The sequence below is a fragment of the Triplophysa dalaica genome, chromosome 3 (assembly GCF_015846415.1).
Source record: "Triplophysa dalaica isolate WHDGS20190420 chromosome 3, ASM1584641v1, whole genome shotgun sequence".
NCBI classification, from domain to species: Eukaryota; Metazoa; Chordata; class Actinopteri; order Cypriniformes; family Nemacheilidae; genus Triplophysa; species Triplophysa dalaica.
In genome coordinates, this window is record NC_079544.1 from 14,749,075 (window position 1) to 14,866,953 (window position 117,879).

At 37.2% G+C, this 117,879-nt stretch overlaps 8 protein-coding genes and 5 non-coding genes across 19 annotated transcripts; 5 read left to right on the forward strand and 8 right to left on the reverse strand.

Moving 5' to 3' along the window:
* Positions 1-4,713: 4,713 nt before the first annotated feature.
* LOC130417807 (F-box-like/WD repeat-containing protein TBL1XR1) lies at positions 4,714-18,812 on the forward strand. Of its 2 annotated transcripts, none has more exons than XM_056743612.1 (16): positions 4,714-4,987; positions 7,192-7,257; positions 9,440-9,540; positions 11,339-11,484; positions 11,619-11,826; positions 12,165-12,297; positions 12,504-12,645; positions 13,046-13,109; positions 13,189-13,286; positions 13,663-13,723; positions 13,890-14,011; positions 14,974-15,048; positions 15,186-15,313; positions 15,731-15,896; positions 16,170-16,271; positions 16,510-18,812. In XM_056743612.1, exons 3-16 carry the CDS (start codon positions 9,483-9,485, stop codon positions 16,534-16,536), a joined length of 1,530 nt encoding a protein of 509 aa, XP_056599590.1. In that variant the 5' UTR covers positions 4,714-4,987; positions 7,192-7,257; positions 9,440-9,482; the 3' UTR covers positions 16,537-18,812. The 2 variants fall into 2 exon arrangements, with proteins under 2 accessions (XP_056599590.1, XP_056599591.1); XM_056743613.1 differs by lacking the exon at positions 4,714-4,987 and adding an exon at positions 5,018-6,753.
* Positions 18,813-41,227: 22,415 nt separating this feature from the next.
* On the forward strand, positions 41,228-46,281 carry LOC130416158 (lactosylceramide 1,3-N-acetyl-beta-D-glucosaminyltransferase B-like). 2 transcript variants are annotated; one of them, XM_056742242.1, is made up of 3 exons: positions 41,286-41,361; positions 43,797-43,884; positions 43,996-46,281. In XM_056742242.1, the coding sequence occupies exon 3, from the start codon at positions 44,220-44,222 to the stop codon at positions 45,354-45,356; it is 1,137 nt and encodes a 378-aa protein (XP_056598220.1). In that variant the 5' UTR covers positions 41,286-41,361; positions 43,797-43,884; positions 43,996-44,219; the 3' UTR covers positions 45,357-46,281. The 2 variants fall into 2 exon arrangements, with proteins under 2 accessions (XP_056598221.1, XP_056598220.1); XM_056742243.1 differs by lacking the exon at positions 43,797-43,884 and having other exon boundaries at positions 41,228-41,361.
* A 449-nt stretch (positions 46,282-46,730) lies between these two features.
* Positions 46,731-55,461, reverse strand: LOC130416142 (eukaryotic initiation factor 4A-II). The gene is made up of 11 exons (XM_056742241.1): positions 55,396-55,461; positions 54,563-54,620; positions 53,494-53,626; positions 50,660-50,799; positions 50,046-50,214; positions 49,744-49,853; positions 48,509-48,652; positions 48,062-48,199; positions 47,680-47,769; positions 47,525-47,604; positions 46,731-47,440 (listed from the first exon to the last, which is right to left on the reverse strand). Exons 1-11 carry the CDS (start codon positions 55,422-55,424, stop codon positions 47,296-47,298), a joined length of 1,236 nt encoding a protein of 411 aa, XP_056598219.1. The 5' UTR covers positions 55,425-55,461; the 3' UTR covers positions 46,731-47,295.
* On the reverse strand, positions 47,844-47,914 carry LOC130418577 (small nucleolar RNA SNORD2). Its single transcript, XR_008906386.1, has one exon. It is a non-coding gene; the product is annotated as a small nucleolar RNA SNORD2 (small nucleolar RNA).
* On the reverse strand, positions 48,275-48,460 carry LOC130418566 (small nucleolar RNA SNORA81). The gene has a single exon (XR_008906375.1). It is a non-coding gene; the product is annotated as a small nucleolar RNA SNORA81 (small nucleolar RNA).
* Positions 49,921-49,987, reverse strand: LOC130418574 (small nucleolar RNA SNORD2). Its single transcript, XR_008906383.1, has one exon. It is a non-coding gene; the product is annotated as a small nucleolar RNA SNORD2 (small nucleolar RNA).
* LOC130418573 (small nucleolar RNA SNORD2) lies at positions 50,317-50,384 on the reverse strand. Its single transcript, XR_008906382.1, has one exon. It is a non-coding gene; the product is annotated as a small nucleolar RNA SNORD2 (small nucleolar RNA).
* Positions 54,171-54,356, reverse strand: LOC130418568 (small nucleolar RNA SNORA81). The gene has a single exon (XR_008906377.1). It is a non-coding gene; the product is annotated as a small nucleolar RNA SNORA81 (small nucleolar RNA).
* Positions 55,462-55,736: 275 nt separating the features above from the next.
* On the forward strand, positions 55,737-62,331 carry LOC130416185 (DCN1-like protein 1). Of its 2 annotated transcripts, none has more exons than XM_056742245.1 (8): positions 55,737-55,871; positions 56,362-56,475; positions 57,053-57,266; positions 57,356-57,524; positions 60,807-60,937; positions 61,029-61,111; positions 61,203-61,299; positions 61,610-62,331. In XM_056742245.1, exons 2-8 carry the CDS (start codon positions 56,398-56,400, stop codon positions 61,684-61,686), a joined length of 849 nt encoding a protein of 282 aa, XP_056598223.1. In that variant the 5' UTR covers positions 55,737-55,871; positions 56,362-56,397; the 3' UTR covers positions 61,687-62,331. The 2 variants fall into 2 exon arrangements, with proteins under 2 accessions (XP_056598223.1, XP_056598224.1); XM_056742246.1 differs by having other exon boundaries at positions 55,739-55,832.
* Positions 62,332-62,481: 150 nt separating this feature from the next.
* LOC130416131 (coiled-coil domain-containing protein 39-like) lies at positions 62,482-76,187 on the forward strand. The gene is made up of 23 exons (XM_056742236.1): positions 62,482-62,930; positions 63,016-63,135; positions 63,231-63,377; positions 63,536-63,694; positions 63,994-64,086; positions 64,169-64,297; positions 64,495-64,686; positions 65,030-65,133; positions 65,677-65,809; positions 66,191-66,385; positions 66,483-66,647; positions 66,912-67,049; positions 67,243-67,451; positions 67,814-67,937; positions 68,346-68,505; positions 68,945-69,051; positions 69,952-70,092; positions 70,977-71,156; positions 71,305-71,393; positions 71,530-72,401; positions 74,779-75,057; positions 75,320-75,411; positions 75,550-76,187. Exons 1-20 carry the CDS (start codon positions 62,841-62,843, stop codon positions 71,693-71,695), a joined length of 2,841 nt encoding a protein of 946 aa, XP_056598214.1. The 5' UTR covers positions 62,482-62,840; the 3' UTR covers positions 71,696-72,401; positions 74,779-75,057; positions 75,320-75,411; positions 75,550-76,187.
* Positions 76,188-78,627: 2,440 nt separating this feature from the next.
* On the reverse strand, positions 78,628-89,465 carry LOC130417282 (Y+L amino acid transporter 2-like). The gene is made up of 10 exons (XM_056742721.1): positions 89,270-89,465; positions 88,424-88,950; positions 85,274-85,399; positions 84,740-84,884; positions 84,191-84,314; positions 84,002-84,105; positions 83,446-83,542; positions 82,415-82,564; positions 82,126-82,309; positions 78,628-81,329 (listed from the first exon to the last, which is right to left on the reverse strand). Exons 2-10 carry the CDS (start codon positions 88,947-88,949, stop codon positions 81,235-81,237), a joined length of 1,551 nt encoding a protein of 516 aa, XP_056598699.1. The 5' UTR covers position 88,950; positions 89,270-89,465; the 3' UTR covers positions 78,628-81,234.
* A 1,928-nt stretch (positions 89,466-91,393) lies between these two features.
* ripk2 (receptor-interacting serine-threonine kinase 2) lies at positions 91,394-104,712 on the reverse strand. 2 transcript variants are annotated; one of them, XM_056742719.1, is made up of 11 exons: positions 104,581-104,712; positions 101,768-101,921; positions 101,432-101,587; positions 100,326-100,483; positions 98,676-98,725; positions 97,672-97,833; positions 95,311-95,396; positions 95,088-95,156; positions 94,855-94,954; positions 94,557-94,760; positions 91,394-94,405 (listed from the first exon to the last, which is right to left on the reverse strand). In XM_056742719.1, the coding sequence occupies exons 2-11, from the start codon at positions 101,801-101,803 to the stop codon at positions 94,023-94,025; spliced, it is 1,404 nt and encodes a 467-aa protein (XP_056598697.1). In that variant the 5' UTR covers positions 101,804-101,921; positions 104,581-104,712; the 3' UTR covers positions 91,394-94,022. The 2 variants fall into 2 exon arrangements, with proteins under 2 accessions (XP_056598697.1, XP_056598696.1); XM_056742718.1 differs by lacking the exon at positions 104,581-104,712 and adding an exon at positions 102,241-103,251.
* Positions 102,791-109,595, forward strand: LOC130417283 (sorting nexin-16-like). 3 transcript variants are annotated; one of them, XM_056742722.1, is made up of 8 exons: positions 102,791-102,899; positions 107,327-107,577; positions 107,829-107,915; positions 108,007-108,152; positions 108,552-108,618; positions 108,774-108,898; positions 109,117-109,233; positions 109,405-109,595. In XM_056742722.1, exons 2-8 carry the CDS (start codon positions 107,425-107,427, stop codon positions 109,526-109,528), a joined length of 819 nt encoding a protein of 272 aa, XP_056598700.1. In that variant the 5' UTR covers positions 102,791-102,899; positions 107,327-107,424; the 3' UTR covers positions 109,529-109,595. The 3 variants fall into 3 exon arrangements, with proteins under 3 accessions (XP_056598700.1, XP_056598701.1, XP_056598702.1); XM_056742723.1 differs by having other exon boundaries at positions 102,794-102,847; XM_056742724.1 differs by having other exon boundaries at positions 102,794-102,847; positions 107,341-107,577.
* Positions 109,596-117,879: the final 8,284 nt, after the last annotated feature.

The window sequence follows — 117,879 nt, forward strand, 5'->3', positions numbered from 1 at the left end:
CACAAAACATGTATACTGTTATATATAAATCTATATAAGAAAATCAAATGGAATATAAACAAAATATATTTAATAAATAATAAATGTCCATAGTTTGGAATGAAGTGCTTCTATTTTTTATATAGAAAAAGCACCAATTCATATTATTCAATACAGTACATTGTAATATATTATTAACAATGTGTCTTAAAATATAGATTAAATAATTGAATATAAATATAAATTGAATTATTGGCATTTGATATACAGAAAAATAGTTATTGTGGAGTTGTGCCTTTCGAGAAATCTTTGACAACAAGGTACATATGAAACATTCCCCCTTGACTAATCTGCTTTTTATTCTCTTAGCAGCCAGTATTCTTTTCAAAAGGAAGACAAGCATTTAAGCACAAGCAAGCATTCTCTACCTAATCGATATCTTTAATCCAAACTTTCCATTTATATCCCTTGCAAGGCCAAGGTCTCTACATACCTGTATTGACAAAGTCAAGGTATTGTATCAAGAAAGCATGTTGGGTCAATAACCAGCAGCCTTCTCCCGCACCTCCTGAGACTTGGAAGGGTTTTTAAAATACCCAATAATGCTGCTGGCAGATTTGTGCCTTCGTGGATCACATGCCAGCATGTAAAACTGCAAAGGGCAGCAACTTCCTGGCAAATGATGTGCGGAATGAGTCCCTCCTAGCCGCCTGACACCCTGACCTTGCCCCCGTCCTGTAAAGAGGCGAGGATGAACAGAAATAACCAGGGTACCCTTTCTTTCAAACTTCTGTCGTTGAGCCCGCATTCGTGATGGCTGTTCCAATATAATGCGTCAAACATGTAGAACATTGATGATAAACATGAAAGTGAGGGATAAAAGGTGAAGATGACAGCAATAACAGCAAGCATTTCAGTAAAGGATCGTCGTGTCGAATTTTGCTCCGTTTTTGTCTCAGAGAGACTTTGCTGACTAAAATTTCCCACATATCTGAGAGATGACAGATATATTATTCTGTTACAAGGGCAAACCAGAAGCCAGTCTGTTATCTTGCTGCCGTTTGTCCATCTGAATGCACACAGAGACGATAATTGGAATGTTTGAAAGTCTCCTTAAATTCTGACACAATCTTTGAAATCCATTTAACACTGTTCACACATCGCAGATAGAACAGACTTAAATCGATTCTCTTTTTTCCAAAAAGAGACAATTTATCAAATGATACGATCTTCAGCTTCATCTCCATACTGTGCTCAGGGCTGACTTGTTCTTGTAAAGGGGGAAAGTGCTACATCCACATTATTTCCACTAGATTACACGATTATTATTCTAATCTTTAATTTGACAATCAGAGGTTTGAGCAGGTTTATAATGGTGAACATTTACACCTGTTGCTGCCAATTGTTTCAGCTTCCTCACATGTCCGCTCAACCCTCTTAGAAATCTAACTGCCCTTTTCCAAGAATGTTTGATATGGTATTTTCTGCCTTGTTATTATAGCAGCAGCGGCCAATTGTTCAGAAGGTCTAAAAGGTCTTTAAAAAGACCTGTCTCGTCCTAAAATTGCCACAGTGAACCATATCCAAACATTACATGCCTGCTACTTGAATTTAAGGGATAGTTCAAAATAAAGTGTCTGAAATCATTTATTCACCCTTATGACTATACGTACAGTATATAACTCTTCTGTGACAGACAAAATAAGATATCTGAGAAATGTCTGGTTTGTGTGGTTTCGTGTCCATACAATTGAAATCAATGCGGGCCAATTTAGTTTGGTTACCAACATTCTTCAAAATATCTTCTTTTGTGTTACATGTAACATAAATGTTTGAAATGTCTGAAATGCATGAGGGTGGGTAAATAATGACAGATATTTTACTTTGGGTGAACTTCTAGCTTAAAAGGTTTAGTGCCAGTTTGTGCAACCGGGTGTCTCAGTTGAAGTGCTTCTGTGATTTTGGCTCTTTTCAGCACAATCTGAAGTACAATTTATATTTTAAATGGAGATATTGCTCTTTTCTGTAAGGTTCTTCATATCTATAATCATAATGATCGGAAATTAAGAGAAAAATCAAAAAGCAAGTTAAAGGAACAGTTTACCATGTATTAAGAATAGTGTAATTTGCTTCAAAACTAAAATTGCAGGGTTGAGGAAAGCATGACAGATAAAAATATAATTTCTGAAATCAAATTGCATGTAACCTGCTCAAATAAATCTGAGCGCTGGTTAATGCCATTTGTTCTTTTTGTTGTTGTCATACCGCTAATGGCCTCCTAGTGGCAGCAACTACAGATTTACATTTTGTATCTGGAGACATTCTGGGTATGTAATTTAGATGTATGGCTACAGTATTTTTCTGGTATGCTGAGAGTTATAAATGTACTGCTGTGTCTGTTTGTCATCTCGTTCTGTTCATTACTCATTTATCATATTTAAGGTTAATGGTGCGTACATGTTTAAGTTTCACTACACCGTAATCTAGTGAACACACACATCTCTGGAAACCATCCATCTGGTATTGGGATGCCAGACTTCTCTGCTATGACTGATGACCTTTTCATAGTCAAAGCCCAAGTCACATTTAGATGAGTCGAGCGGTTTCACAGCTTGGTGGTGCATTGAATCCGGGGTTTATGGACTGGAGAAGAATGGGACTGACAAATGCTTGGACTTTAACACAACAGATGATCAAGCTTAATATCTGAATGATAGGATTTCAGTGTTGTTTCTTTTTTTGTCTTTATCATAATTCTGTTGTGAATTAAATTCATTTTAAAATGATATGCGTTTCAAAAACATTTAACAAAAAGATGAATTCTGCTGTCTCTTGGTAGGCCAAAACAATTCCGACAGAAATGTGAAGGTCGTAATAATTATGAATAATAGTGCAAGACAAATTCCACACAAGGCTGTGTAATTAAACAGGCAATATGCATTTTGATTTGAGGCCAATGACTGAAACTCTGCTATCTGTCTGTAATTCAAATAACTAATCCAAAACCCCAGGAAGTGATGTGTAATATTTTGCTCTAGGATTTCATAACATGCTTAATTTGGTGTTGTACAAATAATTGTGACTGGCTCGCAGTGTTTACGTTTTTACTCTCTCTTTCCCTGCTGTATGTTCCAGCATTAATTTGATTGCCTCTTTTAGAGCCAAAGCTGTTGCCAAGGATACAGAAAGCGCATTTATTGGTCTGGATCCAATCTGAGAGAAAAGGCAATTGTTGGTACTGAAGCATGGAAAAAGTCTGACATTACTGCAAATGGTGTATATTTGTATTTTCAAATACATTTCTGTTTTAAGAGGCAATCACCAGGGAAATTAAACCATCAAACATTAAGCCACTCCGACACAAAAAGATACCTTTTTTCAAGCATTTGTGTTAATTAAAAATGGATGCATTGATTAAAAAGTATCAGCGGGCAAATAAAAGAGTATTCTTGAGTACTTCTGATAAGCTGTAGCTTAACTGACCTTTACATTATGTTTCCCCTGTTACGGAGACATAAGATAAGATTGGTGCACATGATCGAATGTTCATTCAGAAATAAATCTCACTGCACATACACTATTATCTCTTCATAAAATCTACTAATCCACTCAAGGCTTGACATTCACTTTGACATTTATTATTTAAGATGCATCTCTTTCTTTCCAATGTCACAATAATGCCAAAGATGTTCAATATATATTATGAAACTGATCCAATCTAGTGAATAAGTTTCTAAAGTTTATTTTTTCCAATTGCCACCAACAGGCTCTTCCTCAATACTTAAACTAATTTGTATGTTAACAACAATTTATCCGTTCATTCCATTTCTTATTTCCTTAAAGTTTTCTTTTTTGTTATAGATATTTTACTTGCCAGTAATAATTCACTTTAATAGTTACAACTAATCAGTAAAGAGTGTCCAAAAATGTGGCAATGCCCTCTGAATCGGTAACAGACTGCAAATGATACCACACATCACAACCACAGATACAAAATGATATATATGAGTTATTATTTTATCTGTCAGGCAATAATTCATTTGACAGCATGTGTGCATGATGGGTTAAATTGAAAAAAGAACAGGGTTTCAGCAAGGATGAAGATGTTACAGGATTGTGTCATCATCTCCTTGAGAAAAGTTTTCAGTCATCACATTGAACATCGTAAAGAAAGCTTCATGAATCATGGTATTATTAATTAATGAGTTAAAATGTGTAATTAAAACAAAGATAGGTCACTCCAAAAACAATCTTCACACATTTCATTGAGCTGATGTTAACGAAAATTGCGTCTCGTTTTCAACACTTACGGTAAATTGAGAAAAAACCCAGCGTTTCACAGACCAATGATGTCAGTCTGTTATTGAATGACTGAGCAGAGGATATTGTGGGTGTGGCGGAATTGGAAGCAGTGACCAGCCAGGCAAAAATCTCTCTGGTAAGTAATGGGGGTTAGATATTGAACAAAGCTTTTTTATTTAAGTAATCGCCGTTTTGTATACCGCCCAATATGAGAAAATGTAAATATCATACAGAGATGTGATGTATATCTTGCATTTCGTAGCGATACATCTATAATTAGAACAAATCATCACCAAGTAATCACTTTCTCGAATTCAGTTTCGCGAAATATAATTTAGTTTATAAACACGTTTCACATCTAATATTGTTGTGAGTCACTCGCTCCAAACGAGGGGATCGAAATTAATCCATGATGTCTCTGATGCCTCATTTTCGCTTGGAAAGTCTCCAGCCTACTGCTAGTCTGAGGCCGTCGGCTTCCTCTGAAGCACTTGGCTGTCCATAAACTGCTAAATGTCTCTTCAATTTTTCCACATATTGTCAAGATAACTGGAAAATATACATTATTGTGGATAATTGTGGATTGGAAAAACCGAGCAACACCCTTCTGTCGGATTTACATCGACGCTTTGGCACGTCTGTTCAGTACATTAGCTCCAGAAGCTAGCGGTTGATCAGTGGAGGCAACGGTGCTCCGGCGGCCCGAGTAAGACGAGCCTCTTATTCGCCCCCCTGTCGCATATTGCGACACCGTTATGATTGTGCTGGCCCTTATAGTGTCCCTTTGAGCTTTTGTATTTACGTTGTGCGTTTACATCCATTTTAAGCGGCTCTATTTGCAAATTAAAGCTGAGCTGCGTGTGACCGCGCGGTGGCGGTGGGGGATGGGCGCTCGGCTTCCTCGAGTTGTGCACGCGCGGTGGACAACAACTAGCTTTTCTTTAACGGACTAGTTAGCTGTCGTTGCTATGGAAGCGCTAAACGTACAATTGCTTTTTTTTGTCGTCGAGTCGGAGCGTTTCGCCAACATTTGTGCACGATGTGTAAGAACCGTGTGCGAATAGCCAAATTAAATGTAATTGAGCTTCCGGCGAAGAGTTAGCACTTGTTGCTATGAATAAATGATCATATTGCAATTTTTAAAAGCAACAATTTAGTTACATGTGGTATTGTATCTCTGCCCACATGTATGGGTGTCCTTTGCAAAGACGGGCGTCTTGTGAGCTTGTTTTATTTTTAATAAGAACCTGTAATAGTTATCACAGAGTTAAACATAGTTTGTTATCCCGTCTCTATGGTGTCATAAATAGGCCTCAAGAGCAACACGCCCCAATATCTTTGCAGTTTATATTTGTAGTTATAAAAATACATTGGATACGTGATGAGAACAATTTTTTTTACCCAAAATAGCTCAGTGTGAAAATAAGTAAAAGTAGGTTCGCCGTTTGGTGGCGCTAGATTGCCTGTAACTAGGGAGCCTAGCTAGGGGGAATTAGCAAGCTTTGGCTGGGTATGAAATAGCTTTTTAAAGTCTCATGAAAGGAACATTTCATTAAGAAAAGGAAATGATGACTGAACGATCATTTTAGATAAACCTTCAAGTGACAGCCATTTTGTAGTTTGGTCAAAATCCACAATTTACATTATCAAGTGCTTTCGTACAATCCCATGGTCCACTGGAATAATGAGTTTATGACCAATTTACACTTTACTACAATTCCTCTTTAGGTGCACATGGTGTCCAAATACTTGTTTTATTTTAGTGAATATGTAGGTAATTATCAAAGGTAAATTTGGGCAGAGTCTGTGTCTTTGAGTTCCTATTATGAAGCTCGTCTCCTATTACAAAAAACATGGCTTCTACTGACAAGGTTTAAGATTGTTTTAATAAAAACTTTGTTCATTTCTTAAACTCCTGGTTTTTAAACAATGACCATGGGCTGACACTGTCAAATTTTATGTGCACAATGCCATTTTGTTGGGGTCTTTCTTCTGAGCAAAGCCTAATTCATCAAAATGATTAGCAACAAAACAGTATGATCATATGTAATATAGTTTCCTAGATTTGATTTTGAAGAAGAGTGCAAACATTGGTAATCATTGCTCATATGTGGCGATATAGCATAAATATATACAACTGTATTTGTAAGGTCTTTTGTCCCAGTGTTGTGAACCCTGATTATTGCTGCTTGCAGCTATATTTATACAAATTAGTATGTTATTCTGCGATCACTTGTAATACATTGTAATTGATTTAGATACGTTTAGTGGAATTTAGTTTGCGATCATTAAATGGTATACATTGTGGGTAGGCCACCTTGCTCTTTAGACCTCAGCCTTTAAATTCCTGTTCCCATCATTCTAGCAGTTTCCCAGAGTTGGCCTGATTTCAAAACTGTCAGTTCAGCAGTTTCTTGGATGCTGTGAGATCAATTCTATCAAATGAAGTGTTGCTGTAAAGTTGAATGGCAGGTTGGGATCACTATCATTAATTCAGTTGTTTTATGGTGGCCACACCTTTGTCAGTTCGAAGTCTTGTCTGCTTCCCTTAATATCACTGAGAATAAGACGTGCAGTATATTTTTTAATGTCGTGTGACAGTCGTGGAGACGTTTTTGAATCATGGTGGTTTTACAGAATAATTTGGAGATTTGGAGACGTTTTCTCCAATTTAAGTTACATGAATGTGTCTGAGAAGATTTTAAAACTCATTGGTCAAAATTTTAGATAAATCCTGATATGTTTAAATGTGCCGCAGATTATTCTCCAAAGGTCAGTTTTTCTTCAAAATGTAAAGTTTAAATCAAACCGTTTTTGATGACAAAACACACATTTGCTATTTTAAGGGATTGTTAATATATTTTGGGATGTATCTCTTTCACTAAAACTTAACATGTTTTTTGCTGACAGGCTGATTTAACTGTGTTCTACATGGATGGCAAGAGTGTGAGCATCTAGTCAACACTTGGTCTCATGGTAAGTCACTGACTTTACTGCTTTTGTCTTGTCTTGACTTTTGTCACTTTCTGTTTACTGACATTAAGCAAAATGGTTACTACGTTTACATAGACACGTTTTTTCCTAACGTGGTGTTAACAAAACACTAAATTTGATAGAATTTACAATACTGCACAAAGATAGAGTTTCTGTATGTACCAAGAAGCCTAACATTGCATCTTTTAGACTTGAGCTATTATTATCTATTTTGGGTCCTAATTAGTAGACAAGGACATAAAGTTATGTGCTGTACTGCATATGTTTATCAAACAGTAAAATTGCACTGTCCCGTACCCAAAAAATAGAAGTCCAAGACTGGAACTAGTTGGACAACAGCATCCTGGGTAGGGTTGCACCAGGCATTCGTAAGTTCCTTCTTAAACGAAAAACATGAAGTCCACATTAGAGGCTCAGTAACTACTAGCTAGTTTGTAACTAACTCTGTATATTATTCGTTTGCACCATTTGCTCTTTAGGCAGAACGTAGCTAGTAGTTCGTAAGCTCTCCATAAAGTAATGCGTAGTAGCATAATATGACGTTTACCTTCAGTTATCCAATAGCAGCCTTTAAATTTGTGAGAAAAAGTTGCTTTGAAGTGTTGTGTATTTCAAAATATTATTGATGTAAACTTATTGTACGGTAAAAAAGTTTTTGTTAAATATAATACTACCTTTAAATTATACAATATTAAAAACACGTAATACGGGTGATTTCATTTTACTGCCAACCGTTAATGGAATATAAAAAGATAATTTTATTTTGACATGGGCAATACAGACAGATGGATGCATGCAATTTTATTCCTAGTTACTCCTGACGGGAGGCTTCCTTAAATGATGAGTTTAACCATAACGTTACGCTTCAACTAAAGGCGTAAATACACTACAAGACTTTTGCTCAGATTTTGCCCAGATTTTCAGTCTGGCCTTGTTGCAGAAAGTCTGTGCCAGTCTGCAGATCTGATCAGTTAGTGTGTTTGAATCTTTCAAAAAGTCTGCAAATGTATGATGTCAAATTAAAAAAAATCTGTTCAGATTTAAAAGTCTTGTTGTGTATTCCAGCCATAAATTGGATGGTGCAATTAAAAAATATTTTGTTGTGCGTAAATTGTGCCCATTTAAGTCAGAACTTGCTTGATAATTAACTTACAGCTGGTGCAACCTGCCCCAGGACCACTTCATGATTGGAGACAATGTTTAGAAGGCCATGACAGTTTACTGTGTGCATCAGATGTAATTTCGTCATTTTACCTATCAGAGGATTAGAAAAGGTTCATTCCACCCCTACATTCTTCCCCTTACACCAGTTTACGTGTATTTTGTATTTTATCAAATTGTTTTAGTCTGGTAAACTTCATGTAGAAATTGTCAACATTTTGGCTTAAATTTCATCAAATCCAACATCACTACAATGTTTGGCTTGCTCATTTGGTTTCCTTTCAATCGAGTTTGGTTTAGATTTCTTCCAGTTCAAATTTGTTTTATTCTTTAAAAAAATCATGTTCTTATTCCTTATGCCCATTCTTGATCTAATTCAAGATTATTAGAAATATTGTTTTTAGCTCCTGCTTTATAATCATTTAATTAAGTGTAAGCCAATGTTTATTTGATTGTAAATAAGGCAGCCGTTGCTCTTTCAGTACTGTTGACACATCGTAAACAACAGGAAGTCTTGTCATAGAATGGGTTACTATTTTACGTGTAGGCTTATTAGGCTGTGAAGTATTCTTAAAGGTCAAGTAATCAGCCATGCAAGTCCATCTTGAGTATTTCGTCTTGTTTTCACACATTTAATTCTTCCCATCAAAATGCCAGTCGCTACTGTGTGCCTTTTTGTAGAGAATTGTAATTATTTCCAGCGGTGAGCAAATGGGTGGAAAATTACCGCAGGGCTTTTAGGGGCTTCCATGAGAAGGTTCAGCTGGAGAGGTCAGGTTCAGCTCCATAATTGGTCAAAAAGTTTTCTGTAAATACCAAGAGCAGTTTTTTTGTACGTCTGTCTCCATTGTAACACGATTGGCACTTATTTAAACCATTTCATGCTTCTTTATCAGAATGCTTCTGGCCTGTTATTATTTAGGATCAAGGTTACAAATCGTTCAGGGATTTTCTGGATGCTGGCAGTGAAGAACACAAACACAAATGTGCATTTGTTTCCCAGGCTCCACTCTAGCCCTGACCTCTTGGTGTAACCAGGATCCAAAATGAGCATAAGCAGTGATGAGGTCAATTTCCTGGTGTACAGATACCTGCAGGAGTCAGGTGTGTATTATTTAGCAATCTTTCTTTTTTTTCTTTTTTTTTACATGATGGGTAAGCTCTCTACACATACTGTTCAAAAAGTAGATTCAAGCACTAGTGGATTTTGACAATCTAATTAACACGACGTGATGACATCAAAAATATGATAGTGTTAACTAGGGATGGGAATTGATAAGAATTTAACGATTCCGATTCCATTATCGATATTGCTTATCGATCCGATTCCTTATCGATTCTTTTATCGATTTTCATTGGGTGAGCGGATAAGTACAAATTTGTTTGTTTGTATTAACTCGCTTTAATATCTGATAAGAACACAAGCACATACTCAGAGTATACACAAATTATGTGTAGCAACCTCAGAACAAACCTAAAAGTAGGCTTCAAAGTATAGTCCAGGGACCTATAGAATTTTTCACATTCATCATTGGTCCAGACAAAAAAATAAAACAAAACTGCCATTTAAGTGCCCTAAAAACTAAAAAAACAGACTAAACAGTCAAGGAAGAGTTTGTGCCTTTGGGAATATTCTACCTGAAACAAAATTCAACTCAACTGACATACAAAATTAAAAGAAGTCTTCTGTAAAGACCACAACTATCAACTTAGGCAAATTAACAATTTTTGTGCAGAAAAAAAATAGTTTGCCCTCTCAGGAAGGATACGAGATGAAATGGCGCTCACATTAACTAAATAGAGAAGTTACCTTCGGCATTAATAGCAGATGACGTCTTGTTAGCTCCGCTGCTGCTCGACTCACTTGTTGTTGCTCTGTCGCTAAGTAATAGTGTATCAAACACGCGACAGTCCTGCAAATGAATTGCGTGCTGTGTGGCCAAATGTTTCTGCCTGTTTCTCCCTTTGTCGAAATTAAACTTTTACAGTTGTTGCAAATGACCGCATTGGCGTCTTTTCTAGTGAAATATAACCACGCTTTAGATCGCTTCTACATGTTTGCTGCATAACCAAAACAACGCAGCGCGTGTGTGACGTAATGATGATGACACATTTGCAATGAGCGGAACCGATAAGCGGAATCGTTAAGCAGATACGCTAACTGTTCCAAGGAATCGATTCACTGGGCACCGGTTCTAAAGAAGAACCGGTTCTCGGTTCCCATCCCTAGTGTTAACACTTCATATCTGTTTTCTTCAACTCTCTGATCTTTCACATTATACTGTATTTTACGACAGAATGCCAACTGCAGTCACTTTAACTGCTGCTAAAATCCTGATTTTTAAACGCCAAAATCACAATACAGTACATCTACATTTAGGAGCGGCTATGTGCCCTGTTTGCCCTTTCTCGACAATGTGTGGCTGTAGTATGAAAGCTTCTTTGATTTTAAGTGACCATTTAAAACACTGCACGGAGCTAACTACACATGCGGTCGAGAGACCGAAGGCTCGCACACACATAGAGCTCATCAAAAGAAAGTGCACGCGAACACGGAAGAGGAGGATGCACATCTGGCCACGCACTACTCGCACAAAACAAGTCAAGATAGTGAGAAGACTCAGAAGCGCTGTGTATCCACTAGTTAATCGATCAAAGATGCAGTCATTATCATGCATAGATAAAAAATTACAAATTTTGACGCCAAATATACTTACGAGGTCATTAATATGCCTGGGCGGACCTCCCAAGTAAATGCAATGTATACTTTGTTTAAATGCTTAGCGTTACATGTATCTTCCCAATAAGGCCATCCCAGAATGTACTGCAAGCGGCAGAGTCAAATATTTAGCTGGTGCATGAGGATAAAGGGTAACAAGAAATGTCTTCCTTTCCTCTCCAGGCTTCTCCCACTCAGCATTTACCTTTGGCATAGAGAGCCACATAAGCCAGTCTAACATCAACGGAGCTCTGGTGCCCCCTGCTGCCCTCATCTCCGTCATCCAGAAGGGCCTGCAGTATGTGGAGGCTGAAGTCAGCATCAATGAGGTCAGCTATTGGATGTCCATAGACAGTCCTGTTTAAATCGGTTCTCTATTACACACCATATTTGAAGTTGGCTGTAATTTTTCTTAAAGGCCATAAAGTCACGTCTTGAACCTGTTGTGTATTGTGATCTACAGGACGGTACCCTGTTTGACGGACGGCCCATCGAGTCTCTGTCCTTGATTGACGCTGTGATGCCAGATGTGGTGCAGACGAGGCAGCAGGTTTATAAAGATAAGATGGCTCAGCAGCAGGCTGCCGCCTCCAGCACCTCAGCGGCTGCAGCTCCTAAAAATGGAGAGAACACGGCTAATGGAGAGGAGAACGGCGCGCACATGCTGTCCAGTGAGCTTACTCTGCATTAAACAGTGTAGAAGTTAATGTGGTATTGTTAAGTTTAGTAGTTTTGCCCGACTGGTTCTTCCTCCACTTGAAAATCTTTCACCTAAAAATTAAATAATTTACCCAGTGCTTACCAAAAGACTGTCTCTTTAAATTTTCATTTTGGGTGAAATGTACCTTCAAGGAGAACCCAGATATATCTTAAGATATATGCTTGTCATGAAATCTTCATTGTGCTTTGTGTGCATACAGTAGCATGTGCATAAATCAAAATATAATTTGAGCTTGTGTGAATCAGTGTTTTCAATATTCAAACCAATCAAATGAAACACATTTTACAGATCACCTTTCAGACATGATGGAGGTGGACAGGGTGGTGGAGATCCCAGCCAGTAAAGCCATGGTGCTTCGAGGCCACGAGTCTGAGGTCTTCATCTGTGCTTGGAACCCTGTCAGTGATCTGCTGGCCTCTGGGTTAGTATTAAGCCAAAGCTTTTCTTCAGTTCTTTTTTTAATGAAGTCTGTGAATTTACTGTAAATTGTTCAGAATTATTCTTTTATTCCTCTAGAGAAGTTTTATAATGTATATAGGATATTGGAAAGTACAGCAAAGTTTTGTCATTAGGTTGCATAGTCTTTGAAAAGATTTATCCATGTGGGTGTTTTGTTGTTGCCATCAGTTCTGGAGACTCAACCGCTCGGATCTGGAACCTGAGCGAGTGCAGCGCGGGAGGATCCACTCAGCTGGTTCTGCGGCACTGTATCCGGGAAGGGGGGCAGGATGTGCCTAGTAACAAAGACGTCACCTCACTGGACTGGAATGTGAGTGCTGGCATCGATGGTTATTTATCATTTCAAGTCAACATGAAATTGTATTCCATAATTTATTTTACATCCATAAAGTGTTCCAAGAAATCAAATGTAGGGCAGTTTGGGATGCTTATTATTTGTCGGAATTAAATTGGATCACGGCTGTTCAAGTCAGACAGTTGAGGAGGGCTGTTTACGGTCAATTTTGGTTGCATGTTTGCTCACAAGGGCATCTTTAGCGTTAAAAGGTAAACATATAGTTGAATTTAATCTAAGATTGGTAACCTGATTCCCTGATAGCGTAAAAATAAGAATGTATTTACTTAAAATCTACAGAAATTGGTTCAAACAGATTGAATAATTTATTTTCTAGGTTTAATATAGACTCCTTTCTCTCTTTTGTTTTTGATAGAGTGAAGGTACACTTCTAGCCACAGGATCCTATGATGGCTTTGCCCGAATATGGACTAAAGATGGTAAGCTGTTTTATTAATATTAATAATATCAGGAAAATAATATGTACAGTTGATTTAATCAGTGCCCTGTATATCACAGGTAATCTCGCCAGTACACTGGGGCAGCACAAGGGTCCTATATTTGCTTTAAAGTGGAACAAGAAAGGAAACTTTATACTCAGTGCTGGTGTTGACAAGGTAGGGTAGAAACATATTCTTCAGCTTACTGGTTTGCTGTTCTATTGAGGAAAGATAATGTGTTAGTTGCGCAAGATGGCGCCGGTGAGCTTTTGCGCCAGACTAGTTTCCAGACTTCTAACACTATCAAGTTATTTTCGCTCAACAAAGTACTCGGCAATGTAAAGTGGATCTGTCATATCGCTGAAAATTACTTTTTTTTTTTAAATCTATAAACACCCATATTTGCCGGCCAACAATCCTCCATCTCCCAGACATTGTTATTCAACCAGAAATAGGTCTGCTGTCCCTGGCGTCCCAAAAGCTCTCTGGCGCCATCTTGTGTACTAGCAAATAGGAGTAAAGTTTGTTTCTAATGGGAATATGAATCTTTCAGACCACAATTATTTGGGATGCACACACAGGAGAAGCCAAACAGCAATTTCCATTCCATTCAGGTAACAAGTCACCACATGCGCAACTAGATCAGGGTTTGCCGAAACAGACTTTGAAGTGCTTGCTTGTCAAGCATTTTGTGAACGTTACGCTTTGTATTGTCTGTATACCATTATCCATAATTGATACTAAGAAAGATTTAAAAAAAAATTCTGTTGACACCTGCAGCTCCAGCTCTGGATGTGGACTGGCAAAGCAACAACACGTTTGCCTCCTGCAGCACAGACATGTGCATTCATGTGTGTAAACTGGGCCAAGACCGACCAGTCAAGACATTCCAGGGCCACACAGTATGGCAGCTTTTTAGTTAAATTACATCATATAAGCATAAGCGAAGATTTGTTGTCAAATGTCTTGCATAGTAGGGATGCCACAATACTCAATATAATATGTGTTATAATAATATAATATAACAAGTGAATTGTGGTTTTCCGGTTTGCGTTTATTTATTTTTTCTGTGCGCTAAATTACACTGTGAACTGGCTCTGCCGTGTTTGTCTGTATGCTGAGATAGATAAACACATCCCCAATATCTAATAGCGAGTGTTGATCGGGCGGTGAAGCGAGACTACCTGCAACACGAGAAGTAATGTGCTGTTGTCGAGTATAATGCTGACAAAACTTCGTCCAAATTTGGCACATCAAGAATGTATTTTTATACTGCATACCAAAGCAGCACGTTCGCGTTGCTCTCAGCACATGCAGCAAGAGTGTCTCTTCTGGCACCATGCCAAAGTCCGTTTAACGAAAGTCATGGCACTCGGCGGCCTTTCGGACAGCTATTGACGTCTTGGCAAGAGTGCCTCCAAGCTGCTATTAGCATTGCATTTCTTCTAACTGCAATGGCAGTGATGCACCTTGTTAATATAATATCTTTGGCCTTTCCCATTGAGCGCACGTTTACTTCGATTACAGCAATTGTAAGTTTTGCATTACATCATTTGAATTGAAGTTGTTTGTTGCTTAAAGATAATAAAATAACTCGAGTAAAATAAAGAGAATTTTAGTAAAATATATTTTTTTAAGTTTTTACGGTTCCTGTCACATAAGCATAAAACAATCAAAAAACCCTTTGATGTGCAGAAGCCATCAGAACCGAACCGAAAACCGTGGGCCATATTAAACCGTGGGTGAGCTGTATTGTTGCATCCCCGATTGCAAGTGACGATGACTGAATTTTTTCGTTTTGTTACACCCCAACCTGTTCAGAGCATAATTATCTCACCTTTGGTTTTAAACTTGTTACCCTCAGAACGAAGTCAATGCAATCAAATGGGATCCAACAGGGAATCTCCTGGCGTCCTGCTCTGATGACATGACGCTAAAGGTGAGCTACAAGCAAACATCAAGCACTTAACTACACACTTAGCTTTGGCTGATTAAGTAAAGAAAGTTCTGATACGTTTAGATTGTCATTTGGAGGTTTTAATTCAAGCATTGTCTTGTTTTGTAATGATTGTTTAGCTTTGGAGCATGAAACAGGACACTTGTGTTCATGACCTACAAGCCCACAGTAAGGAGATCTACACCATCAAATGGAGCCCTACTGGACCTGGAACCAACAACCCCAACGCCAATCTCATGCTGGCTAGGTACATATATATTGTTAAATATATTTTAAGCGATTGTTTGGCCAAAAATGAAAATTCTGTCATCATTTATGATTATTCATGATAAATGTCTTTCTTCTGCTGAACACAAAGGAAGATATTTGGAAGAATTTCAGTAACCAAACAGATCTTATACCCCATTGACATTTATTTTCCCATCTTTAGCAGTAAATGGGAAATGAGATCAGTTTGAGATTTGGAAGAATGTCAAGAGATCATTCTTCCAAATATCTTCCTTTGTGTTCGGCAGTTTGTAACAACTTGAGATTGAGTAAACGATGACAGGATTTCCGTTTTTGGTGAACTATCCTTTTTAACAACAAAACAGTGCTTTCATTTCAGATACAGGCAAGTTGAGTAAAACCTCACTAACAATGCATTACTATCTCGTGCTTAAAGTGCATCGTTCGACTCAACGGTGCGTCTGTGGGACGCAGAGCGTGGTGCCTGCATCCACACGCTGACCAAACACCAGGAGCCCGTCTACAGTGTGGCCTTTAGCCCAGACGGACGACACCTTGCAAGTGGTTCCTTCGACAAGTGTGTCCACATCTGGAACACGCAGGTACAGTAGCCTCTGTAACAAATCGTCACAATGTCATTAAATACTGTTCAAATAACAAATATAAAGGTTATGTATATGTATTGTAAATTAATTGTATGATCTTACTAAAATGACAATTTAATCCAATTCTCGCTTTATTAGATATGTTAAAGATGTGTTATTTTCAAATATTCAAATATTATGTAGTTTCAAGAGGTAAATAAAACAAAGACATCCTTATAATATCAGAGGTTTTTGACAGTTTTTAACATGGGCCTCAATTTTACCCCGCAGAGCGGTGCTTTAGTCAACAGCTACAGAGGGACAGGAGGCATATTTGAAGTATGCTGGAACTCAACTGGGGACAAAGTGGGTGCAAGTGCATCAGATGGCTCGGTGAGTTTAAGCCCAACACTGCAACATTGGCTTAAACAAATTAGAGTTTGAAGCTCTACCGGTTTTTCTGTCAAATGGCAAATTGAGGAAGTGTTTGTGTAATTAAATTCTATCATGTGAGTTAAAAAGATTGCAATGAAATCAACAGAAACTGTTCATTTAAGGATTTTTTTGGCTGATTTGCGAGCAATAGGCTCATGTCACATCTAAACTAAAATTCAACTTTTCCCCATTTCAGGTTTGTGTATTAGACCTAAGGAAATGATGCTGCCATTGGGAAGCCATGGACCGACTACGAATGTGTGCATAGCCAAATTTATCGACTTTCCCTGGCCTATTATCCACTGCTGTCCTCGTGGGAGATCACAGACCACAGCCTGGACCAACAGTCTGTCAACCCCATCATAACACACAGCCTCGCAGAGTGGAACCATGACGCTTACTACATGAAATCAGTGCGATCAAGGACTGTAATATACAGACATGCTTAACCCTACACACACAGCATCCTTAGTTCCCACGATCATCATTCCAGATGCCGGAGGGTTGAGGTCCACGCTGCCGTAGTGTGCATATTGTACACGTTTAGCGCTCCATGGACGGTTTTTATATTTCTTTAGGTGTAATTTGCATGAGCTAAAGAGATGAGCTGTTCAACATGGCTAGTAAATGCTCGTATGACATTGACAATTCAGAGTATTGGCACTGTATGTTTGTTTAGTGGCTCTGAGACTATTGGAACTGTTCTTTAAAAGAAAAATGCTCAAGGATTTTTTTGCCAAATTTTGAGAGATAATTTGATTATCTTTTTTTTTAATACAGAGGAATAACAAAGTACAGAAAGCCTATTAAATTACGTAGATATATTTTCTAAAATGAATTCCCTGTGTTATTTTGTACAACCTATGCAACTTTATGGTAAGACAAAACTGAACGTTCAGTGCATGAATGGGTGAAACGCGTTCATTTGGTTAGTCTACGGGCTCCATTGGTTAAGCCTGGACATTGCTAGGTGATAGGCCCACCCTAAAATCGTAACGGCACATTTACCGTTACAAAAAAGATAGCTAGCTTTGGTTTCTTTTTTTAGGTGGATAAGGGTGGGTATCCCATAATCCTCACACCATCCTCTTGAGATGTGTAGAATGGAAAGTTAAACTTGACTCTTTTAATTTAACATGATCACAAATGTTTCTGCTCCTTAGAGAAAAACCTTGTAGATCACGCTGCAGCTTTCTCTACTCAATTATTCTTTCTTTATAGCTTCATCTGTCATTTTCTGCTTTTCTATTGTGGTCTACGCTCAACATGATCATTCAGTCTGATCTGTACTGCAGTGAATTGGTATACGTGTCACTGTAACAGCCTTGATCTTTATGGCTTCATGTGAGGTGAGAAAATAATGCAGCATTGAGTGACGGAATCATGGGACTGTTTTCATTCAGTAATGGCACAGAAGTGGACAACCCGTTTGAAAGTCCAAAGTCAGGTGACGGTGGTGCTGCTTTTGCTTGTGTATCTCTCTATTTTTGTGTTCTGTTTTGTCTTTTTGAAAAATGACATCATTATTGCTCAGTGAAGGTGAAGGTATGGATGTAAATGCACAGTCTGACATGGATAAACTTTGTTTCCACGGGAATTTTCTTTTAAATGCTACTGTTCTGAAAGGATGGATTTTAAAGTAAACTTTCGGTTAATGTTTTGGCTATATCTCAAGCCTGGTTTCTTCAGGGTGCAATGGCACGTGGATTAAGTGTTCAGTTTAGCTGTCACTTGTCTTTATAAAATACCATTAGACGGTCATAGTGTTTTTCAATACACTCGTATTATCTACACATACATACTCCCATCAAATACAATGAGCACTTAAAACATTTATATCTTTTGGACTGAAATAAATTACTTTGAGTGGTATTAAACATTTACTTCAAACTGAACCAGACTATCTAGAATTTGTAGAGGACAAGGTGACTGGTTTCAACTAATGTAACTTTGTTTTTTGTAAAAAAAAAAAAATAAAGCCCAGAATGCTTACAAATGCCCTCCTCTTCCAATGGATAAACTTAAATGTATTTTTTTGCTTTTTTAACGAGACAAGAATGTTCAAATTAATTTTAATAGAATCAAGGAGCAGCTTGTAGGCTATTTATCATATTGTCTATGACAGTGGAATGGTATTTTATAATGTTTTAACTTGAACAGATGACTTTTTTTACAGTGTGCAAGCCTTTGTTTCTTTTCGTTCGAATGCAGAGCACTCTATGGCCCTTTGAAATTTTGTACTTTAAAATCTTTTGTAATTCTATGTTGTTATGAGCTGTAAGCAACAGCACGATCATGGCCATATCGAAACATCTTGGACCATTTAAGTACTTTCTCAGTGCTCCTCTCACTTAGGTAGCCTTTAACTTGCTACTGGTTTAGTTTGGTTCTTCTCCTGTTTCGCTCATTCTCTAGCAGAAATCATTACTGGGATGTTGATTTGACTATTGTGATTTGAGTTCGAATGAAAAGTTCTGAATAAAATATATTTTGATAATATTGTTGGCTTGCTGCTGGCATGTCTTCATTTTTCTAATGCGGAAACAATGCCCTGTGTGGCAAAGTGCGTCACGCTGACTTTTGGTGAGACATATCAACCCACCTCACAACTAAACACTGAAAAAACATTTAAAGCACATCAGGATGGTGAGTACAATGCTTCTAAAACCGCCAGTACTATTTTGTTTTATACAATGTAATAAATGCTACTTTTTACTTTCCCCCTGTTATATTTTCAAGGGGGAAAGAGCACATAAGCAGTTCTATTAGTCTTTCTAAATGAATTGTGATATGGTTGCCACCTTGTGTGCACACCCTTCATATAGGTCAACTGTATGATTGTAACATTTTTAATGGGAGTAAACCAAGTCCATCTTGATTTATTGCCAATTATAAATGTTTTTTGTCTGTATTAGGACCTTGTAGCAAGATGTGACTTAATCTCGAAGCTGATGAAGCAATGTCATTTTACCAATCTCATCTTTATAGAACCATATTAATGGAACCTGTCACAATTTTTTTTGTGAAATACTGTGTTTAGAGTTTGTAAGAAGTTTAGGGTCGTGGGGTCATGTTTTTAACCATTACTTCATTTTGTTTTATTATTGTTTTTTATATGGCTCTCTTTAAACTACTGCCTAAACTAAAAAAAGTAATTGATGAAATTGTATTTCATAGTTCAGAGATTTGTTTTATGAAAACAGAGCCATGAATTTATTTCGGTTTGTTCCGCAATTTGTAAGTTAATTCATCTGTATTTAATGCAAACAATGTTTTATATTCTTCTTCTCTTTCATGTCTTGTTTTATACCCCTTCATTCCTCTTTTTGTTCTCATTCTTCCTCTTCTTTGCCTTTTTCATCTTCCTCTTGTTATTCTTTTTAATATTTTATGAGCACATATTTATATAAAAGAGCAACACAGCCGCAGCAGGAAAAGAAATCGAGTTGGCGTGGGAGAAAAGTGCAAGTTTATATGTCAATCACTTTTATATTTATTTTGTTGAAACTGAAAATGAGAATTATATTTAACTCTCTCGCTCTCATGTAGGTGCAATCCTTCTGCAATAAAAAGATCTTGGCATCAGCTAAATATGAAATACAATAACATCATTCATTCAGGAAAGTTTAAAGAAATAGAATCCTCTTGCTAGTAGGATGCCTGATTGGGAAATGTTAAATATATTACTTAAACTGGCCTTAAAAGTTAAGATAAAACGTCTAAACGGGCCCTCGCAATTCTCTCCCGACATAAATGTAACTCTCCGCGAATTAATGCAGCTTCCTCAACTACGGGTTCCTGAATAAACGGACATGCCATTTTAAGGTCTGTGTGACTAAACTGAGCGCGATTAGGAGCACGAATCAATAAACTAATGGTGTATGCAATTTCAACACCGCTCGCGGGGAATAAAACCTGCTCCCGAACAGGTTAAGTTCACGGAGTATGTTACTCTGGTTACTCACTCGGAGTTTAAGATACCTCGATTTATGAAATGGGCTTGACTTACCCCACGGTCGCTGGTTTGACATACCTCGCGTTCTGAATCCAAAAACCCTGAGGATTCCGTTTTCTGGGGTTGATTTACTCTGAGTTTGCACTTACCCTGCTCTCTCAAACGGGCCCCAGGATTCTTCCCATACATAGCTGTAATAATATTAGGCATCTAAGCTGCGTAATGAATTTAGCCTTTTAAAAGTAACTGCATTAATACACGATGTGCATGTTTTACGTCAAACGTTTTAAAATATCCCCTCCCAAATGCATTACACAGTTTATGTGCCAGATACTATTTCTAGTCTATTATGCATGGGAAGAATTCCGCTGGCCTTGTTCATGTCTGTATAATATAAATAAGAGTGATCGTGGCATTCGTTGACAGAACGTTGACAGTGCAGAATAAATTAAAACCACCGTTTGTCCTCACACATATGCAATATAAGCATGTTTACTTGTTTTATGATCAAAATCTGATTACAGTGATACAGTTCTTCGATATAAAATGGACTTGCAGTAGGCTATAAATCATTTAAACGTGCTTGGCAATCTGGTTGGGTTTAATCGTTTAAATAAGAAAAGTCGCCTTACTTGCTCTGCATTTAACAATAAATATTTACATTGAAAACTGTTTAATTTGCTTTAAAACTTTGTATAATTCGCACTAGATGGAAATGGCCTGGATACATCACATATAATCTATATCGTCAATAAAAAGCTTATTGAAGAAACTTCGTGTATTTAACACTTCGTAATGCACGCTTGTCATTTTATGCGCGCAGGTGGATCGACCCTGCAGCGCGTATATGGTATGGGGTTATTTTAATGACAAATGTCGCGAGCGCATTATTACAAGGCGAGAGCGCATTCTTGTTATACGAGCGCGCGAATCTCTACGCTCGCACGCCGATTTTCTTTGCTCATGCACAAAACTGGACGCGCGCTTTCAATTATACGCTACTCTCTTATAAATTGTCTCTCCTCTCACTCAGTGAGTGTGTGCGCACTAAAAATGCTTGCCGTGCGTCCACGCATCCATTGGTACTCTTGCTCTCGAGAGTTTCAGCTGTGTTTTCAGGGATTGTAAACTGTCAAAAATAGTTGGACAGCACCGGGGGAGGGCTGTCTCCAAACAGAGGCTGGCGCACTGGATTGTGGACGCCATTTCCTTGGCATACCAATCCCAAAATCGCAAGTGCCCACTCGCAGTGAGAGCCCACTCCACTCGGAGTATGGCCTCCTCGTGGGCACTGGCAGACATATGTAACTCTTCCATCTGTGATTCTTCCTTGACGTGTCAATAAAGACCCTTCTTGTTTAAAAGTTACATCTTTATCTGAGTGGTATCATAACAAATATTACTTCAGTAATGATAATAAAGGAATTATAAGGCTAAAAGAATAATCTAAAGCATTGTTTATATCCTCTATATTGTGTGGGATGATGTATTTACTTATTTTATTTAGATTAGGCAAGCAATGGATAAAAACACAGCATGAATGTATTCTTACAGACTGAGGTCAAACGGAACCGAGAAAAATATTTTAGGCTAACGTTCTGAGAACGTTGCCCTAACGTTAGTTTCTGGTTGCCAGAAAGTTTTTTAAGGTTTGAGTAGTGTTATCATATACTGTGTGTCAAAATGTTGATTGATTTATGACCACTTGTCAAAGATTTGTCAACCAGTCACTCAAACGGAGACTTTCATGCCCTGTCAATCTTGACAACAGTTATGTTTTATGGCTGTTGTAAGGGAGTCGTCTGACCCCAACCCTTACTTCAGTGGGTCTAACTTCCTACACCCACCCCCCTCATCACTCCCTAATCAAAAAGGTGTGTTTTCATCCTGTTTGATTTTACTACAGGCTATATGTGAAAGACGTTTTTAAAATAGAGTGAGATGAAATAGATGTTGTATGTGGGTTTTTCTTCTAAGAGTGTTGTTTTCTTGTTTTATGGCTTGTATCATGCTATTGAGGGAACCTCAAGTCTCAATTTGCAATCTTATCAAAGTGTGACTGTCCCCTACTATCTCAGACAAGTCATTTGACAAGTCAATCAAAGTAAGCTGTGGTTTTTAAGATCTGTTATTCGTGTTTGACAGTTTCTATTTTACTACTTTTGTTGTTGTAGGCCAATCCCTGCAATTCATTGGGATTTAATCCTGCGGGCATGTAACCCTGCAGCTTTCATGTCACAGTTTGAAACCTGACAGTTGTGTTTTTAAATTAGAGAGAGATAGTTGTTTTTCCATCTAAGAGTAAGTTGATTGTGGGTTGAAGGTTTTTATCTGATAAATGATTAAAGTTTTTGGGTCACCATTTCATCATTGTGGCATAAACTATATCTTTTTGATTCAACTACATGCCCTGTTATGTTCTTCCTGGTCATGGAGGAATGGGGGATTGTTGTTTGTTATCACCTCTAAGGGGTGCGTTTCTAACAAATGGTATAGTCTTAAAACAAAGAACCAAAAAAAAGGTTTGGGTTTCCATCCTGACTGATTTTCTTTTTGTCTGTGTGTCTACGATCTGGTGTGACAGAAAATCTTTAATGTTTCTGTTAGTGACTCTATTTGATAATTTTGGCATACAAAAAGTCGAACATGTACTACACGTGGTTTAGGGTTAAACTTTTAAAACCAGGAATAACAAAAACAAAAACTAGTCAATATCTTCATCTTCAATTGTCATAGTTCTACACTGTTTTATTGAATAAATGTTAAGTTTCAGATGATGTCTTAAGATCTACAAGGAGGATGGTGCTATCCCCTATAGTTAAATGTAGCTTCTGTTACTAGAGTTGTTGCTATGATTGTGTTTATGGTAATAGATCAAAGTATTTTAGGAGGACTCAAAAACCCCCGCATCCACCTTTCACAGCTCAACTCATGAGACTGCATCAGACTGAGAATATATTAGTTTCTTTTTCATTTCCATCCTCTTCATCGCCATTATTTCATGTTGTACATCTGATAGTAAAGAAGTCTAAACAGATAGTGTTTCCATTTCACATTGTTTTAAGGGCATATATTTGTAAGTGTTAAATAAATGGTTAAATGTTGTTTTTTAACGGTTCTCTTCAGATCTAAACTTTACACGAACAAAGTATAAGTTGAATCAACTGGGCATGTTTTATATAATTGTCATTCTTTTCTTGTGTTGCATGCTTTTCACTCACATGTCATGAATATAATTCCTTTTCTGACAGAAACCAACAGAACGTATTAAAAATAATAGCAAGAGAAGGCCACTCTGCAAGTTTTATTTAAGTACCACTGTATTTTCCTGTACGTGTAAAAAGCTTTTAATGTTTTTCCAGACAGATCTGACTGTTTGTGTGCTGGATTGTGCATTATATGTGATTGGTAAAGTGTAGTTGCATTAAAGTATATCTATCAGAGTAAAGAAATCTAGATTTATGTAGATGTGTCTTGTGAAACGCTGTAAATGGGGTTTTAAATGTTTAAAAAACATATAGAGCTACCAAGATAGATTTGCCAGGGTTTCCGATTTTAGAAAGTTCTTCCATTTAAAAGATTAGATGTTACCTCTTGTTTTAAGCCTAGTCTTATCTGATTTAGACAAATGTTTTGGTCTTTTCATCTTCTTTTCTTAATTGCTCTAGAAGTATTGGCAAACATGCATATAAGTAGCATTTTAACTGACCTTCACCTTATGTCTTTCAGTGGTGTAGACAAGTGGGAAGTCCATGGGCACTACCCAATCCGAATCTTACGCGTTACTTAAGGTAAAGATGGATGTAGTCATATAGAGACACTATTAACATTGTAACAATATCTCTATAAACCAGTGCGTCAGTAAATGAATCAGTTGATAAATAACTAACTACTTGAAGGATGAATCCAAGTTTTGTGTTGACACGTTGTCCCATTAAATAGATATGCTTTAAGAAATGAGTTTGTGATGTAATCCTTATACTCTACCCTCGAATTGTCATCATGCACGCAACGTGGATCCCTCACTATATATCAACAGTGTTGCTCAAGACTTTTGACCCATTTTACTACACAAGTGTGTATCCTCACCATGTGAAGTCAAGAACATTTTTACATTTCTTAAATTGCATGTTTCTTTCGTGTTTACTTTTTGTGATTTTTAGTTTAATTTTTCAGATAGCCTTTGTTATAAATTGTTATATTATACAATATAACATAACATAATTGTTATACAAAAAGATAATTCTTACGTTTTGACCTGTTCATTGTTGTCAGTTCTTGTTCAATTGTCTTATTTCCTCACTCATTTATCCAAAATGTCTCACTTTATTGCTTGTAAGATCAGCTGTTCTAAGTTTTCTCATTATTTGAGCTGAGCTTTCCTGTAGCTCAGTGGTAAGAGCATTGCGTTAACAATGCAAGGTTATGGGTTCGATCCCAGTGGATTGCAGATACCTAAGTAAAAATGTATAGGATAATGCTAAGTAAGTTGCTTTAGATACAGGCGTTTTCCATAAATGTGTTTAGGGTTGATGTATGTTTGCTTTGATTTAATAAAAAAACAAGTATTTACTTCCTACTCTTAATGTCTCTATTTTATTTCACATCTAGTATTTTAGCTACTGAGTATGTATGTTTTATATTATACATCGGCACCAATATTTGGCACAAACTATGCATTTTTTTTACAGCTAAGCTGTAGCTCAGTTGTATTTTACCAAAGAAAGCATCTTGACTTGGATTAGTTTTTCTTTGAAAGGAGGAAAGAAAAGTTGTTTGAAATGTCAATCAGATAACCTGTTTCAATGGGAAGTACATAGAAAACTTGTTTTGTTACTCGATTTACGGCACACCCAGCATTTGCGTGTGTCAGCACAACACTTTTTACGTTAGAGATGAAAGTCTGATTATTTATTGTTGTATAGTCTGTATGCAGTTCTTATGGCAATTATAATAGCAAATAAAAGAAATATAATTATTTGTCCTGAAGACAGAAACTATTCAAAGGTAACTCTCCCAATGCAATGTGCATTTTCCATGCCGTCGTTCAGACTCAGGATTGATTAACTGTAAATCAATTCCTGAAAAAAATAGATCAAAATTAGATCATAATATTCATTTTCATAACCGAGCAAAAAATTTTAGATTTTTACAGACCACTTTGACCCCACCTATCCAAAATCATAAAATTTTAGCCCAAGCTCATCCATATTAAAAAACTTTAATAATAATGTTTAGTGTACCTCTGAATAGCCACCTACATATTGAACAGTGACACTCATTTGTGAAGTGTCAATGAGTTGCTGACAAGCACTGGTGAGATAAAAGATTTAACGGCTAAATGTTTGTTGTTTTTGTCTTTGGTGGCATTGTAAGTTCTGGTTTTGTGTCTGTTGCTTCATCTGTTGATTAATTTGTATATGTCCCAAGATGTCCCAATCTTAAAAATACACAAAACATTCGTTTTGACGAAATATTTGGAAATGCTAATATCCTTACATACCACATGTGCTACATGTAGCGATTTTAGCTGCACGTTAAAATAAGGATGAGTTTAACTAAACAAATATGATGCTCCACCAGATCTATCGAGATCATATCCATAAAAATTAGTTATTTAAAACGTCAATTTCAAGGAATTAGTTTAGCTCAAAGGAAAATACGTATAATAATTGTCATTACACATAAATATCTTACAATTTTTTGATTAGCAGTATAGTGATAAAAATCCTATATGTATTCGTCCTGCAAATGCATCAATGATTTTATACACTAACGCTATCTCATGACCATTAGTAACATGACTTTACCAAACAGAACTTAGAACAGCATAGATCTAAAAAATTAAAACACAGTTTAAGTGTCCTGTTTGTGAGCATGAGCACAGAAAACCCATCACACATGCCTTTTTTTTTATTAAACTCTTCTCTATTTGGTAAACATAATGACGATTGCATAAACACAAACAAATACATGAAACACAAACGCGCTAGGAAGCGCAGAGAGAGTGAGAGTAAGAGAGAGAGAGGGCATGGCCACGAGGCAGGTAAAACATGTCTGAAAACCAATAAAATCATCTTTAACAAAGAAGCAAGCTCTTAACGCAGCTATTTTATATATAGAATCGGATACTTGCTATCTTGGTGCTGGACCAATATCCGTATGCGCGTGGATGGAAATCTTGAATGGTTTCAGAATGCAGTCCTGTTGAAACGCTGAGTTTATGATCTGAGTCCGAAGTTCCATGGCCTAATTGAACTTCCCAGAGAGGAGCCGTAAGAGGAGCCGTAATCCCTTGGATTGTCCTCCGCGTTCTCTTTCTTTTCCCTTCCAATTCCTAAATTCCCCCGAAGTGGATCGGTGATGGTGCTTTTAAATGCATACCTGCCCTAGCCCCAGGTAGCCTGCGGGCCAATGCCATGAAAGTGATAAGTGGGCCAGAGAAAGTTCCTGTTTCTCATGGTGCCTCATTTGCACAGCTCTGACAGTATGGTCAGTTTGCATTTAATACCTAAACTTAGTTATGTACATAGTGTGATCCATGCTATGTTTTTATAACATAGCACATCATATAGGGAATTCAGAGAGGTGTAGTTACATATGAAACATGCAAGGCATTGAACTGTGAATCATCCCAACGTATGAATACATCAAATGAACCCTAAATCAAAACTTGTATATTTAACAGTTACAGACTATTTTAAATGGGACGAGCGCCAACACACAACCTAGACATTTAGATATATTTGCACAAAAAGGATAGATTAAATCACATACGTTCCCATTTGTCAGAGAAGTTTCTCTGGTTAACCTTAGATGTTAAGTTACAGATGAGACAGAGACTTCTCACCAATGCTTTGAAGCTTAGTAGTCGTAAATATCCTACAGAGAAACCAAAGGGTTATCACCCTCTCGGTGAGAGTTCAAAACCTAAAACCAGACCCCTGGAGCCAGGTTTGCTATGGTCTTTTGATGATGGTATCTAGAAACCAGGACCAAAGGGAGTGAGAGGGTTTATGGCTCTCCTCTCAATGATCCAGTCACTACATACTGTCACAGTTGGTTTATGTTTTGGTTGGTTTTTTCCTTCCGGGGCTGATTTCATTATTAGTTAATTAGTTCCTCACCTGTTTCAGTTTCCCTTGATTACGTTTTCCCTTGTATTTAACCTCAGTTTGTTGTCTGCTATTATTTAATGTTAATGTGTGTTTTGTTTGTGGTTCCTGTTTTCATTTGGATTGTTTATTAAAAGTATCTTTTTGTTGGATTACCCTTTTGAGTATGCTCTCTTCTGCCAGCACACGTGACGCATACACTTACTTTTAATTAGTATGTTTTAGTAGTTAGTAAATTTCAAACATTTGTTTCTCTTTTGGTAGTTTTCTGCAGTTGTAACAAGAGCTCTTGTCTTCAGATTTGACAATTTGTCACTGTTATAGAGTAGGCGGGGCGAGACCGTGGTTCGAGTCCGGTGAGTAATTGTGAATTAGCGCCAGCTGTGCGCACACCGGGCTCGAATCACGTAGGAGATTGGGAGCATATAAAAGGAACGAGCGACCGGACCGTCGAAGAGAGAGGACCGGGCCCGAACATATGTTAAGTTTTTATTTATTTTTTTGTGATTTGTATTTGTGTTTTGTTCGCCGGCGGTCGTCCGTGAGGGGCCGCCGGCTTTTAATATTTCTGTTATTAAATGTTTGCCGGTTCCCGCCTCCTTCCTTCCCTTTTATGGAGATTTATTACAGTCACTATTTTCACAAACATTTCATCTTTTAAATTTTTACTAATTTCACAACGGATGATTAAAAAAATGCATTAAATTCTTGTTTATGTCTCGTTTATGAGGAATTCTTTTTTCATACTCTATAAAATGTTTATCTCTGTTTTGCATTTCCATCTATACTTTTTATCTGCCATCAACGATTCTTTCACGGTTGGGCATTGCAAGGCAACGTTTATTTATATAGCACAATTGATACAAAAAAGTAATTCAAAGTGCGTTAAAAAGAAATGATTTCACAAAGAAAAACGATACTTAACGAATGAGTTCTTTAGTTAAAATCACAAGTGCTTAAGAAAATTGGTTTAATTCCACCTGACAAATGTGTTTCTAGTTAGATGAAGTAAAAATAATTAAATCGGACGAAGATAGAGGGAGATGGAGTGAACTCTAAACAGAGAAAGAGTTAGAGTGGGAATCTGAACCCAACTGTGATTCTCTCCCTACAATAAACTTTGCTCATTTTATTAAAAAAATCACTTTGTCTCCTGCCTGCTGTTCTTCCCCTCTGACAGCCATGTCTGTAGGATAGTCAGATCTATCAGGTTTGGCATATGAAGAATATGGAACACTACTATGGTATCATTTTGATCAATAACAAGATAGTAAAATCTATCAAATCTTTGTCCTTAGAAAAGCATTTATTTTTCATCCTGAGGTTGACAATTGCAATAATTGCCCAATCAATAATGGCCAACCAAAGAATGTTGGATTATATTCAACTCGGTGCACCCCAAGGAGTCTCAAGAGAGAATTCTGCTGTTTTAGGCCAAGGGATTCAGTTATAACCAGTAGCAAATTTTTCAGGACCAATAGATGGATCTGTGTCTAGTCTACATTGACATGTATGTTTTGTATCAATATCCCAAAGAGTTGGCAAGAGACGGCCTCAAGTCCATTTCGATTTATCAATTTTATCTGTGCAACCTATTTTGCCCCCCAAAAAGCTTTTGATCACTTTTTTTGTGTGACTGTCCATCATTGTAACAAAATAACATAATTTTATGCAAATCAGACCATTGGTAGTAGTTTGAAATGCTTACTAAAAAGAATGACAACTAAAAGGAAAAGAAGGCAGATAATTTAATAGGTTTAAAATAGGTTTCATAGATAAAATTGATATATCAAAATGGACTTCAGGCCGTCTCTTGCAAACAACAAATAAATCAGACTGTCATTGCTAATGTAAAAAGTGTTGTATTGACACACGCAAATACTGGGTGTGCCGTAAATCGAGTAACCAAACAAGTTTTCTATGTACTTCCCATTGAAACAGGTTTTCTGATTGACATTTGAAACAACTTTCCTTTCCTCCTTTCAAAGAAAAACTAATCCAAGTCAAGATGCCTTCTTTGGTAAAATACAACTGAGCTACAGCTTAGCTGTAAAAAAATGCATATTTTGTGCCAAATATTGGTGCCGATGTATAATATAAAACATACATACTCAATAGCTAAAATACTAGATGTGAAATAAAATAGAGACATTAAGAGTAGGAAGTAAATACTTGTTTTTTATTAAATCAAAGCAAACATACATCAACCCTAAACACATTTATGGAAAACGCCTGTATCCAAAGCAACTTACTTTGCATTATCCTTGCATTTTTACTTAGGTATCTGCAATCCACTGGGATCGAACCCATAACCTTGCATTGTTAACGCAATGCTCTTACCACTGAGCTACAGGAAAGCTCAGCTCAAATAATGAGAAAACTTAGAACAGCTGATCTTACAAGCAATAAAGTGAGACATTTTGGATAAATGAGTGAGGAAATAAGACAATTGAACAAGAACTGACAACAATGAACAGGTCAAAACGTAAGAATTATCTTTTTGTATAACAATTATGTTATGTTATATTGTATAATATAACAATTTATAACAAAGGCTATCTGAAAAATTAAACTAAAAATCACAAAAAGTAAACACGAAAGAAACATGCAATTTAAGAAATGTAAAAATGTTCTTGACTTCACATGGTGAGGATACACACTTGTGTAGTAAAATGGGTCAAAAGTCTTGAGCAACACTGTTGATATATAGTGAGGGATCCACGTTGCGTGCATGATGACAATTCGAGGGTAGAGTATAAGGATTACATCACAAACTCATTTCTTAAAGCATATCTATTTAATGGGACAACGTGTCAACACAAAACTTGGATTCATCCTTCAAGTAGTTAGTTATTTATCAACTGATTCATTTACTGACGCACTGGTTTATAGAGATATTGTTACAATGTTAATAGTGTCTCTATATGACTACATCCATCTTTACCTTAAGTAACGCGTAAGATTCGGATTGGGTAGTGCCCATGGACTTCCCACTTGTCTACACCACTGAAAGACATAAGGTGAAGGTCAGTTAAAATGCTACTTATATGCATGTTTGCCAATACTTCTAGAGCAATTAAGAAAAGAAGATGAAAAGACCAAAACATTTGTCTAAATCAGATAAGACTAGGCTTAAAACAAGAGGTAACATCTAATCTTTTAAATGGAAGAACTTTCTAAAATCGGAAACCCTGGCAAATCTATCTTGGTAGCTCTATATGTTTTTTAAACATTTAAAACCCCATTTACAGCGTTTCACAAGACACATCTACATAAATCTAGATTTCTTTACTCTGATAGATATACTTTAATGCAACTACACTTTACCAATCACATATAATGCACAATCCAGCACACAAACAGTCAGATCTGTCTGGAAAAACATTAAAAGCTTTTTACACGTACAGGAAAATACAGTGGTACTTAAATAAAACTTGCAGAGTGGCCTTCTCTTGCTATTATTTTTAATACGTTCTGTTGGTTTCTGTCAGAAAAGGAATTATATTCATGACATGTGAGTGAAAAGCATGCAACACAAGAAAAGAATGACAATTATATAAAACATGCCCAGTTGATTCAACTTATACTTTGTTCGTGTAAAGTTTAGATCTGAAGAGAACCGTTAAAAAACAACTTTTAACCATTTGGTTAACACTTACAAATATATGCCCTTACTTGGGCAAATAGAAGCGCCCGGACTCGGGCAAACACAGAGATCGGAGCCCTCTCCCCGGACAGCACAGACCAAATACGCATATTATATAATCTGCTTAACTAATCTGCCACCCATTTAATTATTTGCTAAAGCGAACTCGTGAAACTACTATATTCTCAGTCTGATGCAGTCTCATGAGTTGAGCTGTGAAAGGTGGATGCGGGGGTTTTTGAGTCCTCCTAAAATACTTTGATCTATTACCATAAACACAATCATAGCAACAACTCTAGTAACAGAAGCTACATTTAACTATAGGGGATAGCACCATCCTCCTTGTAGATCTTAAGACATCATCTGAAACTTAACATTTATTCAATAAAACAGTGTAGAACTATGACAATTGAAGATGAAGATATTGACTAGTTTTTGTTTTTGTTATTCCTGGTTTTAAAAGTTTAACCCTAAACCACGTGTAGTACATGTTCGACTTTTTGTATGCCAAAATTATCAAATAGAGTCACTAACAGAAACATTAAAGATTTTCTGTCACACCAGATCGTAGACACACAGACACACAGAAAATCAGTCAGGATGGAAACCCAAACCTTTTTTTTGGTTCTTTGTTTTAAGACTATACCATTTGTTAGAAACGCACCCCTTAGAGGTGATAACAAACAACAATCCCCCATTCCTCCATGACCAGGAAGAACATAACAGGGCATGTAGTTGAATCAAAAAGATATAGTTTATGCCACAATGATGAAATGGTGACCCAAAAACTTTAATCATTTATCAGATAAAAACCTTCAACCCACAATCAACTTACTCTTAGATGGAAAAACAACTATCTCTCTCTAATTTAAAAACACAACTGTCAGGTTTCAAACTGTGACATGAAAGCTGCAGGGTTACATGCCCGCAGGATTAAATCCCAATGAATTGCAGGGATTGGCCTACAACAACAAAAGTAGTAAAATAGAAACTGTCAAACACGAATAACAGATCTTAAAAACCACAGCTTACTTTGATTGACTTGTCAAATGACTTGTCTAAGATAGTAGGGGACAGTCACACTTTGATAAGATTGCAAATTGAGACTTGAGGTTCACTCAATAGCATGATACAAGCCATAAAACAAGGAAACAACACTCTTAGAAGAAAAACCCACATACAACATCTATTTTATCTCACTCTATTTTAAAAACGTCTTTCAGATATAGCCTGTAGTACAATCAAACAGGATGAAAACACACCTTTTTGATTGGGAGTGATGAGGGGGGTGGATGTAGAAAGTTAGACCCTGTCAGGTCTCTGGTCTAGCGTCTGTGTTTTTTTTTTTATTATGTCTTGTTAGGGTTGTCGGGCACCTGGGTTTTGTTATTCCTAGTTTGTCACTTATTCAGTGTCTGCGTTTCGACCACTTCCCTCGTTACCTTGTTTACTCCTTCATCATTAGTTTATACTATTCCCCTGGATTTTCTGATTTTCCCCTCTCTTTGTCCAGCTGTTCCTTGTTTTCTTCCAGCCCACTTTCCCTTATATTCCCTGTGTCTTCTCTTGTCCGATGTCAGTCCGTTTGGTTTAATCACCCGTGGGTTGTCCACTCCAGTCCACTCCAGTCCAGTCCAGTCTTGTGATTAATATCACCTTGTCTTGTCCAGTCTCCAGAGTTGTTAGTCTGCAACCGGAATCTACACTTGTCTCACTCTCTGCTTACTCAAGTATCTACGACTGCCATTATCTCTTCTCAAGGGATCTTGCTGCTACCTCCAGCTGCCTGGGGAGCCCACTGGTTTGCTGCACATGTGATTGCCGTCCTGACATCTGACCTCTTGGTTCTTAACCGGCTGTTAGTTGTGGGGATTGTGGCTACGGACTTCCACTGTCAAGCATACAGGATTACCAGGGTTGTGCTCGTCATCTCCCGCTCGAGGTAGCTACAGCAGTTTGTCTCAAGCCTCTCGCTGGAAGGAATCAAACCAGTTGAACTGTCATCACCAAGTGGATTCTTCCTTGGCTCTCGCTGGAAGGAATTAAACCAGTTGAACCGTCATCAGGGGGATTCTTCCTAGCCCTCGCTGGGCGGAATTATGTGTCTTGATCTGCTTTCAGCAGGTGGAATTATCCTTGGCCCTCACGGGGCGGAATTACCTTTTAGCCTGTCTGCAGCAGGTGAACTTTTTCCTTTGCCCTTTCTGGGCGGACTCGTTTTGTTTTTGTGAGTTAAGTCTCTGACTATTTTTTTCCCTGCTGATATAGGCACCTCTCTGTGCAGTCCCGGCCGAGCCCTCGAGCCTTTGACTTTTGCTGCCTTGACGTTCTGATTATCTGTCTTGTGTCTATGATTCCCTGTACAAGCCCTTTTTGTGCTGGGTCGAATAAAATCAACCTTCACCTGCATCTGACTCTTGAGTCGTTCATAACAAGACCCACCTAAGGAAGGGTTGGGGTCAGATGAGTCGCCAACAACAGCCATAAAACATAACTGTCATCAGGTTGACTGTTTGACAGAAACTTTGACAGGTGGTCATAAATAAATCAACATTTTGAAGTATTTGGAGTAATGCGTTACAAAAGAAATGTATTACAGTAACGTATAACGTTTTGCTTTAACGCAGTAGTGTAAGGCATTACTAATCAATTTTCAGTAATATTTTACTCTGTACATGTTCACTAACGCTTGCGTTACATAAACTTTTTGCCCGCGAGACATTAAAAACTCAAAAATCCCGCAAGTAAGTTCTGTTTCCTGTTCGTGAATAGACGCGTGTGGTGTCATTCATCTCCCTCTGGCTGACATGATTTCAGTCTCTGAGCTAAAAGTCTGAGGCAATTAGCCCCGCCCGGTGCGCTGTAAACCTAGCGCCAGAGGCTATATGGGGAGTCTGCATACCTGGAGCATGCAGCCCCTGGGGTTCCTTATTTCTCCAGTAGGGGGAGCATGCAGTTTTACGCCCCTGCTGTGTAATTCATACAAGTTCAGAGAAATTTATTTTGCGAAAACTTTTGGAAATTACAAGACCGTACAACTGCATGATCATTTAATCTTTTTTTTATTATTTCCAAGTATTATTACAAATGAGATCAATAATATCACAACATAATAGGCCTGATTAGCCAGCCAACAACTACTGTTAAGAAAACAAGACACACGATTAATTGACCACTAACAATCACAAACATGATAAAACCCACATAAGGTGCACATACATTTTAATCCAGATCATTAAGTTAAAATATTCATTGGAAGATATCAAAGAGGTATATTGTATGTACAATAGATAATTGGATCATCTATTTAACAACTCAAATCAAGATCCATATGGGGCTTATGTTTTCAATTTGAGTTTAACATGTTTGTGATTGTTGGTGCTCAATTATTGATTTTTTTTATAAAAAACTTGAGTATGTGTGCAGCTAAACTGAAATGGTTTATATATGATATATAATGCAAGGTAACAGGGTCAGAAGAATATCTTACCAGGAAAGGCCATCTCGCATTGACTACAGAGACAAAATGAGAATAAATTATAAAGAAAATAAATTTGAAAATGAGTAAGAGTAAGAGATATCGAGTTGGCATACACGTGGTTAGCTAAGGTTGATCCAGACACAACATTGACCTGGTCACCAATAAGTATTAATTGTATTGTCTGAGTTTAAATTACACACAGACATATTTATATTATATATATGTGTTAAGATGTTTAAATTAATTCATAACAATATCAATTAATTGTTAAAAAAAATATGCATGTTGGGCCATTTCTTAGTAACAAAAATGATTGTTTACCATACCTTTAACCTCTACCATACCACCATTTCCGTGCGTAGCCTCGAGCACACATGGGTCTTTTTTAAAGGGACACCCAACCCAAAAATGAAAATTCTGTTATGGATTACTCTAGTCGTTCCAAACCTGTTCAAATGTCTTTGTTCAGTTGAACGCAAAAATATTTGGTAGAATGTTAGAAACTGAAAATGATTTTGCACCATTGACTACTATAGCAAAAAAGATTGTAATGGTAGTCAAAGGTGACCCAGAAGTTTCTGCTTTCCTAAATCCCCCAAAACATCTTTTGAGTTAAACAGAACAAAAAATATATACAATTCTGAGACTAGTAATATTACTATAATATTACAACTAATATTGTAAAGTAAGGGATTACTATTAAATAACAGTAACAAGTAATCTGTAATGTATAACAGTTTGGAAGTAACTTCCACAACACTGACAGTATATGATAACACTACTGGTTTGTTTTTGGTTATCTTTACGGAAATAAAACGTTAGTTTCTTGGTTTCTATAACGTTAGGGTAACGAACGTTATGGAAACCAGAAACTAGCGTTCTATTAACGTAAAAAACCTGGAGAACCAAAAAAGAACCTTAGAAAATAACGTTCTGGGAACCGAAAACGTCTCGGTTACTTCTGTAACCTCAGGTCCCTGATGGAGGGACACGTTGTGTCGAGCCGACAGAGTGGCCCAACCCGCAGCTCTGTAAATATCTGCCAGAGAGGCGCCTCTGGCCAGTGCCCAGGAGGTGGCTATACCCCGTGTGGAATGAGCCCTCACTGCCAATGGGCACGGGAGATCTTGTGATCGGTATGCCGCCGTGACGGCATCCATGATCCATTGTGACAGTGTCTGTTTGGAGACAGCCCTCCCCTTCTGCTGTCCTCATAAACAGACAAAAGAGCTGGTCAGAGCTCCTGAAGCTCTGCGTGTGGTCCAAGCAGAGGCGCAGTGCGCGTACTAGACACAACACGGATGAGGTTGGGTCTTCCTCCCCAAGTGTAAGCGGCTGCAAGCTCACCACTTGGTCCCGAAAGGGAGTAGTCGGAACTTTGGGGACGTATCCGGGCCTGGATCTCAGGATAGCGTTAGAGTTGCCGGTCCCGAATTCAAGGCAATCTGGGGACACGGAGAATGCTTATAGGTCCCCTACCCTCTTGAAGGAAGCGAGCGCCACCAAGAGGGCCATCTTACTCGAGAGGTGAGGATGATTAGAACCTCCGAGGGGCACTAAGGGGGGCCCAAAGAGGCCCGCCAAGACCACATAAAGGTCCCAAGAGGGTATGGAGAAGAGACTAGGCAGATCCCGCCTTCTCGCGCCCCTTAGGAACCTGATGATCAGGTTCTTCTGTCCTAGAGACTTTCCATCAACTGCGTCGTGATGAGTGGCGATAGCGGCTACATACACTTTCAGTGTGGAGGGGGAGATGTTATTCTCCAGTCTCTCTTGTAAGAAGGACAGCAAGATCCTGATCGAGCGCCCCTCGAGAGAGACACCAGGACAAGAAGAGGCACCATTTATAGGCATAGCCGCCTAGTAGATGGGACCCTAGCCTCGGTGATGGTCTCCACCACAGAGGGGGTAGTCTACTCAGGATCTCCTCGTCCCGTCCAGGGACCAGACATGGAGGTTCCAGAGGTCTGGCCTGGGATGCTAGAACGTGCCCTTCCCCTGAGAGAGCAGGTTCTTCGTCAGGGGAATGGGCCAGGGGGAGTCGTTGTCAATTGCATTAGCTTTGAGAAACCAAGTCCGGTTGGGCCAATACGGCGCAACTAGTATCACTTGGTGCCTCTCTTCCCTGACCTTGCACAGTGTCTGTGGAATGAGGCTCACTGTGGGGAAGGCGTACTTCTGCCTGTCTCGCGGCCAGCTGTACGCAAGGGCATCCGTGCCGAGGGGGGCCTCGGACTGGGAGTACAAAAGCAGGCAATGGGTGGTGTCATGGGAGGCGAACAGGTCTACTTGGGCCTGCACGAACCGCATCCAAATGAACTGGACAGTGCGGGGGTTGCGTCACCCCTCTCCGCGAGGCGTACGCTTACGAGAGTCAGCCCACTCTCTTTCTTGGGAACGATGAAGTACGGGCTTTAAAACCCACTGAACATTTTGGCTTGAGGGACGAACTCGACGGCCTGTTTCACCAGAAGGGTGGCGAACTCTGCCCGGAGTACGGGGGCGTCCCTGCCTCTGACTGATGTGGAGAGGATGCCCCGAAACTTGAGAGGGTTTCTGGCGAACTGGATCGAGTAACCAAGACGGAACATCCTCTGTAGCCACCGAGAAAGTGTGGGCAGCTCTTGCCAAGCTCCCAGGGACTGAGACAGGGGGACCAAGGGGACGGTCCACCCATGATTGCAACATCTGTATGAACGCTGCTTCAGCGTGCTGGACGCCCAGACACTTGATGCAGGCATTCAGCTTTTCCGCAATTTTGCACAAACGCCTTACAGCAGTCACTCCTCCGTGTCCGCTCTTTGTCTGCGCATGCACTCCTCCCCCTCCTCTCAAACATGACACTGGCTTCACCAGCTGATGATTGGCTGCTCTGCCTTAAGTCCCGCCTTTCTTGGTGTGATAGATTTATTGGTCAGCTCGTGCTGAGGAGGCGGGAATTTATGGTTATTTACATCTCCCTATTCAAGGTACTTTGAATGAGTGTTTATGCTTTCGAGGTTTTTAAATAATCTTGATATGTGTTTGGGAAGATGTTCTGTTTATGTTTTGTTGACATGTCAAAAGTTTTTTGTATTATATTTTGTTTTTTAGACAAATTGCTAATTGGGATATTGTTCAGCAGCTGGCTAAATTCGGTTATGTATGTGGCTTGCAATGTATAAAGTAACTGTGATGAAGAAGGCAGGGAATTGACGAGGAGGAGGGACAAATTTTCATTGTTAAGCATTGTATTTCTCAGTGTATTCCCAGTGGAATTGATTTTGAAATTTTGAGCATTGTTTGTTGATTAGCTGAATACTTTTGTGGATACTTACCTCGTTTGATTGTACCTGTTGAGGAGAAAAAAGTGAGAAATTATGTCATTGTTTGCATACCTGTTGAAGAACTATGAAAGAAAGGTGTATATTATTTTAATGTTTAAAAACAGTAAATTGTTACATTATTTATACCACCAGAGAAAATCCTTTGTGTGTATTTTTTTTATATCTTCCCTTTTCAAGGCCCAAGTAAGCAAAATTTAGCAGTCCTAGTCACAGTCCTGTCAGACCCATTTCACTATCAAGCTTACCACAGAAAAGAAAGAGGCAGGAGAAGATTGACACCTTTTTCAAGAGAAATCCTGTAAGTGAAGTTGAAAGCTGAAAGTTGAAAAATGTTGACATTAAACAACAGTAGGCTGTTGCAATTAGATATTGTTTGCATTTATTTTATATTATTATTTTTCAATATTCACTGAGGTTTGCTAATGCCACAGTTGTAACTGTTTGGCCATTTTCCTTTACCACTGCACCCTTGTTGAGGAGAGGAAGTTGCTGGAGGCATCAGTTTCAGAGAGTGCACAGGAAGGTTCACAGGTGGTATTGTTTCACGGGTGGTGCTTATTTCCATCCCAGGTGCTCGCATGTGTGTTTATATCAAATTCACAATTTCATTTCAAATGTTTTGATTAGGGTGTATGTGAGGATGTGACCAGGATTGAGGAAGAGAGAGATGAAGAGGGACGAAAAGACAGACACAAAGCGGGCAGACAAGAAGCAGACAGACAGGAAGCAGGCAGACAAGAAGCAGGCAGACAAGAAGAAGAAAGACAAGAAGCAGGCAGACAAGAAGCAGACCGACAAGAAGCAGACAGACAAGAAGCAGGCAGACAAGAAGCAGACAGACAAGAAGCAGGCAGACCAGAAGCAGGCATACAAGAAGCAGACCGACAAGAAGCAGACCGACAAGAAGCAGACAGACAAGAAGCAGACAGACAAGAAGCAGGAAGACAAGAAGCAGGCAGACAAGAAGCAGGCAAACAAGAAGCAGACAGACAAGATGAACACAGTGAGGGAGAGGTCAGAAAGGATAAGGATGAAGATGAAATGGTAAAAAGAGGAGCAGCGAACTCCGGCGTGGCTGTTACTCGCCATCAGTTCAGTATGCCCAATCAACCAGATCCACACCTGCAGTACTCTGCGATGATGGTTGGGACACGAGATGTGTCTGGAAAAGTGCAAGAGGCAGTGTGTTTGAGATATGTTGACAAGGATTTAGACCCTCATGAAGAATTTATTGGTTTTTATGAGGTTTCTTTTACAACTGGAGAAAATCTAGCAAAAGTAGTCATGGACATTTTTCAGCGCCTACACTTGCCTATCACTGGGATGTGTGGCCAAGCATACGATGGGGCCGCATATATGGCTGGCAAAAACAATGGAGCACAGGCCATTTTAAGAAAAATACAACCTCTGGCTCCCTATGTTCATTGTACTGCCCACTGTGTTAACCTGATTACACAGAGGTCCTGTACAGCCTCAATATTTATCCGAAATTCTCTGGATTGGGTCAATGACTTGGGAGTGTTGTTTGGGCAGTCAGGGAAACTAATGGACATATTTAAGGGAATTTCAAGGTCTGAGGAGGGTGAGGGTCCATCTCACTCTATAAGACCTCTGTGTCCAACGAGGTGTACGGTCGGCATGAGTGCCATCCGCACTGTGCTAAACCAGTACGAGTGAATAATCAAGACTTTGGCTGAGATGACAGTAAGTGAGTCTGATGCGGCTAGTAAGGCAAAGGGGCTAAATGAGACATTTCAGCAGGGAAATGTTGTCCTTGGACTTGTGTGTGCTTTGGAGATCACAGGGGAGTTGGAGGTTTTGATATGTCCCTCCAGCGCAGAACACAGACCCTAGATGGTATGCTTTCAGCGGTTTCCTGTGTTAAGGAATGTTTCAGCAAAAAGAGAAACACAGAGAGTTTTCAGGCTCTTTACACGAAAAGCAACAAGGATGTGTGAGACACTCCATCTCACTCCTATTGCCAAACCTTGTGTCCGTATCCCACCTCAGCGCTTCACAGGTAGTGCTCCTGCACATGTACATGTGTCCCCTTCTGACTACAACAGGACTGAATTCTACAAATTTCTGGATGTTGGTGACATGCAGTTTAGAGAAAGATTTGAGCAGGAGGGAATGCAAATGTTAAGGCACCTGGAACAAGTTCTCTTAACTGGAAAGATACATGGTGTTGTCCAACAGTACCCAGAAATCAACCCAGACATCCTCAAAGTTCAGCTTGCATTGTTCATAATGAAGTACAGCTTCAAGTCTAGTACTGAAATTGTTGATGTTCTTCAAGGGATGAATCCAGACGTCTGTGGTCTCTTTGACCAAGTCGAAACAGTAGCCTGACTCCTCCTAGTTGTAACAAAAATAATTTCGCCCTGGGATTATTAATGTATTTCTGATTCTTATTTTAACAAGTCTACTCTTGTGTATTTTCACAAAACAGTTTTGACTTACTTTTTGTGTGTTCCGAGTGCGCTTTTATACTTTTCTACTATCACTGATTTAAATGGGAAGCTTTTTATATATTTTATTTTATACCTTTTCCACCCTTCTGTTAATGTATTCATGGTTTTTATTGTTAACAAACAAACCACATCCATCCCCCACACTTTTGAAAAGCTTGTTTGACTCGCTTTTTGAAAAGCGAGTCAAACATTAGGCTGAATTTCATTGAGAAAGATTAGATTAGATTAGATTAGATTAGATTCAACTTGATTGTCATTACACATATACAAGTACAGTGTAACGAAATGTAGTTTAGGTCTAACCAGAAGTGCAATTAGCAAGTGCAGGCTATACAGTGTGAATAAATACAGAATACAATATTAGGAAATATTATTAGAAAGTGCTTTGTATTAAATATTGTCTTTATTTGCTATTATGTATTAATATTTATAAATATTACTTTAAACGTTTTATACAATATTTAATAATTATCTATACTTTTTAAGGCCCATACAATACAAAATATATTACAAATGTTTTGTTTAACCGGGCTACTTTTGCATAAAAAAACGAATGAGACGGCAATGTTGTGTAATATGCTCTGCTATTAGGATGGACCTTGCTCTCGTGTATTTAGAAGTAGCGCCTGCGCATTACGCATGGACTCAATCATAAAGGAAGACAAAATAAAATGCATTTACTAAAGTTCTCATCATTTTCAATTTGACCAACCCAGTTGGAAAGACTTACTTTCATTTAGTCCTTTCCTTTTTTTCTTCAGTGCCTATACACGAATGTCTCAAAATACTAATAAAACAAACGTTAAAACCTTAAAAGCGGTTGTAAACTGTACTACTTACACACAGCATCTGGAGCCCAACCCATAGTTTTTCACTAACGGCGTAATTTTTACGACGGACAGAGAGGGTTTGTGTGTGAGATCGTGAGCATAGTGTAAGGCGCTTTCTCTATTAACAGATGTCTGAAACTAAATGTTTTAGGACATTGACTGTTGCCTACTTAAAAACCTGTTATAGATCGGAACTTGGTCTGAATCGACATTGTTATTAGGTAAGACCTTCAATCATGTTCTTTGGATGCTGAAGTTAGGTTTATACAAGTTTGAAGCTTTTGAGGTTGAAGTTGTCACTTGGTTTGTTATGTTGGTTTCTATGCAAACATTTCATTTAAAGTGTAACCGAGATGCCCAAAGACCTCATTACAGCATTGGCCATGGTTTTTCTTAATTTATCTGTTGACATTTGGGAAGTCTAATTTGTTTTTTTAGACCCTGAGTGTGTTCATTATAGCACAGGGTAGGGCTGTTCTCTTTAATCTCGTTTAAGAGCAGAGGAGCAACTGTGTCCTGTGTTTCGGAAACGGTGGAGTTAATATTTTCGGTGATAAGATCGGCAGAATTTGTGAGTGTTTGATATTCTTTATTATCAGAAATAGATTGCTGTTATACTGTTCATACATTTTGTTACTTTAATCTTGTTACTTCATAGAGTCAAAGTCTAGTAATCTGCATGGGTCATTTTGAAATGTTTTTTTGCTTTATCGTTGTGCAATGACACTTAACCTTGAGCAATCATTTGATCTTATCTGAACAAATATAAAATTAAATGTGTCGTATGACACGGCTAAAACCAATATAATATTATCATTTGTTTTACACTTCATGCCATGTGTATACAGAATTATTTTCAACATACCGTTGTTTGTACCTCCTCTTTGCCCCGCCTCTCTCAAACGCCCAGATTTTTAACAAAGCTCATCGCTCTGAAAGGCGAGGTGTGCTATGATTGACCAGTTAACCAATGCGTAGTGATTGGTCGAATACTGCAAGTCTGTGATGTAAATTTAATGCCTCTTACCGTATTTGGAACATCAGGTTCCAAAGCAATTGTATTGACAGGTACGCCCACATTACTTGCGCATACGTGTGGGCGGTCCTAGTCAACTCATACCACAAACTGACGTAGATTTGTGGGGGTGTGGTTACACGCAGGTCTGGGTGAGCATACGCTTTTAGATAGAATTAATCTTTTGTTCAGACACGTTAATTTTTGCAATTTTATGTGTCTAATTCATGAATGGCCAACTTAAAAACAAACAAAGAAACAGAAACACAAGTGTCCGCACCATATCACCCCTTTAATTGGATCTGTTCTTTGTATGCATAAAAACATGTATCCCAAATTCAGGTATGTATCATTGTTTCATAAGTATTTTGAATATGGTTTATTCGAAAAGTAATCTTTGAGCCTTATCAAGTTTTGTGTCATCCATCAAACTGCTGAAAATCCTTATTATTAGAGAAGATAACGAAACATTAATACTTCCATTTGAATTATGCATTGTATTTCAGAGTTACTTTCATCAGAGGATTTAGATAAATGGATAGATAGGCACTTAATTGATCCCACATGAGAAATTGAGGCGCATTAGCACTGTGTAAGAAAGAGAGAAAAGTACTCATAGACAATCTGCTGGAATCATCAGTAGACACACAATAAAGTAAATAGTGCACTCTATATACTTACAATACATACAATTTACTTTCTTATAAACATATAGTGCACATAGGTCTATAATAATATTTATGACTCTTGAATAAAGAGTAAATTGAAGCATTATAAAGCAGTGCCAAGAGACAAAACTACTGCACCTGTTATTTTGCAAACAGAATTATTATTGCACAGATTGTGTTTTCAGGGATAGTAAAAGACAGTGGATTGTATTGCCCTATACTATTATACAATGGTTGAGCAGGGAATGAAGTACCAGGGAATCATTCAGAAATTAAATACGGCATTTTCTCCTTTTGTGAAGTCGATAAATATTTAAATTAAATCAGGCATGTATTGTTTCTTAGTGCTAAACTACTGAAAGAAGTTAATGATTTTTGTTTATGTTCTTGATGTCTTGGGTTTTGTGAGTGATAGAAGCTCAGTGCTGTGACCCTTTCTCTCCTGATGTCTCCTAACATTTGCATTAACATTGCATAACATTTGCATTCAAGCACTTCAGATGTGAGGGGAGGTTTTTTGGTGTTCTTCAAGACAATCATTGTGACAGCTGTTAAAAGGCCGGTTAATGCATAATCTGCCAGCCGTCTGCCGAGACTGACAACTCTACACATTCAATAATATTGAAGTAGGACAATGCAAAATTGTCAAAATAATTTTTATATTTGAAGAATTATTCAATATTTGTGTTCAGAAGAACCATATATTTTGCAAAGATACATGTCACATGAAGGACTACTAGTAGTATGTGCAAACACCAGTTGACAGTTGGACAGACTGGGTCTATGCAAAACAGGAAAGGGTTTCAAAATGAGATGCATTAGTAATCCCTCGCAAAGCTTGTAAAACCATATGCTTTGCATAAAAGACATCAAGACACTGGTGACACATGAACGACGTCTTTGTGTCGCACGTTACACATTTTGGTTAGAATTGTTTTTAAAGAAGTGCAACATGTTCTCACTTCCTCTGCAGGTACGTTGCTCTTCCTTTACTTGATCTGTTTTCCAGGCCTACGTACATTGAGCTACAAAATGTGTACAGATTTGAATAGTCTTAAAAGGTGTGTCTCTCAATGTTTGCCTGTAGGCTGTCATTGTAAAAAGTTATTATCTGTTGAATCTTTATAACCCTATATAACAATACATTTGTTATGCCCCATCTTTTTCTCTAGGCTTCTCACAATCACACTGGAAGATCCTCAATGGTCCTTGGTGATGATGAGTCTCAACATTCATGAACGCTGGATCTGAACAATCTTCAGAATACCATCAGTTCATCACTGGAACTCAAACTTGACAGGTTTTCGAGAATGCCTTGAATCCAAACATCACATCAGCCAGGAATCTCTTACTGTCCGTTAAGTCTAAACTTGAGTCAAAAATTGAAGTCATTGAGATGTTCGTAAACATGCGTCGATTCAGAAAATTTCATCTAAGGCTGATTGTTATGTTTTTTGCTACCCTACTGGTCATGGTAAACTGGGAGAGTATTGACAATAGAATTCTAGCCCATGTCAAGTCATACACATACCGCTACCTACATAATGGCTTCCAGTTTATCAACGCAAGCGTTAGAGTCAGTCCTGCGGAGGCTATAAGGTACAGCAATCACAAATACATCTTAAACCACGAAAAGAAATGTGGTGCAAAAGACATTCTGCTCTTGTTATTCGTGAAAAGCTCCTCTCAGAACTTTGAGAGAAGACACGCCATCCGCGCCACATGGGGGAACGAGGTGTACGTTGAAAACACGTTGGGGGTCACTATAAAGGTGCTGTTTGCTCTTGGTGTCCATCCTGAACAAAACAACAGAAAAATCCTTCACCAGCAATTGATCTTAGAGAACCAAAAATACAAAGACCTCATCCAGCAGGACTTCGTCGACACTTTCCACAATCTCACACTCAAGCTCCTCTTGCAGCTCAGCTGGAAAGAAAGCTACTGTCGCCACGCCAACTTCTTCATGTCTACGGACGATGACGTCTTCATCCACATTCCAAACCTAATTCGCTACTTGCAAGAGATTGCCCGCAGTGACAACAAAAACCTTTGGATAGGAAGGGTGCACCGCGGGTCTCCACCTGTACGGGATAAATCTAGCAAGTACTACGTGTCGCAAGATATGTACTCGTGGTTATCCTACCCAGACTACACCCCTGGGGCTGGATATGTCCTCTCTAAAGATGTGGCTACCAAGATCTATCAAGCTTCACGTACATTAAACGCTTCCCTTCACATCGACGATGTCTTCCTTGGAATTTGTGCCAAAATCATGGATATCTCTCCTAGGGATCATGTTTTCTTTTCAGGAGAGGGAAAAGCTCATTATCACTGTTGTATCTACAACCAGATGATGACCTCGCACGGCCATGTGAGTGACATCTATGAATTGTGGGGGCGCGTGACAGATCCTGTAGCTTGTCAAATTTCCTCAGGACTATTTTCGAGGCTCTACTGCACCCTTGTGAAAGTGAGGCTTTTATGCGTGCCATTTTGGTCATACTCATACCCATGCAAGGCAGCTTTTAAGTAAAACATGACCATTATTTGTTGTTTATGTATCAAGAAACGCAGGTTCTTCTGACCAAACTATGCTGTTATGACTGTCAAACTTCTCACTTACTCACTTACACTTTTAAGCAACCAAACATTGAATTTCATGTACCTTTTGGTTATAAAGTACTAAAGTTAATCAATCATTGGAGTTTGGGTTCCTCTCCACAGCAGGGCAGTGTAGGCATGCTCACCGGGACAATGCATTTAGTTATTAACTAGATATTACTCATTAGAATGATCTTAAGTGCTCTATAAACACCATGCACAGGGCTGTGTTTTAACTTTCTGTGATTTTCTAATTTGCTCCTGTAAAGCTGCTTTGGAACAATGCACATTGTGAAAAGGGCTATATAAATAACCTTGAATTGAATTAAAGTAGGATCTGTTTTTTGAGTATGGGATGGCATATAATATTTCCAGTTAGTTTATATTAGAAGTCAAATGGATTTACATAATATAAAATTTTACAGCAAGATATAGATCAGCTAAAAAAAATGAATGTGAAAAGTGGGTGTTGCTTACTGGAACAGATGTAGTGAGCACAAAATAAGCAGGGTGTGAAAAACATAACTAATTAAAGCACAAGAAAGTTAACAATAAGAACTGTAAAATGTACTCTTAAATAACTTGTTTAGGATAATTCAGGTTTTAAAGGGATACTACACCCAAAAGTGAAAATTGTGTCATTATCGTTGTTTCAAACCTGTATAAATTTGATATTTGGAAGAATGAGTATAGTATTTATTTTCCCTACTATGGGCAGTAAATGGGGGATGAGATCTGTTTGGTTACAGACATTCCAAATATCTTCCTTTCTGCTCCGCAGAACAAAGAAATTCATAAAGGAATCTGAGGGTGAGTAAATTACAGAATTGTAATATTTGGGTGAACCATCACTTTAAAATCGCTATGTGCAATCTTTAATTAACAGGCCAAACAAATTTTATTTATACTTGAATGTGACAATCTTAATAAAATTTGATTTTATGCTTTTCATAAAAGCTTTTATTCTATTTGATTACCTTTGGTTTATGGGACACTCGATAGACATGTGGAAATGGCCTGGATTAACATTTCAAATTTGTGCGGATGCATGTCTGAAACGGCAATGGTTTTTTGACCAATCTAGTTCATATAAAAAACCTTCTGCACAAAAATATATATTTTTTATGCAATCACCAAACATCAGTGTTTGACCCCAGAGAAATCCAGACAGCCTTGAACAACTTAAACATATCAATGCTTAAAAAACAAATGTAAATCTGGGTACTTGAACCATACAGGACGAGCATAAAATCACCCATTAATGTCTTTAATAAGCTTGACATTTTCATTTATTAAACTAGTTAATCAAAACACTACACAAATTTTACAGACAGATTTATCATGATCCTCTTTATTGTCAACTGGGCCAACAGTACATGAAACATTTAGTATTCAGATGTTAAGACCCAACTTTTGAAGAGGACTTCACAAATAGTACTTAATAAACAATATACAATTAAATACATTTCACAAAACTAAAAAGTGCTTTATATTACGGAAAAGGTAGGTCAAGTAGATCAAATTAAGCTGCTTACATATGTTAGCATTACATAATTGGCAGACTTGATGCAGCACTTGTATCTTTTAGTCCACAAGTAAATCACTAAACGATGAAGAACATCTAACACATACATTTTTAACATACTAGGGAAAAAATACCTGATAAATACATGTAAAGTACCCATGTTTTGTAAACGCTACCAACAGTTAATACTGATATGGTTGGAGTCTACAGTCGTCCACACAGTCACGTTAAGTATTGAATTCGCAAGTCGGATCCGCAGCCAGCATTTGGTGTAGTGTTTTTCTTCCAATAAAATAAGCACAAATGGAGATCATTCAATAGCCATCCCTGCATTAATATCTCAGGTTTAAATCAGATCAGCGACATTCATGGGCATCTCTTCAACAGTTGTATTGTAAAACGTCTCAATGTCTCGAAGAATTCTTTTGTCTTCTTCAGTGACAAAATTGATGGCCACACCTTTTCTGCCAAAACGACCTCCACGGCCAATCCTGCAAGAGAAGAATAATTGAAAAACTATACTTAAATCTAAAATTACAAGGGGTTTGTACATTTTCACTCATTCATTCACTCACCTATGAATATAATTCTCTCGATTTGTTGGTAGATCATAGTTGATGACAAGAGAAACTTGTTGCACATCAATTCCACGAGCCTGAGAAATAGTTTGCACTCAGTATTGTACTGCAATGAATTCTTGGGTATTATGTTTTACATTTTTTAAACTCACCAGCAAATCTGTAGTTATGAGGACTCTGCTAGAACCAGACCTAAATTCCCTCATGATTATGTCTCGCTCCTTCTGGTCCATGTCTCCATGCTGAAAGCAAGGAAAATTGCTTGAAATGTAAAAAAGCCAGCATACTACAATTTTTGAACACTCATGATGGTCAAGTACGATCAGTCATGTTTAAAATTTCTCCATGAGAGGTCAGTCCCGAAAGATGAAAACCATCATTTCATACTTGATCTACCATTGCACATAGCCCATATCAGGACCGTAAACCATGTGTTTAACTTGGATAACTACTTCCAAACTAAATGGCCGAAATGAGTTTTCTCCAGCTCAGCATTTCATTTGACGAACATTTACAGATCTGGATTGTACTTACCAGGGCAGACACAGTAAAATCTCTCGCATGCATCTTCTCAGTCAACCAGTCAACCTTTCTTCTTGTGTTCAAGAAAATAACTGCCTGGGTGATCGTAAGGGTCTCGTAAAGGTCACATAGCGTGTCCAACTTCCACTCCTACACAACCCAAAAAAGTTCATTAGAATTAGTTAGTTAGTAAAAAGCATACAAGAATATATATATTTTTCAATCATGTGTGGCACAGCATCTTGAGACCTAGTACACTGGACATTAAGAAAGAGGTCTGTTCTAGTCTCATTTCCGACCATGTGCTTTTGATCTTCCTTCTTTGTGATTAACCAGTACTAGCATGAACACCAGCTCTAGGCCCGAAAGCCTTGAGCTGATGATTTTAGCATGGTGCTTTTGAAAGAAGGGAATGACATTTTTGTTTTGTATATACATGGATGTTAACCAGCACCTCACCTCTCGCTCTACATTGATGTAAAACTGCTTGATTCCCTCCAGAGTCAGTTCCTCCTTTTTCACCAAAATTCGAACAGGTTCACGCATGAACTTGGTGGTCACCTCCAACACATCAGCAGGCATGGTGGCCGAAAGCAGCACAACCTGGTTAAACAAGCAAGTACAATATAACCGTCAAAAACAAGAATACATTATTAAACATTACATTCATGCAATTGGGAGACAGTGACTTGTGGCATTCTCAGGGGATCAACCAGCTTCTGGAGCACTTGCATAAAAGGAAGGCCATTTAAAGTGGGGTCCAAAAAGCTTGCGACATCTTTACAATGATGCTGCATTAGTGGAAAATAGTTAATGACTTAATTTTATGTAAAAGCAGGGCTCCAGTAAACGCTCTACTAAATGGTCGCATTTTTTGACCAGTTTGAGACAGCGCAACATTTTTACTGGATCATAAACCCGTTCACAGAAAGAACAAATGACAGGCGAATGCTCTTGTTATGTTTTATTTGACATATTTACATGCGTCGTGTGAAAATAAAGAAAAGTTTCCCTGCGATTGTTCGGTGCTTCTCTCAGTGCACGCGTTTTCGTAAACTTTGGCTTTAAGCAATAAACGGTTACAATGGCTTTAACTTCACTTTATCAGTTAAAACATGCGTATCGATCGAAATGCAATGGAGGCATGAATATACTTTTTGAAAGGCACAATTTCTTTTGGTTCAAATCAATTCAGATTACATTCTATTTAGCACCGATCAAAAACAAAGCTTCTCTGTAGACTCTGACTCTTAAATAAGCAGAACCACATCTCCTTTCATTAGGTTAACTTTTTTGTCAGTATCAGTAAACATTATTTTGGGGTAAATATTTAGGCCCCTAAATATTTTGCTAGCGCTCCTTAAATTTTCCGTCAGGGTCTGCAGTGCTCCAAGTCAAAAAAAAAAGTAAAGCCTGGAGCCCTGAAAAGATACATATGTCTTAGCATTAGGGTATGACCCACAGTAAATGCAACCAAACTGACTTTGTAACAAAGGGAGTCAAGGTCACAAATTTGCGTTCTGTAAAAACAAACTTTTTGAACTTCTGAACATCATTTAAACCACCATTTATGCAAGAAACCATTGTGTTAAATGTTGCTCTGGACCTTGAAACACAGGTCATGGGACATTAAGAGGTCTGACCCAGTTTCATTTCCAGTGCATGTCTAGTGCTCTCTCAGGGCCTTGACTTACTTGGATGTTTGTGCTTAATTTCTGGAAAATCTCATAAATTTGATCCTTGAACCCACGACTCAGCATTTCATCTGCTTCATCAAGGACAAACATCTTTATCCATTTGGGAGCTGCAGGATAAAAAAATCTAATTAAATCATCAGGGTAACCACCCCCTGCAATCAAGATGGTGGAAATGTATGATCAGTTAAGTAATTCTCTCCATTGCAGGTCAGTCCCGAAAGATGATAACATCACGTCATACTTAATCCCGACAGTCAATCCCTTACACAAGTCTGTTTAAATTCAAATAATTTACTTACATAAGTACCTCCTGTTCAGCATGTCAAACACACGGCCTGGCGTGCCAACAACAATGTGTGGAGCTTCAGCCTGCAATTTTTGCATTTCGTTCCGCACGTTTGTACCTCCAATGCAGGCATGGCAAGAAGCACCCATGTAGTCGCCCAAGGCCAAGATGACCTTCTGAATCTACAGAGGCAATGGATGAAGGTACATAGTTTATTTATACAGTTAAATAAAATAAACATGGCTTCATGGTACTTGTTCTCATTGAGAACAATGAGTGGACAAGTGTGATCAGTTGAAAAGGTAGTCTCCATGACAGGTCAGTCCCGAAAGATGATACCATCATTTCACACTTGTCCACAGAGCTGCATGGTTACAATAATTCTATGGACATGTTTCTATAAGAGACATACTCCTGGCAATTACAGAATGAATGACAATTAACTAGCTACATAAATGCCTCCCGCTGTAAATGTTAACAAATTTGCAAACATAAAAACACCCACAATTAGTGATTGATGTGGCAGGAAGAACAGCAAAATGAATACCTTGTATTGAGCTACTGCCAGAATATGCCGCCTTGGTCTGAGACACATTTAAGTTTATCATGACCTCAGGACCAGCATACCTGCTGAGCAAGCTCTCGGGTTGGTGCCAGGACCAAAGCCTGAGTCTCTTTCTGCTCAATCTCCAGTTGCTGCAGGATGGAAATGGCAAATGTGGCTGTTTTACCAGTACCTGACTGGGCCTGAGCAATAACATCATAACCTATGAAGTAATAAAAACAAAGATTTAATACAGGCAAATCTATTGATATGTTATTGCTTTCAAAGAAACTTGCAGATCAAACAACATTACCCTTACATTACAACATTTCAAACAGACAATAGCACTTGATGGAAGGCGTGTTTGAAGCATGGCAGACAAAATCGTCAAACTGAAAACAGCCAATCAAATTGTTCTCAGGTCTTGCATGAACGCAATTTGCTGGCGCCTGCTATTGGTGAAACGGATCACAGATGATCAGTGTGGATCGTGCTCTACGGTTTTGGAACACATTCAGTAAATTTATTTATCTTTCCAGTATCTGGAAAAGTACAATATTACAGCACATTCTTGTGTACATCTTAACTCAAACTACGTTGTGAACCGCAGATTAGCCAAGTTTATTCATTAAGAGTAAAAAATGGTATCAGCGCGCATGCGCTCTCACTCCAGTTTTAGCACGAACACTGTCTCGTCTCTTGACGAGAACAATATTAAAGTGCATTTTCATGTATATCTTAAAGGACCCATTGTTTTACTTTGATTATGTTTTTTGGGTGTTTAACAAGGGATGTTCATGTTTCCAATTTCAAAAATGCTTTATATTTCACATATTTCAAGTCTATTGTTCACTGCTGTCCCCCTTCTAACAAAGTGAGTGGATTTATTCCAGTCTATATAAAGTCCCTCCTTCCGAAACACTGATTGGTAAAGCTGAACAGATCTTTCGTGATTGGTTCTCAGCTTAGAGTGTGTGAAGATGTCCCACCCATACCATATCAGCCAACTTCTGCTTCTCCGGCGCCCCTCTCAGTGCACATGTATTCTTAAACTTTGGCTTTTAGCAATAAACAGTTACAATGGCATAAACTTCACTCAGTTAAAAACATGCGGAACGATCGAAATGCAACTGAGGTCTGATTCTTTGTCAGACTGCACATTTTTTTCCTACTATGGCGAGGGCAATGACACCGAAACCAATGGCTTCAGACCGGTTTTTGTAATTAATTCTAATAACAAAGGCGTTAGTTTGGCCTTTTTATATTTGATCCCAGTTGGATTATAAAACAAGCAGACTGTCCAGGAGACATTTGTGACGAGGACTTCAAAGGAGGTTTCATAGAAGTGTTTAAGAAGTATGCCCACACACAAACAATATCAGTCTATTACGCGAAACAGTTTTTACAGCCAATATTAAAGTCATGGACCGTCGGTTCTAAATTCTTATTACCAGCTGTAGGACTGTGATGATAACCAAAAACAACTCCAGTCTCTCTATTCTCTAAGGAAGGCCTTGCCCCTTTTTTGGGTTTTCCATTTGGTCGGAGGTTATTAAAAGTACTATTACTAGTGACATGTACCCGGGAAGTAGAGGGCCGTAGTTCATTTCCAGCCGTTCTCTGTAGTCCTTGAAAAGCAAATTCTGTTAAAGACATTATCTCACTTGGCACTAGACTTTGAGCTTTGTCATTTTGTATTGTTAATCCTCTAAGAGCAAAATTAGACACTTACTAAAGGTTGAAAAATGGGATTGCGATCTTTAATTTAAACTGCTGCATAAGCAGCAATGTTCTGTTGTGTCAAAGCGCAAATGACACGATTCATGCGCAAATGGATCACTTGAGGAATTCTGACGCACCACCCACTCATGATTCAGTAACACATTTGGGAGAATGTCGTTCGAGATACTGCATGTCATGATTCCTAGTTCATAACACCAGTCACATTAATAATCTGAGCTCTAGATCCAGTAGCCGTTTACTCCGATTGCACATTTATATCATACACAGTCATTTTTGTATGCATAGAAACTGTATATGACAGCCTAGAATATAAATTTTTATGATAAATAATCTTAAATTAATTTGTTGATATCTTTAGGGTATTTTTACACCATTTTAATAGAAATTATTTTACCCCATATAATTAGGGATGGGCATTTAAAGCAAAAATAATATTCGAAGATCGATGAGAATTATTCGAAAATTATTCGAAATTCGCACCCCTCCCCACATAGACGCATTTACAGTATTACACACACACAAACGGAGAGAGAGAGAGAACATTTACGCTTCAAATCAGTATGACGGCACACTGCTTTATGTATTATGGAATAGGCAATCTTACGTTAAGCAATACATTAAAATAATGTGCTGAAACAAATATATTAACAACCAAATGACGGCACTTATTAACGGCACCTTTGGTTACATGCACGTGTTACACGTGAAAACACAGCGAGTTTTTTAAGATCGCACACACTTTGAAATTCGATAATTAAATATACTATTCGAATATTCGAAATTCGTGACTCAACCCTAATATAAACACCATCATTTTTGAGCATTTAATTGATTGCAAATACAAGTTATTATAGTTATTATAATATTATGTAGTAATTAACTATGATGAGCATTTACATGGGCCGATCCGAAAAATGATCCGTGACCCATAATCCAACTGATCCGAACTGTGAGTTTTGTGATCCGTTGCAGCTCTAGCACCTGCACTAGGATATTTGCAGAAGGCGATCTGATTGGCTGATGACTGGGCTGGCACTTGAAGTTAAACGTTCAACTTCTGCCACAAGCAACGCCGACGGACCCACGATTCAGTTAGGCAACACATGACGTCACCCATTCAAAGTAAATGAGGAGCATTGATGCTGACGTCCCATGTGAATGTTAGTGTGTGTACCTTTTATGCAAGGAATTATAGCTCTCTGTTGGATTGCTGAAGGTTTCTCAAAACCATAGGCATAGATTCCACGAAGGAGAGTTTCCTTCAAGCTCATATCGTCAAAATTGTCAGTAATCTCATTCCAGTTGCTCTGCAAAACAGCAGCATAAATAAATGAGAAACGTCTTCGCGCATCGGTCTTATGAGATGCAATGGCAGTGTATATACAAATATCATGGAGTTAAATGTAATACTTTTAAAATTACAGAATTCTCATTTTTGGGTAATCTACCTCCTACATTTACTATATACTGATTGTAGGATAGAAAATCTAAATGATCTTAGTTTGTGACAACTCAATGCAACAATTCAGAAGGGTGGGAACGAAGCGCAAGATGATTCATTGAGTGACTAACCCTAAGCAAGGGTTATTGGAAAGAGAATCGAATTTAATCTAATCGCATTCCGACACAGAGCAGTAGGCTACGCCTCACGGTTATACCCAGAGACAGCCCTCAGCCATAATTCCAACTCTTTATCATCCAACCATTTGCACGAACACGTGCATTTCCCCCTTAGTCAACGTTGTTGTTTAACAACCGGGTGTAAATGCATTCCACTATTCGCTGACGCAATGATTAAATTCAGGCAAACTTTAGCATATGACCTCTTTGCAAAATATGAAAAGAAGATTCACGTGTGGCACAGCATCTTGAGACCTAGTACACTGGACATTAAGAAAGAGGTCTGTTCTAGTCTCATTTCCGACCATGTGCTTTTGATCTTCCTTCTTTGTGATTAACCAGTACTAGCATGAACACCAGCTCTAGGCCCAAAGGTCTTGAGCTGATGGTTTTAGCATGGTGCTTTTGAAAGAAGGCTCTGACATGAGATTTTCATAGATCCTCTTATTCTGTCAAAGAGTTAATAATAAAATACCTACCAACTATGCTTTATTTTTACATATTAAAGATAAAAACTATTTCCTTTTGCAGATTACATTAAGATTCTAATTAAGTGGGGCTTTAAAAAAAAACCACTAGTAAACACAACAACCCCATTGGAGTCCACATCTCAATTTACAAACCTCGATGACACCATCAGGCTCCATTCCTTCGGGCCCTCCATGGTCTCGATCTCGTGAGCTAAAAAAATAAACAAGAGATAGTGTTTATTATGAACATTTCTCACTCCACTGGAGACTATTGCATAACTTGAACCTCCACGACACCGCTGTGCCTGAAAGCGCTAGCTCGAACAAATGCCACGTGGAGTGAATAACATTAATGAGGACTACGACAAATATATAACCGACTAAATAATTCGCTGTAACATTCTCTGCAAATGGTATGTTCCTTGGTTACAGATATAGTTTCTATGCTATGCCCGAATCTGAATTGAATTGCAGGCATTTGTATCTTTCGATCTATCCTTCACACGCGAGTTTACACAAATTACACACAACATCATAAATAAATGAATCAAAAGCAGACACGCTTCTTACTTCAAACGGTACAAGAAAGAGGTTTTAAGGTGAAAGAAATGTAGCCCTTATGAATGTGAGGCCTAGAGCATGGATGCCACGCGTTAGCCTTCAGGTTGGGTTTAAGCTAACGTCCATCGAATCGGTCTACAAGTTAAACTACACAGACTCTTTAAAATACGAGTGTTTGTAATGAAAACATTTGTTTAAGATACGAGTAACTTAAAGCGAAGCATTAAACGTGAAAGAACACACATAACAGTTAAGTTACTATACAGCAAGTAAGCCAGCTGCGCGAGCTGACTAAGATCACATGCGCCATGTCAACAAAAATCCTTAAAACCGCCGTTGTAATAAGCCAGACACAATTCTGATTCAAATATACGAACATTAACCTACACTAAATGAAGTTTGTGTATATAATGAAACCGTTTTACCTGTTGTAATCAGCAGAGCCGCTAGACATGGTCCGTTCAAGTCTTCAGCATTCACTTGGAAAGGAAGTACATGTGTATCTCAGGCGGTTTTATCTAACCGGTACTCGTTTTCACTTTTAGAGTGAAACTGCAAAAACATACAAAACAGCTACACATGGTTTATTTTTAATCGTATACGTTAAAATATATAATTCAAGTTAAGTATATTACAATTTTATGAGTGTTTATTTATGTATGTCAAAGTTATTTAGACCCAAATGCCGTGGCGTGGAACTATATGCAGAAGCGCAAGGATATTGAAGCACTGATAGTGTGTAGTGGAGTCGCTACGGGGTCTCCACGTTTCTGGCCTTGAAATGGGACTCACACAAATGTGGTGTACTTTTCTTTTTTTATCACGTTACCCCGAAACTGCAAATCTAATGTACATGTTAAAGGTTTGCGTTTTATTTGTATAATGCATTCATTTTTTCAAGGTATGACGTCTGATGTCTTTTCTTTAGCATTACACAAAACACTAATCCTGCGAACAGTAATTTACTAACAGTAACACAGCCAATGACATTTAAGTGGATCGTTTATATTCGCTACTGTATATGAGAAGCGAGACATCTATGTGTGTTAAAACATTTTGGGAAATTGGGGACTTGAATTGTGTTGCAAATTGAGTAAATTACAACGTATGTTTCTGGAATGCATGTCAGCAATGTTCAAATCTATGACGAGTTTCCCAAAAATATAGCCTACGAATTACAATACATGTATCAGTGTGTTTTAAGATGCTAGTTTTGTTGTAAACCAAAAAGCGTATGGTGAAATTTGAGCACTCAATAAAATCTGAAAAAGAACCGCAAATACAAGAAAAGTGATGTCAGATATATCAAAGTATTGTGGCATCTAAAAAATATTTCAATCCTATTTTATATTTGGCCTAATGTCTTTTTATTTATGTCTTTCCTATCCAAGCTGCGGCGCAATAATTAACAGCTAAATGCCGCACAAATGACGCTGCGCATGAGCGGAAGTAGGCACAGGACAGAGAGGGATAGCGGAAGAGGGAGTCTGGAAATCACAAACATGGTAAATGTGAAACAGTTCTTTCTCTAAATTTACGTTACAAATACAAAATAGCCAAAAACTTAAACGACAGATCCTTTTTATATATCGGTTATTGACCACGACATTCATTCAATTTTTTATTGGGAGATTGTTGGTTTGTTGATAATTAATTGTTGGGCAGCTATTCAGAGCAGGTAGCTTTAAGGCTAGCGAGGTCAAAGCTGTTAGTTAGCTGGAGTGTCAAGTTCATGTCATACTTATGAAGATGTAGTAATGAGCCCCTGTGAAACTTCAAAATGATGTTTATTTGCTATCCGTGTACAAACACGGCAAAATGCTGCTGAAAAGCAGCTGAACATAAGGCGTCGGTTTTGTAGAAGTGTTACATAACTTACAGAAAAGTAGTTGACTGTTTTATTGCCTGTTAAAAAAACATATAAGTTAGACCCTTAAGAAGGGAGACGAGCTATTTACAGTGCATGTCACTATGATGTTGACTTTACAGAGATTATGAATATACATAAGTGCATGCTACTACAGACTGAAGGTGTTGTAACACATAATATCTACTATATCTTTATGCTTTTTTTCTCCACAGAACAAGCTGAAATCCTCTCAGAAGGATAAAGTTCGACAGTTTATGATCTTTACCCAGTCAAATGAGAAAACAGCATTGAATTGTTTGTCGCAAAATGATTGGAAGCTAGATGTTTCTACAGACAACTTTTTCCAAAATCCTGACCTCTACATTCAGAATCTAAAGGGAACATTAGATCGGAAAAAATTAGAACAGCTCTACAATCGGTACAGAGGTATGTGCTCTGTAAACATTTCTCCATCGTACAGATTAGAATTGAACTTTTCGAATTCAATAACATCCATTGTGATTTTTTTTATACAGACCCTCAAGATGACAACAAGATTGGTATAGATGGAATACAACAGTTCTGTGATGACTTGGGACTTGATCCAGCCAGTGTTAGCGTTCTACTAATCGCATGGAAGTTCAGGGCTGCAACACAGTGCGAGTTTTCCAAACAAGAATTCATAGAGGGAATGGCTGAGCAAGGGTAAGAAGTGTTTGATTATTTTTATATTCACCTTAGGTAGGGCTGCAACAACGAATCGATAAAATCGATAAAAATCGATTAGTAAAAAAGTTGTCAACGAATTTCATTATCGATTCGTTGTGTCGCGCGACGCGGAGACGTTTGGTTATTAAAAAAAAAAACTTTATTTGAGCGCGGAGCGAGGTAAACACACTCGGTCTCTCTCGCGCACTGATGCTAGCAGAGTTCGGCGCCTCATATACAGGGCGGAGCAAAAATAAAAAAACGAGCGGAGGAAAGATACATGACGGAGGCAGAGAAATCAGCGCGACCCAAGTCATCATAGGTGCGGGAGCATTTCACACTAAATAAACAGAAAAACTGTGTTAACTACAAAACATGCAAACGCGACATGGCGGGAGCAACGCGGCAATGATCCAGCACCTGAAACTCAAACATGTTGGAGTCTGTGATGAGGAGGAAGGGAGTTCAACAGCAGGTTAAGTCACTACAGAATCCTACTTTTGTTCCGTTTCGAAGTGAAGAACGTAATGTCCCCTATATGGGGAGTCTGCAGACCTGGAGCATGCAGTTTTGCGCCCCCAGGCAGTTTTACGCCCTGCAGTTTTACGCCCCTGCTGTTCCTTATTTCTCCAGTAGGGGGAGTTGATTGACAAAGTAAAATATGAATCAAACTGCTAACCAAATATCTTTAGTTACCATTATTTTTTGTTGACAATGTAACGATATGCAGAACAGTTTAAAATATTTGTAGATATCTACTAACGGTCTTAATACACAGTTTAGAGGAGACAATTGATTTGCAATTGCAAGTGCAAAGTGTTTTAGTGAATTGAAAAATTAATAATACACACAGTTGGATCAGATACTTAGTACAAAAATAATATATAATATAATGTGGCCTAGTTATATACAAATATATATATATATAAGACTTGAGTGTTTGTTGTGAATGTATAGGCATGTTATAAAGTTACCTTCAAATAACAAGACAGTACAACTGCATGATCATTTAATATTTGTTTAATTATTTCCAAGTATTATTACAAACGAGATCAATGAGATTAATTAGCCAGCCAACAACTACTATTAAGAAAACAAGATGGATTAATTGAGCACTAACAATCACAAACGTGATAAAACCCACATAGGGTGCTCATACAATTTAATCCAGATCATTAAATTGAAATATAAAATGGAAAATATCAAGAGGTATATTGTATTTAGAATAGATAATGGGATCATCTCTCTAACCACTCAAATCAAGATCCATATGGGACTTATGTTTTCAATTTGAGTTTGAACATGTTTGTGGTTGTTGGTGCTCAATTATTGATTTTTTTATTTAAAAAAAAACTTGAGGATGTGTGCAGCTAAACTGAAATGGTTTATATATAATATATAATGCAAGTTGACAGGGTCAGAAGAATACCAGGACAGGCCATCTCGCATTGACTACGGAGACAAAATGAGAATAAATTATAAAGAAAATAAATATGAGAATGAGTAAGAGATATCGAGTTGGCCTACACGTGGTTAGCTAAGGCTGATCCAGAGACAACATTGACCTGGTGGCCAATAAGTATTAATTGTATTGTCTTTGAGTTTAAATTACACTCACCAATATCTATATTATATATATGTTAAGATGTTTAAATTAATTCATAACAATATCAATTAATCGTCAAAAAACGATGCATTGTTGGACCAATTCTTAGTAACAAAAACGATTATTAACCATACCTCTACTTCCCGACAGACGATGAAGTTATCTGTTAGGTCTGTTCTGGTGGTTCATAATGAACAGCGAACCCCTACTGGAGAAATAAGGAACAACAGGGTCTTAAAACTGCACAGGGCGTAAAACTGCAGGGGCGTAAAACTGCATGCTCCAGGTCTGCAGACTCCCCCTTCTCAATGTCCCTGGTGCGGATGTTTACTCGTTATCCAGATTGACAAGCATCACAAGTTAGCATTAGCTCGTTAATAACAGTATAATCAGGGGTGGTGTAGTTACTTTGCGCTTTGCATTGTAAGACTAAAGACACGTTTTTATTCACTCGCCTTTTTTGGACCATTCATTTATCAATCTGTTGTCATGTATAGCTACACTGCAAAACTTCCTTAGTAATTTTGTCTAATTTCCAGTCAAAATATGTAAAAAATCTTAAATCAAGATTACTAGACAATAAAATTGATTGATGCTTAAAACTTCTGTTTGAAATTATATCTCATTAAGATTATTTTTGTACCCCATTGGCAGATAATTTTTCTTGCTTTAAGCAAACAATCACTTAATTTGAGGTGTTTTTTCAGAAAACAAGACATAATTTCTTATGCTTTTTCATGTGTCTAGTACATGTTTCTTGATATAAGATTTTTTTTTTAATTTGGACTGACAACAGGACAAAACTACTAAGTTAGAAAAGCAATTTTTGCAGTGTATATTCTGTGCTTTCTCCCATATAGGTTATTATTGACAAATATATTTCTGTGTGTTGTACTTTTTAATTTAATTTTAAAGTTCTTTTATAGCTCTTGGTCATCTTAAGCTTTGTTAAAATGTGGTGTATAAATGAAGCTTGCACTTACTACAATGATGGTAGTAATTGAATGAATAAGCTTCAAGTGAATTTGAGATAGAGTGTGTGTGTGTGTCAGTGTTTGTCAGTGTGTGCGTCTGCAAAAGTATGTGCGTCTGCGAGTGTGTGCATCTGCGAGTGTCTGTCTGCAGTGTAGTGTAGAGAACAAGTTCTTACATTCAAACCTAATCCTGTTAAGTTTTCTGATTTGTATTGTTCTTTAGTTTTTATAAATTATTTATTGTTCTGGCAGCTCAGGTGGCACTTTTATTTTAAAAAAGTCTATATATTTGGCAGATGTAAAGCATACATGTGTATGTTTTTTGTGTTAGTCCATTTTTATTTGATTTTATTATTTTTATAACAGCTCAGGGATGTTCAAGGAGCAACATGCTTGTGCACTTTCTAAAGATTTTAGTTCTGTTTTTGAATAAAGGGTTGGAAATGAATGCTTTTCTTGGTTTTTGTTTTTATCCGATTCATCGATTAATCGAAAAAATTACTTACAGATTAATCTATTATTAAAATAATCGTTAGTTGCAGCCCTAACCTTAGGTCATGTATAAATCATTTTTTCCTCCCATCATGTCTTATCTATTAATTTGGTGTCTGTTAGATTACATTTCTTGATTTTCATTTCATGACACATACAATTGAATTTAAGTGTTATGTTCACATTAAGTTTGTATTTCTTGTCAAGGTGTGACAGCATAGACAAACTCAAAGCACAACTACCCAGGATGGAGCAGGAGTTAAAGGACCAAGGAAAATTCAAAGATTTCTACCAGTTCACATTCAACTTTGCCAAGAATCCAGGACAAAAGGGTTTAGGTATGTTTCTATTATTATTGACATTCATTTGTCTTCAGTTTGTTATGTAGTTAACTGGAGTGTTTTTTGATATTGCTGTTCTCCCTTTCAGACCTAGAAATGGCAATTGCATACTGGAATTTAATATTGGCTGGGCGTTTTAAATTTCTAGATCTATGGAACAAGTTTTTATTGGTAAGTACTGATGGTTCATGGTCATTGGGTGTAACAATTAAACGACTTTGTCTTACTGGTAAGAATAAGAAAATGTACTTATGCATTGCAGGAGCACCATAAGCGATCCATTCCCAAAGACACATGGAACCTTTTGTTAGATTTCAGCACGATGATCACAGACGATATGTCAAACTATGATGAGGAAGGTGAGTTTGTCTTTGGCAAATAAGTTTCAACCAAATCCTTGACCTACGTTGCCTATAAAATCCGACCCAAGCATAACAAGACCTGGCTCTAACTTGGGGGGAGTATGATCTAGATAAACTTTAAAGTTGACAAACGTAAGGGGAGATTCCAGATATTACAGATAGTGACTGCTAAGCAAATTCAAGATTGGGGGTGGTTAAGATAAAAGTGAGAATGGATAGTATTGATCCATGTGTTTAGTCCACATAGGAACACGCTTATCAAGGTTCAAAATGAATTTCCCTTTAATGGTTTTTCTTTATTCCTCAGGAGCATGGCCAGTTCTCATTGATGACTTTGTGGAGTTTGCAAGGCCGTACATTGGCACCAAAAGTACAGCTGTATAACTGCAATTTCTCAGAGGGACATCTGATCCTCAGACAAAAACACACACAGCTTCTGCTGGGCACAGTGGACTGAAGTGGGATTTGCATTTGCCTTTTCTACAAGCCCTCAGGACTGAGACATTTATACAAACCAGAGACATTGTAAAGGCATCGTTTCTCTTCAGTCATCTAATGGTGGTTTGGGCTTATTATCTGTTTTGTTTTCGACATCATGCAGGATCTGATTCAATCTCTGGGACAGCAGTATTCTTATCCAGATGAAGCAGTTTGACAAGAGCAAGCTGTCACAGATACTTTGACATGTACAATGACACGTTAATCCTTGTCCAGAGCTCAGATAGGAAATGTCAAAATTCAAAATCCTAATTTTAATACTCCATGTGCATTCTTGCTTTGAATGTTGTTTTTTCTGTTTGTTTTTTATGGAAATGTGAGTCAAAGAATTTTGATTGAACTCTTTTTTTTATGAAACAGTTACTGGTGAGAACCAGTCAGAGTTTCTTTCCATTTTGTTTTATTGTGATAATGTATGTTTTCTGTTGATATCCAGAGTTCACATTGCTTGTTTTGATCAATACGGATAGGTCATATTAACTGAGAATATTATATTTTACAATCATAGAAATAATATTAATTTGAACATTTCCTCAGTTTTCATTGATTAATGACTCCATTCGATGTATTGATGCACTGTTTTTTGCAGTCCGTTGAGCACTTAAATAAGTAACACAATTCACACAATAAATCAGTAAATACTTAAAAAATAAGGTTATAGTTAAAAATCAGGTTAATGAATAAAGTCCTATGGCCGTGGAAATAATTCAAAGCGTAGTCATAATTTTCAGTTAAGACTTTCCACACTACAACTAAATACAATCCACAGAAATACACGTTTTAAATCTGTATATCGCTCCGCGTCACATTACTTAAGATCGACGACAGCAGTTTTGTTATTAAAACACATTTTCCCCAAAGAGAAGCATTTGGAGCCATCTATCTGCAGAAGCGCACAGCGGAGGCCATTTGTTAACGTCGTTGCTAGGAAACGAAACGTGACAACACCGCCGTAAAGCGACGTTATTGGCAAACGTCTCGTCGTTTGAACTGTATTTTTCTGACTTTCTCCATTAAAGTTTCCAAAACATAAAGAAGAAATGTCCGACTCTCTGTTAGCTGAAATTGACTGGGACGAGGGTTTTGCGATCCCTGTAGCTAATGCAGAAAACAAGACGCTAGAGGAGGAGGTCAGTCAAGTTTAACGTTATCTATCTGACAAATGACTTGATGTTTCAGACATTGCGTGTATTTAAATATATCTTTAATCCGCAGGTCAGAAGAAAGCAAAAAGAACACGTCGACCTCGAGAACAAACTAAATAAACATAAGGACATCATTAATGCTCTGTCAGAACATCTCAAAAACCTAAGACAGGAATTTTCACAAACTCAGGTATCGGTCTGCCATTGTTAGTTAAACTTGAATTTATGACTTTTGTATGTCTTTAGTAGAGCTTGTGATTAATGTCATTGTTTGCACGAGTTCAGGCTCTGTGCAAAGCCAGAGAGAAAGAGACCGAATCAGAGGAGCATTTCCGAACGCTGGCAGAGAGGGAGGCGGGTCGATTGAAGCAGGAAATCAAGGCGCTCGACAATGAACTGAAGACACTGAATGAGAAGAAAAACTCCCAAGAGGTTCCGGTTGTCCTATCCACTGCAACACTTTCCTGTCCACTGAGTGGCTCAATAAAACAATAAGAAATCACAATATGACACGTGAAATAACACTTTGAATGCTTTAATCACAATTCTGCATGTGCAACACAACCTTTGCCTTCAACTTTTTTGCACAGAACAACATCTTTAAGGCCACCCAGAACCTTGATGAATTAAAAAATCAACTGAACTGGGATCAGCAGACTTTGGATGCCTGGTTGCAGGAATCAGCACAAAAGGATGAAGACACCATGGCAATCATTAAGTATGCCAAACAAGATGAGAGCAAGATTCGAGTGAGTTCAATAGTCTTATAACTAAGGACCTTACCGTCAAAATGATATTGTGGAGATTGTTTTTACAATCAGACATTATAATATTTAAACGCTTCCAGTGAACACAAATGCTATTGCCTTGTTTGAGTGCCATGGGTAAATTTCACAAAAACATGCTTGCATCATATTTATCCCAAAATAAAAAGGTAAATTAATCCATTTTCTATACAAATGGGTTTTTTTCAATGTAAAATAAAATGAGCTTTTTTAATAATATCATTCCTTGACTGAGATAATATCTGCTTTCTATTTTCAATTAGGAGCTGACACTAAAGATTGAGAAACTGACTATTGAAGTCAACCAGAAGAGAAAGACCTTAGACAGTGAACTCACAGAGAGCATTATGGCACAGGTAATAAATGTAATTTCGTGTTCGCTTGTGAATACTTTGAAATTAGATAAGTGAAGTCTGAGCTGATGTAATTGGAATGCAGGTTGCTCTGGACAAGACACTAGAGAGTTTTCGTCAAGCCAACATTGAAAGACAAGAGATGCTCAGCCAGCTGGAGAACACAGTTAAACAAATGAGGAGGAGAGACCAAGAGATACAGCAGTCAGCAATGGTAACCTGAAGATGGCGTTTTTATACTAAACTTCTTGAAATCCACACTATTTGGAATAGGTTTGAACGAAAGGAAACATTTTAATGTATTCTTCAACATACTAAATCCATGGCAAAGGTTGAGAATCATTTCCAGAATATAAGAATGTTACCTTATAAATAGGGTTTATTCAACTGTTGAATCACTTAATCTGGCAGATGTTGGCAGAGAAAAAGCAAATGATAAGGGAGAAGAACGATTTGATCAAGGAGAGGATGGACTTCATGGAACGTGAGATAGAAAACAATAAGGAGCTGGAGAGGAAGATAGCCACAGCTGAACGGCAGGCAGTTCGACTCAGACAGCAGCTTCAGGAAGAGGAGAGTAACCACAGACGTCTGAAGGATGAGGTATCTTCTACAGCTTCTAACCCTATCTAAAACTCATGCTTCAACAACTAAACTGATGACCAAACCAATATACGGTTTATGATGTTATTCTAGTCTAAATGATTCTAGTGTCAATGCTGTTTGTTGTTTCTGATGATTGTTTATTGTTATATATACTTTTTTATTTCTTACATTTTTATCGTATAAATATGACAATCATTCAATACAATGATCTTGTCATCTGATACATTACTGTACCATAGTGCTACAGTGTTTTCATAGTAACGTAGCGTTTTCTGTATTCTAGTAAATCAAACACAAATTGTAAAAAAATTAACTAAACTAATGTGTTATTTTTCTTCAGCTACAAACCCTGAAGGGAAATTTAGAGAGAACTGCCGGAGATGTGGAGACCACCAGATCTGAGTTAACCAGTATGAAAAAAGAAATTAAGGACAAGACTGCCAAGTAATACCTTTTTATCACTGCATCATATCAATCGATGTTTGTCATGATTTTCTTTAAATCTCGAGACATACTGCTAATATTGACCAATCTGTCCTTGCTTAGTTTTGAAAGCTTGCGAGTTTGTTATTCAGTGTTGTAACAATTTCAAATCGTATACCCTTAATCATAAAAGATTTGTTCCTCCAAAAACAAAAATTTGGTCATCGTTATCCACATGTTTTTCTAAACTTGTTTACGATTCTTTCTTCTGTGAAACACAAAAGAAGATATTTTGAGAAATGTCTCTGTGGTTTTGTGTCCATACAACGGAAGTAAACGGGGTCATAGGTTACCAACATGTTTCAAAATAACAATCTAAGCACATTTGAGTCTAATCATTAAAGGTCATTTCATGTCAATCTCATTTTCTCACTTTCCTAATAAATGCACGTTGTATATAAACATGCAACCCCACCCCACCACCGTTATAGTAAATAAATGCATGTACAGAATATGATATGAAGTCAGAAGTTGTAACACAACACTGATTGTTCTTTTGTGTAGAGTTGAAGAGGCAAAGCTGCATAACGCTGCTCTGGAGGAGAAACTTCAACATGTGACGGAGGCGGCGCTGGACGGGGAGGAGCAAGCGCTACAGATGGACCAACTGCTTAAAGATCAGGAGCTCAGAATCAGGGTTGAACTCTAAATGAGACACTTTACAGCATTTCACCTCCATCGATAGACTAACATAGACCGTGTAACCCCAATGATATTTTGAGATCTTTTTGTAATGCTCTGATGCTCTGTAAAACACAATAATCTCCATATTACTCAACATGCATTGATATTCCTTGTCCAACAAACCATTTAATTTATGACGGGTTACCTTTATTATGTCTAACTTAATGATGAATAGATTTATTATGATTGGTGTACATTTAAGTATAAAGTTTGCCCTTCAAACCGAATTTACACTTGCGAATGATAAATTGTCCATTTTGGGTGAAATAACTGTGACTTTCTTATTTAAGTAAATCTGGCTTTGTTTGAAATAAGGATGGCTTTGTGTGTGTAGGAAATTGATGCTCAGCTGCTCCGTCAGAGAGACGTCATGTTCAAGGAGAATCAGAAACTGCAGGAGCTGCGCGATAAAGAGAAGAGCACCATAGCTGAGATCCATGGCACCCGGGCAGCTCTCTCCAACCAGGACAGCAGACTCCGCAAACTGGACCAGAACTCTCTAAAACAGCAGGGAATACTTTTTAACCAGGCAAGAGTACAGTGAAATGACAAGAACTCTGAATAAATGCAGAATTAGATGATTGTTTATTGTAGCATTGAGGTTAAGTGTTGTTTCTTTGGTCCAGGACTTTCAGATCCAGATGCTGGAGAGGAAGATGTCACGTTTGCAGGGACGGGTGAACACTGATGAGAAGGAGGCTTTGGAGAAGAGGGTCTCGGATCTAACTGAAGCCCTGGCGGAGAAGAAGAAGACAGCCACCAGCCTCACCAAACAGCTAAAGAAACTTCAGGTGAGAGCATGTGTGATTATGAATGATTATACTTTCCTGTAGCTCAGTGGTTAGAGCTCGGCGATTGGCACGGGTTCTATTCCGGGGATTGCACATACTCGGAAACAAAAAATGTGTAGTATTATGCACTTTCGGATAGAAGTGTATGCCAAATACATAAATGTAAGTGCACAACGTTTTTCTTGAATGTGATGAGAGATTTACCCTGCTCGATATGGTTTTGGGTTTGTCTGTAATTTAAAAATGATATATTTGTTTTTCCAGGACGATATCCGTTGTGTTAAGAAAGAGACAGAGAAAACCGAAAATGAAAAGAGAGATCTGACTTCCAAGATCCAGGAACTGCAGCTCTTCATTGACACATCAGAGAAAGAGCAGAAGAAGCTGAGGCTAAAAAAACAGGTGAATAATTTTGATTGTCCATCAAATCAAATCAAATTGAATCATTTTTATTGTCACATCACCAACAGCACGTGTGCCGTGGTGAGTGAAAAGCTCAGTGCAGAATACAATTACTAATATAGCCTGCGTTTCGCAGAAGATCTGCAGATTTATGCACAATTCGAATGCTCATCATCCATAAACTTTTGTACAGGACACCATGGTGGAGAAAGACCTGCTAAAGATGGATGTACAACGTCGGAGAGGTTTGCTGTATGACCGAGCAGATGGAGTGTTGAGTCTGGAGAAGAGACGACTGCAGCTCCAGACAGCCATGAAGGAGAGAGAAGAGGAGATCCATGTGCATAGAGAGATGCTCTATAAACAGATCAAATTCACGGAGCAGGAGAGACAAAAGCTCAGGTACAAACTAAAATGAAATTTGTCATGCACAGTCAAATTCAAGTTGAATTTCTGGCTAAATTAAAGCAACCTAACTAGTCCACTCCTAACCTATAGTTTTTGAGTTAAGTTTTTGGTTATGATCAAAATCGTGTGAAAGGTTAGGTATACACTATTACATGTCTTTTGAAATTGTATTTATTTTTAGCCTGACTCTAAAAAAAATCAGGAAGATTAATTAATAGTGATTTTGCTTTCTAAAATATTTTAAGATAGAATTCCACTGTGATTTTGAACATAAAGTACATAAACATGTGTCCTTTACCTCTGATTATAAAAATTGCAAGTGTACAATACCTTTTGTTTTTATGTTGATGGGTTAGTGCCGAACTCAGCGAGAGACTGTCCAAAATCGACAAGATGAAGAAGAGGTACGAGATTCTCACTGTTTCCATGGCAGCCCCTGAAGGCGAAGAAGAGAAATCACAGGCGTACTTCATAATAAAAGTATTAAGCTGTATTTACCTGTTTTCTATAATTTTATTCCTTCCATCTTTCATTATTTTTCATCTTTATGAGACGAGTAATGGATTCTCTCAAACATGCAAGTTAATCTAATTTTTTACGTCGTTTTGTTTACTTTCCTTTCTCTTGATTCCTGGGCCAACTTTTTCAATCTATTGAAATTACTTTAATTATTTAAACTAGATCAAATTTTCTGATCACCCTGTTCTGAAGAAGATTTTTGTTTAAAGAAAAATGCGATGCTATAAAAGTAATTATTTTCTCCTGTATGTGGGGGACAAATGCAAAACATTGAGTTTGTATAAATGTAACTTTTACACCAGTATTTTACCCCAATATTAGAATTAATAGCAGATGAAAAAATCTGACTAACTCTTGACTTTTCCAAAGGCAGCTCAGGAGAAAGAGGAACTCCAGCATCAGGGGGATGAACTGGATGCTAAAATCCGCAAGAAGGAGAAGGAGATTAAAGCTTTGGAGAACACCCTAAAAGTTGTCAATGATCGCAATTCAACTTATCGCAAAGCCCTGGGCAAAGTGTCAGAGTCTAGTATGTACATTAAAATATGTAAAAAAAAATGTATGTTTATCAATGTACATGTTAAATGGAGCTTTTCTACAGTTGCAGGAAAAGCGGTGTCTCTGATTCAAGTGGTGTTTGGCAATCGTATATAATGCTTGTGCATTACTGATCAGTATAATGACAATTTAAACTGTTTGTCCTATTGCACATCTGCTTCTAAAACAAGAGTGGGTGGTTGGCTATTCATGAGCACCACAGATTTGACTTGTTCATTTTAATGAACATTACTACATTATAATTTACCATTTCTGTAATCAAACATTACTTGCTAACAGTGTAGTTGCAGTATTATGCAGCGTAAGGTTTAATTTGGCATATTAACAACATATGGATTTTCAAAGTTCATATAAAAAAAACTGTTTCATTTACTCAGACTTCTCAGTGCTTTGATATGATGTTGCTGCAGGTCCAGAGCATCAGGAAAAACTAAAGTTGGAGGAAGAGAGACGAGCTGCTGAGGAGAAATACAAGTACAAGAGACGACAAATCAGAGAACTAGACGAAGACATTGAAGTAAATATTTTTCTGTTTACCCTTCAAATTACTTTCAGCTGAAACCTAATATTGAACTAAAATACTACTAATATGTTTAAATGAAAATATTTAATGATTCATATCATAGATGTTTTTCTGTGGGGCAATAATTTCTCCCCATTAAAAGATTTTAGTAATAACAGTAATTAATAACAATTAGGCATAAGTAGTTCCTCTAAATAACTACATAGAACATTTAATTATCTTGTATTAACATGGGCTTACAACTTTAAACTGTGCACTGTGACCCTTTTATTGTGTTAAACTGCTATTCAGCCATCAAACATGTTTTAAAAACCCCTCAGTCACAACTCATCAAGCAGGTTTCTGTGAATCAACACTGAAAGTAAAAGTATGTTCTTAGCCTAGACATTTGTACCTGTATAATTAACTTGAAATGCCGTTCGACCAAAATACTTTGAATAAAATAAAATCAGTTTGTTTGGATCAGGGATACTCAGCTGGTTTTGTTTTAGGGCTTTGGTTTTACACTTAAACAAAGAAACATCTAACAATCATGCAAAAATAAGCAAATATTATTTTGTATTTAGCATTTATTAGTGTGATAATGATTTGTATTGTGTCATGCTCACATGAGCAAATAAGTCACTAAAACATTTTATTCTCATATCACATGATATTGTATGTCACATTTTATTTAATGTTGTTATATGTTAAGTTTTCTGCATGATTAACATAATATAAACCTATTAATAAAAAGGGCCATTTAGACTATATGAATAGACTTTAAAGAATTTAGATTTTTCGAACTCAGTATTTAAAAGTTTGTTTACAATAGTCCACTGGATTACTGGTTTACATATGAAGCAAATTTTTAAGAGACCTAAAGACATATTAAGAATCTGTCTTATATTTCAGGGAATGTCCAGCACACTCGAAGCTCTCCTTGAGGAGGAAAAAGTCCAGAATGAGACAAATGAGAAAATCCAAGAACAAATCTCCTGTCTCAGAAAAGATCTTGTCTCTCAGGAGGAGAAATTAAATAGAGCTGTTAAACAGGTCTTACACTGAAACTTACAATACATACCTCTCTGTGTTTAGAAAATCACATTGGCAATTCCACGAAAATGTCAACCTTACCACGAAAGATTTCATACCAGTGTTTTTTACTATGGTATCAGCAAAGATTTTAATATTTGGTGGTTCAAATACCCATGTGAGATCTCTCTTCAAATTTGTAAAGCATTTGTTTTATTTTAAGTGCATGTTTTTTCATAGTCAGGTAATTGCCATGATGTAACGCTACATATTCCAATTAATATAAGTTAATATAAGTAACTATTTTATTTTCTATGATGAGGCATCCCTTCTCCATTTTTTGGGTATTATTACTTTAGGATTGTGCATTTTATTTGACAGAAATCCTACAGACTTACAGTCCTTTTTTGTCACATCCTGTCGCATGTTTATTTCCCTTTTTTTAAATATATTATTTTGTCATAGACTGACATTTGTTGATCAACAAGGGTTCAGAAAAATATAAACAGATGGTTCAATATAATCGTAACAAATTCATTGTCTGAGCATTTTTATGTCACGTCCATACCGCTGGAATTGCCCATGTGTTAAATCACAGATATTATTAGTTATTTTCCTGTTTTACTAAACAATTACCATTTGAGAAAATACACCATTTTAAAAGTCATAGTGAGCTTTGAATCGGAATGCAAGAATGCAATAGTCATGTTTCAAAGCTTTATTTTCAGCTGATAAGAGAGGAACAACAGGAACAAGAATAGTAGACATATAAATTACAGTATGAAAGGTCATGTTAAAAACTGTCCCGCTCTTCCTTATACTGTATATCTTTGCTTAATAGGGCCACTGATGGCCGACTGTACCCCAATTGTTTTGATTATACATTATACTTTGTCATCTCGCAGCGTGTCAGATACACCAAAGAAATTCGTTCAGCTAAAAAGACCAAGGAGAAAACCTTTGAGGAGCGTGACATAGAGCTACGTCAACTCAAAGAACTAAACAAAACCATAAACAAGATGCTCCTAGAAGCCATGGAAGAAAATCCTGAGCTGTCATCTCTATTACAGATGCATTTCGAGAAGGTACAGTTTGACATGATGAAAATGTTCCCTGTGGTCTTAAATGAACTGTATGCAATTCATGTTGTTCTTGCAATTGCTTGAGGAACTGATGAACTTGATTTCAACAATCCACGTGTTTCTGGTTAATAAGTTATTTTTCACATTAAAGGCTGGTCTGTCGCTGCCCTCTCCTGCGTCCACCCCATCCAGTCGCATGAGCTCAAAGATCAGCTCAGCACGGAGTTCTGCTTCACTTCGGTAAAAACAGTATTATCATTATTATTTACATATATCAAGCTTTCACCTTTTCATCCAATGTTATTAAACAGTACAGTCATATCAAGTGCAAATTTTCTGACATGGTTTAATGTTGTCTTGTATGCACATATATCAGCTCCTCAGTTAACAGCAGCCCCAGAAGTCAATCTGCCACATCTGCTCCAGTGAAGATAGTGGATCTGAGCCTGGGCCTCTCCGTCACATCTGCTCAAGGGTCTCGCCCATCCAGCAGTGGCAGCAGCAGAAGCAACAAGTGCAAGAGCCCTAAGACAGATTCATAACTCGGACCCTCATAAAGAACAGGCTGTCAATGAGGGCTGTTAACACTGTAAACGACTCTCAATTATTTTGATTTATTCGTCTTATATTTTTTCAAGGTTCACTTGTAGTTCCTGACAAAGTTGAAGACAGAAACAATCTATGATTTATTATGTTTAACTTCCTAGAAGTTTCAAGGAGTTTTACTTTAGACATTTAATGTAAACAAAAGAATTTGTTGATGGGTCACACTGAACCTCTTCCAAGAATACATGAAACGAAACCTGACTAAAGTCACTTTGTGCGTTGGAATTACTGACCATTTATTATGTGTAACTTTCATTGCTTTATTTCTTTTTTCCTTCATTTCTACTAAGAGTCTATTGGGGACTGTGTTCATTTGTATCATTTGAACAAAGATGCAATAAACAATACTTGCACGAAATGCTTCAACCCCAGGAGAATCTGTTTAAAGAAACTAGAGAAATGCTATTATCTAAGGCATATTGTATTTGGACTGGCAGTGTTGGGGTGTGTCCAGTCTCGCTATTCATGGAAACCCATGAGTCTGTAACGCCCCCGTACAGCATATAAACCTGCTGCGTCACAGATTGTTTCTACAGGAACATACTCCTTCTTAACGGATTGTTTGCAGGTCATCTGCGAAAATGTTTCACTTTATCTTGCTTGTTGGATTTCTCTTTTTATCTATGGGGCTGTCAGTGGCTGGTAAGTGATTGATGAAACTAACTGTTTGTAGCAATATGCTGAAAACTACTGAAGAATTTATCATAACAGATTAAGGTTCATTTTTATGTATGGTACAGTTCTAGTTGCAATAACATTTTATTTTTTACGTATGTATACTATTTAAAGGTAAAGTAATGTAATCACATTTTTGAAAATTAATGGCACATGAGAGATTGATTAAACAGTGTGTTTTTTTTTCTATTTTTCTACACGAAAAGACAATAATAATATATCTATTTTAATTGAATTAAATGATTAAGTATATTTTTATATTGTTTTCTTGTAATATTGTTTTACAGTAAGGTTGTTTATTCACAAGAAATTTACTATTCGTTTATTAATCTTAGTTCATGTTAATTTAAGCATTTACTAATACATTTTTAAATCCAAATTTTCTGTTATAATTAGTTAATGCACACTATTTTAACATGAGAGATTGTGATGATATTATCTAACATTAACAAATATTAATAGATGTTGACAATCTATATTGCTCATTGTTAGTTCAAGTTAGTGAAATCATTAACTCAAATTTAACAAAATACAACCTTATTGCAAAGTGTTTCTGTTTTTCTTTACAAGACTGTGTTTTGAACTGATTTAATGTTACTAAACATTTTCTATGGATCCTCACTTTTTACCAGATAAATTAATTTTATTTTAATTAAGTGTTTATTTGAACTCTTAGTTGTACTTTTGGATAGGGGAGAGTGGGGCACGTTGTCACACTTTTCACACTGTGTAACATTTACTGAGCACCATACATCACAGCGGTATAAATGTTATACCAAATGAAAGAATGACTTCTTGGGCACATAATTTGTATTCATTACATTTTCATATCTTATCTCATGGAGATGTAGACTGTTGAATAGAGGATGTGCACTTGGGACAATTTGCCCCATCAGCAGGTAAGTTGTCACACTAGATTATCTAAGAATAAGAACACAACAACATAATTGTGAATATTGACTTTCATTTTTATATTCAAACCAGAACTGGAAATATAAACAATCTTGCCTAGAGAATTCAAAAAAACAATTATTTCAAGCCAAACTGTACACATTTCAATCAAAACGCATTACTTTGAACTTTAAACTCAAACGTTCGGTGGCTTGCACATAGATCCATTCTGATATGGCCGGATGTCCTCTGGAGTTGGTAGCCTGCTGTCAGCAATAGCATTGCTGGATAAGGGTGAGCTGGTGGAAGCAGAAGCATTACTGGGCATGCTAGAAAGAGCAGAGTTGGTGCTGGGCCTGGCAGGGTTCTAAATGGGGCGATCTGTGACCTAGGATGGTGCAAACTTGGTTTCCAGAAATACATCTCTGTTGTAAGGTTGAACCCCGGCCACCCTAAAGCTAACCTGAATCTTCAGGGGGTTGCAGCCAGAGGATAGGCATTTGCCACAAACCCAGGAATGTCATAAATTGACATTGTCCTCCCTGGGATGTTCCTCACACAGGAATCACACGCACTGTTGACGTGCCTCTTTAGTGGCCCGTAGATAGACCTGTCTTATGGTTCGAGCCGATCTGAGCAGTGGGTTGGGAATGACAGCATGATTATGCCATTTTCTTTTGCATAATTGAGTCCATCAATGGACAGATGAGACTCGTGGTTGTCCAAAAGGAGTATACAGGGCTTCTAGTTTGAGCACTAGGTATGTTCACTAAAATGTTTCAGGAAGTCAACAAAGTGCGTGTCTTTCATCCATCCAGAGGAATTTGCCCCTCCTTTGCTGCCAGGTGGCCCATTGATCAGGAGTTGTCTATAATGTCTATATATTTTTGTACTGGGGCAAGTTGTCAGATGTGACGACTTGCCCCAAAGCCATTGAGACAACTTGCCCCAAACTGACATGTGTGCTAATGTTGGCTAAATCTTAAGGTTAGCTCAACATAGCACGTCAGCTAAAGTATCAAAAGACACGCTATTTTGTGCAAGATAATTATTTTTATCATTCATATCTAACAAAGTTGTATTGCATAAAATTTAAAGTGCCAATTTTTTACTTTTTAAGCAGAAAAATAAGAAAGTTGTGCTAATATCAGATTAGAGTGATCTTGACCACATGTGAACAGGAAATTGACTATAGAAAAAGAAGTCACACAAAGTGGCTATTTGATTTTTGAGATAGAGCCTCTAGTGTTGGAGTTATGAACAGTGTGACAACTTACCCATGTGACAACTTACCCCGCTCTCCCCTTCTTATATTTTTAAAACCAGCTATATTTAAAACTAATATAGTTCTATTTTAATAGGTGATTTTTACTTATTACAGCAGTTGTATGCTATTTAAAAGTTTGAAACTTGTACTTTTCCTTCTAATTTGCTCGGCTAATGTCATTCACAGCAAACAATATCACTGAGGCGAATACAACAGTTGAGACGACAACATATGAACCATTAACAACAAACTTGTCAACTTTAGCCAACACTCCCAGCAAAGTGAATACAACATCTGAAGCGACAACATCTGAACCATTAACAGATGGGTGGTCAACTCCACCAACACAACCTGGAAATACTGCATTCGAAGTGAATACAACAGTTGGACTGACAACATCCAAACCATTTGTGACTTGGCCAATTCCACCAACTCCACCAACACTATCACCAACACCCAACTCTGGTATGAAGAAGGTCCTTTTTAGCTTCTAAAAAACCAAACAACATGTTGATAGGATACCATTTAATAACAAGCAAAAGATTAGGTTTTCATTGTTTACCTGTGGAATTAGCACCACCCTTCTTTTAGTAATTTATACAATAAATAGTAATAATTGTAGAAATAGTAATTTAAGTAATATTCTTAATTCATGTAGCTATTTGAAACGATATTTTTGGTCACAATTACTGTAACAATTAAAAGCTTTTTGTTGATTTTTTCACAGGCCCTGGAGTACTTGCTATGTTAAGAATAGCGGTCAGATCTACACTTGATCTGTCCAGAGATTCACCTGAACTTCAGTTCCTTTTGCAGACGGTATAGTTATATTTACATGACTCTAAAGCATAGATCTATAATACAAACACAAATGTTGGGTTTCAATGTTTTGTGTCAACATGTGTCTATACATGTGAACTGTGTACAAAGATTTATTATGTATATATTTTGTTCTAGATTAAGGATCTAATTTCTCCTGCAGAAACTAACATCACCGTGAAAAGCATCCAAAAAGTGCCTATTTTGTAATGTTCATATTAGTTGGTAAGCTATTTTGACTGTGGTATTTTTCCAATGAGTAGAAAACTTAGTTTTACAAGTTGATCTTAGCACTTTACTTATGGTTGACTTTTGCATAAGAGGAATTTGTCAGTATAAGATGCTAAAAATTATTGTAGTTTTATCATTCTAATTTCTGTCTTTCTTGTTTTGATTGTGCACTTGTTCACCACCCATGTTTTGAGTTCCCCTCCATAATAAATATATTAGCCTGCTATAACCAAACCAGTCATTATTTGGTTATTATAATTATAGAACAATAGAAATGTCACACAATTCTGCTGTTGTGCTGCACACACTGTTAAAAAATGATTTAGAAACTTTGAGATGTTGAGGAAAGTGGTTCTCAAACTGGGGGCCCCTAGATGGATCCAGGGGGTCCACAAATTGTGTGTCATTTTACTTAATATTGAAATTGAAAAAGCAAAGCAATTTATCTACACAAAGGGGACCTTACAACAAAAAAGTTGGAGAACCACTGTATTGAGAAGATGTCCTCAAAATGTCATACACTCAAAATCCAGTCATGCAAAACATATATGCGTGTATAACCTGAGATTATTTTTTGACATTAAAAAAATAATACATGCTGGTTCATATATGGTGAATTTGTTAACCATTGTGAATGAGAAATAAAACATTTAAAAAATGAAGTGCTCCAGGAAATTCAAAAACATCATATTGCAAGGTGTTTTTCAGTAAGTTATTTATGCACATGAAAAGAAGCACATCTAGGGTGCGTTTCCCAAAAGCATCGTTAGCCAACTATGGTCTCAAGTTCCGTCATTCCCGCACAGTTCAACGATCAATCGCAAGCAGGAACGCAAAGCTGTGGTTAGAAGCATCGTTCCTTATTATTATTACATGTAGACTTACATGCATCAAGCTTTTGATCAAATTAAGCAGGCAACATGCACTGCATTCCATATCCATCACTCAATATATACAAATTTAATTGGACATCCTTAAGTTTGTTAAGGAAATAACAAAAGTGCGTATATAACGTGCGCTAGGACCCTGGGGAATCCATGTTCGGAAAGACGTAGGAGCAAACTTGTAAATGAATTAAATATCATGAAATGAAACAACAGATAACAAAAATAGGAAACAGTCGTCATGAGCTCCATCGCTCATTTACCCAACGATACATCTTACTATGGTGGTTAACCAGCGAGTTATGTCGATGTTCGGGAAACACACCCCTGATCAGTAGATGGTGCAGTTGGCAGAATGCTCTTGAGTCTAGACAAATCCATTCATTGTAAACTCCTTATAACCTTCAACGCTTCCTGCCTACAGACACAAGAGAAATACAAATGTTCTTGCACTCGCTCAGAATGATTTGTTACATGTTGAAAGATATAAAAAATGTAAACATCACAAACATGATAATCATCAAAAGTGTTCTACGTGATAATTAAGAATATCACTGCAAACACTATCAGTCAAGCAATATAGTGGCAGCAGAGAGTTTTCCATGACTGTGAAAACTAAAGATCCCTCGGTGGGCACCAGGTCAAAGCTCATATCCTGCTTTCCACCTTCTGGAGGTGTGTTTGGGTATGACGCTGGAGGTTTAGGAGGAAACCAGCTGAAGAAGATGACAGCTATTTAAAGTCCCAGTGAAATTAAAAAGTACAATACCTAGTATTTTTTTGATGAAATATTACTGCGTTTATTTAAAATAGTTTATCAATGTGGGTCCATCTCTTTTTAAAAATCGTATGCCCTCATAAAATTTAATCAAAATCTGAAAATGTGCTTCCGTCCTGTAGTGACCATCCATTTTAAATTACGTATATTAGCATCGTTTATTCATCCCCTTCAACTTTCAGACTACTGCCAGTTCCATTTCAAAATGTAATGGCTGTTTATGTACATCCAATCAAACATAACACAAACCACAATTAAAATCCAGGCCTGGTCCTCTCTCATTGACGGTCCAGTCGCTCGTCGTCTTATGCTCCCGATCTCCTCCGTGATACGAGACCGGTGCGCGTACAGCTGATGCTCATTATCACTCACTCACCGGCCTCGACTCACAGTCTCGTCCTGCCTACTTCACTACAGGGACTTTGAAATCCTAATATACTTTAAAAACAGATGATCTTACCACATGCAGCATACAGCCACACTTCTCCAAGCCTTTACCAAAACAATCAAAACATCTTGGCATGGGATCCCAAATAGCTATTAGAAATGAGAGAGGTACGGTTTAACATAATGGCATGTTCATGTAGAATCTTACCGTGGTTCAACCTAATGAATTTTTGGAGAAAACACAGACAATTCAATGTTCCTTGACTTGGTGAGTTAGATCTTCTGTTTTGACAATCTTTGTAGTAAAACGGCCAAAAAAATAAAACTGGATCCGTATAAAACTTGATTATGACCACTAGACGCAGTAGACCTATGGCTTTGTAAGTTTTGTAACAGCTACTGTTCTCATACATGGAACATAATCCAGACAATTTATATATGTTGAGACACATTATTCATCTGTAATGGTGGGGCCTTTGGTATCAGTTAGTTAGTAAAGGTTCACTTTGCCTATTTTGCATGGTGAACAAGAGATTATTCCACCCCTTGTGGCAAGTCACAAGTTTGTGATCTGTCTTGTAGACATATTCTACAGTTTAGTCATAGACATAGACATAGTTTTTGATTGATCTCCTTTGTCTATACACTTTATTCAAATTACTTAAAACAAGTTGAACAAATAATGTTTGTTATTTTAGAAGTTTTGAATTGCATTCACGTGTTTGACATTATGGTGAATGCATTTTGTATAAAAATATGATACAGATGTTTCCTTTACCGAGTATTTCTATTCTCTGATATTATCCCCTATATTATTAACATTATTCTACATTATTCTAAATCAGGGGCCTCCAACTTTTCTGTAAGCGAGAGCTACCTGAAGAGATAAAATCATCTAGAGGGCTACTTGTTGATTAAAAAACATTCAAACTTTAAACATGTGACGCATTATTTTTCATTACCAAATTGACTTTTCGTTGGCCCTCAGAACATCTTTTGTATGGCGTGTATATTTTCATCTGCCAATGTGAAAAGTGTAATTCTTCAATTTCTTTTCTGTTAAAAAGTGAAATCATAAAAGTTAATGACTCATGCTGTGAATTTCATTGATTTTAACCAATGTAAAACTGTATTTCTATAATCAAAGACCACAACAGGAAACATACATTGCAATAAAAAATTTTCAAGTGATATAAACATTTACAAAATTATAAATTCTGATCTCCAAAAGATATTGGAAAATGAGGCATTGCAGTGAGGTGCTTTAGTGTTTTGAAACAGGGTTTAATGTTTTCCTGAATACTATTCTAAAGTTCTAACTTAATGCAAGCCTAAATTTAACAGAATACATCATTAACAAAGTAAACTGCTTAAATTATAAATCATTTCATAAAAGCATTGTACCAAAAGCTCAAATTGTTGTGCTGTAGAAACATCCATCTTTTACAATGACACCAGATCTTTCACAGTGCCATATCTTTTTCTTTTCTATTTGTCTGTAAGTTACCAAACCATGCTTGATCAAGTACAACACGGTCAAAAATGTCACAACCCATAAAGTGTTAAATGAACATCACTGTCAGGACAGCAGATCCAAGGTAAACTTTGTGTGAAAACTTAGGAACCAAAAAAATAAATGTTTCGAATGCGTGGGACGCTTATTTAAGCCACATCTAAGCAACATTTCCTGTTTTCAAAAATGATGTAGTGGTCATGCAAAAAAAGTACATAACAAATTTACAAAAGTAATTTCTACAATCTCCACTTGGTTTTTCATTACTTCGATTTTACAAACAAAAAAAAAGGAGGAGAGAAAAAAAGAGATTCAACAATATATATTAGGCATGCACCGAAAATGATTCTTTTTTCTGCAGATCCCGCTAATTTTACTGAACATGAAATGATTCCATTAAACATTTTAATAGAGGCACAAGTGTAAATGTGCCTAAATGTAAGTTGAGATAAAAAACAACATGACAATCTTCAAAGGTGATTTTTGCTATCCAATATTTCTTTTCCCAGTTTCATTTTTATTTTTCTGAATTCTTTTTTTTCTTTTGTTTATAGTGTACAAGTATGTGAATATGAACCAGTATCTTACATCTTATGTTTTTTTTCTGTTTTAAGTCTACTTACATTAATTACAAGTATTGTAAATTTTTTGTGGCAGTTTTGTCATGCGGTTAACTGGAGTTTTATTTTGACGACGTAATATTACCATCTTGCTGCGTTAGGTTTGGAAAGCTAGTCTGTAACCTTATGCCCAGGTTGTTATAACTTAGCTTTTGTGACTTGTGTGAGTCATTTAGTTCGGTAACTTACGCATCTTGATATTAGTTTAAGATAAATTACATTTTAGTTTGTTATATTTTATCCTTAACAGCTTTAAACAGACGTCCAAGTAAATATGTTTTAAGACTGTGCTTTATATACATGTGATTCTCTTCACGCACATACTGAGCTCATCGAGAGTAACAGAAGGCGGCCGTTTACAGTCCGTTTTAAAAGCAAACGTGTTTATATGATTTGTTAAATATGTGGATACATGTAATTATATCTGCATTGCAAACAAATCTTTTGCTTTTATGGATGCAGAATATTTTATTTCATCCCACTTTTTGTCTAAAGTCTGTACTGTTTTAAACAAGAAAATGATGTTATTTAGTTGACCAATGACATCAGCTAAGGGGCGGGGCTTGTGTTCTCTCACAATCGGAGGCACTCAAAGAGGAGTCGATTCAATTCTCAATGCCTTGGAATCGAGATAATCAATTATTTTTGGAATTGATTCCCTGCCCTTGCCCGAGGTAAACTCTAAGCAAGCCTGATTCAGGTTATGTGTTCGCGTCCACCAGATGCTAAAAAGTCCACAACAGTAGCCTACACAAAAACACCCCTCTCATTCACTGCGTGTTTGCTACTTTCCATCCGTGTTTGCTACTTTATTATTCCGCATCACAGAAATCATAGGGCCCTAATAAAGCGTCGGTATCGTCCATTTGCATGCTATTGCCGATATGCCGATGGTGTTAAATTGATCCAATATCGGTCGATTTATATCGGCGGCCGACACATTGGTGCATCCCTAATATATACATATCATGTCCCATGATGGCAGATGTATATTATTTCGATCCGCTCCAAAAGCAGTCTTTTGCCTCATAGTCTCTTATTGGCCAATATACTTTTGTACAAAGATCTTTTTTTAGTTGAACAAAACATCTATTTTAATTGACAATCAGAATAATAAAGACATCAAAATTTCTTCCTTGCAAAACATAACGATCTGGTTGCAGGTAAAAATCAATAAACAAGTGATTAAACACACTATAGCCAACTTAAAACAGGCATTCCCACAGTGTTTTGCTTTTGTATTTACACTGAGTAAGATAGATATATCTGAGAAATCAAAGAATTTAATCTCCATGAGATATTTACTGAACATTTTATAAATCAGATATATGCAGTATTTGACAAATACTTCCTCCTTTTTTTGTGATGCAGAGCTGAAATGTATTCCCCAGGTACATTCTCCTGAAACTGTTATTGAGTCCTAGCATCTCCTGATTTCTCTAGCACCTCATCCAGGTCAGTTAAACAGCAGTAACACACGATCTGAGTGTATTTGGTGACAGAAGCTGGCACAGAGGAAAGAGAGAGAGAGAGTAAAAACACAAGCCATAAGCCAAGAAGATCATTTGAGAGATGTGATGCTGTTCTTCTGTTAAATGAGAACACGTCTGATGGTTGGTTGTGTTTTGGTTGTGAATAAACTGCAACGTTGTAATTCGCCACGTCCTTCATGCTCTCACACAGATGCAGAAATGAAGCAGAACTGTGAACTTGCATGAACTAGAGTCATGTGTTTGTTGGGGTGGAGACATGGCATCTGTTGCTATCATTCTTATACCGCATGACTATGTGAACTTTAAAACTGTAAAACAGTACAATCATACTATTGTACAGTACTGTAAAAGAGAATGCACATTTCTCTCACATTTCATTTGAGTATGTTAATATAACACAAAATCTCAAATGTGCATTTGTAGGTCCAGCGTATGCAATTTAGTGGCATCTAGCTGTGAGGTTGCGAATTGCAACCAATGGCTCAAGATGTCATCATGTTTACGCTTCTTTCCCAAAGGAGTATTTACAAAACGCGCTTTGTAGAGCAGTTTGTCCATTTAGGGCTACTGTAGAAACAACAAGTACACACAAGGGGAACCGCGGTGAATATAGACAGAAATAGCTCATTCGAAGGTAATAAAAACATAACGCTTCATTATCTTATATCTCGATACGCCTCTGAAGACATATTTATGTATATAATATTGCATTTCTCTCCATAGATTCTCCAAAAAAGTTGCATTGCATGTAGCTTTTAGTGGTTGCTACATCACAAAAATATATTTAATACATGTGTAAAATGCTCACCATTTAATTTAGCGACCCATTTGGGACTTTTCTCCTCTGGCAGATAGATACACAGATAATAGACAGGCACTCCAGACAGTGCAATTCCTATTCCTATCAGTGAGTTAATGGTGTCGCTGTAAAGTGGAACAATCACCAGGAACAGACTGCAGAAGCAGTAGATGAAGGGGAAGAACAATGACAACTGCAAAAGACAGAGGAATATATTCTCATAACCAGGTACGCCAATAATTCAATTCAAATGAACACATCATGTAAGAACTGGATAAAAACGTATGAATCACGTTACCTTGACAGGTCTGTATCTGTCAGGCTGAGTGATCCGCAGGTAAATGAGTCCTGCCACGGACAGACCCACGTATAACCAGTAACTGAAGCTAAAGTAGCTGATGAGTTGAAACACATCCTCCACACACAAGAATATAAGGCCCATCACACCCTGCAAACACACCCACAAAACACCCATCTCTTATTCATACAGTATCATATATAGCAAAGTCATTCATAAAGACCTGAAAAGGCATCTGACGTAACATATTTGTGAGCGAAACAGGATATTCAATGAAAAAATATGTAGGTGGGAGATTATCCATTAGGATTATTTGGATAGAGGCTTGTGACAGACGGTTGAAGGGTTGGGGTTGAAAATAAAAGGGTTGTGAGCTTGTGAGGAGGAATTGACATTACTAACTTACTAACATCAGTGAGGAACATCACAAGAAATTTGCGATACAAAAGCTACAATATATCTTGTATCACATGGCTAATTTAAAAAAGTAAAACCAGAATGGTAATGGAACAAGATCACAGGAAAGGAAATATGTAATCTTGATACATAACAACAAAGGCATATTTGGAATAAAAAGCACCATTTACTACAATATGGATGGGTTATTTTATCTTAAAGATATTTGTTTATTATTTTGATTAGGTTATAAATGATAAACCTCATTTACTCATTTAGCTTTCCTGTAGCTTAGTGGTAAGAGCATTGCATTAACAACGCAAGGTTGTGGGTTCAAGCTTAGAAACAAATGTGTAGGATAATGCAATGTAAGCCGCTTTGGATAAAAACGCCAAATGCATAAATGTAAATGTAAATAAAAATCATTGAGAGGGTGTAAAAAAGGTGACGCGTCATTTAAAACTAAATTACAGTTTTTGGTTAGAATCTATGACTAACATTTTAAGTAAACAGCAAATTCTAAACAGTATTGAATAAGACACCAGTAACAGCTAATTATATTTAGTATTATTTATCTGGTTTAAAGAGTCTACACGATAACTTAAAGTAGAAATAAAGAGTCTGTTATGACTTACATTGAAGAGAAGAGCAGGTACTGGTGTATACCGCTCAGCATGAATCAGACTTAAACTGTTGGGCAGATGACCCTCTCTTGCCCCCACAAAAAACAACCTGATAGGACACAGTGATGCTTTGGTTAAAGATACATAACATAACATAATATAGAACATATACTGTATAGCTTTAGCAAGGATGATTTGAATAACCATTTTGATATTTTGATATTTGTATTTTTGTGAAAGGAGTAGTTCACCTTCAAAATAAAAATTCTGTTATCATTTACTCACCCTCTTGTCATTTCAAACCTGTTGACTTTCTTCCGCAGAACACAAAAGATGTTTTGAAGAATGTTTTTAACAGCCCCCCCATTCACTTACATTGGTTACAATAGAAGTGAAAGGGGGGCTGCTGTGCTGTTCTGTTATCAACGTTTTTCAAAATATCCTCTTTTTGTGTTCTGCGGAGGAAAGAAAGAAAGACGTGCGAGTTTGAACTGACAAGAGGGCGAGTAAATGATGACAGAATTTTCATTTTGAAGGTGAACAACTAATTTAAGATGGAACATCTTACCTCGAGGCAGCTATAACAGAGGCATTGAGACCTCCATAACAAGACATGGCCACAGCAATGGGCATGATCCAGCTAAATGGACCAAGGACTTGATTCCCAAAGGTCTAAATTTAGAGACAGAAATTGAGGACTAAATCAATACAGTTCACTCACGAACACATATAATATACTCAAAATAAAAATCCTTACAACAGCCACTGCGTCACTACCCATAAAAGAAGGTATGTCCAGAACCACATAATACGCCACATTGGTCAGTAGATAGATGATGGTAACTATTGGCATGGAGATGGCTATGGCGAGAGGTAGATTCCTATAAACAAACAGGGAGAAAATGAATAAGGATAAATCACTTGTGTTGTGTTATTTCTCATTTGTAAGTTTAAAGTTTAGTGTCTTGTAAGTGAAAAAACTATAAATGTAGATGCCTTATGTGCTTGGTCATGAAATGTTTCGATATTTCGATAATTCATTTGAATTTAACTTACATTTTTGGGTCAATTATTCCTTTATGTCATCTTAAATATATATTTATACACTTTGATGTGGTTATACATGTTCTGTTGTTCTGTCCTGTTGTATTTTATTCAAACGTTTGTGAAGCATTAAAAAACTGAAACAAGAAGTTATTCTGGACCAGTGTTAAGCCAGCATCATTTGCATCAACTGAAGTGGTCTATGCGTTGAATTGATGAGTTAAGTAAAAAAAGTGAAGTAAAAAACGTCTTGTGATGAGACCTCTCTGGGTTTTTGATCTCCTCAGTGACAAAGTTAAGCGTGTCCCAGCCGGAGTAAGAGAACAGAGCAGAATAAAGAGCAAGAGCAATGTTGCCCGCCTCCATAGTTGAACCCTCAAATGGACTGTTGAAGTTCTTCGTTTCTCCTGTGGAGAACATTAACGTTTGAGAGAAAAGAGAGAGAAAATTTAAATGTTGATCAGACCGTAAGTGCTTAAGGTACCAGTTTATGTCAAACAACATAACCAGTCTGCAGAATCTGAAACGTGTTTAAAAAAACACTTCCTTGTTCACTGTTCAAATGTAATTTGGTAGTTGACAAATAAACCATACTGTACATTTGTGCTATATGGTGTGACATGGCAAAAAAATCTCTAATGCTGTTTAATATTATAGATATGAATAACAATCATATAAAATAATATGTAATCAACAGTTTGGTGCTGTCACACCGTAGGACACATTTACGGTTTATTGTCAACGACCCAAATACAAGAAAAACTCTCTTACAAAACTACATCCAAACTTCTTTTACCATTTATTATCTTAATGATGCCCACTGTGATGACAAGGATTAGTGACATGATCTTGGTATATGTGAATATGTCTTGAAGCAAAGTGCCCCACTTCACATAAGCACAGTTTACGAAGATCAGAATACCTGCGGGAAGATGAGAGACAACAGTTTACCATCACTTATAGGGATAGTTTACCCCAAAATAAAAATATTTTAATTATTTACTCTCTCTTTTGTCATTGACTTTCTTTCTTTCTTCTGCAGAACAAAATAGAAGGAGTTTTGAGGAACGTTGGTAACAAAACAACGTTGGCCCCCATTGACTTCCATTGTATGGATACAAAACCACCAAGACATTTCTCAAAATATCATGTTTGTGTTACACAGAAGAAAAGGTCATATACAGGTTGAGGGTGAATAAACAATGACTACTTTCTCTCTGAAACATCAATAAAATTAAAATGTCTGTCAAATACGCTCACTACTGCAGTTCACACCAAGTGCATTTCGAAATGAAGATTTTTTTTTTAAAGGATTCTCCAAAAATCATTTGCAAACATGCACTCCCAGAATCTCTAAATACACACAGAGCTGTTATGAAAGCAGCTCTTTTGTTTGGTCTTGGTTTCCTTTTACTCAGCAACCACAAGTTTAGGTTTGCATGATTTGTAAGTCAATTGTTTGTGATGTTACAACTTGTCCACGTGCATTGGGTGGATCATATCCCTGATTTCTGAGAATACATTCTGCTCTGTCTGGAAACTGTGTGAAGGCAACAGCTGCCAAGGAAAGAGAAAGAAAACTTTTTGTCACATGTATTATACCAGTCAAAATGTGGCAGAAATATGAAGAAGTAATACTGCTACTGTAATACATGGGAAAAGTGGTTTAGACCTACCAAAATAAATACATACAGAGGTTTCTATACTAGCATGTATTAGGTATTCAAATTATATCATCTATGACTATTATTCAATTCTATGATGTATACTATATATAAGAGTGGCATGAAACCGATAGCGCCTTTGTACCATGGTTTTCAAGGGATGTCTCAGTTGTTGATCTTTCACCTAGATACCAGAATTGTCTGCTGAGTCATAAAAAGGGTTTGAGTGCAACTAAAATAATAAATCCGGCCTGGTTCTCAGAGACATAGGGGTCACAACACAGTGTCCATCTATATTGAAAACGCTTCTAGATATAAGATGCCAATACCCAATATGTTCCACAAATTATTATTTTGAAGCATTGACACAGCCACTCTTAAACATCCATGTGTCCTCGTGTATGGGTTGTCAGATATGCCTCTAGTTCCTTAAGATTAAAAGCCTGTGGAAAGCTTACTAAGAATTTCCCCATGGGTTGTGCAATAAATCTGGTGAAAGACAGGCAGTCTCAAGGAAATGCTAACTTTGGTGTCAATTCAGCAATAGAAAAAGTTGAAATAGGTTCTGTCAAATTATCTCCAGACAGTTGAAAGAAGAACTAAAAGTTGCCTATTAAAGTTTCTTTGTATACTGTATCTGTAGGCTATGAATTCAACAGACCGAATTTCCTAATTTTCCTGAATCTCCTCAGCTCTGTTGCATATGGTGCAGTTTTTGTCTGAATTTAAAAGACGGCTCCCACATACATTAGTGTATCAATGGTCTCGTTTTACAGAAAATCATCTAAATTTTGACTGTTTAACAATAGTTTGACAACTATTCAACGTTATGTGTGGAGTGGGGTTGGTTTTGGATAGAAAAATGCAGACCTTATTTTCTTTTATGACATAAATGCAAAATTGATAGGACTTGCAAGAAAGCTGAGGTTCTAGCCTTTATAAAATATGCCATATATGTCCAGTTTTGTGTTCCAAAACTTACAGATTTGATGATGCAATATTGAACATAGCTGTGGGTCTGCAGGTGGCAGAGTTTAAACTTTTAAGGGTCAGCAAAAACTGATAACATACTAAAGAACATTTTTGAAGAAATGATACACTTTCAAGGTAATAATCTGTTTGCACTTGCATTCTTTGTAGCACCTACTGAAATCATTCAGTACCAGGATATGAAATAAAAACAAGAAGAAAAGAAGAAGAAATAAAAAGTGTGTGAAGATGTCCCACCCGTACCATATCAGCGAGCTTACACTTCTCAGGCTGTTGTGATTGGTCGGTCCCCTCTTAGTGCACGTGTAGTAATAAAAGTTGACTTTTAGCAATAAACAGTAACAATGGCGTCAACTTCACTTCATCAGTTAAACACATGCCGATCGATCGAAGTGTAACGGAGGTCTGCTAGTGCATGTGCAAACCTCAATCTTTGTTAGAGATTGCAGGTTTTTTTTCCTGCTATGGCGAGGGAAGTGACACCTGACTGATTGGCTTCAGACTGGTTATATTAATTAACACTAATATCAGAAGCGTTAGTTTTTCCTTTTTATATTGGACCCGAGTTGGATAATAAAACAAGCAGATTGACTAGGAGACATTTGCAAGCAGGACTTCAAAGGACGTGTCATAGAAGTGTTTTAGAGGTATGCGCACACACAGAATATCAGTGTATTACACAGAACAGCTTTCTCGCCTGATGTTAAAGTCATGGAAGCTTTTATTTGACCGTTGGTTATCTTAGAATGTGTGTAGCTGAATTCTTATTACCAGCTGTACTGTGATGAAAGTGAAAATAATAAAGCGCGCAGCTCAGTTGAATGTTTAGAATCTCTGATAACCAAACACTACTCCACATTCTCACTCTTCTCTAGGGAAAGCATTGGCCATTTTTTCACAAGTATTCCTGTGGGCGGAGGTTACTTAAAACACTCAGAGTAGTGACATAAGCTGGGAAGTAAAGGGCTGTAGCACGATTCCAGGCGTTCTCTGTAGTCCTTGAAAAATTTATTCTGTTAAAAACAATATCTTGCTTGGCATTACACTAACAAATGGGAACGCGGGGAATGGCACCTTTAAGGAAGTGAATAGGGTCAATTTTACATTGACCTTAAAGGGATATTCACCCCAAAAATGAAAATGTTGTTGTCATTAATTACTCCACGACAGTTTTTCCAATTGTCTTATTTTGGGTTCAGCAGAACAAATATACAGAAAAAAATATATACATACAATAAGAGAGAACATTTGGGTGGAAGAGGCAATCACGATTTCTTTCATTGACAACTCACAGAGACAAGCCGCCGCTATCAGTCTAACAGCATCATACGGAGGCTGACACGTGGGGTAGAGAGCTTCCACCAGGTAGTTGGCAAACGTCAGTGAGATGACAGCTTGGCTGGCCGGCTCGATCAGTAGAATTGATGTCCACAGTCGGATAAAGGCAAGGAAACCACCGAAAGCTTCCAGGATGTACGCATAACTAGCTCCAGACTTTGTAATGGTGGTTCCAAGTTCTGCGTAACACAGAGCGCCAAATACAGAGAATATGCCACCGAGAGCCCAGATAACCAGAGAAAGACCGTAGGAGGCGCTGTACATCAACACACCTTTTGGAGACACAAAAATCCCAGAGCCAATCATGTTACCCACGATTAAACAGATGCCATTGCAGAGCGATATCTCTCTCCTCATGATCATCTTCTCGTCCTGCTTATCTCGACCATTGCTGGAATCAGCTGTTTTCTTTAGATCCAGGTTTGAATCTTCTTTTGACCCCGGACATAGCCTTTGTCTTATAGACATTAGATTATTCATGCTGCAGGAACACGAAAAGTATTAAAGGCATTATTTTTGTCTCCATTATATTTCATTTGTTTTATAATCAACTTGATTTCTTGCTTTTGACTTCTAGCCAGAAACTTCATTACTTAATTTTACAATTAATCTTTCAGCAAGCAAGCAAACTTCATGATGTGTATAGAGGATTATATGTTATCTTCCTGTAGCTATCGAGGTCTAAGGTTAGTAAGACCATAACATGTATGTAGAAGAGAAGCTATAAGTTTGAACTTACTGACAGCAATACACAACACAGACACTGAGGGCCATTTTCAATAAACTAAGTCATACTTTACCTTTATTCATGCGAGATGGAATGCTGTTGAAAAATATCAAGCGGCTGGATTTTGGAGAGTAAGAATGAACAGATGGGTTATGCTAGTTAACAGTACAATGGTAATCCCGGTTAGAACAGAGAAAGTTAGACTGTGACAACAAGTGCTGTCGCAATCCCTGACCGCATAGAGAACCTGATGTGTTTTCCACCACAAGTAAGATGGCTTCTAGAGTTCCTCTGTCTATTTTAAGAGGTCTGTTCTCAGGGACAGAGAGAGAGAGAGAGAGAGAGTGCAAGAGAATGTCCATACCCTCCCATTGATAGTATAGTAGCTCAAAACTAAAGCCTGTAAAATTGTAGCATGCCTTGTTATTTGATCCGTTTCATCTCCTAGGTACTCTTTAAAAACTCATTTTAGATGTGTGTGCTATATGTGTGGTAAAACAAATCAGGCATCTTATTGTAGATCGGTGTGTTATTACTTCTATAAGTTACAGTACATAAAGAATTTGGGGAAGCACTACATTAAAGAAGGGACCTGGTATTATAGGGACCAGAATATTACAGACTTGGGGATTTTGATTTGGGCCAGCAACCACCTAACAATTATTAATTACTATGAACATACTACACTACGGTCACTCAACATTATCTTCTCCTGACCTTCAACTACTTTTTCAGATTTTGTAAAAATTGTGTTCCTTGGCAAGTAATTACTCTGTGGATGAATCCCCATCCATGTTTTTAGAGTTTTTTTGTGCATGATGTATTTTTTAAACGATTTTATTGTGTGATCACGTTTAATCTCCCTGCCAAAGGATGCAGTCGCTTTTAGCAACATGTCAGCAACAAGCATTTTTAAGACCTAATAAAGCTTTAATCAAATTACAAGCAGTTTATAATTGTGTTGTGTTGCGTCATAGAACATAACGTGAAAATATTTCGACGTTTTGTTAACTACAAACCTGATTTTAGGCATTAACCAAAAATCCATAAAAAAAAAATCCCCATCGAGTACATCTACATGGACAATCTTATTCCAATTATGCTTAATACGCTGATAAAAAGTAGGTCATATAAACGCGTAAAACATTTTTCTTTTATCGGTGAAAAATCATAAATCGCGTAAGCAAAACCCGATCGACAGAGGTAGTTTTTTGCAGTTTACAGTTGCATGTAAAAAGCATTTACAGGGTTTCCTTTAGCTTTGTTTATGTGCGCATGCCTTACAGCGCAATAGTAAAAGTCCCTAACGGAAGTAATGGTAAAAGAACACATAAAAGTCCACTCTGGAATCATGCAGTTGAAGTAGAAACGTCAAAATTAAGAACTATTGTTGCATATGCAGGCAGTGCGGACATGAGAAGAGATATAAAAATATAGCTTCTGACAGTTTTCCCGCTGCATTTTAATAAAAGCAGATGTTCACTTTATGCCTTTTGCTTCAGACTTAGGGAATTTTATATTAATATTTAGATACTGTTTATCGGACAATACATCTGTTATTGGCTTCCAATGTTAAAGAATTATCGATTATCGGTAAAATATCGGTGAATCCCTTGTCTCTTTTTAAGCAGATTTTTGATAGATATCTGTATATTTTGTGAATGTTAACGCACTCATTGACTTTGGGGCGATGGAACTGGAACTGCTAAATTGTAACTCGTCTCTGGGTTTAGCATTAAAAAAAATGTCATCCCTGCGGTATCCCGTTGCAGAGAAGCAGAAAGTTTCGTTAGAAATGAACAAAACTGTTACATGTATACAGAACATGTATACAGAACAGCCTTGTTTCTTTACATAAAAGCTTTTTAATCATAAAATATTTCTCAAGCCCTGGTTTTAAAAGGACAACATTGTTTAAAGAGGTTAAAATGTATCAAGTGATTAAAACTTCAAACATTCATTCTTAAACTATAAATGTCAAGTCTTTTCGGCACATTCATTTTTAAGAACGTGCAAAGAAAACCCTCTTTGTAATTCAGTGGGACAACAGGTGTTCAAATACACACGTTTGTAAAAGATACAAAAGGTATCTGTAACTGGATGTAACCTAGTCATTGTCTAAACAACTGGCAACGAATTCAGATTCAGAAAGTTTTTCTGTGCATCAGGTACCACAAAACAAGACAACACACTTACATTCAGTAAATACTACAGGTTTTAATAACACTTCAAACTTGACTATTTTCGGAAGTTCCTTATCACACAGAAACAGAACCCAGATGCTACTTGTACAGTGCTACATAAGTTTAACATTATTGTCATTATATATTTGAAATTTGTCAAAGACAACACTCTAAGAAACTCTAAAAGCTCAAAGGCAGACATGAATGTTGAAATAAGTAGCACAGACACTTCAACTGTAAATCCACAGCCAGTGTGATGTTACATATTACAGAACATGTAGAACACTGTGATAAACCAAGTCTTCTGTATCCAAGCCTAAATTCTGTTTAGGCGATTCAGAATTTGGCCGTCATACTGTATTGCTAAGTTGTGTGCCGACACTCACTGTTTATTTAGCATCCGAATAAGAGAATGAGACTAAAGATGCATTCAGCAATGCAGCATCACTGGATTGGCACAGCACTTAAAGCCTGATACTAAAATAAAAAAAGACACAGCAACAACTTATCACAAACCACTTAAATGTTAATTATCACTAAATGGTATACATGACTATATAAATAAATACAAAACAAACATACTCTTGATATTGTAAATGGTCCCCAACCCCTCACAAAAGAAAAATCTACAGATCTTAAAACACCAACTTTCTAAAATCATTATTTGTGAGTCTTCTGTATGACTACTGAAAGCAAAAGTCCCAAAGCAGATTAAAAGCTTAGAAGAGGAACACATGAATGGAGCAGCCAGTTTCAGGACATTCCAGGACATGAAGTCCACCCAATGGCCTGTATAATGCTTGTTTGCATAAAGGGAAAATTAGCAGTAACATGCACAATCACTGTCACAGGAATTTCAAGTCTCAACACTGAAAAAAGGATAAATAAGAGGTGTCACAAAACTTATCAAGCACATGACTGATCCCGTAGACCAAAAACACATTGAAGAATAAAGTCACAAATTTAGTTCATGACATCATAAATTTGTGTTCTGTCTGTGTTAATTTAAAACATTCCCTTTGGTTTATAATAAAAACAACTAAGAGTTACAAACAATATCTTCAAACAAGACAGAAAATCAGATGGTCTAAACAATTAACTCTGTTCTAAAGACTTAGATACTATTTGTTCAAAACTTCCTAAATGAACATTTTGACAGTAGGAGCTTTTTAATATATATCCAGTTGTGCTGATGTTGACAGTTGCTCTATGCTCAAAGTGCTATAAACGGTCTAAATTCTGCTACATCTGGAGCCGGTCATGACCAGCGTACACCTGTCTGCTTTTACGCAGGATGGCACAACACTTAATTTATGAAAGCAGAATTTGCCTAAGGAATTTAACATGAATGGCTGCATATGGTTTGATAGGCAGATGAGGTCAAACACATGCAAGTCAAGTGTATCTTTGAGAACGACAAGAACTCAAAGGGAAAGTTCACCCAAAAAACGAAAATTCTGTCATAATTGACCCATCTTCTTTCATTTCAAACCTGTATGACTTTTTTCTTCGCCAGAACACAGAATGAAATATTTTGAAGAATGTTGGTTACCAAACATCGGTGTTACCCATACACTTCTAGTGCAGTCAATGGGTATCGACATTGTAAGGTTCCAACATTGTCCAAAATATCTTCTTTTGTGTTCTGCAGAAGACAGAAAATCTTTTAGGTTTGAAATGACAAGAGGTTGACTGATAGATGACAGAATTTTCATTTTTGGATTAACTATCCCTTTAATGTAGATAGAAGTGCTTGTTTGCTAACACAAAGTTTAAAGTTGTCCTTGGCCAGTTTAGATGAATTGCATCGTGCCTGCTCTCATAAAGTTACAGACTCTATTGTAACATTCTGAGGGTCAATACAGTTTTATCATTTGTGGCACCTAGTATTGCTACAGTAGTCAAAAAAGCAAAGGGCAAGGGGCTTTCTGTGCTTCTTCTGGGCAGAAGAATTGTAAAAGATTACAACTGTGATTAAGAGAATGTAACAATAGCATTTCAAATGTCTAAATAAAAGTGTCAGAAAAGAAGGAATAGTGAACTAGTTGGCACTTCATATGGCATAACCAATGGCATTTGAATGGACCATAGTCAAGGTAGACCATATTTCATTTGACTCAAGTACAGTCTGATTGATAGTTCTATGTTTCATTCCATTTTCAGAGACATATATGCTGGCACAAATGTACAACATTACAAGCTACTAAACAATCTCTGCATCCATCCCAGAGAGAGAATATACCTTGGATGCAACTAAACCACTCAAGTTTCAATGCGGGGAAACAAAAGCACTGGTTTACAAAAAGGAAGACCGTATAGCTGATTCACACTACTTCCAAATCCCATCCTGTCCAAGTGTCAGGATTTGTTATGTGGGTAAAGCAGCCAAACATAAAAAGTTGCAAAATGATGTTCTGACAGGGAGGGTAGAAACGACAAAAAAGGTTTAAACACGATTTTGTGGATTTTCAGCACTACAAGAGTTTGTTTTCTCTTCAAAATGGTCCATGCTCAACTCCACAACAAAGTGCTCATCTGGCCAACATGTTTTTCCAGGAATACAAACTACCACCTAAGCAGCAGTAACAAAGCAAGAACCTTTAGTAGAACCCTAGAAACAAAACGGAGGACTCACATTTCAGGTCAGAAGACGTTTCGAGTTATGTTAAAGGCGTTGGACAGGAAGGGAGCGGTGGGAGAAGTATAAGGTGGTGGAGGGCTGATGTTGCTGAGGTCAGGATAGGGATTTAGGCCCATCTGTCTGTTATCCAGAAGTTTTCTCACCACCACACGACAAAACTCCTCGCTGTGCCGGTCGCAGGTGTCCAGAAGCTTGCGTACCCTTGCGGTACGTGTGGGTAGGTTCACGACCAGTTCATAGTCCTCATGCATCAGCAGCTCGCGAGCCAGCAGAGCGTCTAAGCTCTGGTTGAGACACGCCTCCGTCATCTGCTGAACAATGTCCTCCCGACGGGATGAGATCCAGCGGGTTGCGGGACCCTGGGTGTCAAATCCTGGCGTTAAATCTGTGGACACAGTCAGGATGTGGACATAAGAAATAGACTCAAAGGTGACATTACAGTATTTTCCTTTTGATGATTTTGAAAGTAACAAATTAATGGAAGAGATGAAGATGTGTCAGACACGTTGAGGGTTTGGCTAAACAAGACATTGTACCTTGCGGGTGGGGCTGTAGGGTGAGTGGTTGTATGGCAGGGGCCAGATCGCTCACAGACTGGGGTGAATGTGGTTTCATGGGTATGTTGAAGTCGGATACGGGCTGGGTTATCTGATATTCAGGATTGAGGTTGTTACGAGAGTAGTGGTCTATTAGAGGCTTTGGAGGATCCAATGGAATGGACACTAATGATGACGGAAGACCTGAAAAACATGTAGAACATCAGTGAATAACCAACCTACATTACGTTTAAAACTTTTAAATGTGTTTCTGTTATTGTGTGTGATGTAATCTTGCCTGCAGAAGGTGGTATATTTGATATGGTAAGGAATCCTGGATGGGATATTTCTGCTTCCTGGGAAGAGCAGGAACCGGATATAGACTTGGAACAGTTGTCCTGTTGTGTAACAACAACACTAGAAGTAAGAAACCCATCGGACAGTTTTCATGTCTGCTCAAATGATGAATCATAACACAAAACAGGACTTCGATTTTAAAATAAAACACAATGGCCACCAGACATTTTGCACCTTCATAGTCTTTTCCTGGGTTTGTTTTCCATTTGTTTGAGATATGCAGCAGCTTGTTGACCTCATAAACTGGAAGAAGGGAAGGATAAATGACAAAATCACTTTTACGCCTCACATCCAGAAACTCAATAATAAGACTATTTACAGTGTTTATCAGTAAAACATCCAGATAATGTTCTTAAGAGTTTAAGGTTAAAAACACATTGTCAGTATAAACACTCACTTTTGACCGTTTGACTTCCAGTACTGCTTCTAGGACATCAATCTCATCAAACTTTCTCAACATCGGCTCCAGTTCGATTAGACAATCTATAAGACATATAAAATAGATGATGCCTGTGTCTAGAACAGTGGTTTTCAGCATAGGTCAAAAAGAGAAACACAACCCTTAAGTGGAACCAGAATGATCGAAATAATTATTAAAATTTTCATCCGGACACTGTTAGCACACCATTTAAGAATAAGGAGGCAAGCATTAAAAAAAAACTACTGCTCATGCCTAGGGTTGATTTCTTTAGTGTAAATATCCGGAATGAGTCATGCACCATTTGTGACACAGAAATACATTTTTGTAATCCACAATACATGTCAAAGGTTTCAGTAGTTTAGTATGATTACATGAGCGTGGTTGTTAGAGCGTCTCTAGGATTGTTTGCAGTTTTTTATCCTTAATCTTTCTTAATTGTGATGGTTCTATGGAAGATTGGTGTCACACTTTTGTTGGTCTTAACGCTTTATTCGTTTTTGAATTGAATTGACAGGATTCAATACTCCAGAGATTTACTCTTGGGATTGAAGACAGGTTGTTTGGTGCCGAGGCAACTCACAAACTTTTCTCTGCTCAAGGATACTATAGCTCGTATAATAAAAGCCAGCTTTTCAGTCCTGATGGAAATGGTGGGACTAGAAGGAGAACAAGGAAAAGAGGCAAGAAGGGTTGCACAAGACAGCGTGTGAGAACCTCAATGAGGAAAAAACGTCTGCTGTTACCCTCAATAGTCCTCGCTAATGTCCAATTGCTTAAAAATAAGGTTGACGAACTTCACGCACGAGTATCCTACACACGTGAGTTTACAGATGCATGCGTGTTGGCCTTCACAGAGACGTGGCTGATGGACGCAGATATGGATTCTGCTGTTCAAATTGATGGATTAGGAGTTACAGTACGCCTTGATCCCTGCCGACGTATGATGGGGAAACGACAAAGAGGTGGAGTATGCTTTTATATTAAACCACGATGGTTGATTCACTATCGAATAGGACCCTATCCCAGCGCATTAGAGTAAATGGCTTGATATTCCAAGTTATGTTCTTCTACAGGTTCTCCTCAGGGGTGTGATCTTCTCCCCTGGTTTTTATTTTAAATGCCAAGCATGGTAAGAGTACATTTGATGATAGGTATATACTGAAGTTTGCTGATGATACTGTTGTTGTTATCATTCAAGTCAATGAAGAGACATCTCATTGACCTGTGGTGGAAGATTTTGTCTCCTGGTGTGCAAAGTGTAATCTAAATTTAAACATAGCTAAAACCAAAGACAAGATTATAGGCTTTGGAAAATCTCCCATCTCAATCTCCCCTACCGTTATTCATGGAAGGGATGTTGAGCTTGTGGATGAGTATAAACACCTGGGAACAGTGATTGATAAGAAATTAAATTTTGATGATAATACCAATGCCATGTGTAAAAAGGTCCAACAACATTTGTTTTTCCTAAAGCAAATTAAGTACTTTAAGGTATGCCCAGTGTTATTGACACCGTTTTATCTGAGTTTTATTGAATCTGTTATTTCTTATTGTGTCATTGTATGGCTTGTCTGGCAGAAACAGAATGACTAGAATGATTAATTCTGCATCCAATGTGATTGAAGTTCAATGGATATCGCTTCAAGACATTTTTAAAGAAAGGGTAATTAAAAAAGCCTATGAGATTATCAATTGTGCATCTCATCCATTACATGGGGAGTTTGTTGTGCTCCAATCGGGTCGTAGTTATAGAGCAATTGGAGGAAGAACCAGAAGGTTTAACAATTCATTCATAACAACGTCTGTTTCTATGTTAAATCATCGGTAGGCATGTGTAAATTGTTAATAATTGAATGTATGGTTATGGAATGTTTTTGTGTGTGACTGTATTAATGTGATGTGCGGCATATGTACAAACCAAAATTTTATAAGGGATGAATATACTACTATGCAATGATCATAGTTCTAGCATTACCTCTCATAATAGACATACACACGGTTTAATATAGTTAGTAATATATAGTTTAGTAATATTCTGTTTGGACAAAGTGAACTTCATGACTCTTTGACCTCTTTGTCACTACACAAACATTTCCTCATTCTTTCGATTTTTCCTCTTTTAACCCTGTTGCAAGAGCTTGCAATCCAAGATCCCATGTATCAAAACTCACATCATGAGCTGATAAAAATGCCAGGAAAAGAAATCACACAATTGTGGTTGGAGGATTAGCCAATTAATAATCTACAAGCACTGGATGGTGACAGGACATCACAATGATTCACAGTGATTGGGAAAAGCAATAAAAAGTCAAAGGTTAGAATCAAGCCAATACTTACGGAGAAAGGAGGGACGCTCTTCTGGGTTGGTGGTCCAGCCGCAGGTCATGATGTTTATGAGGGTTTCTCTGCTGGGAATGTCCGTGGGAAGACTGTCTGGGCCCGTGTCGGGTCGAGACCCTCGCAGAACGCTGAACATGATCTGCATGGGATTGGTGGCATCTGAAAGTACAGTGGTCGAGTCATGAAATTGGTGTCTTGTTTCTTTTTTTTTTAAAACATGACACTGCTTAAAGAGCCACTGCTTAGTGCTTATATGGTGCTACTTAAAGTTTAAAGGAGTAATTTACTTTCAAAATACATTTTCACGATAATTTACTCACCCCCATGTCATCCAAGATGTTTATGTATATTTTTTATAGTTTTTTATGAAAACATTCCAAAGATTTTCTCCATATAGTGGACTCCAAACGGTTGAAGGTCAAAATTACAGTTTCAGTGCAGCTTCAAACCGATACCAGACGATGAAAAGGGGTCTTATCTAGCTAAACGATCAGTCATTTTCTAAAACAAAAAATGTATATGCTTTATAAACACAAATGCTTGCCTTGCTCTGTTCTGCGATGCGAGAAGTCATGAACGCATATCGCAGAATGTCTGGTTTCATTTAAAGCCCTTTAAAGCTGCACTGAAACTGTAATTTTGACCTTAAACCGTTTGAAGTCCATTAAAGTCCACTATATGTAGAAAAATCCTGGAATGTTTTTATCAAAAAGCTGAATTTGTTTTCGACTAAAGAAAAATATACATAAACATCTTGGATGACATGGGGGGTGAGTAAATTATCATTCATTTTTTGTGATTCATTTTTTGAGTAAATTATTCATTAATTCACTTTTGTGAAAGTTAACTACTCCTTTAAGTGTAACCATTACAACCATCACAGTTTATAGATGAAGATGACTAAAATATCAAATAACACCTAGATAGATAACCAGAGCAAGCGGTTATTAACTTTATGATAGTGTCCATCTGACTACATTATATGGACTCCTCCCCCCTACCTTCGTATGGTATCCGTCTTGAAAGCACTTCCCACATGATGATGGCGTAACTAATAGAGGAAGCAGAGAACAGATGAGTGAATGGTTTCACTGTTGCCATCTACATCCACATTTGGCAATCCCCTTTAGAGAAAACACAGTCTCTCATTTCAGTCTCATGATTTCAACAGACCCTCCGACTAAAGACAGAATACGTTCGGCCAGTCTTGTTCAGATTAACATTAGTAGTTGGGCTCAAAGAAAACTAAAGTTTTCCGATACAGTTTTGTTGAATAATGACTAAACATGTTTCTTAGCCTTTCCTGGTGTTCCGGGAATTTGTTCAAATATTACCAAATTCCAAACAGGGGTCCGTGAATACATACAATATGAATGTAACCACCACCCATGTTTTCAAATCTGCTTTTCTGACCTCTAACTGGAAACTGAACACAAGATTATTTTATTTCCCCATCCCAACCATTTCCACATTCCACCTGAAACATGTCCGTCAATTTACAGGAATTGTGTTAACAATAGACAGTCAATAGACCTATAGAAAGATAATGAGAGCGACAGTTAAAGGGGACTTCCCAAAAATATGGAACTGAGAAAGCAGGACAACAGTGCTCTTTAGGAACCATATGATAGAAATAGTATGACCAACATTCATTCAGCCGATTAAAAGGGAATGTATTTTCTTTGTAGTCTAAATGAAGATTTTTTCTTAAGTTATTCTCTTTTTTAAAGTATCCAAGTCAGGTTTCTCAAGCCTATTTTGGAAATAGTTTTCTACATGGTGCCATTTTATAAACACAGTTACAGGACAATTATTTACTATATAACAAAAAAGGAAAAAAGTTTCTTATTCATTAACTCATACTATTAAGAAAGTATTCAAAAGTTTACTTGGAAAAACATTTTTTTATTATTAATAATAGTTGAGAGACACGCACGGGTGTGGTTGATCTAAAAAGGGGAACCACACGGAAACATTTTATCTTCAAATTTGTAGGTATTGTTTTCTACCTGTAAATGCCGGCTCAACAGGAAATTTCTCTGTTTTCACTATAGGTTATAAAAGAGTTTCATCTCCAGCAAACCACACCCCTAATATATCATCAGCATTTCTGCCCCAAATTCACCCAAAAATAAACAAATATCTTTGTATACATTTTTTTTTCTGATGAACAGAGAAAGATATTTGGAAGAATGCTTATAACCAAACAGTTCTTGGACGCCATTGACTACCATAGTAGAAAACCGTACTTTATAATTTTTTTGTTCTGTTGAATACAAAAGAAGATCTTTTGAAGAATGTAAGACAGTAAACAGTTCTGGTGCACTTTTGACTGCCATTGTAATTACTTGCCTAGTAATCCTACTATGATAGTCAATGGGGTGAAAGAACTGCTTGGTTACAAGCATTCGTCCAAATATCTTTCACTGCATTCATGCAAACAGGAGATTTTTACAGCTTAACATTACATGCATGCTTGTTAAAAGCTATTCTTGTCTGAAAGTTGATGCTTTTTTACCTCAGGATGTTAAATCAGCTATTTTTATCACCCTGAAATGCTGCAGGGGCAGATAGTGAACATTCCCACAGAAAAGACAGTGAGAGCGACACTAACCATATATTCCTGAACATTGTAAAATATACTGACTTACCTGTACACGTCATATTTGACATCAGCCCTGCGGTTCTTTGAAGGTTCATACTCCTCAGGTGGCATGTAGATGACAGTGCCCCCCATTTCAGCAGGTTTGGAGCCAGAGCCTTTAGTGATAGACAGCTGACGCCATTTAGACAAGCCAAAATCAGCTATCTAAAAAACACATACAAGATAGAGCAATTTATATCAGAGTGTAAAGGAATGTAACATATAAATGCTAGGCAAAGAATCAGTAAAGGTTTACAAACTCATTGTATGTGACTTTTCCTTGTACAGTTTAACTGTACTTTCTCCCCTATATTAAAGTGACCATATGAGCCATTTCTCCCAGACACGTCCAGGCCAGGATTCGGATGCCTCTTCCGGGAGTCGCAATTGTCGACCGCATACGTCACCGAGGTTTATTATTTCAGGTTTTATTTGAATAAAGGCAGCCGTTATATTTCAAGGTAAGAATGACTACAATGAACTACAATATTTATATGTCTTAAGCAATGTTAAAAGTTCATTTTATAATGCTTTTTTTAATGAAATGCGAGAACCTCAATGACGTATGCGGTTGACAAATGCGACTCCCAGGAGACGTACCCAAATCCTGGCAAGGACGCGTCCAGGAGAAATGGCTCATATGATCACCCTATATGCATAATTTCTCAGGCTTAAAAAATACATAAAACCTGTTAGATATACTGGTTGTTGACAGTCCAAAGAAACCTACAAATGTCTTTCCTATAACTTTGCATAGTGCGTAATACTGCACAACGTTACAGATCTAACTAAAAATGTACAGATTTGTGGTGTGACATCACAATAGGTTTCTCTAGGCTATAGGTTGAACAGATACAAAAGACAGATTGACATCAAAAGACAGGCTGCACATTTTTTAAATAGTTTACACTGACGCAAAGGCTTGCGAAACAAAGACAATACATCAATGGTAAATCATCTTGACAAGAATCTTCAACTGCATTTATCTTCATTACAGGGACATTTGATCAGTTTGTTCCCTGAAATAACCCCAAGACTTCATTGTTGCTTCTACCAACCTACCGGTTGACCCATAGAAACTTTATTTATTTCTTCTAGTCCAAATGCACAAACCTTGACATGGTACTCTCCATCCAGCAGAATATTCTGAGTTTTGAGATCATGATGTAGAAGTGGTGGGTTCATATTGTGGAGGAAGTTGACCCCTAGAGCTATCTCGTAAAGCATTCGAAGCCTCAATGGCCAGGCCACCACTGGGTACATATCTTTCTGTTACATAAACAAGAAAATACATAGAATAACGTCAAAAGACATGCATGTTATCCGTGTTATCAACAAGGACGAAAGTGAAACTCTGTGAATACGATTTTTTTTGTTTTTTTTAACTATTTACACCAGACTGAACAGAAAGCCCTGCCATGTAAAATGAATGTGGATTGTACATGTTACCTCATGTAGTAATTCATCCAGAGATCCATTGGTCATGAACTCGGTCACAATGCAGAAGAACTCGGGCTCATTGCACACCCCAAAGATCTGAATGATGTAGTTGAATCGAGCTTTGTGAAGCACCTCCGCCTCTTTTAGCAAACAATTCCTTTCTCTGCAAAGACGTACATGGTTAGAAAATACCTGGGGGGCAACCACAGCTGTTTATTATGAACATACTACTAACTGTCAGGGATCCCATACTTTTTCTGTAGTTAAACATAAATAGAGCTGTCGAATAGATCTTTCATGGGTTTTCCCAAACCTGAAAGTTAGTTTTATTTTTGGTTAAATCACAATGACATTTTCTGAAAGTCTTCCATAAGAAAATCATTGAATGTGCATAAAGAAACATTTTCTACTTAAATTCATATTCAATGTTTGTACTGTACACTTGAGTCAAGAGTGAAGCCAGTAAAGATGTCAACACGAACCTCTCACCAACCGGTGAATCCAGTTTTAAACACTTAATCGCTACTGTTGTGCGCCAGTCACTGTGCTGCGCCCTGAAAACAGTCCCAAAGCCTCCCTTACTGATGTAGTGCAGGTCCGTTAGTTTCCTATACGGAATCACCGGTAAGGTGCTGGTGAGACTGCAGATGTTGACGCAGCCCGTGTGCTCCATGTTTCGGGGTGTCAAAGGATAAAACGGACCCGTACAGCTTCAGAAAGACAAACGAAAGGGGAAATGAAAGCTCGCGCTGCTGCTGAAACCCTGGCGACGAGAGAAAAGCTCGCGCATTTACCTACATGTTGTAAATGTCGCTCGAATTACGTACTAAATGGGCCAGAGACGAGCGTCGGGGACACAACTAAACGACTCCTAAATCACGAAGGCTAAACTATTCTGATTAAAACTACTACTGAACACTAGGATATGGAAACGAAATGTGTTCCGTAGCTCTTAGACACGCCCCCAAACCGAACAACGTTTTGAAATCACGCCATAAATAAACTGACGATGGAATCTAATCAGATGGCCGTGAGGCGGGATTCGACGATGACGTGAGGCGGGATTCGACGATAACGAAAGCTGTAGAGGTATATCGCGTGTGCGTGTGAGTGGGTCGGAGTCGGACCAAAAGCGAAAGTGGTACGTTAAGGGTTTTTTGTGACCACCCGTCAAACCCCGCCCTTGGACTGTTTGCGATTTGCTGTGAATTTATGAGTGACCGCTCGGTTGTCCAATCACAGACTTCTTAAAAGTATTTAATAGTCAATGCTGTAACGCTGGGCGGAGCTTCTCGTAATCAATCCAGGTGGAGGCAGTGTTGCCAACTTGGCCACTTTGTCGCTATATTTAGCGATTTTTCAGAACCCTTAGCGACTTATTTTTCAAAAAGCGATTAGCGACAAATCTAGCTACTTTCTGAATAAGCCTGGGCGATATAGCGAAACATTCTGCGTCACTTCTACTGCCCCAGGAGAGCGAGTTTTTGCATTCCCAGCGCAGCACCGCCTATTTATAGACCTAGTACATACACAGTGGCGGTTCTACATTGAATCACTCCCCGGGCGAGATCCCCTCTGGGTGCCCCCCCCACATACTCCCACCCATCCGAGAGAAAAAAAAGCCATGTTTTACCATAACTATATAAGTGTAAGACGAACCTTATATTTCTCAATTGCACAAATCCTTCAACAGAACATTTTAAAAACACAATTCTGCACAAATCAGTATAAGTTATAATAACTTAATTATACTCTTTGTACATAAAAGTGACAACATATGTACAATCATGATGTAACACGAGCGGAGAACAACAACAATATAAAATATTAAGAATAATATACAAATAAAATATAGAATAAATATTCTAAATAGCACAAATCCTTCATCACACAAAAGCAAATCTAATTATTACACTAGTGCACTAACAGAAAACACAAACTAAAACCTGACCTTTCTGGCCTTCCTTGATGCAAAATCATCAATAATGTCATCTTACGAAATCTGCCCCCTATTGAGTGATTGATACTGATGATAAAAGGCCAGTGAGCCGTTCCTGAGACATGGTTGAGCTCAAGTACGACTTGATCAACTTTAGTTTTGAAAAGCTTCTCTCTGCTTGAGCCACAGTGACTGGCAGAGTAAGTGCAATCCTGAGAGCAGTCCAAAAGTTGGAGTAGATCTCAGATAGATCCTTATCATGCATAAAAGTGATAAGTTCAAGGAGGCTGATGGTTTTTGATGGCTGACCAGTGACAGAGGATTCTCCAAAATACTTTAGAAGTGCCCCTGAATTTGCAATTGAATTGCAATTGAAATTGACATCAAAAGACAGTAGGCTACAGTATAACTCTTATGAATTGCAAATTTATATAAACATGCCCTTACATGCCAAATGTCTGTCATGACTCATTATACGCTATATTAATAAAATCTAAGGGAGGAACAATTAGCTCCTTGGTTACTGCCTCGAATTATATGGTTTGTCACGCAACAGAGTTATAGCAAATGTTCGTCTTTGAAACTTCCTACACATATGTTAATTTCGTTGGCTAATTACAGGGCCCAACATTAATCCAAATGATGGGGTTAAATAAATAATAACTTTACTTGTTACAGTTTTGTTGCAAAGCACAATCTTATGGTGAAATTAGATCTCGTGTTTGTTGAGATAAAATCGAATTATTGTTGTATAAGCATAGCAAGCATCATAGCAAGAAGGCTAACAAACGTCAGAGTTAACGTTACCACCCATTAACATTAGCCCTTCATTGATGACATGGATAACGTCACCGTAATCATACAGAGAGAACGTAGTGCATACCTTTATCTTTTGCTCTTTTCTCCTCTTCTACTTTTAATTATTTTCCTATATTGGGCACCTGACGGCTTAAACCTTTTTCTCTCCATCGCTGTCGCTGTGTTTATCTGGCACTCGACAATCAACACATTTCACATCCCCCCCAACACTGTCACTCACGACCAGAAGTCAAGACTAAACCACTTCACCTCCACATAATCGTTTTGGATTTCCTTTTTTTATTAGCCATTTCACACACACAATTCAGAAAAAAATCATGGAAAATATAGGCTAGTGCTTTAATATTATGAATGAAATGTGTGTTATTTGGAAGAAAGTCAAGGTGTGACTGACTTTAGCCCACTAAGTGGACCCCCCCTCCTTGTACGCTCCATTTGGGAGAGGTGACCTGTCCATCGCGGGCGCGGCCCCTCCCCTTTACACTTTTCACACAGCTTCTGCGCTTCTCAGCAAGCAGGGGCGGCAATTCGCCAATTCCCCACACAGACAGTTATATTATAGATAATAGAAACCCGCTTAGCGGCGCAGATTATTTTCAGATTATTAAGTGCTTTTGCCGCCCCCCACGTGTCGTGAAAATTTGGCGCCCCGGGCGGCTGCCCGGTTCGCCCGTGCCTAAAACCGCCACTGTACATACAACACTTCCGCTTGGTACGGGATCATCCTACAAAACTATATTTATATGAATTATTAATTATAGCAATAACTATTATAATTATCATTGTAATTACTACATGTAATCGTCACGTTTAGACACCTGGGCGTTGTCTACAATTTATTAATACCATCATGGTAGTAATGGTCCCATCGTACAGTAGTTTTTCAGGCTTTGAGTCACAATGGCTAAGCTAATGTGTGTAGCACATATTAGGTTAGCATTTAAGATTTAAAAAGGAAAGAATAACCAATTTAAACTTTAAAAAGAAACAACGTTTACGTCCCTGTGACGCATGTTTACTTAGAGACCAATACAAATAGAGTATACGTCAGAGTCCGCCCCTTGTGGTGAATCCATAATGATGTTAGAAAGCGAATCCTTAATGGAGAGATTTTCCTTCGGAACACCTGGCTCTGCTTTAAACATGTCGTAAAATACTAGAGGGATTTTAAAGAAATGTACCACGTCCTATAGTGATTGCACATTATGGCCGGTTTTTCCCTCCCAAAGATTTTTCTAGCACAACATCCCCACCAACCAACATCTCCGCTCGTTCATTCAGGGCTGTTTGACATTAAAATATATTCACGTTGAGACTCTTTTGCATGTGTCCTTTTGGGTTCAATCATGAAGAAAACTAATTCACTCCTGTTGAGCATTCAGGAAGTTGCGTTGGTTAGGGTGATCTAAACTGTTTTGCCTTTGACACAATCAAAGACGTGTCAAAAGAAACATTAGTAGCCTACTCATTATATAATTGTTGCCAACAACCCAGCATATGTGGGCCAGTGAAGCAGCAGAGGTTTGTTGGTACACAGCCTTTTAATTGTAAACAAAACACTCATTTCTATTTTTGTTTTACCAAGTTTTAATAGCGCCATCTAGTGGCTATACCACCCCACATACCTTCATTGAATCCTAAGAGAGATAAGGGCGTAGAGAAAGAGAGAAAAGTGAATTAAATAATGAACATTCAGTTGAACATTTTCAACTATCTAATTTTAAAATTCAAGTTCAATGTGACCATAGAGCACAGACACATTTTTTTTTAACTTTTCCTGACCTTTAAATATTTAAAGCGCAGATTCAAGTATGCAGCATTACCTACCAATTGGATGTTCTCCCCTCTTTTCAATTTTTTTTAGGAAAGGATCTCCCTTCGTGGATTGTTATGTGTTTTTTTTTTAAAAGAGAGAGTCCATAGGATAGATAATTTTAAGTACATTTAATATATATGGCCTAAATAGACTTAAATTAGGCCGAAGCCTTTCTCTTGTCCAATTTATTTATTAATCTTTTGTCCTACTACTGCCTGTACTGAGCTGTGTCCTCGAATAGACTAAATCTAGCACATGTTATTTTAACAGTAAATTATTATGATTTCAAATGTAACAATCAACATAATAGAAACAGTGCCAAATTGAAGAGACCCGCATCGTGGGATTTACAAATTGACAGTGAGAACGAGACAATTAAAGTATTAAGATTAATTCAAGTTACTTAAAATGGAAAAACAATGAGTGATTATTAAGGTTTCACAATGAAGAGTTGTACAGTTTATTGTGCTGGCTAGGTCTGGAATTAAGAAGCATCAAATAAACCCTATTCACACGGGATTAGTATTACCTGGGGACCTCTAGTCATTTGCAATAATTGCAGAGGTTGTCTTTGATCTTAATCCTGTACGAATCTGTCATGTCCGTAATTTGTAAAGTAAAAATTCCCCCCCAAATTACCTACCATATTTTTACGAACACCGAGGTCCCTTGATAAAAATATAAGTCCCGTGCGAATCGGCACAGTAAAAACTATATTCTGTCACATGTGTTTAGATTGAATTCTGCAGATATATACAATATCCTTTAAAAAATATGTTTAAGTTAATTATTAATTATTATTATTTTGATGTGTATCTTAGACATTGTTTGTTTTTTGTTTTGGGGGGTGGGTATTGTCGTCTTTCAATAGACCCAATTCACATTGTTATGACTGTATGGTTAGTCTCTCTCATGTAATATTAGAATACATAAACATCTCTCTAAAAATAATTATTCTTCTTATTGCGACAAAGGACTTCCTCTTTTATTTTAGTCCCTTCTTTGTAGACGGCTTGCTCTAAAAACATCAAGGCTGTGACTTGGATAAGTCCTGATTCCTCTTACAGCAGCGCGTGGACGTGAAGATCTAGTATGTTCTACCAGAATGAAAGTCCAGAGGTTGTAAGGAAAAGGAATGGAATGGAGTTTCATAGGAATAGATTTTGTAGAGAGAGTAAAGAGGAGAGCTCAGTCAAAGTCACCTTGCTCGGCTATAAAGTTATGGAGGAGAAGACAAAGTTTACAGTAAGGATTTGATTAATTCATTTTAGTTTTTCAGATCAATATCAGATTGTCATTTGTTACAATGAAATGGGTTTCATTGAATTTGTTTAACACTTAAAACTATCTTCAACGTAATTATTTTTCAGTCACATGTCACATGATGTTAAATATGATACAAGTTTCTCATCACCCATGATGATTCAAAAGCGGTGATAAATGGAAAACATGCTCTCTCCCTCTCTCTCTCTGTCTCTCTCTCTCTCTCTCTCCAGGTCTACAAGATCTTAATAGAGCGTGCACCAGACCAAAGCTGGTTTGTTTTTAGACGGTACACAGATTTCTCACAACTAAATGACAAGGTCAGACAGAGCCGACTCAAGTCAGATAACTGTGCTGTAACCGAGGCACACTCGACTTTTGTGGGTAATTCTTTTTATGCATTTGTTTCAGTTAAAGGAGTTGTTTCCTGTGTTTAACTTTTCCCTGCCACCCAAGCGCTGGTTCAACAACTTTAGCACTGAATTCCTAGAGGAGAGAAGACTAGGTCTTCAAGACTTTCTACAGAACTTGGTTGCCAACAAAGATGTGCTTAATAGGTATGTATTACAATATGCATTATTTAGCAGAGGTATTTAGATGACAAAATATGAGGGCTACTGTCTCGCATCAAAACACATTACACAAAAAAACTAAAACGTTTGAATCAGACTCTCTTGTTTGAACCCTTGACCATTTTATTTGAAGTTAAATCACCAAATTATAGATTGTGTTATTAGATAAGAACTTAGTCTCCTGGTCCAATTTGTATTGGGTGTGTTTCTCAGTGACCAACATATCTTGGGTTTGGAACATAAAACCAACCACCTAGCAACCAATCTTCCCAACATCCCTCTAGCAACACCCAAGCCACCATTCAGGAAACACAAGCAATGCATTGCAACCCCCCACAATAATGTATCATCATAATGGCACTTTTTGCTCTATTTTAATTCTAGTGAAGCAGTCCGAGAGTTCTTATGCTTGGATGAACCACATTCAGCCTTTGACAGTCTTGAGAAGAGGGTAAAACTTGCATTCACTTGAATTGCGTTCAGCCAAATGTTATGCATTATGAACACCAGGCACACACTAGCTTATAATCACATCACTGACCACAACCAAAAAACTTTATTCAAAACACACAATGCACTAATCCATTTCGTGCTATTTTATTGAAGGCCTTTTGTGAGACCGACTGTCATCTTCAGAGGACATTAATGGACAACAAATGTGAGATTGAGACCCTGAGAAGCCTCCTGGTGCACAAAGAGCTTCAAATTAGCACGCCCGAAAGGAAAATGATGTAAAGTAACAACAAAAGCTGTTTTCGGGTTTCTTAAGAAACCAGCACAAGCTGGTCAAATTCTAAATGGTTATTATTCTTAAGGAAATGAGGTCTAATTGAATTGAGTACACAGAAGTATTCTGTGCTGGAACAACAATATCACTTGTAATGCATTTGTTCTAAATAGATTATTAAGCATAGTCATGAAGTGTCCTTTCAATCTATTACCTTAACAGTGAAACTCACAAATCCCAAAATGTGCTGAACGTGCTGTCCGCAGACACAACTGCAAATGGAGACTTTTTAAGAGAGCGAGAAGTGGAGAAAGACAACCCCAGGAGACCAAATAAAAGGTGTTTATACATTCACACCATACAAATGTTTAATTTTCTACTTCCCTTTAAAATAAACAGTGAAATCTAGTTAGCCGTTATGATTTATAGACATGTTGTATCTGATAATAAAAAAGCATCTTTGGAGATTGAGGGGCGTATATTGTTTAACTACACTGTTTATGTCTTTAGTTCTGAATTGCAGTTTATAAGGAGTCACAGAGCATGCTGGTATGGCTCAGCCACTGACGGGGCACTTACTTACATCCAGGCCAACAAGGATCTGGAAGACCATTCTAGGAATTCCAACAAGTAAATAAAAGAGAAAAAATTTCAGAAATGCCGCATGTGCAACAGCATGTTTGTTTTTGTTTTCTGTGCTCAGTATGAAAAAAAAACTGTAACTCCAACCAAACGAAAATAATTTGTAGCACAAAATACTTTCAACTGAAAGATATTCTGTTAAACATTTTATTTGCGAATAAAATTCTTCAACTTAATTTCTATTTATCGGTAATAATATATTAGATAGTTTGGTGTGCTTGATGTGGTTTCACATTTGTGTTGACCTCAAGCCAGACCTCCAGAAAGGTCTGGTAATACTTTCCTTCCCCTAACAATGTTTCTGGAGCTACTGTTGTTTTGTTTGCAGCGATATATTTTGAGCTTTTACATTCTTGTTGACAGACCTTTCTATAACAAAGTCTAGTTATATATCAGAAAACAAAATGCATTATTTAATAAATGCATTGTGTTAACAACGCACGGTCGTGGGTTCGATTCCAGGGATTGCATATACTTATGTATAAGTATAAATGTATAGGATATTGCAATGTAAGTCACTTTGGATAAAAGCGTCTGCCAAATGCATAAATGTAAATGTTGTCAGACTTGTGTGAGGAAATCTTTTTCTACGACTACATCTTGTCTTGGTCTGGCCATTTGTGTGTTCCACAATGTTAATACAGCGGTAATCCAATAGGGAGCATTAAAACAAACCTGTTTCTTCTTAGCAACGACCCGCTACAGCACTTCTGATGGACAACTTTAAAGGCAATTTTCTCTATATTTAGATTTTTTGCAAACTCAGTTTCCAGATTTTCAAAAAAATGTATATTGGCCAAATATTGTCCTTTCCTAACAAGCCATTTAGCAATGGAAAGCCTATTTATTCAGCTTTCAGATATTACTCTCAATAAAAAAATGCCCATACAGGCTGAATTACACTACAAGACTTTTGCTCAGAATTTACCCAGATTTTCAGTGTGGACTTGTTGCAGAAAGTCTGTGCTACTCTGCAGATTTTATTGCATCGTCTGTGATGCCCTGTTTTTCTCTGCAAACTTTCAAAAAAAAGTGATGTCTAGTTTTTTTATCTGTTCAGAAGTCGTGTAGTGTATTCCACCCTATAGACTTTGTAGTCCAGAATCACATTTAATTTGGTACTGCTGTTTGTGCATCAAAATGCATAGCACACATTTTTTGTACAGTTAAATAGCTACAGGGAGCCCTATCACTGGCTTGTGCATGTCGTCCTCGAATTAGAGGAGGCTTACTATTATTATCATCGACACACTTGGTTGCATTATTGACTGTTTTGCTGCTGAGTCTTCATGGTTTCATGTCCACAAAATGGCAGTCAATAGAGTCTTCACTATACCTTCATTTGTGTTCTGCAGAATATAAAATGTCATACAGGCTTGGAAATGATAAAATAATTGTCTTCTTTGTGTGAACAGGACAGTAGTCAGGACAACCTAACCCCACTCATCTGTTTTACTCAAAAGCAAGAAAATCAGAAGTAGAAAATTTTACCTTGAAACCAAAGTGTTCTTTTTGGCACAAACATGGCAAAAAATTCTCTCTTGCTATTTTTTTCACAGTTCATTGTCAGTATAGTACACAACAGAACTCTTCATGAATGGCTCTTGTGTTATAGATGCTGTGTTGTAACAGACAAATAATATTTTGTTTTGAAGGTTGAACCAGCACAAATTTACAAGAAATCTATGCGTCATAAAAACACCCGCAAATTCTTATCTGTCCGTGGAGTATTATTCCAAGTTGGTCACAACGCATTGTGTAAACACAGAGAAAGCACAAAACATGCCATTTATTAGCAGCCAGCAAATGTGTTTCACATTTGTGCTGGACTCGTAGTTGCAAAAATCTTTCAAAAAGCAACTGTAGTGGGGTATGTCTGCACATTAAACACCATGCTGTGTGCTCGAAAATACGTTTCCTTTTTGGCATAATACGACTTAAAATGAAGGTAAATACAGTTTATCTACATGCGTTTCAGTCTAAAAAGTCTGCTCAGATTTTTGGTGTTTTTCAGCTTTTCTTGAATAATAAATTGTTACCTCTTTGTAAAAAAACTATCCTGCAAGACTATAATGAAAATAATACATGCCCACACAGCTTCGTAGGCCCTATGTGAGTCCTTATCCCTCACAAGGTACCGGCTGTGACAGCCTTTCCTTCCTATTTGTTTTCGAATTAGGATGTTTTATAGTGAAAGTGTCCATTGCTAAATTTTCACACATGCTGAATCTACAAGAACTTGCATTACTATGATAATGGATGTTTATTGACAAAAGCATCTGGCCATGTTTCACTTTTTTGCAGTTTAAATGGGCAGTCCCTCTAAAACATCTGATTTTAGAAAATGTGTATTCATTGCAGTATGACCATAAGTTTAGAATATGCAGAATAATGCAGGACACAATATATGTTGAGGAATTTAAGGGGATACAACAGAATTTTGCCTATAAGTTAATGAACCGATTATTTTACCTTCGTAGTTTCATGTATCCATCCACAGAGCATTCAAATAACTATACTCAACATGTGTCAAGATGAATGACTATTTATACTAATTTGTATTGATATGGTATCGTACTTAAATGCTCTGTGGGAAGAAATGAAAGTACTATATTGTTCGCATGAAGCTTGTTTAAAAGTTGTATAGTCTGAATTTATGGTGCATTTACAACACATTGGAAATTCTTCAACTTTTTCTGCATACTGAAATCTCCTCAGTGTTCTCTTAATCTTTATTTTAATAATATTTGACTTTCTGAATTTTCTGTTCTGCTCAGGTGCATTTATATCGTATAGAGTAGAACTGCATTTAAAGGGGCACAACCTATTACAGTTACATCCAAAAACAGTTACGGCTAGAATAGAATAGTTATATACATTAGCATTTGTGAACTTTTGGGCTATATCACGCTTTCCAGTTGGGCACATTTAATGTCAGGCACCAGATATTATAACATCTTTCCCCAATTGCATAAAGGGATACATCACCCAAAAATAAAAATTCTGTCATCATTTACTCACCTTCGAATTGTTCCAAATCTGTATACATTTCTGTGTTCTGATGAACACAGAGAAAGATATTTGGAATAATGATTATAACCAGACATATTTTGCCCCCATTGACATCATGACAGTCCATCGTAGTAGGAAAAAATACAATGGTAGTCAAAAGTACCCCAGAATTGTTTGCTGTCCTACATTCTTTCGAAATGTCTTCTTTTGTGGCTTCCAAGCATCATCAGAACAAAAACATGTATACAGATTTGGAAGATTCAGAACTCGAAGGTGAGTAAATGATGACAGAATTTTTTTTTTTTTGGTGAAGTATCCCTTATTAATAGTCAGTACCAACTGTCAACTCATCAAGGGCTATTTTATTCTATGAAACCATTCAGGTATTTGAGAGAGTTCAAAATGAATAATGAAAATGTCATGCATTATCAGTAGTAAATGTCCTGTGAGCAAATCCTGGAAAGACTAACATGTAATTTCTTCTAATTTTGGGTGTAACTCATGTTTTTATATAAAGTGCATAAAATATAACAGCCCAGTACTTCTGAATACTACACTCCCTTTTTGTTGCTTCCTTGAACTGTAGATCTTCTTAAAATTGGCAAACGTTGCACCATAAGAATTGGAAACATCTTTGTTAACCTTATTTATGAATATTCAGCGAGGCTGATACTGCATGTTCACATTCACATGTATCTGCAGAACTAATCCCTGTTAAAACAAATAAGAAGAATTGACTTTTACTGCAAGGTCTGTTTAATATTACATCCACTAATGCAGCAGCAAAAAAAAGAAAAAGACATCAAGATCATTTGATTGGAAAGGTTCAATGTGAACAGAAGCAAGATTCAAGTGTCTTTCCTGCAGCAGAACACTCTATTACTCTATAAATATATTCCATTATGTTCACTTTCCAGGATTTCAATCACAGGTTTTTTCATCTCATTTATGACCATTTTGTTTGCAATGTGTGATATTTAGCATTAGTCCAACACCCAAGCTATTTTGACAGTGTTAACAGGCTAGTTGCTTAGTAACACAATAAGAACAGACATAACAATGTGTAAAAATGCTCTTTTGAAATCATGCACCTCCAAAGCCAAGAAACTGGCCAAAATCCATCCATCTTCTTCTGAACCATTTGTTGTTCTTCCAAGGTTCATTAGGCCAATACAAATCTTAAGCCCATGGTAGGATAATGAATACACACCACGACTATTACTTTTCAGACGTACATAATTGTTAGCATGACAGCTCATATGTTTGTGCATAACCGTGTCAAATCAAACCATGGAAGGATTTATTGCAAACGTGATGTATGTGAAGATTTGGATTTGGATTTTAACACACACCAGTCAAATCAGAACGAATGTTTGGATCGAACATTCAGAGGTCTGTTTCTTGTTTTCGATTTTTTTGGATCCATAAGGACAAGCAACAAAAAAACGATTTGAACGGCCATCAATCTATGGTACTTGAACTATGTCATGCCAAATGTAAAACACATTCAAGGGAGCTCTTTATGATTGGACTGTGGTGCTCTATTAAAACAACACACAAGACCATCAGCTCCATCTGTTCAACCAAATGCTGTCATCAAACATCTCATGTTAAATGACTATATATGTTTGAGTGCGTAGAGTATGAATGGAATACAGCCCTTCTGTTGGCAGCGTGGGTCATTGCGGTGGGTAGGGATTTAATATCCTCTCATGCCTAAGGGAGGGAAGAGTCTCATTGAAAAATAGTGCCGCTTTCAGGGTCAAAGGAAATTAACCCTGTTTGATAAATGGTAATAGAAAATGGTTACAGGCACTTCTCAAATTACTGCAGGAGTTTCTTGTGTTTGATATGACAAAGCACTTTTCATTGTTGCACATCTTTTCTCTACAGTGAAAGTGAATGGGGACTGTCCGTCTCCACCAAGAACACAAAACACTACGAGAGCAAAATTGTGTTATGTTAAGTTATATGATTACATTTTCTTATCTATAATTTTCTGTGGGATTTTTTTTAATGCATTTTGTTATTCACTAAATCAATGCATGACAGCCATGAGCACCATTTACTTTCAATGTAAAAAAGGCACTTTGGTCCAATAAATAACACAATCTTTTATGACAGCTAATTTGTGTCTTCCATCCATCCATCCTTTTTCTACCGCTTATCCGAACTACCTCGGGTCACGGGTAATTTGTGTCTTATTATATTTAATACGATTGGCTTCTGGGCCAGTGATGTTAGGTTTAGGATGGAGTATAGGGGAGGGGCTTCAGTATTGCTTTTTCTAACAATCCTATAAAACTTTGCTGTAGTTTTGCAACATTGCGAGTAACTTACTGTAGATGTTATACTTCCTATTAGTACTGTTTTCAGTACTTACTTAGTACTTTACTTTAATCAAAATTAAAACACTTCATTTTTATCTTGTTTTCTAGCAAAGCTATTTAAAACTTCTTAAATTACGAAACAAGAAAAGTGAGACATTAAAGATAGTCTTGTTTTTTAAAAGAAATATATAAGAACTAGGTAAGTTTATGTATAAAGCTAAATGGTAAATACTATCTTGGAAAACCTGATGCAAGATTACAGTAAAGTTTTACAGTGTAGGTTTCTGTACGGTTTAAATTGTATGAATTCATGATTAGCCACCTAGATTGATCTGAATGGGTCAGAAAAAAGTAAGTCTTTGTTTGAAATGCATGAAGTTTTGGGGGTGTTTTTTATTTTTGGGTGTACTATTTCATTGAAAACGGTGCACTTTATTTCTTTCAGGCTTGAGTAAATTGTTTTGTATGAATGAAACCAATCTGCAGTAATAAAAAGGGCAGTTGCTTTTATCATCATGAAATCTTTAAAGAAAAAGCCATGTTTCTTAGAACCCTTTTCTCTGCAATACGTTTTGTTTCAAATGAGCTCGGTTGAGATGCAGTTGGAATTCCATGTATTTAGTTTTTTTTTTATTGAAACAAGATCCACTTGACCATCTCCATTCCAAGAGCTTGATTCTGTTTATTCATGGGAAACAAATAGGATTGAGGAGAATGTGATCTCTTGTTTTTCTGTTTTATGATCTTTATGATTCGTACTTTATGTGATTTGGCCATGTTTTGGAATCAAGATGATGAGTTACAAAAGCAGCAGTCCATTCATATGCTGTATAAAAGTTTTGGCTGGGGCAGAGCAGCCATTACAAAATGTCCTCTTTACATTAAAACATATATTTTCACTTATTTTCAAATTTGTGGCTGAGATGATATTATGAAAACGCAGAAAAGGACAGTCTGGTGATTGTTTATAAAAAACTTATTGAATCTGTGCTTACTTTTATTTTCAACATCCTAGTTTAACTCTCATTCTGTTAAATGCAAAAACAGATTGTAAACTTGGCCAGCAGAGATATTGATGTCTCTGTGTGATCTTTACACTGTTGCAGTTGATATAGAATGAGTGACAGATTCTTCACTTGAACAGTTTCCATCTTTTAGATGATATAAATACCATTGGTGAAGAATGTCATGCATAAGAGGACACTTTATCACCTGCTATTGGTGTTTAAATAGGCATTCAAGATTAATTTTATTTTAAGTTTTTATTTTAAATGTACATTTACATTTTACATTTAGACATTTAGCAGACGCTTTTATCCAAAGCGACTTACAAAGAGTTTAGGAGCAATAAGCGATAGTTCATGGAGCCATAATACATTAGGTGCCAATACAAAGTTACTGGTTTCAACAAAAGCTAGACCACTACCTGTTTAGAGAAAGGGTTAGTGTATTTTTTTTCTCATTTGTTTGTCAAGTATTCACAGAAGAGATGGGTTTTAAGTAGTTTTTTAAATGTTGTGAGAGATGTGGTTGAACGGACAGAGATAGGAAGAATGTTCCACCAGGAAGGAGTTGTGAATGAGTTTTGGAAATGTATTGTCTGTGTTGTTTTTTCTTTTTATGTAGTGTGTGTTGAGCTTTTGGCTAAAGACAAATAGTTTCCCTGTAGGGAAAATAGAGGGCTGATCATGTGACATGGCAGCCCTATAGGATTTCAAACAATTTGTCTGATTTAAAAAAAAATACAAATGAAAGTTACTTAAATATGTTAAGTATGTTTAAATACATTCAAATCCAGGATTTGTGGGTGTTAGTGATTTTCCCAAAATGTTGGCATATGTGAAGGGTTGTGCATTTCTGAAACATAAGGTAGCCATTAAAGCCTTGTCAGCTTATGGATACGAATAAGAAAATATTACCGAAAAAGAAGATAAAATCCCCTTTAGAGTAGAAAATACAAAAATAACAGCATATCTCTGAAAGAAGTAACCTGTGCGACATTAAAGTATTATTTGGTAGTTGCACGACACGTGTAGAAATATGATCTCAGAGATGCAGGTTATCAGGAGAAAAAAAACACAAGAGATTGAGAATTATTTCCTTTTTGCCTCTGAGATGAGTAGCCGCACAAGACAGAATAAATGTTTACATGGAGCAGGAAAATCAAATAAATTACAACCAGAACCTGCATGAATTTGTCTGGGGAAAAGCAGATTATTCATATGATGACAAAGAAACTATTAAAGGAGTCAGGTGATGTCCAGTACTGGAAAGCTTAGACTCCCTAAAATCTGGCATGGACTTCACAAGTTTTGTAAATCCTGATCATCCGTGTTATAGCCTATCATGCAGCTTCACTTGAAGCAAGGAATTCTGACCCTTTGTGGAAAGGAGTTGCACATGGTCAATTTCACGATTTGCATTTGATTAGTGCAAGAAATAATGCAGAATCTTTAACATAGTATTTTTTAGATAATATTCTTTCTTAGGTATAACTAGATCTGAATGTTAAAAATTTCTAGAGTTGTGAGGGAGGGAGGTGTCTGACTAAAAGTGTTAACTAAAAATATGTATTATGTTTTAAATTCTATGTGTTCAATGAGGTATAGCCCATTGGATGTGCTGTTATATAAATATCCAGTCCAGTTCTTAAATAACGTTTATATGAAGTATTGGTGACACATTGTCATTTTTTAAAACTAGTATGCATTACATAACAGTGGATTTAAAAAATGTATAGTTTTTTTATTAAGTTGGCACAAATACAATTGTTCATTGCATTAATCTATACTAACAGACATATAATTACACTGTAAAAAATGACCGTGAGATTTACAGAAAAACTTTGTAAAATCCCTACAGAAAAGAACTGTAAACCCAAAAACATATATTTTTTGTTTAATTCACAGGGAACTTTTGTAAACTTTTAAACAGATTTTTTTGTTATATTTACAACAACTATGTGTGATTATAATCAAATGTATTTGTTAAAATACAAATA

What these genes read in the sequence shown, in the direction of transcription:
- LOC130417807 (XM_056743612.1), top strand. Translation starts at nt 9,483, where the DNA reads ATGAGCATAAGCAGTGATGAGGTCAATTTCCTGGTGTACAGATACCTG. An exon ending in CCGAATATGGACTAAAGATG is followed by an intron (nt 13,110 to 13,188) that starts GTAAGCTGTTTT and finishes TGTATATCACAG; the next exon opens with GTAATCTCGCCAGTACACTG. An exon ending in AGACATTCCAGGGCCACACA is followed by an intron (nt 14,012 to 14,973) that starts GTATGGCAGCTT and finishes TGTTACCCTCAG; the next exon opens with AACGAAGTCAATGCAATCAA.
- LOC130416158 (XM_056742243.1), top strand. Translation starts at nt 44,220, where the DNA reads ATGTTCGTAAACATGCGTCGATTCAGAAAATTTCATCTAAGGCTGATT.
- LOC130416142 (XM_056742241.1), bottom strand. Translation starts at nt 55,424, where the DNA reads ATGTCTAGCGGCTCTGCTGATTACAACAG. An exon ending in GCTGAACAGGAGGTACTTAT is followed by an intron (nt 49,854 to 50,045) that starts GTAAGTAAATTA and finishes TTTATCCTGCAG; the next exon opens with CTCCCAAATGGATAAAGATG. An exon ending in ACATCAATGTAGAGCGAGAG is followed by an intron (nt 48,200 to 48,508) that starts GTGAGGTGCTGG and finishes TGGGTTGTGTAG; the next exon opens with GAGTGGAAGTTGGACACGCT.
- LOC130416185 (XM_056742245.1), top strand. Translation starts at nt 56,398, where the DNA reads ATGACGCTGCGCATGAGCGGAAGTAGGCACAGGACAGAGAGGGATAGC. An exon ending in GAGGGAATGGCTGAGCAAGG is followed by an intron (nt 57,525 to 60,806) that starts GTAAGAAGTGTT and finishes TTTCTTGTCAAG; the next exon opens with GTGTGACAGCATAGACAAAC. An exon ending in GTCAAACTATGATGAGGAAG is followed by an intron (nt 61,300 to 61,609) that starts GTGAGTTTGTCT and finishes TTTATTCCTCAG; the next exon opens with GAGCATGGCCAGTTCTCATT.
- LOC130416131 (XM_056742236.1), top strand. Translation starts at nt 62,841, where the DNA reads ATGTCCGACTCTCTGTTAGCTGAAATTGACTGGGACGAGGGTTTTGCG. An exon ending in ACAAGACGCTAGAGGAGGAG is followed by an intron (nt 62,931 to 63,015) that starts GTCAGTCAAGTT and finishes TTTAATCCGCAG; the next exon opens with GTCAGAAGAAAGCAAAAAGA. An exon ending in ACAGACGTCTGAAGGATGAG is followed by an intron (nt 64,687 to 65,029) that starts GTATCTTCTACA and finishes ATTTTTCTTCAG; the next exon opens with CTACAAACCCTGAAGGGAAA.
- LOC130417282 (XM_056742721.1), bottom strand. Translation starts at nt 88,949, where the DNA reads ATGAATAATCTAATGTCTATAAGACAAAGGCTATGTCCGGGGTCAAAA. An exon ending in CATCATTAAGATAATAAATG is followed by an intron (nt 84,885 to 85,273) that starts GTAAAAGAAGTT and finishes TGTTCTCCACAG; the next exon opens with GAGAAACGAAGAACTTCAAC. An exon ending in ACAGATACAGACCTGTCAAG is followed by an intron (nt 82,310 to 82,414) that starts GTAACGTGATTC and finishes TGTCTTTTGCAG; the next exon opens with TTGTCATTGTTCTTCCCCTT.
- ripk2 (XM_056742718.1), bottom strand. Translation starts at nt 102,431, where the DNA reads ATGGAGCACACGGGCTGCGTCAACATCTGCAGTCTCACCAGCACCTTA. An exon ending in GATTCACCGGTTGGTGAGAG is followed by an intron (nt 101,922 to 102,240) that starts GTTCGTGTTGAC and finishes ACGTCTTTGCAG; the next exon opens with AGAAAGGAATTGTTTGCTAA. An exon ending in CCCAGGAAAAGACTATGAAG is followed by an intron (nt 94,955 to 95,087) that starts GTGCAAAATGTC and finishes GTTACACAACAG; the next exon opens with GACAACTGTTCCAAGTCTAT.
- LOC130417283 (XM_056742722.1), top strand. Translation starts at nt 107,425, where the DNA reads ATGTTCTACCAGAATGAAAGTCCAGAGGTTGTAAGGAAAAGGAATGGA. An exon ending in AACAAAGATGTGCTTAATAG is followed by an intron (nt 108,153 to 108,551) that starts GTATGTATTACA and finishes TTTTAATTCTAG; the next exon opens with TGAAGCAGTCCGAGAGTTCT. An exon ending in ACGCCCGAAAGGAAAATGAT is followed by an intron (nt 108,899 to 109,116) that starts GTAAAGTAACAA and finishes TTACCTTAACAG; the next exon opens with TGAAACTCACAAATCCCAAA.